Below are 144,179 nucleotides of genomic sequence, written 5' to 3'. Positions count from 1 at the left end.
GGGGGAGATGAAGAAGAAGCAGGAATCACCTGGATTTTGTTTCCTTTATGCTCCTCTCAACTTTTGTCTGTTTCTCCAAACTGCAGAAAACGGGTCTTTTCCTCACATCATTTCCTGACGGTCTCATCCAGTTCATCACTAAGCCCCACCCCCAAAAGTAAGCCTGGTCATTAGCTTGAAGGAGATGCCAAATCTAACTTGTTTCCTTGCCGACATTCAGCCCAAAGGATCATAAGAACAGAGATCTAGGACTGGAAGAGACTGAAGAGGCCACCTGGTCCAATCCTCTGTTTTATAGATAAGGAAGCTGAGACCCGTGGAGGTTAAGTGAGCGATCAAAGAAAGCCAATAAAGCTGCCTTCCAAAGGGCGGTCCTTCCCTGAGGATGTGTACCCCCGTTTAAGTCTCAAGAGGAGCTTTTAGCTGTTTGCTTGTCTCCCGCGTCTGGAATTTACACTCAGAAGCCATGGGGGTGTGTCTTTTGCAGGGAATTCCTGTAGTCAGTGTTTGCAGGAGAGACAAAAGAATCAGAAATAAAACCAATCCATTTATAAGTATTTATTAAGCAACTACTATATGCCAGACAGGGCAGCTAGGTGGCGCTGTGGATAAAGCACCGGCCCTGGATTCAGGAGGACCTGAGTTCAAATTCGGCCTCAGACACTTAACACTTACTGGCTGTGTGACCCTGGGCAAGTCACTTAACCCCAATTGCCTCACCAAAAAAAAAAAAAAAGAACTACTATATGCCAGGCACTGGGCTAGAGAGACAACAGTAAAACGGTCCATTCTCTGACCTCAGAGTTCTTTTTTTTTTTTTTTTCAGGAGGGGAAGCTTGGCCTTGTTTAGCAGTTATGTGTAATATTATTCTTCTTTCAAATCACTTTCCCATCTATAATCCCATTTGATTTTCGTGAAGTAGGTGAGAAAGATATAATCATTCTTGTTTTACAGATGACAAAACTGAGGCTCAGAGAGGTCAAGTCCAAGGTTAAACAGGTCCAAGGTAGCCCAGGGGTGATTAACACCCAAGTGTTCTGATTTCTATTGTGTATCCATGTGATAAGACCAAGAATCCCACCATAGAAATCCTATTCCCAGTCCTTGGGAGGTAGAGATAGAAAATATATACACCTTCTCTAGGGTAAATTATCAAATAGTACAAGCACCCCGAACCCAGAATGAAAAAAAAGGATTAGGGCAAGAAGAAACCTTAGAAATTATGTGGTCCAATCTCCTTATTATACATTTTAGGAAGCTGAGTCTGTTAAGGGCTAAAATTCTAGCTAAACTGTCTAAAATATCTAATGAGTGGTCGCCAATAAATTATAAGCTTTAGCAAGAGTTAGACTTTTAAGCATTTATTAAGGAGAATAAGAATTTGGTAAAGAGAGAGAGAAAGGCCTAGATTCCTATCTATTAAAGGGAGAGCACATTTCTAGCTCCCTTCTCCGCCAGAGTCCAGAGGAAAGAGAGCGAGCCTGAGCGCCAGTCTCTTCCTTTCTCCTCCCACTAGCCCGCGTCACTTCCTGACTCCTGGTCTTGCCCTCAAAGACCTTCCCTTCATGGGCAGAACTCTTCTACAGTAAGTATCCAGCAGGTGGCGTTATTCCAATCGTTACAGTCCCCCCTGTTGTTCCTCAAGAAACAAAATGTTTCCTTGACGGAACAGTAAAAAGAATATAATAACTATTGCTAACTAATAATATGTGAACAACAATATAGAAAAGGAAGAGAGGAAAGTTTTGTCCAGAGGGGCGATTTTTTTTTGTCCTCATGAACCGACGCTTTGACATTAGTCTTGCAAAGGGAGGGCCTCCGCAGAGAATACATGTTACAGATGGTGTATATTATAACAGAAAGAGAAAAAAACAACAAAAACAACAAATCAAAACTGTTCATTTAAAGTCTCTGAAAGTCTTTTCTCAGATGTCCTCTAGGTGTAGTCGTAGAATGGAAGTCTTTTCAGGGGTTGATGTGTGGATGCTGGTAATCAGCCAGGAAAATTTCCTACAAAATTGAGCTTAACACAACTTTAAAATAGCTTTGTCAATAATCAAATCAAACAATGAAAGTTCTCAAAAACATGTCTAAGGGAATTCAGAATCTTAGTTGTTACACATGAAACATATAATAAAACAAAAATTGAACCATTCTTTAAAATTATAATATTACTATAGTCCCCCCCCTTATGGAGGGTAATTGAGAAGACAATTGCTGCGATATTAATTAATAAAAATAATTTTTATCTTTGTTTCATCACTTTTTGCATCATCTGCCTAATTATCCTCATGCCATTATGAGAAATTAGAAAATCTAATATAATTTGTAACAGGTGTCAAGGCCAAATTCAACACTGTATTTATCATGACACCTGAGATAATTATGGGGGTTACCATAAAAGAACAGAGAAATGATGGGATATGAGCATTCCCACACTTGAGCAATATGTACTGCCCATACAGTATGCCAGGCTTAAAATAGGTGGATGGAATATATGTCCATGCCACCGAACATATTGGAAGAAACTGAGTCAGACTTAATCAGATGCATGGGATTGAGATGGTCCATGGCATCAGGCATATAGGAGGGAGCATAGAAGCCAGGTGTAGAAGTGAGATGGGTGGGATCAATACTTCCAGCCATCTGTACAATATTGTGGGGAAAAATAAAATAAAATATTAAACCAAGAGAATCCAACCTCAACATTAGTCAAAAGCCGTTCCCTCAGCCATACCTTGACTTCATGCATGTCTCCCCTCATGTGACAGTTCAGTGTCTGCTCTTGCATGTATTCCTCTTGTGATTGGATGGCATCTTGGCCAACTGGCATCTGATAACTCAGAATAAAGGCAATTAATGTCTTAAATGATAAGTTCCCATAATTTAAAAATTGAGGATAATAAATGATTGCAAAAAATGTGAATACATCTTGACTCAGAACACAATATATAATTATGCAACAATTTCAAATAATACCCCTTTTTTAAAAACTTAGTATACAATTACTTTTGTGAAAAATCTGAATATATTTAAATACAAGTTAAAGCATAACAGAATCTCAAAGAACTTTTTTTTTTGAAAAAAGAAAACTTTTACAAATGTTCCCCTCTTTTTTTTTTTTTTTGGAATATGCTTATCAAAAATAATACTTCTAGAATCAATTTACACTTGCCATGGCAAACAATTTGCTAGGGAAATGCTTTAAAGAGTTTGATCAAATAATCAGTTGAGAAAAAATAACAAAAACAAACAACTCAGAATATGGGAGCACAATACTCCTAGAATTAACATTGTATAATAAAATCAAAACCATCTTGCAATGTTTCAAAATTAGATAGACAAATGAATAGAAGAAAATACACATGGAACAATAAAAGACAGTGAAATTCAAACTAAGGAAATCTAAATGAATATGAACTTAATATCAATAAGAGTATTATAAAATATAAACTTGATCACATGACTATAAAAAGCTTTTACAAATATTCTCCTTGTTTTAGAAACTAGGTATAAGACACAATCTCAAAAGCCTGAAAATCTCTATGAAAATAAACCCATACCATTAATTTCAAAATGTATATGTAATAGCATAGAAATCCTATGTAACCTCTGAACTGATACTATCACTCTGAGTGAATTCAGAACACTTTTGATTCCGATATCTAAAATCCCCAATACTCATATCAATACCTTGCTGCTTACTTCTACATTTCTGTAAAATATATACCCTTCCATGGCAAAAGAAGCAGAGTCTTGAACTATGTTGATTGTCATTCTTATTCAGCTTAAGTTTTTCTTCTTTAACCCCTCTATATTGTCTGTCAGTCTTTTCACCATACAAATGCTTTATAAGATTACTAATTAAAGACAAAAGCAGGTTAGCAAAATTATGAACAAAACGAGCATATCTGGAATTTAAAGAGTTTTCTAAGATTGTCTCAAAAGCACAGCCAGGCCAGGGAAGGGCTGAGCCTGAAGCTGCAAATGCAGGTAGAAAAAGTTGAGCATGCGCATCAGATCTCTGGACTTCCCAGGCAGGGGAAGCTATGGGCTTGGCCATAGGAGGAGTAGAGGGTGGGGTCTGGAGAGGAGGGGAGGGACCAGAGCAATTTGAATCAGACTTGATTTTGAACTCAGGCCTGGATTCCTCTTCTCCCACTTTGCCTCCAGGTGCTAGGGGATTAAAAACTTCTAGAGGGTGGGTCATTGCCTCCAGGCATGCAAAATTAGAGCAACAATTAGTGTTAGAATTGGGAAAAGCTGCAGGAATCTCTTCAGGTTTCTCTGAAAAAGCATGGTTGGGAGAGGGAGTGATATTTCCTTGTGTGAGTAAGTTGCTGGCTCTTTTAACAAAAATAAAAAGAAAAATAGAAAATCCACAAAAACAAAGCATTAACATGATCTTATCTCCCATTTGTCTGGTTAAACAGACTAAAATCAAAAATAGGATAATTAGGGAGTTTAAAAGGTCCATTTGAAAAAATTTAAAGGGAAAACACCGCCAGTACACCAGTACTTAGCAGTTTAAAGGGAGAGGGAGGGGAAATTTCTTACCCAACCAGAAGATCAGAAGAAGACTGAGGGTTAGCTTTCCTCTTCGTGGTCAGCCATCTGTTAAGGGCTAAAATTCTAGCTAAACTGTCTAAAATATCTAATGAGTGGTCGCCAATAAATTATAAGCTTTAGCAAGAGTTAGACTTTTAAGCATTTATTAAGGAGAATAAGAATTTGGTAAAGAGAGAGAGAAAGGCCTAGATTCCTATCTATTAAAGGGAGAGCACATTTCTAGCTCCCTTCTCCGCCAGAGTCCAGAGGAAAGAGAGCGAGCCTGAGCGCCAGTCTCTTCCTTTCTCCTCCCACTAGCCCGCGTCACTTCCTGACTCCTGGTCTTGCCCTCAAAGACCTTCCCTTCATGGGCAGAACTCTTCTACAGTAAGTATCCAGCAGGTGGCGTTATTCCAATCGTTACAAGTCCCAGGAAGATCAAGTGATTTGTCCAAGGTCACATAGTTAAAAACAGAGCTAGAATTTGAACCCATGTCCTTTCACACTAAATCTAATGCCTTTTCCCACTATATTACATGAAGGATAACCCACTTTCTGTCCCCTGAGCCATCTATAACACATCTGGCCACATGTGGCTACCCAATAGCATGCTGCCCTTCAAAGAAAAAAAAAAAAAGATGACAAGATAGCCCTGCCCCTAGTTATTTACAAAGACTATCGTTCGACCCTGGAGTCAGGAGGATCTGAGTTCAAATCTAGCCTCAGATACTCAGTAGCTGTGTGACCCTGAGCAAGTCACTTAACCCTATTGGCTTCATCTTTCTCATCTGTAAAATAAGCTGGATGAGAAAATGGCAAACCACTCCAGTATTTTTGCCAAGAAAACCCCAAATGGGGTTATGGAGAGTCAGACAACTGAAACAATTTAACAACTAATGGGCTCTGGAAAAGGTACCTGAACCACTACAGATAAAAGGAAAAAGTCCCTTGTGGACATGTGAGGTCATATTCATGGAGAAAATCATAGGCCAAAGACACACTGCTCTGGAGACCCTGAATGAGTGAAGATGGCTCAATAAATAGATATGATAACCAGCTGTTGTTAGGACCCATCTGCTGTTTCTTATATTCCAGGTCTTGCTTCCTTTCAACTTGGCCTCAAAAATTTTTCTACATCCTGAATGAGGGCTTTTCATCTCTCCTCCTAGAATTAGTGTTGTTTGTGAGAGCAAACCAAAAACCCAAAGAAGTTTACAAAGAAATTTATTAGGTCATTTGGGGGGGAGAGAGAGAGAGAGAGAGAGAGAGAGAGAGAGAGAGAGAGAGAGAGAGAGAGAGAGAGAGAGAGAGAGAGAGAGAGAGAGAGAGAGAGAGAGAGAGAGAGAGAGAGAGAGAGAGAGAGAGAGAGAGAGTCATAAAGAAGGGGTGGCTTGGGGCAGCAAGGTGGCTCAGTGGATAAAATACCGGCCCTGGATTCAGGAGTACCTGAGTTCAAATCCAGCCTCAGACACTTGACACTTACTAGCTATGTGACCTTGGGCAAGTCACTTAACCCCCATTGCCCCACAAAAGCAAAAACAAACAAAAAAAGAAGGGGTGGCTTCCTCTCCCAGGTTCTGAAAATTTTACATTATATTGGATTTAGACAAAGAGGTCTGCATATGAATCACATGAATGGAACCCAAAACACAAGCCTGGATGTACCCAAAACAAATCCTGGGTGTGGAGACCCCAAACTGGAATGCTTTGGGTGGATCTAGGAGCTGGGGGAACCTCAAATTCCTTGTCATCTTCAGCATTCCTGAGGTCAGGATGACATTCTGGGAGCAAACCATATCTAAGCACATAAAGTTAGATTCAAACAATATTGATAAGTATTAAATGATAATCCAAATCATGGAATGTTAAGCTACAAGGGACTTTACTATAACCCCTCATTTTATAGATGAGGAAGCTGAGGCCTAGGAGAAGTGACTTGCCCAAGGTCCCACAGCTACAAACTAGGAGTAGACCCATAATCGTTTTCTGATTGACTGCTTTCCTTATCACCCCCACCCCCGTCCTTGACCTCAGTGATTTGTCCTTCCTTAGGCCCCAACCAGGCCCTAAGCCTGAGGAATCTCCACTACACTATGTTTCAAGGAACAATCCAATAGTTTCTTTCTCCTTTGGCATGCAAGTGCGTGTAAGTAATGTCATTTCTATCCTCCTTAAGCATAAACTTTCCCTTTAGAAACCTCGAGCTCTTAAACTTACTCTTATTTTATTTATTTTAAAAAGACAGCAAAAAGTTGGCATCAACGAGCCTGTTAAACATCTCTTGTCATATTTTCTTCAGCAGCACAGACACAACTCCCCCTTCCTAGCAAGGTTGCATCCCACCCACAAGCTCTTCCGAACCCACAGGATGCTCTAGACTGGATGACTTGGGAGCTGCTGTCTGTCTTTTGGCAACTTTTACTTTCTGGAAATCTTTTACCAACTTGTGAAGTGTATGTGGTTCATTTTCTTTACTCATTAGCCCTCACAAAATGTCATATGCCTTCTTCAGCACTGTCCTGACACCCTCCCCCACCAAGAAGGGAAAAAAAACAAACCAAAACAACCTGTCAGCTTAGTTGATTTTATTTTCAGGCCAACGTTTTCTTTTTCCTGACTGGGAACTGTGAAGCAGGGGAAACAATACTGGCTTTAGAGTCAAAGGACCTGAGTTAAAATTCTGACACTGAGACCTTGAATAAAATCATTGAACTTCCCTGGGCTTCAGATTCCTCTATTGTAAAATGGAGGTGTTGGACTAGCTGGTCCCTGAGGTCTGTTCCAGTTCTAGATGGATGATCCTGTGTTGGATCTGCCCTAAAGTGAAAGCTTTGGGGGTCTGATATTATAGCATGTTATTATAGGCACAGTTCTGACCCATGACTCTCTGTGGCAGGGAGATAGGACTTTGTCTCTGTGGACCTCCAGGACTGAGGAGGTCTTGATTCCCTTCTGGTCAGCTCCCTGGTGAAACGGTGGACAGCTTTGCTTCCTCACTTGCAGTAATTCTCTTCTGCTCCAGCCTGGAGCCTCTACATCTTTCTTTCCCAGAGCCAAGTACAGGGTCCACCTTGGGGCCAATTGGAAAATCAGGAAAGTTGATTTTGACGCTTTGAAGACACTTTCTAGTCTCCCTGTCCCAGGACTCTTCCCCACTCCCCACACTGTAAAACTATCTCCTTCTTTTCCCCTTCTTCATCAACACTCCCTTTACCAGAATGACCATCAAATCTGATGACCTAATTCACAAACATTTAAATCAATAAATATTTATTAAGTGACTGCTGTGTGCAAGTGGCTGACAACTCAGCACAGTGGATAGGGAGCTTGCCTCTGAGCCTAGGAAGGTCTTGAAATCACCCTCCACTGATCACTTTCCAGCTTAGCAAAGTCTTTTCTAAACAGTAACAGGGCAGCTAAGTGGCTCAGTGGATAAAGGAACTGGTCTAGAGTCAAGAAGACTCATCTTTTTGAGTTCAAATCCAGCTTCAGACACTTACTAGCTGTGTGACCCTGGGCAAGTCACTTAACCCTGCTTACCTCAGTTTCCTCATGTGTAAAATGAGCTGGAGGAAGAAATAGTAAACAACTCTAGTATCTCTGCCAAGAAAACCCCCAAATGGGTCTCATTTTGAACTTAGGGGTATTTTTCCTATTAGATCAGATTATGAGCTCTTAGGGGACAGGTGCTGTTTTTGTCTTTTCTCATATCTAAGAGCCTAGCATACCACACTGTCCCTGGCATATTGTAAATGCTTAATAAAGAGCTTGTTGACTGACTTAGAGTACACTAAAACTTTAGTATCTTTTTTTTTTTGGTGAGGTAGTTGGGGTTAAGTGACTTGCCCAGGGTCACACAGCTAGTAAGTGTTAAGTGTCTGAGGTCAGATTTGAATTCAGGTCCTCCTGAATCCAGGGCCAGTGCTTTATCCACTGTGCCACCTAGATGCTCCATAACTTTAGTATCTTTTTAAGGAAATTTGCTGTCCAGCCACATTTCTACAACCCTGTACTTTCGAAATGAATGTTTTGAGCTCATTTCTCTCTGACCTTTGCCCCTGGAGCCGTGGAGCCATAGAATGCACTACCTTGGGATTCAGATAAGTTCTAGGAGTCAATAAAACTCCCTGAATAAATGGGGGGGGGGAACTCCATCATAGACACCGATGGATCAGAGACCAAGTGCTGTCAGAAACCTCAAAGGTCATCTCGTCCAATTCTGTAATTTTCCAGATGAGGTTATGTGAGGACAAGGGAAGGTTCAATCACTTGTTCAGGTCACCTGGGTGGTAAGTACCAGAGACAGGATTTGAATCTGCCTCCTCTGACTCCAGAGGCCAGCACCCTTTCTACTATGCTTCAGTACCTCCCATGGCTACATACAAGCTTCTAGGCTACTGTGCTTCGGGGGTATAGTCTTCAGGAGCCCTCTGGACAAGGGAATCCCTCATCACCAATTACTCTTGGGAGCTCTGGGGAGAGGGGATTGGAGCAGGGTCTTCCCCCTCACAACGGAGAAGAGAAGGTCAGGGGAGGTAGCTGGCAGTGATTTACTTCCCTAGCCAAAGCCCAGCATCGATTTCACTCTCTGTGTTGCCATGGTAACCCCTCTCCTATACTCTGCTCTGAGAGATCAGCTCTTGTCTGAGAGCCCTCCCCCCATCCTTAGAATCACTCCTCTCCCTTCCCCCTGCCTTTCTCTTCTCTCTCACTCCTCCTTAATCACTCTTTCCATCTTTTTCTTCTTCCCTTCTTTCCATCACACCTTCCCTTCTATTCTCCCATTTTTATCACCTCACACTCACCCCTACATAACTGTGTCTCCTTGAACCACCCAAACCGTGGTATTTTTCATTGGTGAAACGAGGGTGTTAGACTACATGACCTCTGAATTCCCTTTTAACTCTAAACTTCTGATCCATCACCTACTGTACCCTCATTCTCTCCTCATTTCTATCATTAATGCCTACTCCCCTCACCACATAGAAATCCATCCCCAATCCCCTTCTCCCTCCCACATCACTGTTGCCATGGCCCTTCCTCCCATCTCTCCCACAATCACTCTTTTCCCCATTATCATTTTACAAATGAGGAAATTGAGGCACCAGGAGTTAAACGATGTATTTAGGTCAGTGGTTCCCAAGGAGTTAAAGACAATAGTCCAAAGGGTTCAAGCTAAAAATTATTTAAAGGTGCCTTTAGCAGAAAATAATTGCAGAATATTGAGTAGTATATTATGGGCAGCTAGGTGGCACAGGGGATAAAGCACTGGCCCTGGAGTCAGGAGGACCTAGGTTCAAATTTGGCCTCAGACACTTCCTCGCTGGGTGATCCTGGCAAGTCACTTAACCCTTCCTGTTTGCTTCAGTTTCCTCATCTATAAAATGAGTTGAAGAAGGAAATGGCACACCACTCCAGTTTCTTTGCCAGGAAGACCCCAAATGGGGTCACAAAGAGTCAGACACAACGGAAACAACACAATGACAAATATTAAATTACCCCTGCAGTTCACATCAGTTTCTGTTGTTGAACTGGACTAACAGAACAAAACAAGTTGGGAATCATTTAGGGTGAGTAGCTATTTGGAATTAAATTCTGGTTTCTTGTCACCAAATGTTATTTTCTTTCCTCTCCAGACTAAATCCCTACCCTTGAACTCACGCCTCCTCTGCACACTCTGCAGTTTATCAGTGTCCTCCCTCCCCTGTAACACCCCAAACTGAACCCAATAGACCAGATGCAGTCTGACTAGATGAAGCACAGTAGGCTTATCACCTTATTGGTCCTGAATAGTTTATCTTTCTTAATCCAGTCAAACCACATTAAGGCTTATTTGGGGGGTTGGGGGTAGGACAATGATATCACATTATTAACTCACTCTGAGCTTATGGTCCACTGAAACTTCAATGTCTTTTTTTCAGGAAAGCCGATATCTGGCCCATTTGGGAATTGTTTTTAGTCCAAATGTTAATCCTTTCTGTTTATTCCTACTCAATTTTATATTCTTAAATAGAGCCCAATATTCCAGCCTGTCAAGATCTTTTTGGATCCTGAGGCATCCTTCAGTGTGTTGGCTGTAGTTGCCAGTTTTGTGGCATTTGCAAATTTGAAAAGCATACCATCAACACTAGTGCTTGGCAAACGATAGCCCAGGGGCCAAATCTGGTCAGCTGCCTATTTTTGTTTGGCCTGTGAGCTAAGGATGGTTTTTCCATTTAATTTTTTTTTCAAACATTGGTATTTTGTATTTAAAAGATATATTTTTGTATTCATTTTTAGATACAGACAGTACAAAAAATAGGTGGCTTGGCCAGATTTAGCCCTTGAGTTGTGGTTTGCCAACCCTCGTTCTATGCTTTTATCTGAGTCATTAATAAAATTTACCCAGAGGCAGGGGACTAGTCTCCATCACCTTTCAATTGTCTTGAAATTCCTCTGCCTTCTGTGTCTTTCATTCCTATTATTCCAATCTAGCAACAAGAATTTATTAAGTACCTAACATATGCCAGGCAGTGTGCTAAACACTGGGCGTATAAAGAAAGGCAAGGGGCAGCTACATGGTGCAGTGGATAGAGCACCAGCCCTGGATTCAGGAGGACCTGAGTTCAAATGTGGCCTCAGACACTTGACACTTACTAGCTGTGTGACCCTGGGCAAGTCACTTAACCCTCACTGACCCACCAAAAAGAAAAAAAGAAAAAAAGAAAAAGAAAAGAAAAGAAAAAAGAAAGTAAAAAACAATAAACAATCCCTGCTCTGCAGAAGCTTACTTTTCACAGGGTTGGGGAAAACCACATGGACCTAAGTAGATATATACAAGATACTTTCAGAGTAGGTACAAAGTGATATCAGAAGGAGAATTACTAGAAATTCCAATATTGTGATTTACAAAGTGATACGGAAGGAAACTGGTTTCAGGACATAGGAATATCCTAAAAAATCAATAATCAGATGGTCAATGTGAGTCAAAGTTAGTAAAACCTAACCATCACTCTGCCATCACTGACAGAGAGCCACGTTTCCTTTTCCCATTGCTGCCTTCATTTCCAGGACTGTAAGAGACAGGTAAATGCACAAGCCAGTGATACAGCTGGAAAAAAAACAACCAACATTTCCAAATGAATGTACCCTTCCTATTGAAACAATCATCTTGTGTTCCACTGGGGTTGTCTGCTCATCCAGTGTGGCTGTTGTTAGTCTTTTGTTCTTGAAGAGGACCAATGACATCAGGAGGGGGATGACTTGACTTGCAAGTGAATTAGACTTAAATGAGGCAGGATGGTGCAAAGTCACCAGTCTCACTCTCTCCTCCAGAGGCATCTGAGTCCAGTGGCAAGAAACAGGTCGGGATGACTGGAGATGGCTGAGGATGAAGTGGGAGACTGGCCTTTTTGAGCTAAGGTCTTTCCCAGGGATCAGTTTGTTGGAGGCAACACCCATTCCACAATTAAAGGCTAGGTAAGAAAGAAGGCAAAAGATGGCCTAGTCTGCCTTCACAAAAGAATCCCTCTGGGAGGGGAAGACCCTCAGAGTTTCTGGCCAGAGCAATATTCTGAACAGGGAGCACAATGTGGTTTAAACAATACTTCCACTTTGCAGGCATTGCCTCTCCCTCTTTCTAGGTGTTACCCAGTGCTAGGAAATTGCTCTCACTAATGTGGAGTCTTATACTATATAGTCTTAGGACACACAGCCTCCATGATATTTCTTCCAGAATGAATTGCCAAGGAAAGAATTAACTGGTCACCTGGTCAAAACTGTAGAGGGAAGGAGAAGGGAAGGAACTAAGCATTGATATAGTACCTACTGTATACCAAACACTATGCTAAATGCTTAAAAATATTATCTCATTTGATCCTCACAACTTTGCAAGGTGGGTGCTATTTTTATACTCATTTTAAAATTTAGGAAACTGAAGCAAACAGAGATTATGCATCTTGTCCAAGGTCACCCAGCTAGAAAATAGCTGAGACCAGATTTGAATTCAAGTCTTCCTTGACTTCAGGTCCAGCATTTATCAACAGTACCACCATCTGCTTTTAATGGTAGCTGGAGTGTCAAGATTGCTCATGGGTTCCTGAAGATCTAGGACATCTTAGGGTACTAAAATTTTAGAAAACTAAAATAACTCATTATCATTCTTAAGAACTTGACCAGTTTAAGGAGCTTAGTTAAATGTGAATAGAGGGATCCCTGCTCAGAGAGATAATCTCTGGACAGCACAAAAGTCTCTGTGGTATCAGTATGTATGTTGATTTGATTTGGAGGGTCTTATCAAGTACGAGATTCTTCATAGGTGGCAGTGGTGGGCATCAGAGTAGGCTTTGGGATGGTAAGATGATATTCAAACTAGGCCTTGAATGACAGGAAGGCTCTCTACAGGTGGAGATGTAAAAGGAGGCTATACCAGGTTCAGGGACAATTTATACAAGGAAAACATGTGGGAAAGGGAAGGATAGAGGTAAGAAATATAGCAAGCGATCCAATTAATGTAGCTAATACTTCAGAGATAGCACAATAGGCTGGCTAGAAGATTAACCTATGAGTCTAAAAGACTTGGGTTCAATTCTTTACTCTAAGATATACTCATTGTGTGACCATGTGCAAATCAATCAACCTTTCAGTGCCTGAGACATACTTTCAAAAGCTGCAATTTACAGATAGATGATCTGTTCTTTGAGGACAAGGTTTGTTTTCACTGGAAAAAAAAACCTGGGTGCTTAACATTATATCAGGTGCATATTGAAGTGCTTATGAATGTTGATGGATTGTTCTGTGGAGAGAGTTTCCACAATGGGAATTCTCTACATCAATGACATCACAGTTTGGGGGGGGGGTGTTAATAACTGACAATAGCTTACACTTCTATAACACTTTAAAGTTTTCAAAATGTTTTATTCACAACTCTATAGGGAAGATAGTGCAAGTACAGTGCAAGCAAATCAAGATTTGGAATGAGTAAATGACTACCTAAAGTCACATAGTTCCTATTTACCAGCTTTTGATACTCAGTCCTTGCTCTACTGGGCCATAGCTGCTTCTTATGTGCAGCCAAGGAACAGAAGGGAGGATCCTGAGCAGGGGGCTCTTTCCATAGCTTCCTATTATTATGTAGTCTTATATGTTTATTACATTTGCCAATTATCTCCTAGGAAGTTGAAGAGAGGCTGGACTGAGGGAATGATGTAGGGAAGAGGCAGGAGTGTGCTGGAGCTATCTAGAACTGGAGTCAGTTGTTAAATTTTCAGTGTGAGCATTTATACCTCAGAAACCAGTAAATGCTACAAATCAAGGTTTGATTTATTGTTTTGATAATTATCTAGGCATTAAAATGTGTAACATATTGTAGATTAAACTTGAAAATGTGCCATGTGTACATCCTCCCCCCAGATCTGGTTGTTAAGCATTTACTAGCATGCGCCTGTTGGAAAGGGATGGAAGGATAAAAAGGGAAGCACGACAGTCACAAATCCTGAGAACAGGGTGACAACAAAAGGCAGAAAGCCAAAACAGAGACTGAACTTCGAACAATGGTGTCAGGGAGGAAGGAAGGGTAGAGCAAGCACTCTAGGTCACAGCTTTATTCAGCTCTAAGGCTAGTGAATCACTGTCTAGATTTTGTGTAGGCAAATGACTTGAGTCAATGTGCAGATACAGTTTCACTACTTGAAAGACCAACATTTACCTCTAACAAATAAGGAAATCAGGAATAGAAAAGTAAATTGACTTGCCCAATGTCACACCATCAGTTAGTCACAGAGCCAGAGCTAGTAACCCAGTCTTCTATTTCCCAGGGTTCTTTCTTCTCTGTTATTATTCTGTACTTTCTGATGCTCAGACGGGTGTCTCTTTGCTGAGTGGGTCCTAATATTTAGCTGGGACGCATGGGGGAAAGCAACAAAGAGGACAAAGCACAATGAATATCGCCAAATTTATCTTGGGATATAAAAAGCCAAACAGATCTCACAAAGAAGACAAACCCAGCAGAATCAGATCTTTTTTCTTTAATCTACTGTTGGTAGTTTATTTTTTATGTTTTGATGAACAAGCCTCCTTCTTGGCTGTGTTGTTGTTGTTGTTGTTGTTGTTGTTGTTTGACCTTCATTCTCAAAAAGGACCATGTCATTGGGGTGATATCATGACTTGCAGTGAATTGGATTTAAGTGAAGGAGGGCTGTGCAAAGTCACCAATGTCACTCTCTCCTCCAGAGTCATCTGGGTCCAGTGGCAAGATATCAGGATGACTGAAGATGACCCCAGATGTTTAAGGCAATTAGGGTTAAGTGACTTGTCCAGAGTCACACAGCTAGAAAGTGTCTGAGGTGAGATTTTAACTCAGATCCTCAAAATTTCAGGGCTAGTGCTTTAACCACTGTGCCACCTAGCTGCAGCCTTGGAAGTATCATATGGCTATGCAATCACACTTGGGATTTCTTTGGTCAAAATCTAATGCTTATTAATGAGAAAGGAGGAATTTGCTTATCCCCTCCTAGGTATAACAATAAATGGCTAAAAAAAAAAGTCTCCCAAATCTCCTGAGCCATTAGTTTTGAGGATCAGAGATGGTCAAAAATTCACCCTAACTTGGTCCTCTTGCTTCATTCTATGTATTAGATACAAACCAGAAAGTTTAAAAATTAATTCTTAGGCTTATAAGACTGATAGCTAACATTTATATAGCACTTACTATGTGGCTAACACATAAGGGCTTTATAATTATTATCTCATTTCATCATTACAACAACCCTGCAGGGTAAGTGTTATTATTATCCCCATTTCGCAGATGAGGAAACTGAGGCAAACATAGATGAAGTGACTTGCCCAGGGTCACACATCTAGTAAGTAACTGAGGCTAGATTTTAACTTCTGTCTTTTTAATAGGGGCACCTAGGTGGTGCAGTGAATAGAGAATAGGGCCTGAAGTCAGGAAGACCTGAGTTCAAATCTAGATTCAGACACTTAATAGCTCGACAATTCACTGTTTACCTTAGTTTCCTCATATGCAAAATGAGCTGGAGAAGGAAATGGCAAACTACTCCAGTATCTTTGCCAAGAAAACCCCAAAAAGGGGTCACAAAAAGCTGGACATGATTGAAACGACTAAACAACAACAAACTTCTTGACTCCAGGACCAGCACTATATCCTCTGTACCACCACAAATAGTATAGATTTTCTCTTAGAAGAGAACTCTAAAACTCTATAAACAATCAATGCTCCATAGATGCAACTTACTATCATCTCTTTACCTTCACCAGTTTTTGTAAGGAATGTGCTTTATAATAATCCTTAAAGTGCAATATAAATATAATTTGTCATTATGAAACTATAGAACCTCCTTCTATTCAAAAGAGATTTGCCTAACAATCTAAATGGGAAAAATTAAATGGATAAAGAATGCTTATTGTCTGGTCTATGGTATTAAATTGATGGCTAGTGCATTGAGTTGGTACATCAGTTTTTGCACATGTGTGTGTCTGTGTGTGAGTGTGTAATACAAATATACATACAGACACATACATATAGAAACTCATATAAATAAGTAAATTTGGGTGATATAGATATATTAGGCAGATGCTACAGACAGACAATGAGGTGGGCCTAGAATTTAATAGGAGGAAAAAACTGGCTGATTTGAATTTGGCAAACTCTGCAGTATTTTCTACAATTCCAATCTTTTGCTTGACACAAAGCTTTATGTTCTCCATAGATTAGGGTCATAGTTTGGACCTTGCTATTAACAGGCTATATGACTTTAGGAAAGTAATTTTACTTTTCTGGGACTTTTTTCTCATTTGTTAAAGGAAGAGGTTATTTTTTTTTTAAGTAATGGGACTATGCCTATGTATCGATAAGTTACTAACCTACCACAAAAGCTTAACAAAAATGATTCAATAGCCTTGGAGTTGAGATCATGAAACACCACAATCTCTGAACAATCAGGTAATGCAAAGGGCAATGAGGAGGATAAGTTTCTTCATCTTGAAAATGGAAGGGTTGATGGTGCAGCTAGATGGTGCAGTGGATAAAGCACTGGCCCTGGATTCAGGAGGACCTGAGTTCAAATCTGACCTCAGACACTTGACACTTACTAGCTGTGTGACCCTGGGCAAGTCACTTAACCCTCAGTGCCCTGCAAAAAAAAATTGGAAGGGTTGGCCTAGATGCCCTCTCAGTTCCCTTCTAGCTCTAAATCTATGATCTTGTAGTCCTCTGAAATTTGTGGTGAGCATAGTTTATCAGCAAATTATTTTATGTAATAATTATTATAAAATATATCATCCAGTGGATGCATGATAAGAAATAGATGTGGGCCAACAGTTTCATGAGGTTGAAAAAGAGATGGATATCCCAAATGCTGCGCTGGTACCCATAGAATGTTAAAACACTGGGGAGGAAGGTCTTCTGCTCATTGGCTATTGAGCCCCTATGGAGAATTTTTGGGAAGATATGGGAAAAGGATATGGAGGCAGCTAGGTGGTGCGGTAGATAGAGCACCAGGACTGGAGTCAGGAAGACTCATCTTTCTGAGTTCAAATCTGGCCTCAGACACTTACTGCTTGTGTGACCCTGGGCAAGTCATTTTACCCTATTTGCCTCAGTTTCCTCAACTGTACAGTGAGCTAGAGAAGGAAATGGCAAACCAATCCAATATCTTTGTGAAGAAAACACAAAATGGGGTCATGAAAACTTGAAAACAACTGAAAAGAATCAAATGGAATAAGAAAATTTGCATGTGTTATAATCTGCATTATTCAAGGGAGTGTCTGTGAAAGTGGACTTGAATCCCCCATCCAATATTTTGTCACTGTGTGACCTTGGGCAAGTCATTCAACCTTTAAGGACCCCAGTTTCCTCATCAGTAAAATGAGAAGGTAGGAATTGATGACCGGTAAGGTTTTAAATCTGTGCTCTTATGTTCTTGTGATACATCAAATCATAGTTCGTGCCATTGAACAAAAGGATTTTGGAATAATTTCAAGCAATGTTCTTGCGCCCTTTCATTTCTAGTAACCTGGAGTTTATTTCTGAAGTGGTCCTTCCTGTCCTAGTACTTTAACAAAGGTTAACCTAATTACCCAAATACCCTAGAAAGGGACCAAAAGAAGCTGAAGAAGGCAGGTATAGATTTAAGACAAACAAAAAGAACAGCTCTATACACTGGGTAGCAAATGTGTGGAAGGCATTACTGGATAAAAATAGAATTAGTCTCAAGAAGGATTAAATAATTTCATGGATGATAGCTCCATAATGGGTTATTAGGGGAGGCTAACAAGTTGTCCCCACTGGCCCCCTCCAGGAACTCAATCCATCGATCATTCCCCCTTTCTCTTGTATCTTTAAGGTTTAGTGAAAAATGTGTTGAACTTAGGAAAACCCTACTTTTTTGTGGGGCAATGAGGGTTAAGTGACTTGCCCAGGGTCACACTGCTAGTCAGTGTCAAGTGTCTGAGGCTGGATTTGAACTCAGGTCCTCCTGAATCCAGGGTCAGTGCTTTATCCACTGCACCACCTAGCTGCCCTGTAAAATATACTTCTATTGTTTACTTGTTCTTTGATCCTAAGCAAGGTACTAAACCTCTCTAGGTCACAGTTTCTTTATCTATAGAATGGGAATAATAATATCTTTAGTATTTACCTCAGACTTGTCATAAGGATCAAACAAAATTATATACATAATACTATGTAAATGTCAGCTGTAAATGTCAGAGGTCTTCAACCTCTTCCATTCTTGCTGCTGAGATCTCATCTTGTGATGGTGGATGTCACTTGTGATCAATAAGCAAGGCAGTAAGTTAAAAGTTAACAACAACCCCCCCCCCAAAAAAAGAATTAACAACAGACTACAATAGTTAGGTCCAGGGAAGGCAGGACTTCCCCAAGGAAAGATGATTGTGAGGAAGGATGATTGAGAGATGCCGGCAGTCAGAGAGACAGAGAGCGAGTGCGAGAGAGCGAGAGAGAGCGACAGAGAGAGAGAGAGAGAGAGAGACCGAGAGAGAGAGAGAGAGAGAGAACTTGAATTTCTACTGTAAACCAACATAACAATGCAAACCATCGAGACAAACAAGTCAGAGTTAGATATATGAATGAGCATGGAGGACATCAGAACAAAAGAATATTGCTTTTCTTCCCAAAATTTATTACTTATTTATTTTTAACATTCTTTTCTTTTTAAATTGAATTCCAAATTATCTCCCTGTCCCCCACTCCTACCCTACCCACTGTGAAGTCAAATAAAATTATACAGTTACACATGTGAAATCATGCAAAACATATTTTCATATTAGCCATACTGCAAAAATAAAACATTGTGAGAAAATTATATTTCAATTTGCACTCAGAGTTTATCAGTCCTCTCTCTCTGGAGGTGGACAGCATCATATTCAACTCACATCCATCCTCTCTGTCTAAGTCTACTCCTTCTAACTGCCCTATTAAATATAACATTCTGGGGGAGTTACATGTATCATCTTCTCATTTAGGAATGTAAACAATTTAACTTGATTGAGTCTCTTATGATTACTCTTTCATGTTTACATTTTTATGCTTCTCTTGAGTTTTGTGTTTGAGAGTCAAATTTTCTATTTTGCTCTGTTCTTTTCATCAGGAAGATTGGAAGTCCTCTATTTCATTAAATATCCATTTCCCCCTGAAGGATTATACTCACTTCTGTTGGATAGGTTATTCTTTGTTGTGATCCTAGCTCCTTTGCTTTCTGGAATATCATATTCCAAGCCCTCTGCTTCTTTAACATGTGGAAGCTGCTAAACCTTGCATTATCCTGATGATGGCTCAATGATATTTGAATTGTTTCTTTCTGGGTGCTTGCAATATTTTCTCCTTGACATGGGAGTGCTGGAATTTGGCTAAAATATTCCTGGGAGTTTTCATTTTGGGATTTCTTTCAGGAGGTGATGCATGGATTCTTTTTTATTTCTATTTTGCTTTCTGCATCTAAGATATAGGGAAAGTGCTCCTTGATATTTAGGCTTTTTTTTACCATGGCTTTCAGATGGTCCAATAATTCTTATATGATCTCCCCTTAATCTATTTTTCAGGTCAGTTTTTTTCCAGTGAGATATTTCACACTTTCTTCTATTTTCTCATTCTTTTGATCTTGTTTTATTATTTCTTGATGTCTAATTAACTCATTAGCTTCCAATTACCCAATTCTAATTTTTAAGGAATTTTTTCCTTCAGTGAGCTTTTTTACCTTTTTTTTCCATTTGACCAATTCTGTTTTTAAGGAGTTCTTTTCTTCAGTAATTTTTGTGCTTCTTTTACCAAGATATCACTTCTCTTTCATAATTTTCTTGCATCACTCTCATTTCTTTTCCTAGTTTTTCCTTTACCACTCATCTCTTTCTTTTACTCTTTTGCGAATTCTTGTTTGGTTCATGTCTAATTAGTAATTCTTATTTAAGGCTTTGGTTTTAGCTTTTTTCACATTATTGTTGTCTTCTGAGTTTATGTCTTGGTCTTCCCTACCACTGTAGCAGCTTTTTATGGTCAAATTCTCTTTTCTTGTTGTTTGCTCATTTTTCCAGCCTATTTCTTGACTTTGAACTTTATGAGTTCTGTCGATGGGGAGGCACTGTCCTACACTTCAGTCTTTTTCATACTGTTGTTTTCAGAACTAGTACTGCAGGCATAAAAGTTTATGTTGCTTCCAAAGTGGTATTGTTATTACTCTCTTGGTCTGTACTGTGGTCTCTGCCCAGGAAGGGCTCCTGCTGCCCTGAAGCCGCAAGTGCTAGCACTCCTCTTGGCCCTGAAATTGCAACCAGGGCCCTATTCCTTTGTAACCAATCACAAGTGCTCTTTTTCACCCTGGAACTGATACATAAAACTACATATGAACAATAGAGTTGCCAATCAGCACCAACTATAAACAGTGCCAGAAGGGTCCCACATAATCTCTTTCTGACCAGTTGTCCAACTCCTTGCTGGCACCCACTGTAATATCACAGACACTGAGGCTTAATGAGTTTAAATGACTTGCCTAAGGTCACACAGAATCAAAGATAGAATTTGGACTGAGGTTCTCTGACTCCAGAGACAGGCATCTTTCTATTGTACTACTCTGATTCCCTAATATATAGTAAAATAATGTATGTTGCTCCACACTGGTAGCTGCCTGAATCCTGAATGTGGCTTTCTTTTAATGGTGAGCAAGCTATACCAGGGGCAGCTAGGTGGCACAGTGTTTAGGACTCTGGGACTGGAGACAGGAAAATCTAAGTTCAAATCTGGCTTCAGACATTTACTAATTGTGTGATTCTGGGTAAGTCCTTTAACCTTATTTGTCTCAGTTTCTTCATCTGTAAAATTAGTTGGAGAATGGAATGGCAATCCACTCCAATATCTTTGCCAAGAAAACCAAAACAAAGGGGATCACGAAGAGTCTGACATTACTGAAAAAATGATTAAACAACAAAACCAAGGGCTATACCAGACAATTCTCCTATTGTTAAAAATGAAAATATGGATAGCTCATGCTTTCCTCACTAAAAAAAAATCAAAGCAGGTGGCACCAAAATTATTATTCCCATTTTACAGGTTAAGAAACTGAGATGTAAAGAAGATAAGTGAATTATCCAAAGTTACCCAGCAAATAGGATCATAGATTTATAATTGAAGTCATCTAGTTTAACTCTCTCACTTTAGGAATGACTTGCTATAAGTTAAGTGATTTGCCCAAGTTTCTACAACTAGTAAAGGGTATTGTTCCTTTAAAAGATAGGCTTGTCAAGAGTTGAGAAATGGAATGTGTGTGAGAGAGAGGGGGGGATAAAGGCTGAATCATAAGATTTGAGGATCATATTGAAATTTGGAATGTAATCAAGTCCAACTCCTTCATTTTATAGATTAGGAAACAGAAGCTGAGAGAGATTAAGTAATTTATCCAGGGTAACTAAACTTGTGTCTTCCTGACTCAAACCCCTATCACAGTGTCCTGGACTTTAACAGTGGAATCATTGCATCCATCCATCCATCCATCCATCCATCAACAAGCATTTATTACATGCCTGTTAAAGCTAGGCACTGGAGATACAAAAACCAAAAATGAAACCCAGGGCTGTCCACCAGGGAAACCTGCTCCTAAATCATGAAAAAAAAAAAACAAGAAGAAAAGAAGAAAGAAATATCTTATTTCCTGGTGTTAGAGTATATATGCTGAACCGTAGCTGACTCATAGATGAAGGGACTGGGATTGGAGAGCACCTGGCCCAACACTTCCAGTCAATTGACTGGAGGATGCTAACACAACAAATTCTTTAACATTTCTTCTACATTATGATGGTCTTTAGATGTGAGTATTGCTTCATTTGTACTTTTTGACTAGGAGATTGTGCTGTAAAGATCTATAACATGAGTAATTATGTTAGAATAAGAATAATACATAGACCTTTTCCACCTAAGTCTTACAATGGACTTATTTCAAAAGTTACTTAGAGGGGGCAACTAGGTGGTGTAGTGGATAAAGCACCAGCCCTGGATTCAGGAGGACCTGAGTTCAGTTCCAGCCTCAGACACTTGATACTTACTAGCTGTGTGACCCTGGGCAAGTCACTTAACCTTCATTGTCCTGCCTCCACCCCCCCCAAAAAAAAGTTGCTTAGAGTGACACACTAGTTGGAGACTAAAGAACAGGGGGTTTTATGTGTTTATTTCATTTGGAGGGGGAAGAGTAGATGGTTGTATTTTGCTAAGAGTTTCAGGTTAACAGATATATGTGATTTTTCTAAGTTATTTTTTAAGTTAAATTGAAGCTTTGATTTTAAAACCCTTTTGGGAGGATGGTGGAAAAGGAAAAAAGAATGTATATTTCGCTATCCTGATACATGTAGTCACCATTGTTTTGATCCCTTTCTTCCCCCTGCATTATCAGACTTTTCTCCTTGACTTCTACATCTCCATTTATTCTTTTTTTCTCAGCCAACAAGAATAAGGTCTCCTCTGGGGCAACTAGGTGGTGCAGTGGATAAAGCACTGGCCCTGGATTCAGGAGGACCTGAGTTCAAATCTGTCCTCAGACACTTGACACTAGCTGTGTGACCCTGAGCAAGTCACTTAACCCTCATTGCCCCACAAAAGAAAAACAACAACAAAGAATAAGGTCTCCCCTTTTAAAAAAGTCCTTCCTCAATTAGCAGAACCAGCCTTGTTCAATGATCAACTATGATAGACAGCTCTTCTCAGCAATACAATGATCCAAGACAATTCCAAAGGGCTCATGATGGGAAATTCTATCCACATGCAGAGGAAGAAGTATGGAGTCTGAATGCAGACTGAGGCATACTATTTTCTCTATTTTTGTTTGTTTGTTTGTTTTTTCTTTCTCATAGTTTTCCCCTTTTGTTTTGATTTTTCTTTGACAAGATGACTAATGTGAAAATATGTATAACATGATTGTATTGTATAACCTATATCAGGTTGCTTGCTATCTTTGGGAGGGGGAGGGAAGGGAAGGGAAGGAGGGAGGAAAATTTGGAATTCAAAATCTTACAATAATGAATGTTGAAAACTATCTTTACATATAATTGGGGAAAAATAAAATAACATTAATTGAAAATAAAATCAAGTGCTAAAAAAAAAGTCCTCCCTCTAGTCCCTTCTGCTCCTGCAATTGCTTCAAGTTACCTCCCTATTTATATATCCCCCTCTTCTTCCACCATCAAATTTATCAGTTATCTCAATTTCCTCAATATCTATCCCTACATCAAACCCATGTAATCTGGTTTCTACCCCTTGCCACTCTGCTGAAATTGCTCTCTCCAAAGTCACCAAAGTCCTACTCAACAAATCCAATGGACTTTTTCCAGTCGTCCTCCTTGACACTTCAGCAGTATTTGACATGGATGACTACTCCCTCATTCTGGAAACTTTATTCTTTCTTAACTAATACTATAATGTCCTAAGTTTTCCTACTCCTCTGCTTGCTTCTTCTCTGTATATTTCAATAGCTTTGAGAAATCACTTAGTCATGTTAAATCTTCCTTCACAATGTACCTTCACATTCTTCCCTTCCTGCTGCTACCACATTAGTCCTAGCCCTCATAATTTATCACCTGTACTGTCTCCATAGCTTCCTAATTGGTCTTCTTTAACTTTCACATGACATTGTTGTAAAATTGTGTGGACTATTTTAATAGTAGGTGTGATTTCATTGTTTTAGTGAAGAAAATTCCTCTGCTAATGTAAGTGATCATGGCCTCTGTAACTTATAGTAAGAAAGAATTGCATGGAGCCAAGAAGGAGAAAATGTTTTGCCCCAGGTCACAGTCACTAATTGTCAGAGTTGGGATTTGAACCTAGGTTCTTCCTGATGTTAAAGCAGATCTCTGTGATGCCTCTCACTACAAAATTAATCTTTTGAAAACAAAAACTTCTCTCATGTCATTCCTGTGCACAAAGACTTTCAATATCTCTTCTTTATCTATAGACCTTGGAATGATTCTATTCTCTCTGTAATAAGCCTGTTGGTCAGTGGTCAATGATTTCACATTAGAATATCAAGAAATGAGTTCAAGCGTATAGATGTTTTTAAAAGTGTAATTATCAGCCCCTACTCCCACCACTTTCCACTACTTCCACTGTCACTGCTGAAATGGAAGGGAGCCACATAGAACCAAAAGTCATTTTGTATTTTCCTTTGTTTTATGAGTTGTCATGGCCAAAGAATGTGTCACCAAATGATCAGCCTACTGGTGATGAACCTCTCTGTACTTATTTAGGATAGTTCTTGTAAAGAAGACTTGGTCTGTTGCTATGACCATACCCAAAAACTTTTCTAGCATGGTAGAACTTGCTGAAATTTATACTCTATTGGTAAACTTATGAGAACATAGGGTGAACTTTGTGTCATCATAAGGCATAATCTCCATTTTATATATAATGCAACTGAGACCCATACAAGTTAGATAATTTGCTAAAGGCCACTCAGCTAATAAGGTGCATCTTATATAAAAATGAACCAGCATCAGTAGGGTGTGTGTTTTAGTGGGCTTATTTACAATAGAAGAAATGGGTTTCCACACTCTCTTATCTGATTTCCTTGTGATCAAAGGCATGGATTTGTGAGATGGCTGGCCAAGGGCAGGTTAATCTGGTTGATGGGAAATAGAGTGTAACTAACTCTAGCACCTGAAGAAAGAAACTTAAGAGTATAGAATTCCACCTAAGTGATCTCCCAGCCACAAATGATACTTTGGCTTGGTCATCTTCTGACAGTAGCAGCTGATGAGTACCTTTCCTTTTTTCTTATTCTTGACAGAGTTAATTCTTTTACTAAGCATCACAATATGTTCAATATTATATCCCATGACAGTATTTATGAGGAGGGTGGAACTGACTCCAGTGTTTATGGAGCCCTCATTCAGTCATCCCTAAATCATGAAACACCTCCAAAGCCAATTAAGCTGTGAGTAGTGAGGGCAGCATCCCTTGCCATTTTGTAACATTTCACTCCTGTTTTGCTCCCCTGTTGTTTTCATTTTCCCCTATTCCCAATGATGCCTTGACTTAAAAGTTCTCCCTAGCAGATAATCATTCTTTGGACTTTGGGCATCTTTTGGACTTTGGATATTGAAGAACAGGGCTTCAAAATATTTTACTGTAGCAGTTTCAACATCTGAGTAGTGATGACTGCCTTTGTCTTCATAAAGGAAGAAGAAATTTGTTGAGAGAATAACCATTATGGTGGAAGTAATATCCTAAGACTTCATTCAAGTAGGGTAGGGTTTTATTAAAGCTCCTGAAACTGTCTATTAGTTGGCTAAGGGTATTAATGCCCAGACTATTGGCATATTTTCTTGGTTAACTGAAAACAAAGACAGCCAAGACACAAAGGACTCCATTTCCTTCCTCAGGTTTCTTACCACAGATTAACAACAAAAGAGCAGTGCCCCCCTGAATCAATACTATCTTTCCTTGATTTTTAGTGTTCATCCCCTGCCATGGTTAAGTAAGCCTTCTTCTGTTAGCTGGTCTACAAACATGTAATTTCATTCCAATTTTAAACCTGGAGTATCAGCCTGGTTTACTACAGTTATTGAAGGAAGAATGTGGAGGAAGAGAAAGAGAAAGAGGAGGAGGAGAAGGAAAAAAGAAGAGGAGGAGGAAGACAAAGGAGGAGAAAGATGAAGAGAAAGAAGACAAGGAAGAAGAGAAGGAAAAATCAAATGGAGAAATATAGGGGAAATGAATAATGAATAAAAGAAAGAAATGGAGAAAAAAGAAGGGAGGGAAGGACAGAAGGAAGGAAAGAAAGAAGAAAGGAAGGAAGGGAAGGAGGGAGGGAGGAAGGGAGGGAGAGGTGGAAGGAAGGGAGGAAGGAGGGAAGAAAGAGAAAGAAAGAAAGAAAGGAAGGAAGGAAGGAAGGAAGGAAGGAAGGAAGGAAGGAAGGAAGGAAGGAAGGAAGGAAGAAAGAAAGGAAGAAAGAAAGAAAGAAAGAAAGAAAGAAAGAAAGAAAGAAAGAAAGAAAGAAAGAAAGAAAGAAAGAAAGAAAGTAAAAGAAAGAAAGTAAAAGAAAGAAAGTAAAAGAGAAAGAAAAGAAGGGAGGGAGGAGGGAGGGGAAGGGAAGAGGGAAGGAAGAAAGAAAGAGGAAGAGAGAGGAAAAGAAAAGGAAGGAAGGAAGGAAGGAAGGAAGGAAGAACTCAGGATTTCTGCCTAAATTGTATTACTTTCTGGATTTGGAAATACACTTCAGGAAAGAAAATAGAGAGAGGGAAGGAAAGGAAATCCAAGAAAGGAAAAAGGAAAAATTCTTCTTTGGATTTGGGAATTTTTATTTTTTTTATTACCATGACATATTAATTGCTACCAACTTCTTTATCAGAAAACAGGAATCTGTGCTACTCCTTTCTTCCTAAATTGCATAGCTTTCTTTCACTAAATAGAATGGAGGAGTACACTTCAGGATAGCAATTGGGACATGAATTCTAGAAGAGGCACATTCTTCATTAGCTTCATGTTCTGTGTGGGCATGTTCCCACAGTGCCCTCTACTGCCAGGCCAGTGCTGAACCAGTATTGAACAGTCATGTAATGGAAGTTAGTAATTACAAATTACGGGGGTCTGGTAAAAATAAGCCACATTGGAAAAGGGGGATCCTAGGGAAGAATTCTTCTTTGTTAGACCCTTTCACCACCTTAGTGTGTTCAAAGGGCACCTGGAACTGAGTGGCAGGAGATATGTTCCTAGTTTTGTCATTATCTAAATGCCCATGCAAGTTACAGAATCACAGAATCCTAGAAGTTAGAGCCAGAAAGGACATAGGAGATCCTCTCGTCCTGCCCTTCAACATATAGATGAACAAATTGAAGCCTAGGTGGGTAAATTGATTTATCCAAAATTATACAGTTAGTACCAGAATCTGAACTAGAGAATGTGAACTGACTCCCAATCCAATGCTCTCCCCATTAAACTATGCTGCCAGAAACAAATGTCCTCATTTTAAAAATTGGGACTATGATCTCTGCTTTATCTGCTTCATGGAATTTTTGTGAAGAGAAAATGAAAGGTCTCATAGGTGCAGTGAACAGAATGTAGACATGGAGTTAGAAAGACCATAGTTTAAATGCCACCTCCATCACAGCTCTGGGTGCTTAAACTGATCCCCATTTTACATATGAGGAAAATGAGGTAAAGAGAGGTTAGGTAACTTGCTGAGGGAAAGACAGGTAGTATGTGTTTGAGCCAGGATAACAGTAAGTGAATTTAAAAGATTAATATTACAAAGGCTATTCTAAAGACAAAATCTTGGATATTTCTCTTCTTAAAGGGGGAGAGAGGGGAGTACCCATGTAGTCAGTTCAGGAGAAAATCCCTAAAGCACAAACAGGAAGGAGAAATAATCTATTTGGAGGCAGTGTGACATTAAGTGAAAAAACCCTACATGCTCTAGAGTTAGGGGTTCTAGGTTCAATTCCTATCTCTGCCTTTTATCAGCTGTCTGACCCAAGACAAATCACTGACTACATCACAGCCTCATCTTTATCATGTGCATAAAGAGTTAATAAAAATTGTATTGCCTCACAGTAGTGTTGTGAGGACAGTGGTTTGTAAACCTTTAAATATTACAGAAATTTGAGTAGGTACTATTATTATAACTCCTCTTTGGAGATACATCCTGTTTAGTTATTTTAGAGAATAAATATGACCTTTAAGTTTGTACTCTGGGTTCCATTGCTTAGTGACTGGGAAACAGACAAGCTTGATATAGTGGAAAGAACACTGGATTTAGTCAGAGAGCCACACTGCTCTATCTGTATGACCTTGGGCCAGTCCTTTGAACTCTTTGAACCTCAGTTTCCTCAACTGTAAAATTATAGTATTGGACTACATGATCTTTAATGTCCTTTCCATCCCTAGAATCTATGAAAGTGTGTTCTTGTTCCTCATAGAGAAACAATAAAGGGATGGCAGGAGTGCTCTTTTAGTGTGTTTTCCTAAGCAGTGTGTAGCCATATACAAAATGGGGGAGCTCTCCACGGTGCTAGAAATACCAGTTCAGGGATACACTTCAGAACTATAATTTAAAATCATAAATCTAAAGCTGGAAAAAACCCTTAGAGGCCATCTAATCCAACCCCTTGGTTTTGAAGCTGAAGAAACTGAGGCCTGGCAAGGTTAAATGACTTGCACAGGGTCACATAGCTAATAATTTTCTGAGACAGGATTTGAGCTCATGTCTTGTGGGCTACAAATCTAGCATTTCATATACTTTATTGTTGGTGGGACTGGGGGTGGGGTGAGGATGGGGAAGAGAAGGGAATTTCTCAGCTCCTAACAGTTTAAAGATCTCTTCACCTAAGCTTGTCTGGGAACCTATTTATACACATAAGCATCACCCTTTATCTTCAGGAATGATATCAAAGGGAGATTTTTTTCTGGACCCTGAAAATGATTTGCAGAAGACATGCTAGCATCCATGCTGTGACTATGATATTCATTCATCTTTTGTAAGGGAAAGGCTTCCAGGCTCCTATAATAATTCCAGTGTGGGAGAAACATTTTAAATCCAAGCTCTTATATACTGGAAAAAGCCCATGACTAAAAAGGCAGAATTCCAGATTCTGGGACCACATCATTGGCCCTTAATTGCCTTATCTGGACAGTGGGGATAATAGTATCCTCCTAAAGAAGCGGATTCTTAAAGTATGTTCAGTCTTCAGTGTCAGATGTTATGATCAACACAGATGGTTTTTGGACTGATCCCCAAGCCTCAGATTAATCCTATTCTCCCAAGGAAAACAATTCCTTTTTACCCTACTGGCTTTCAAAGAATGAAGCAGGACAAATTGGGGGTACAAAATCCTGTCTCAGAAAGTTATTAGCTATGTGATCCTGCACAAGTCTTGTAACATCTCTGAACCTCAGTTTCCTCATCAGAAAGTGAAAGTGTTGGGCTAGAAGTCTTCAAAATCCAAGATCCTATAACTCAGAGATTCAGAATGGCATGGAAGTCATGGAACTGAAAGTAAGAAGATCTGTATTTTCTTCATCTGAAAAATGAGGTTACTAATATTTAAGCTTCCTACCTCAAAGGGCCATTACCAGGCAAATGCTTTGTAAACTGTAAACTATAAAATAAATCTGGCTATTATTCTCTGCCACTATCTATGTTACCTTGAGTAAGTGAATTCCCTTCTCTGAATATGTTTGCCTCCTTCAGAATGATAGGGTTGTACTATATCATGCCTGAAGTCTTATCCAGCTCTACAATTTCAGGAGCCTGTGTTGATGTCAAGCGTTAAGAAGTGGAAACATCTATCATGTCTAGGGAAGAATCTTTCCAATGCAAGCCAGTAGGTGGCATTGAGAGAGCAGATAACAACACACTGGGTTTATACCTCACACTGCCAGGAATTTGTCCAGTTAAGATTGGTGGGGGGGAGTTTCTATGGCAGAGTAGGAAGGAACCCACTTTTGTTGCATCCAGGAAAACTAATTTTTCATCTATTCCCTTCAAGCTTTAGCTTTGGAAATCACAAGGTACCAAAAGAAAAAAGAAACAACTCTTCCTAGGTGCCAGTGCAAAAAAGTGAAGAGAGAAAGCAGAGGAGGAAAAATATAGTAGAGTTCAATTCAAAATTACTGGATTTGGATCATACTTCTGTGTGACCTCGGACAAATCATTTAATCTCTCTGAAGCTCAGTTTCCTTATCTATAATAAGAGGGCATGAAACTAGATGAGTTAAAAAGTCTCTTCCCACTCTAAATCATATGATACATAATGAAAATGCATAAAAGAAACTGAATTCATGGTACTTTTTATCATTACTACAAACCATTGTTATTATTAGCTTTATTAGGAATAAAACCAACAACAATAATGACTAGATTGGTAGGAGGTATTCTATTAATCATCCTACCCCTGTGGCATTCATCTTTTGTAAGAGGAGCCAATGGCCTCCTGAAACAATTCTACTGTGGGAGAAATAATAATAATAATAATAATAATAATAATAATAATAATAATATGACATTATATTTGTAGAGTGTTTTAAACTTTTCAAAGCCCTTTTTGTAGGAATTTTCTCACTTGATCTTTTCAACAGCGTTGTAAGGTAAGATAGGCAGGCACTATCCAAATTTTACAGAGGAGGAAACTGAAGCAAACATGAAAAAGATAACATGCCTCAAGTTGGACCCCCATTTGGTAATGGAAGCTTTTATCCCTTCACCTTCTTTGGAGGGAAAAGGTGAATTTAATAATAAAAGCTAGCACAACCCTGGGATAGAGATGTTATTATTATCTTCATTTTACAGATGAAAAAACTGAGACAGAGGTTAAGTGACATCCGGAGTCAAACAGCCAGTTAAGTGTTGAGGCAGGATTTGAACTCATGTCTTCCTGACTCCACATCCTACATTCTATCCACTGTACCACCTAGCTTCCTGTCCAGAAATCTTTTCCCCATGGAAAGATGACATAAAAAGACTATCCATGTTGGAAGGATAGGGATAGAGAAAAAAGAGGAAGGATATCTAGTGGTTTGGAATGTAACTAGGAACACAACCATCACAAAAGACACCATTCCAGCCAATTCTTCCTTTAGACCAGTGTGGTATGGTCAGAAGAACATTGAACTTGAAGTTTAAAGAAGGGATTTCCATTCCAGTCTTTCCACCAACTGTGTGAACCCTGAGCCTCAGTTTACTTATCTTTAAAATGAATCTTATTAAACTTGTATTACATACCCAATTAGGCTATTTTGAGATTCAAATGAGTTTCTTTGTAATAAACATGTATTCTTAATACTGTTATTATAAACCATGTGGTGGCAGGAGGTGATATTGTAGTGAGTCATTTCTACCCCTACTCCCCACCATTAGATCTCTGCTTTTAAGCAGTTATTTTCAGATATCTTCTCCCACCATAGAAACAGGGTTTGTGTCCAGGAGTCTCACATTGATTTGTATCAACCTTTTCTGGGATCAGGAAAGTTCTTGGTAGAAAAAATTGGGATACCGCATATGTAACATAAGATTCAGAGCAGGACTGGGCCTTATAATCATATAGTTTCGTGTCCTCATTTGATAGATAAGGAAACTGAGACATGAAGAGATTAAATTATTTTCCCAAGGTCAAACAGAGTAAAAATTCAAATCTAATAACTTCAAATATAACTGTACTACATTCTATTTCTGTTTCACCTCTTTTTCAGGGTTTGAGAACAATGAACACTGCCCATCCAGGTCACCTGGGTCACATGCTTTGATGAATGTTTATTAAAGCTTTTCCTAGAACCAGGCTGGATTCCACTTTGGTAGCTGCTTATTATTCTATAATTTTGTTACCCAGAATCAGAGGTTGGGGGTAGTGGTGGTGAGGGCATAGGAGGGATTAATTAACTTCCTTAGCTCTAGCCTAGGTCACCACTTAACACCTCAGGTCATTTCATAATGTGAGGTAGATGGGGATGCATCATGGGGAACTGTCCCATTAATTTACACTTAGATCTCTGTATCCATGACCAAGCAGCTCCAATCAAAAAGTCTGATATCATAGGACCTTTGTGTCATTCCTGGATTCAGGACTAGGTAGAGATAAAACCTTGGTCTAACATACAGATTCTTCATACCATGCCAGGCACCTAGAGGGCTCTCCTAAAAGGTTCTTCCATACTGCTGAATGAGGCACAGGTCAGAATAGATATATAAAGCTCCTAGTTGAAAGCTATTCCTCTGAAAGAGAAATAAGATAAAGGCACTGACTACTGCTATTATTTTTTTTAAAAGAGAGATACTACACACTTGTCCGTACTTCATAATTATTACTAAACCATATCCTCTATGTTCTTCAGAGAGTTAAAAGGCGATGTCCAGGATGAGCAAACTTCATTCAATAGAAGAAGGTACCATTTCTATAGCCAAGAACATGATAGCCAGCTATATTAATGGAACAGAAAAATCCCAAGGACAGACAACAGCAGTCCTGGCCAGATCATTAGGAACCCTGAAACATAAAAGTGAAATTATCAAGTTATCTTCCTCTGATCTCATGTTTTGGTGAGGGCTGTCAGCAAACCTGGCTGCATTCCTGTTCACTGCACTGAGGTAGAAGAGAAAGAACTTATCTCCTGAATAGACTTCGAGATACAACGATGCATCCAGCTAGTGTGGCTGCAGCCACTGAGGACTACATGAAGCCTCCTCTCATATGCACATCGCCTTTATTTGTATATCTTATACTTACTAGCCTTGTAATTTGCAACGCTGTATGATAAGGTGCAGCTGGGTGGTACAGTGGATAGAGCGCTGCTCCTGAGTTCAAATCCAGGCCTTGGTGATTTTTATTGTATTGTAATTGTATGGCTTATGGTTGGGGTGGTCCTGGCCTTCCTTATATCATATAGTTAACTATAATAAAGAAGGCAAAAGTAATAACTTACCTAAAGGGCTGGTGGCTCCACTTGTGACAGGGACAGATGGGGAATCTACTAACAAGAACATAAAGGTGAGTGTCCTATCAGCCAAGCTCTTTGAGTCCTATGAGTCATCCTACTTCTGAAGAGTAATAATATGAAAAATGATGGGGTAATGAATGACTTATCACATTTATATCTCCACAGGAGTACAGGACAGCTCAAATCTTTAAAGCAGAACCTACTCAGAGAGACTGCCTGTTGCTTCCTTCCTTTCCCAACCCCCAAGTGTTCTTTCTGCTATGTGGTAACGAAAGACCATTCTCACTCACCCCTTGTCGCCAGTCAGTTGCGAGATCTTACCATCTCAACAACATTCCTTGTATCCTTCACTTTCTTTCTTCTCATATCCTAGTTCAGATCCTAATTTTCCACCTGGACTATGGCAATAGCCTCCTAATTGATTTCCCTTCCCCAAGTCTCTCCCCTTCTCCAATCCATTCTCCTCCACACAGCCAACAAAGCCATCTTCCTAAAGTGTTAAAATGCAAGTCTGACCATGTTGCCCTTGGTTGAATAAAGTCCAATGGCTCCCTGTTATTTCAAGGACCAAATATAGACCCTTTTGTTGATCTTCAGCTTACTTTTCCAGCCATGGAAAAGTTTATTGTGCAATAAATACATTACTTTCTTTTATATACACTATAGCTGAACCAAATTGGACTTCTTACTGTTCTTCATACAGAATACTCCATTCCCATCTCTGCCTTTGGACAGACTGTCTGCTATGCTTGGAATGCGCTCCTTACCTCTGCCTCTTAGAATCCTTAGTATTCTTCAAGGCCCACCTCAGAAAATACCTCCTGTATTCCTGATTCGCCAACTATACTTTAACTGCTAGTACTTTCACCACTCCCCACCCCCATTATAAAATCGACTTGTATCTATTTTGTATGTAACTCTCTATGTACACATTGTTTCCCCCAACTAGATTGTAAACTCCTTGAGGGTAGGGACTATTGAACTTTTGTCATTATATCCCCAGTGCCTAGCAAAATGTCTTGCACACAGAAGAGGCTGAACAAATGTCTGTTGGTTGATTAACAAGTAAAGGAGGCTATGAGGCATGGAACATGGGAAGATAAGCTAATACATATATATGTTTTAATTTTAAAAATTAAAACCCATAAGCTCAACCAATAAGAATATTAATGTAAAAAGTGATTGGACTGTATCCCCCCTCACCTACCCCCTCAATATGTAATATGCTTATTTCCTTTTTTAAAACTTCTTTCACATTTAAAGCTGTCCTTTTTGCTTCAGGCTGTGTTCTATCAACCAACCCTTCTCTCTAATTCTCACTTCTTCCTCTCCACTCAATAACATGCTGTGTTTGCTTGGTTGCTTCTATCCTTCTTTTGACCCTGATGCCCATTCGAACTGATTCCCATCTCTCTTCTCTCTTTCAATGACTTATTTCCTCACCACCTACTCATTCCCCAAACCCTTACCATGTAGTCCCCACCCCCTCCACCTTACTACTGAAAGTGCTCTTATCAAGGTCACCAATAATGTCCTAACCACCAAATCCATTAACCAAATAGAAAGTTAATTGGATCTTATTCCAAGGATGTTATGAATGACCCCACACTCTCATCATTGTTAAGTTCTTTTTACCTCTCCGGGCAATAGGTCCCAAATCCAGAACATGAGCTGTGTTGATAGTAACTTCACTGCGGTGTTGAATTCCAGAGCAAGACTGTTGGAGTGGAAAATTCCTATCAGATGAGCTTCTAATTGGAGATTTCCAACTGACACATGCCCCTGAACCCAGAAGCACTAACTTTGGAATCAGTCATGCTTTCCATATGTCTTCCATCATCCAGAATACTATAAGTTTCTCTTTATTAGCCTTTCCACTTTTCCTTTTTCCTAATCCAAATATCCCCAATAATCCAAATATGTTGTTCATATGCTGTTCAGTGTATTTGTCAGAAATATTATCTTTATCAGTTCCCAAAGTGACCTCAATTGGGTCCCCATAATTTTGTATCAGATTTAGAATTGTATATCCTCCAGACCACTCCTCCAATCCACATGATGATATATGACCTCCTTTACCTCCTTACCTTTCCTATCCACTTTCTTCCAGTAAGCAAACTTTGATTACCATCTACCATATCCAGAATTTTCCCCTTGACTTGACACTTTCTTTTTAGATGTCTAAAACCCTAATGGTGCCTTTTTACAGACAGTGTCCTTGAGTTAGTGGATTGGGGTAAGGTAACTTCTCCTTTGCTCCTCAGTAATTTCTTCTAAAAAAAGGGAATCCCAATCTGAAGTGGAGTGGAAAATACCCAAAGAAAATGATTATTCTAAGCTATTTTATACTTAGCAAAGCTCCTAAAGGCAAGGACCCCATCACTCTAGTATGATTTGGAGAACTTATAAATGAACACTGATTTGGGGCACTGCAGAAGAATTCAATCATATTTAAGATGCACTTACTGGACGACATTGTTCTTTGGCACCGCCACAGAGATGAACTTCACAGTGCAGGTAGACAAGGTCATGATTTCCAGCAAACATAAACACTTGAACTGAAAAGCGACCTTCTGCAGATATCCCGTTCTCCTCCACTCTGATGGTTGAATCATGTAAGTTTGGGCAGCTGTGAGGATGATAGTGGTAAGGTTATCCTATAAGGACCCAGATGACCTATGGCTGAAATTTCATTTTGCCCCCAGGTAACCATTAAGTGGCAAATACCTGTTCCTAATGATGAAATACTTTATGGGGTCAGTTGGATCTTTAGTGGGTGTGGCATAGCAGTTCTTCATCAGTAGCTTGAACTGGGAGGTATCCCCTTGATATAAAATGGCACCCACATAGAGTATGGATTCAACAGATAATACAGCAGTGGAACCTTCATAAGGGGAGGTGTAATTCTGGTCTTGGAAGAGAGCCATTCTCACTAGGAATTTTCCTGAGCCAGCGGCACTAATGTTCAGAGCACTAGAACAAGACCAATAATGATAGAAACATCAGCCTTTTACCTTTCATTCTTTCATTCAACAAATATTTATTAAAAGCCAACTGTGGGCAAAGCGCTGTGATGAATGATAAGGAAGACACATCCATTAGACAATACAATAGCAGTGCCTTAGAGCTGAGAGCTTATAGTCAATGGGGTTGAGGCACAAAGACAACTATAACATGCAACATCGTATGACAAGGGCATTAGAGATAACCAACAAAATTCATGTGAGAGGTGGAGGGAAGGGGGTCATTACCAACCAGAGGGGAGTAACAATGAACTGTACTCAGGGTTTACAAAATGGAAGCAGTTGCCTCCAATGGTAAAAAACACATTTGAAGTCAATGTTTTAGGAAGTCAGTGTTTTATGAGTTTGATCTCCTTATGGGCTATGGAGCCTTCACCTACCCCACCCCCACCTTTCCAGTCTTCTAACACCTTATACACTCTACACACACATATTCTTTCTTGTTTGTTTGTTTTTGTTTTGTTTTGTTTTTGTGGGACAATGAGGGTTAAGTGACTTGCTCAGGGTCACACAGCTAGTAAGTGTCAAGTGTCTGAGATTGGATTTGAACTCAGGTCCTCCTGAATCCAGGACCAGTGCTTTATCCACTGAAGTGCCACCTAGCTGACCAACACAGACAGTGACACTGGCCTACTTGCTGTCCCATAGACACTGTCTCATAGTTCTGACCATTTTCACTGACTGTCCCCCATGCTCTCCCTCCTCATCTCTACTTCCTGGTTTTCCTGGCTTCTTTCAAGTCCCAACTAAAATCCCACCTTCCATAGGAAACCTTTTTCAACCCTCATAATTCCAGTGCATTCCTTCAATTGATTATTTTCTATTTATCCTATATATTGTTGGTTTGTCCATACTTGTTGGCATATTGCCACCCCATTAGACTATGAGCTCCTCAAGTGCAGGAATTATCTTTTGCCTTCCTTTGTATTCCTAGCACTTAGCACTGTGCATGGAACATGATGGGCACTGAATAAATGCCTATTGACTTATGATTTGTTCCATAACTTCATGCTGTTTCTCCACTCCTAGCCAAGATAAAATGGGCACCATTGGTCACAAGTAAAACAAAAAATGACATGACAATTATAAAAACAAATGAGCCCTAACTCATACTCTCTTGACATTGGGTCAGTGGTAATATTCTTGTAACCAGAGCAGATGAGGATATACGGTGAGTGCCATCCATGCTACATACGTGCTCTAGACTGTAAATTGCAACTACATATATTGATAGATTGCACCATTCACCAAGGCAGCTCTTCCAGTGTCATACCTGACAATAGGCTTCGTGGCTGTATGGAGACTGACTTTCATATCCAGGGGGTAGGCACACTGAAAGTCAATGCCGAAAACTTTTTCTCTGATGATGAACTCGTTGGCCAAGGTCAGGGTGTTTTTATAAATGGCATGAGTTGCATTTCTCTTGGGGGGAAAAAATATTCCATGTTACTACCCTTACTTTTAGACACATAAGTAGCTTCAGCATTTCTTCAGATACCTTCACTGATAATCTCAGTAGTGGTTTCTCACTTTTAAAATGGCATAGATTAACTTTTATGTTTCTATCTTGAAAGAGTAACACCTAACCATACCCCCTATCACCACCATCATATACACACATATGGATGCATGTATATGTGTATTTAAACATGTATATGTAAATATATATTCATTTACCCAAAGGGGAAACAGTAAATTCTCAAAACATTTTAAGGCAAAATTCAGTTTGCTTGATTTTAATTTTTTAAAATACTATTTAATTTTTAAAATGCATCTATAATATTTTGTACTTTTAGGGGGCATTACAAAATTCAACCAATAAAGAGACATCATAGTTCCTCGAAGGTCTTAGAATCACTGTATTGTTTTTACTACCACCATCATTTTCATCATCACTCAATGGTGATGACGAATTTTAGAATTAGAGACCACCTTTTAAATCATCTGGTTCCTTCATTTAATAAATAATGAAACCAAGGCATAGCTAGAACTAGAACTCATGTCTTCTGACTCATTCAGTTGTTTTCAACTCTTCATGACCCCATTTGGGGTTTTCTTGGCAGATACTGGAGTGGTTTGCTATTTCCTTTTTCAACTCATTTGACAGATGAGAAAACTGAGGCAAAAAGGGTTAAGCAACTTGCTTAGGGTCACACAACTAGTAAATGTCTGAAGTCAGATTTGAACTCCAGAAGAGGAGTCATCTTGACTTCAGGCCTGGCACTGTATCCACTGTACTACCTAGCTCATTCATTACCACTTCCATAATTTGGATTTTTCCACGAGTATATTCTGAGCCTATTGCTTTTCATTGAAATGTCCCCTCTCAGGAATTCAACTTTGAAGGGCATCAATGTTGTTTGTGGAGATGAAATGAATTTAATTCTAGATGTAGTAGACATATCCCTTACAGCTCTGTAAGGGATAAATGTGGGGCGACAATTAGCACATTTTTGATCACCACATGGTAAAGTCTTTATTAAATGAGATCATCAATGTAAAGCACTTTGCCAACATTAAAGTATTATAGAAATATTAGCAATTTAGAGGTACACTGGAGACAGCTCAACCAGTTGGAAATCCAGTTGTTAAATTTTGAGTATGAGCATTATATTTCTGAAATTCCAAACATTACAAGTCAAGACTTGATTTATTATTTTGTTTTGTTGTTATTGTTTTGTTGATTGTCTAGACTTAAGAAAGAAATAGAAAATATTAGTAATGCAGATTCAACCTCGCAGTGTGTCAAGTATGCTTTCCCCACTGCAAGATCTGAGTGTAAAACATTTACCAGCACATATTATTATCATCATCCTAGTGCAAGATAATGATTTCAGCAACCCAACCGAAGTTGGATGTCAAGCTTTGGAATGTCCCAAGAAACACTCTGTTGACAAGAAGTGGGTTAAATTAAGCTCATAAAGACCTCATTCATGAAGGGACTGACAAAGGAAGGATTATTTACTCTTTCCCCATGATAGAGAATTGACATCACTATCTGATGTGGCAAATCCAAGCCCTGGATTGTCATAGAATATGCTTTTAATGGGTAGTGGAGGGTGGGAGGTAGTTGCTGTTGTTGCTGCAAAATTTAAAAAAATAGAATATTGTTGTTTTGGGGAAGATGGGAAACATCAGTCTTGGACTTCTGATCTCTTTCTATCTCCTAGAAAAGAAAGAGTTAATTCTAATCCTACCTCCAGAGTTGTTCCACATGCTCCAACGCGTGCTGGGTTCACCACTGACAGTTTGTTTTTCTCATCTATCTCCAAAAACCCACTGCAGTTCCTATCTCTGAGGTGGGCAAATATCTCGCCAGTATACCCCAAACTCTCCACTTGGCATTTGTCCAGAGACACTGTGATTTCTTCAGTTCCACATTTCAGTAGAGGGCGCAAGTTGGCAACATCTGAAAAATCACCAGACATTCTAGTCAATAAAGTCAGTCAATGAACATTTGTTAAGCACATACCAAATTCTGCAAAATGTGCTAAGCAATGGGGATACAAAGAAAGGCAAAAGACATCCACTGTTCTCCAGGAGCTTCACAGTCTAATGGGGTGGACAACAACCAGTTACAAACAAGCTATATCCAGGATAAATTGGAAAGAATCCACAAAGAAAAAACACTTGAAATAAGAAAGAGTGGGAAAGGCTTCATGCAGAAGGTAAGATTTTTGCTGGGCTTTGAAGAAAGTCAGGGAGGGCAAGAGATGGACATGTGAAGTAAGAAATTTCCAGGCGTGGGACATATCCAGTGAAAATTCCAATGCCCAGGGGCAGGAGTTTGAGTGTCTGGTGAGAGAAATGTGATTGTCCTCCATTGGAGTCTGAAATCAGGAAGCGGGCAAAAAGACACAGAATCTTAGGAATATAGAGCTAGATCTAGAAGGGGCCTTTTAGGTCATCTAGTGCAACCTCCCCATTTTGCAGATGAGAAAACTGAGGCTGAGTAGTTTGTCCAACACCATCACACAGGTGGTTAAGATTCCAACCCACATCCTCCAACTCCAAACTCTTTCTGCTTCTCTGTGCTTTGTAATAAGGTCATTGACAACAGCAATAAAAATGAACACTTGTATCACCTCCTTTGTATTGGGAAACATGGAACAAAGAGTATATTCAATAATACCTATTTCCTTTCTTGCTACAAAATGAAAAGGGGCAACTGCATGGTATATACAGTGATAGGCCTGGATTCAAGAAGACTGAATTCAAATCTAGCCTTGGAAACTTACTACCTGTGTGACCCTGAGTAAGTTGTTTTAACCCCATTTGCCTCAGTTTCCTCATCTATCAGGTGAGCTGGAGAAGGAAATGGCAAAACCCTCCAGTATCTTTGCCAAGAAAACCCTAGTACCCCATATATAGGAGGTACTTAATAAATGCTCATTTAAATGAAGTGCTTTTGTCAATATAGAGCAAGTGATGATGGGAGCTGTAAAATAGGATTTGGTCTAGTATAGCTTCCCTGAATTGTGGGAATGGCTGAATTTGCCTCTGGATTTCTCTTCCTGAAGGTTTCAGGTAGGAGTACAACTAGGCAACCTTACCCACCTGAACTGCTGATAATATACTTGCCTGTCCATACCTCACTCAGCCACCAAAGAATTACCTAAAAACACAGGTCTAACCATGTCACTCCCACTATTTAACATTTTTTTTAATTTAAAGTTTTGAGTTCCAAATTCTTTTTTTTTTCTTTTTTTTGGTGAGGCAATTGGGGTTAAGTGACTTGCCCAGGGTCACACAGCTAGTAAGTGTTAAGTGTCTGAGGCTGTATTTGAACTCAGGTACTCCTGACTCCAGGGCCGGTGCTCTATCCACTGCGCCATCTAGCTGCCCCTCACCCCCACTATTTAATAAACTTCAGTGGCTCCCTATTACCTCTGGAATAAAGTACAAAATGCTCTGTTTGTCATTTAAGGCCAATCACAACTTGATATTTCTTATTTTCCTAACTTGCTATATTTTACTCCCTCCATGTTCTCTGATTCAGCTAATCTCCCTGCCAAATGAGAATCTTTGTACTGGTTTCTCTCTCTCTCTCTCTCTCTCTCTCTCTCTCTCTCTCTCTCTCTCTCTCTCTCTCTCTCTCTCTCTCATATATCTCTCTTCACTCTCCTCTTCTTCTCTCTTCTCTTTGTCTCTTCCCTCTTCTGTCTGTCTGTCTCTGTCTCTGTCTGTCTCTGTCTCTTTCTCTCTCTCCCTCTGCCTCTTGGCTTCCCTGGTTTTCTTCAAAAGAACTCAAATGCCACCTCCTAGGAGAAACCTTTCTGAGTCATCTTTTCTTCCTTCCCAAGCACTGCCCCCACCCCCACCAGTGCATTCTCTCTGAGATTACCTTCTGTCTACTCTGGAAATGGTATAGTAGCTAGAAAGTTCAAATCTGGCCTTAGATACTTACTAGCTGTGTGAGCCTGGGCAAGTCACTTAACCTTGTTTATCTCACTTTCTTCACCTCTAAAATGATCCGGAAAGGCAAATCACTCCAGTATCTTTGCCAAGAAAAATGTGATCCTGGGCAAGTCTGTCACATAACCTTTTTCTTTTTTCTTTTTTTTTTTTTTCGTGGGGCAATGAGGATTAAGTGACTTGCCCAGGGTCACACAGCTAGTAAGTATCTAACGTCTGAGGTCAGATTTGAACTCAGGTCCTCCTGAATCCAGGGCTAGTGCTTTATCTACTGCGCCACCTAGCTGCCCCCCACCTAACCTTTTAACCTCAGTTTCTTCATCTTTAAAATAGAGATAATAGGGGCAGCTAGGTGGCACAGTGGATAAAGCATGGGCCCTGGAGTCAGGAGGACCTGAGTTTAAAATCGGCCTCAGACACTAGACACTTACTAGCTGTGTAACCCTGGGCAAGTCACTTAACCCCAATTGCCTCACACACAAAAAAGAGATAATAATAGTACCTACCTCACAGAGTTGTGAGACTCAGATAATATAATATACATATATATATATATATGTGCTATGTAAATATTACTATTTGTATACTATAACATAATGTGTATAGTACAATAATATAATTTGTCTAACAATATAATTTATATAATACAATATAATATGTCTAGGTGCTATATAAATATTACTATGTCTTTGCCCTTTTTTCAGCTCTTAGTCTAGAACCAGGCACATAGAATAAACTTAACAATTAATAATCCATCAGTTGGATTAGTCTATCTTGCTTTGACCCCTAGCTATACTAAGTATTGTCTCACCCCCACTCCTTTACTACTTGTAGTCTACAGCTTCTGCCTATGCCCAGCATGACCAAAGAGTTTTGGTTCCCCACCAGCCTTCACATACTTGCACCTACCAGAAATGTTGAGGTCTTGTCTACAGTGACAGCCCCAGGTACCATTGACAAGTCGACATTCCTCTTGGTGGGAACAGTTGAGATCACATTTTGGCTCAACTGGATCAATCGTGTTGGGGTCTACAGTGGGTAAGGAGGAGAAGATGAGGGCAAACAGACAGAGGGGTTGGTGAGCCACACACTAGCAAGAGCCCCAGAGTAACCCAATTTCCAACTGCTCACCTGTACAGTATGCCAGATCACATTCAGGAGTTCCATTTAACTTGTAGACATAGAATCCACCTGGACAAGCCTTCACCTTCACCACTGTGTTCCAAAGGCAGCAATTATTGCTCCAGTGGGCACAGGCTGTGCGAATAACAATACCTTCCTCTTTCAATGGGTGGCTCCCATTCAGCCACAGTGGGGCATCTGTGCCACATCTATTGACTGGCACACACTTCTCTGGTAACCGTACCCCACCCGGACCTGAAAACCGATACCAGCCTTCTTTATCGTCATCACATGTCTTCACATTAGTGCTTTGGGTCGAGCTTCTCCAGGCCTCCACAAGTGTGGTATAATTATCACAAGGATCAGAACACACATGGGCCCCATTTATCCCTGGTACTCCACAGTCTAAGCCCAGTTGATAGGAACTACGTAAGAGAGTGTTTGCTGAACCTAATAGAGTGAAGAAAAAAAAAAAAAACAGGCTCATTTTAACTGTTTTGTTATCGTGGATTGGCATAAGGCTAGTTGGCTAGCCTTTTTTGATTCACCTTCTCCCCAACTGCTAGTACCCTTCCTTCCATACTCTCTTGTGTTTTGATTTTGTTTGCATTTTTCTCTTTATATTTATTCTGTAAGTACTTATATGTGTACTGGCTATCTTTGCCACCTCCCCTCCCCCCATGGAAATTTTGTGAGTAGGTTTTGTTCTACTCTTTGTATTTTTATACTCAGTGTCTAGCACAGTGCCTAGCACAGAGTAGCTGCTGTGGATAGAGTCTACTGTTTATTTGTTGTATGTTTACCCTCTTTTTTTTTTATTTTGGTGAGGCAATTAGGGTTAAGTGACTTGCCCAGGGTCACACAGCTAGTAAGTGTTAAGTGTCTGAGACCAGATTTGAACTCAGGTCCTCCTGACTCCAGGGGTGATGTTCTATCCACTGTGCCACCTAACTTCCCTTGTTTACCCTCTTTTTGATGTAATATCCATCAGCTAAGTAAATATAGGGCTGAGGACAAAATTGTCAAGACAGCCAGGACAAACTGACTTTCTGACCTTTGAGAGAAGGTTTCCATGGCAATGAAATCACTACAAAAGCTTGAACAAAGTGGAGTGGAGGAGAGAAAAAGGGGGGAAAAACCCTAATTGATTTTGGAGTCTAGAAATCTGGATTTGAATCCTGGCTTTGTCCCTACTTTCTTGAGGCAGCCACACCTGAATTTCATTGGTATAGTAAATTCCTTTGACTAATATGGATTGGCATCTTTTTTTTCTGCAGCTTCTTAGGGGGTCCCCTGGGGTCATTAAGAAGTTGTGATTTGCTCTGGGTTACACTGCTCAGTGCTGTCAAAGGTGAGGCTTCAACCAAGGTCTTCTTGTTCCAAGCTGTGCCCTCTAACTGCTATGCCGTGTTGCCTTACTTTTTTACTATATCTGTGTGATATTGGGAAAGTCACTTCGCCTCTATGCATCTCAGTTTCTGTGTATATAAAATGATGGATTTGCAGAAGGGTAGGAGGAAGGGAGCAAGCACTTTTCCATTGTCTGTGATGTGCCAGACACTCTTACGAGTGCTTTACAAATATAATCGTTCAGCTCTAAATCCTACGATTCCTCTTTTTAGTTTGTTGGGCAGTATCAACATATCTTTAGTACACAGAGACTGTGTAGGAAGAAGTAGAGACTGAGACCCTTAGAGCTGGAAGGGCCATTAGTGGATCTAATACAATCCCCTGTTTTAAAGGAGAGCAAACTGAAACTCAAGGTGTGAGAGTGACTTGCCCAAAAAGTTAGCAACAAAACTAGGACAGAGCCCAGGAATCCTGAGTTCCAGTCTACTGTTCTTTCTAATGTGACCTACTCTCTCCTACTATACATAAAAAGAAGTACTTTGCAGAGGGAGTACTAAAATGATTGAACTCATTACCACCATCCTGAATTTACCCTGCCCTTACCCCCACAGAGAATACAGGATGAAAACATGAATGAGTGAAAGAAAGATTTAGGTAAACTAATGGATGATGGAATCATTAGGGAGATATTCATGAGAGTTAGACATCATAGAATTATAGAGTCAAAAGAAACCTTCATAAGTCATTAATTCTTATTATCTTATCCCCAGAAGAGAGGGGGACTTGGCACCCCAAGATTAAAACCCAGGCCTTCTGACTCCCTAATCATTGTTCTTCTTACTGCACCATTCAAAGACTATCATTACCTATCTTTTCTTTTGGGGCTTTCCCCACCCCTCCAACCCAAGTTAAACCCTCCTACCTCCTGTTTTTTAAATTTATTCCTCCTTTTAGAAGCCTTCTTTAAAGACCTATCCATAAAGTTAAAAAGCTATGCTCTCAATTGATGTCCATAAGTGAACTTTAGTCTGCAGTTCTTTACTATTCAAAGTCATACTCTGCTGCCCCTGGTATCCCCATGCCCATTTCCTCCTCCCACCCTAACCAACCTTGCCAGATTGTCATATTGAACTAGAGAAAACCCAAGACACCAAGTAACACTCACCCTTCTGGGTAGCAAGTGCCAAAGTGAAAAAGTAGTAGATGCAAGCTGCAAAGAGGAGGTAGACCCGCTTCATCCTGACCTCTGGGGTGGCTTCTTATGCCACAGTGCTGGAAGTTTTTGTATGGCTGTGGGGAGAAAAAAGCACCAGGTTAAAGTGAAAACTAAGAAAGTAACATATCATTGCTGATCATGTGACAGGCACTGCAAATTGGCTTCCTCTAGAAATTGAATTCCTTCCAAACCCAACCCTTTTACTCTTCCTCCTGCTCTTTATGATCTAGTTAAACTCACCTTCTATCTGTTTCGTACACATGACACTATATCTCATGTCTCCATGTCTTACCATTAACCATTTCCTTTGCCTGAAATGCACTCCCTCCTTTTTGGTGCCCTATAGAGTCCTTCTCTTTAAGACACAGACAAAAAACTAAGTAGAAGTATGTATAGAATTATTTTACATATTCACACACATATTTATGTATAATGGTAACCATCTCTAGGGAGAGGGGCATAGGAAGGGAATAAAAAAGGAAAAAAAGAAATTTACATGGTAACTTTATTATATATTTAAAAGGAACAGCAAGTTGTACATGACAGATTGACAGTTTCATGTGAAAACATCTTTTAAATTATGCTATGTTATGCAAATGCTTGTTTTATTTTGTGAATTAAAGATAAAATAAGTATATTTTTTAAAAAGACAGCTCAAGAGGGCCGCTAGAGGGCGCAGTGGATAAAGCACTGGCCCAGGATTCAGGAGGACCTGAGTTCAAATCCAGCCTCAGACACTTGACACTTACTAGCTGTGTGACCCTGGGCAAGTCACTTAACCCTCTCTGCCCCACCAAAAACTAAAAGAAAAAAAGAAAAAGACAATTCAAGCATTATCATCACATAAGGCATTTCCTGATCCCCCAAATTCTACCAAAGTATTTCATTACTTTGCAAATATGTGTATATTTATTACTTTATACTGTGCTGTGTGTCCTGATTTACATCCTTGATTTCCACAGTAAACATAAACTCCTTGCAAATAGGGATGGTTTCATTCATTATATGTGTATCCCCAATGTCTACCACAGTACCTGGCACACAGTATGTTATTAATAAATACTCAATGATGTATTGATTGATATCATAACTGTGTCCCAGACAGTTGAGTAAATGTAAGACTTGTCTGTCAAATTCCATTTTACTGTTGACTATCATTTCATTTCTAATTAATCTTCATTTGGCAATGGCTTCAAAAACTGTAGCTTTAAGTTTTTGACACTTTTACCTCCATAACCTACCAAGTTGTTCGTAGTATATAAACAAACCCTCAAAAGTATTGAGAGCTCAAAGGAACTCTGAAGTGAACCTTTTGGTGGTAGGACTTAGCACCCCCTCCTATGTCACAAGGTCCTAGTATAGCTACCTCATTTTATAGATGAGGAAATTGAGGCCCACAACAATGAAATGACTTGAAAAAATGTCACACGGGTAATAAATGACAGGGGAATGATTTGAACCCAAGTCTTCTTATTTCAAAGTCAGAGGAATAAATGTATGAACAAAGGGTAATCAAAGAATTTAAAGGAAAACAAAATTGGAAGATATTAGAACTATCACAAATGCACTTACCAATCAGCTTCAGAGAACCGATGGTGCAACATACCTCCCTCATCTTGGAAGAGAGATGGTGGATTGCAGATGCAGAATGAGGCATATGTTGTCAGACATAACATCTTGGATTATTTTGCTTAGTTATACAAATACTCTCAACATCCTTTAAATCGCAAAGCCCTGGGACAAAGACTCTATCCACCTGTCCTAGCCATGGCTCCACTTCAGAAGCACAACAATAAAGTCAGTACTCTGAAAATGAGAGATCAGACTCGGCAAAATTTCCTTGAAGCACATTAGAACACTAACTACTAACATAGTTAGAATTGATATTCCTGCAACTGGCAGGGCAAGATTCCAGACATTAACAAATTTCAAGGTACGGAAAATGTCTGCCTCTTATTTTACATAGTAGCCACAGTACTGCTGATATAGAGGTACACTGGGATTCTGAAAATTTTCTAGGAAAGAGTTAAGCTGAAATAATATGGATCTGTATGAGAAGGAATGGACTAGAGACCAACAAGTTCAGGCCAGACTATGCCATTGGACTTACCTTGCAGTTGAAAGCAGTGGCTTTAAAGGCTTTAAGTCTTTAAACTGCGGCCTCTCTGAGAAAGCAACTTTTGTTAAACTATTTGGTTTTATTGGCATTCATAGAAGGACTTGACCTCCCAAACTGCCACGGGGCTTTCCTTGATTGGTGGCCCAGGTCAGAAAAAAGATGGAAATAAGAAGTGTATCTTACTGGTTTGTATACATTGAGATAAGAATTTCATGGTTAGGAAGTGACCATGAAAGCAATGCCAAGAGGCCTCAGTAAACCCCAGGCAAAATAGTCATGCCTGAAAGAACTGAGTGAAGTGGATTCTTTAAGTTTGGAGTTGGGAGATACTTTTTCAAGTTTTTAGTAAAGTCTAGTGCAACAACTGACAATTTCCAGGCTGTACATAGTGAGTATGTGATGCTCATTTCCCTTATCTGTGTAAAGTTATAGCTTAATCCCCAAATTAAGATTCTAATTCCTTTATCAAGAAGAGAGAAGGTCCTGGCATTTTTAGTATATTAGAAGCCAAAAGAAAATATTGCAACCCAATATAGTGTGAGGGCCAAAATTTGATATACGGAGCATTAATTGGGTGACTCGCCAAAATATTGGGGTCCCAGAAATATGAGGGACCTTTAGGTTCACCTTCCCCTCTGAACTACCCTTTTAGATATTTCTCTCAGGCCAATAAGAAAGGAGCCTTACAGCTTTAATTCACAAAAGGATCAGATTTTATTACTTGGGAATTAATTAAACAACAAAAGTGAAACTAATAAAAATCAAAGATAAGAAAATAGTAAAAAGAAATACAGATAAATTCTCTTAACTCTAAACTTAACCTATGCAATCCCCAGATCATTTCCAATTAAGCTAATTCAAAGGAATTTAGGGTTTTCTGTGTTCACTCACCAAAACCTGGAAAGTCTACAGTTGCTTGCACCACCAGAAGGGGAGAAGCCAGAGAGAGAGAGCTCGAATTCTGAGCCTCAGCCTACCCTCATGGAGTGTTCAATCTTCCTCCCCCAAAAGGGGAGGTCCTTTAAAAACTGCCTATGGAGAGTTCTCCTTCTGACCTCAGTAGCATATGTAACTTCAGGGTGGGACAGGTATGGCCCCTTCCAAATGAGTCAGCTAAAATTCCAATAATTTTTTACCACAAATAATTTTTACCACAATAGCTAGGACATATAGCTATGGTAGATGACCCATTTGGAACACATGCTGAGGAAACAGCAAAGGAATAAAAAACTTGGGGAATATATCCAGTGAGGGAAGAAGGGTTAAGGGGGGAGAGAGGGAGCTGTGAAAAATGAGGATTAATTTAACCTCACCATGGAAGGAAAGATATTATTGAACACTCATCTCCTCTTGTCTATCATATTGTTAATATTAATATTAGGATTGGAATTGAAGGAATTGAAGGAACAAGCTGTATTGATTGATACATTGGGGTTTTTTTAAATCTATAAAGCAAAGAATATAGAGATAGTAAGATGAAAATTTTTATTTCAGAGTAAAATTATATATGTGTATATATACATATGCATATAAATATATGTGTGTATACAAACACACATACACACTTTTTTCATTAGTTGACATTTTGACATTCCTGGACCTTCTCTTGTTAACTAATAATGAGAGAAAAGTAGAAAAGAAGTCCACTGATAAGACCTCCTCTGTTCCTTTTTCAGGCACATAGAGTTATTTCAAGAGTTGGGCTTTGTAAGGGATATAATCCAAGAAGGATTAGATTAAGGAAATTATGAGAGCATTAGCCTGTGTTCCATTAGAATTGGCACTAATAAACCAATGTCATGGAATTATTGATTCTTAATCTAGGGCCTGTAGACAGATTTCATGGGGTCCATGGACTTGGATAAGGGAAAAAATTACCTCTTTATATCAATATAATTATTTTCCTTTGTAATCCTATGTATTTTATCCTTTTAAAACAATCATCTGAGAAGGGGTCCACATGCTTGATCAGACTGGCCAAGAAGTCTATCATACATAAAAAACATTAGGAACCTCTGTCTTAGATTAAATTTCTATAAAGGAAAACCCAACATCCCAGTCTGCTTACTTATGTCTATTCAAATGAATTGCACATGTGTTTTTACAAGAAAGACCAGATGAGTGAATATGGATGGTTTAATACATTATGTCCCTGTTACTGGAAACCCCAAACAAAGCAAATTCTGGAAGGTAAATAACATCAACTTTGTCTATGAAGGTCGGAACATTATTACGGGTATGTATGTGATATTAAGAAGCTGTTTTATAGAAAATATTTTACTTAGGCCTAACTTGTTGATATACACATGTGTTTTCCCATGGGAAACAGTAAGCTCAGCCAATGAAATGTGACCTTGGGCTTTTCCCAGAAGGGTAGTTGGAGCTTCCAACAACAGCTGAAGCCAAAGAAGCCTTTTCCCATTAGTATTAAACCTTACAAATCTATTCTCTGGAAAATGTGCCTTTTCTCTGGGGGCATCTCATAAAAAATAGTTTTAGCGCTAGGAGGTACCTCACAGGTGATAGAGATCAATCCCACTCCTTTAACAGATGAGGAACTTAGAACTAAAGGGAGTCTTAGAAATAGTATCCACAATTTGAACCCAAGTCTTCTGACCGATTAACACCTTAGTCAGTGATAGATTTATTTTTAGAGAGATCTTTGGAGGGCTCTGGACTTATTGTCCTCTAGCCCAAGAATGCTAGCTTTAATATAGAATCCCTTCCAGATATATTTATGAGTTTTAACAAGACTTAAAATGAAAAAAAAAATAAGAAAATCAAGACAGACAAACACAGAGAAAGATGGAGACAGATATGGGAGTGAGGGGAGATAGAGAAAGGCAGAGAGAGAAGAAACCAAGAGGCAGAAACAGAGGCAGACATGGGAGAAATAGGAGGGGAGACAGAGACAAAGGAAGACACAAGGGGAGGGAGGGGGAGAGACAGAGACACAGAGAGACAGAGAGGGAGGTAGACAGAAGAAATGGGAGGAGAAAGAGAGAAACAGAAAAGGAGAGAGACAGAGACAGAGAGAGAGAGAAGAGGGAGGGGGGAAGGGAAAGACTGAGACACAGGGAGAGAAGGAGAGAAGAGAGAGGGAGTGAGAGACAGAGAAAGAGGGAGGGAGAGAAAGAGAGAGCAGGAAAGAGAGAGTAACTCAATGCTCCTCCCCTGATTTCTCCTCTATAAAGGGGGACTTGACACCTCAGTGATATAAGAAGTACTGAGGAAAAGGAATTCCCTATATCAATGTAGTTCAGCACCTTCTTTGCAAATTTTAGTTTCAGAAAGTTGGTTGGGGGCATGAGAAGTAAAATTCCTTCCCCAGGTGTACACAGCTAGTACATATCAGAGGCAGAGCTTGAAACCAGGTTTTCCTGGCTTTGAGGCCAGACTTCTATCCATTATGTCATGATGGCTCTCTTCTTATTTCAAAATAAATGAGGACAGGGCACGCTGTTGTATAAAGACCTCTTTCTTATTACCCTCTATGAAGTTTGCTTCCATCCATTTTATTATAGCAATCTAAGAAACAGCTATGATATTTACTTACATAAATTCTCCTCTCACTTTCCCTAATATTTTCACTCCAAAAAATGAATGAGCAATGGGAAACCATGCAGGTATCTAAATCCAATCCAAAGAAGAAAGCAAAGAAACAAGAGAGAAAGTGAGAGAACCAGTTGGTCAGGGAATGCTAGGGGGGATGTGTACTGACTCCATCTTCCTTCTTCCCACACCCAATCTATAACAAATGTTCTGTTTTTTTTTTAATTTGAAGTTTTATGGGAATGAACCTCAGATGTGGGAATCAAGAGCTTGGGATCCAAGTCTTTGCTCTGCTCCTTACGAGTCATATGATCTCAGCATGGTCTTTTAACTTCCTTGAAGCTCAATCTCATGGGTAAAGGAGATGGCAGGATCATAGATCTAGAGGTGGAACCATCTAGACCAATCCCTTAATTTTACAGATCAGGAATCTATGAGACCCAGAGATGTACAGAGCGACTTGCCCAAAGTCACACAGGTAAGCATCAGAGGTGGGATTTGAACCCAGCCTCTCTGATTCCAGAATCATCACTTTTGTTGTGGTGTCAGTAGACTCAAATGAAATAATGGATAAAAATGTAGTTTGTAAATTGTAAAATGATATACACACAGAAAGGATTCTTTATTATTTCTCATCATCATCATATTATTCCTGTTGCTATTTCCATTTCACAGATGAGGGAATTGAGATGCTGAGAGTTTAGCTGACTGAGGAGGCAAGGCTAAAATTTAGGTTTTCCTAAATCCAGTGCTCTTTCTATAACATATCTGAGTGGCTAGAAATCTCCCCTTGCAAAAATAATTGAGAGGGACTTCAGAAATTCTGTGGTGAGTGAAAACAAGGAGTTAAAGGTATCCATTTTTAAGTACCATTATTAAAAAGGAAAAGGAAAAAAAAAGAGCAAACAATGGGCACCCCATCTTGCCACTAATCTCCAGTGCTGGGTATTCTTCTCCCTCTGCAGTGAATGAAGTCTATAGGTTGCAGATTCTTGGCTCTGAAGCTTCTTTCCTCCTCGGCTATAGGCAGCCGCTGTTTGCAAACCCAGCATTTCCCTCAGTTGGATCACTGGGCTGCCAGAAGCACGAGGATTGGCAGGGGCAAACCTAGCCCTGGTGTCAGGAACCCTGAAACAAAAAGTGTGAAATACTCTGGGAGAAGTCCTTACAGTCACTTCTCAATTGCTATGGGGCTCACATAGGGATTGGAGGGGGCAGGAGAGGAAAAAATATTATTGGGTGTTACCATGGCAGTACCAAACACCTGAGGGACTCCCTTACCACTATCACCTGGCCACTATACAGATGCTGGGCATCAGACAGACCAAGCAGCTGGATGATCAATTCCCCTGTCCCACCATCAGTGCAACTTTTTTTTTTCATCATGGGGTCGTGTCCTAATGTACAAATCATGGATCCATGAAGTCTACCAATTAATTGCTGACCTTCAAAGGCAGAGGAAGAGAAGAGCTGAGGAACATTATGTTTAGTTTAAGAGGAGTTACATTCTGTCAGACCTGTAATGTGGAAGCTCTGGAAAATGGAAGAAGCATTGGCTTTGCAATCAGACGGATTGAGATTGAGTTCCAGCTCTGCCACTTGCTATGTGACCTTGGACAAATTGATTAATCTCTCTGAACTCCAATTTCCTTATGGGTAAAAGGGAGATAATACTCGCTCTCACCATGGAGGTAATGAAATGATGTTCTATGTAACAAGTGCTTTAGGACAATGCTCCACAAAAGCAAGCCATTATTCATTTCTCTAAATCTTCCATTGCATTAGTTTCCTCAATTGAAATGAGGATAATAATGGCACCTACTTCACAATTTTTGTGAGGATCAAATTAGACTATAATATTTGTAAATAAAAAGCATTTAGCACAGTGTTTGAAACACAGTAGGCACTCTATAAATGCTTATTCCCTCCCTCCACCAATGAATATGGGCAGCTCTCTGCAACTTATCATCTTGTAGAATTGCCTTGACCATTGAGAGGTTAAATGGCTCACCCAGGGTAGCACAGTGTGTGTCAGGGGTAGGATTTGAACCCAGGCTGTCCAAACTCTAAAGCAGGTCCTTTATCCCCTATGCCTCTTTGTTGTTATTATTAGGTGTCATTATGCAATTTGGTCTCTCTCCCTAAGTGACCCTGGGTTCTTATTGCTATTGTAGCTCCTTCAGAGTCAGACACAGGGAACTATTGTACTAGGACTGTGGTTCCTCATTCCATTTTGCCTTTTACTATGCCCTGAGGGCCTCTGATTTAATGCTGCTTGGCTAAGCCTGCAGGTAGAATCACATGGATCCTAAGAAGATAGATTTGGAGCTGAAAGGGAAGGATCTTAGAAACCATTTAGTCCAAACCCCATGAAGAAACTGAGTTGAAAGGAGTTGACAGGTGGTGGTGTTTGTCCTTCATGCTCAAAGAGGACCAAAATGACACCACAATGTCAGAGTCAATGTACAGCATGTCCAGCTGGGAATCAGACCAATATGAGTTTGGAAGGCTCTGTGACAGGTCAGGCACAGAGTCCGTATGACAATTTGGGTGGGAGATGTCTCTAAATTTGCACATCTCTCATTTCTTTTGAGCTACTGAAATTCTGCTTTGTTCAAAGACTGGCTGTGACCTAGATCAGCATGGAGAAAACCACATACCTGCATGGCTAGGGATGTCACTCACTATACCCGCTTGAGCATCTGTGAGGAAAAAGACATGCATTAATCTCTTGAGTTGCCTTGGAAGACACAAGACTAAGGAGTGGCTTGGATCCAATTTTCCAATAGGTAAGGGGTTTTATAGGAGGAATTCTAACAGTGCTTGATAGCCAGAGGAGATGCAAGAAGAGTTGTTGAAAAGGGTTTGAGTTCTAAGAAGTATCTCACTTCTCCGTGATGCTTTCAGGTTTATATTACTCAAAAGATTTAGTTGATTCTGGATGCATCTCAGATGGACATAATTCCTCTTTTTATTCCCTTCCTGAAGTAATCTCCCCCCTTCCTTTCCACTTCTCTAATTCCTGGCAGGTAGTAAGTATTATGTGGTGGTTAGGGTTATGTAGTAGTTACGAAAACTGGGTCCCTGCCTCAAATCATGGATCCATGATTTGAGCTCTATTAACTCATTATCTTTATGATCTTAGACAACTTGCACCCTCTCTGACCTTCAACTTCCTTCTAGGTAGAATGAGAGGATTGTTCTTCAGGTCTCCTCTATCATTTTTTTTTTCTCCAGTATTATTCGTTTGTTTTGTTTTTACAGGGCAAGAATTTACAGATTACTCTCACTTCACAAGATGTCTCTTGTAATAAAGTAAAATGTTAAGTATAATTAATAATTCAGTGATCTCCTCTGACACTTTGTACATTTCACATCTGTAGTACCCCTCCCAGCTCTCTATTTTTTAAAAAATGAACAGAAATCTATTTATTTTCTCTCCTCCCCACCTCCTACCCCATTAAAAAAAGAAAAAGGAAAAAAGAAAATTTCTTATGGCAAATATCCATTATCAAGCAAAACAAATTTCCCAAATGGTTGGATACAAATATTTGAAGGTAAAATATATGTACATTCTCATGTACATATACTATATATACTATATATATATATATACACACATGCATCTCATATTCATGTCTCATATAAGAAATACATATATATACATATAGATCTATAATATGCACATGTATGTAGATGTCACAGATACATAGCTATAATATGGACATACATGTATATACATGTTTCTCATATGCGTACATATAGTATAGGTACATGTCTATTTGTAGATATATAATATGTGTATGTATATAAATATATACATACATCTCATTCTTATATCTATATTTTATATGTTTATTATTGTTGTTCAGTTGTTTCAGTCATGTCCAACTCTTCATGACTCTTTTTGGCATTTCTTGGCAGAGATGCTGAAATGGTTTGCCATTTCCTTCTCTAGCTCATTTTACAGATGAGGAAACTGAGGCAAATAGGGTAAAGCAACTTGCCCAGGGTCACACAACTATTAAGTATCTGACACCAGATTTGAATTCAGGAAGAGGAGTCTTCCTGAATATACATATACATATACATATACATATACATATACATATACATATACATATACATATACATACACATACACATACACATACACATACACATACACATACACATACACATACACATACACATACACATATACATATACATGTGTGTGAATGTACATGTATTTGTGTTTATAGTGTCAATAAAGCTATATAATATATACATGTATATATGTATGATACATATAAAGATATATAATATAAACACATATATAGATATAATATATCTTATTCTTTTATATATGTCTCACATATACATACATAGATATAGAATAGATATATGATATATAAAGATATATAGATAGCTATGATAGATATTTTAATAGTATATACTATATGATGATATAATAAATATGTAGAAACATGTGTATGTGTATGTATATGTGTATGTGTATGTGTATGTGTATGTGTATGTATATGTGTATGTATATGTGTATGTATATGTATATGTATATGTATATGTATATGTATATGTATATGTATATGTATATGTATATGTATATGTATATGTATATGTATATGTATATGTATATGTGTGTGTCACTCTGGACTCTAAATCCATCACTTTTTTGTAATAGGTAGAATTTTTCATCCTCATTCCTCTGGATTCAGGAATGGTCATGGTATCAATCAGAGCTTTCAAAGTTGTTTATTTTGTAGCTTAGTTTCCTTATCATCAAAGTGGGGATTGTAACATTAGCACTGTTTACCTTATAGTGTCCTTATGAAACTCAAATAAGATAATGAATATAAAAACTTTGTGACCATTAATCATTATATAAATGACAGCTATCATCACTCTCAGGTGTATCACCCATCCTCCAACCACCCTAGATTCAAATATTACTTCTGCCACCTACTAACTGTGATCTTTTGGTAAGTCACTTAACCTCCTTGGTCCTCAGTTTCCTCAACTGTACAATAAAGGGTGGAACTAGATGGCCCCTGATGTTTCTTCTAGCTCTAGTTTTATGATCATCTGACTGTGGAGCCCCTTTCTCCAGGAAACCAACCCTGAACATTCTACCTCACACTGATCTTTCCTTTCTCTGAACTTGTTGTCTAGAGTAGACAATTTAGCATTTAATTTTATACCTTATTGTATTATTCTCTAATTGTTTTATCTTCTTTAGTCTTGTCTTCCCCAAAGAAACTATACTATACTTGATGGCAGGGGCCATGCTTTCTACTTCTAACAAGCCCTCTTTTTCCCTGGTGTCTGGTCCTAGGAAGGCATCCCATAAGTGCCCAACAAGCTTGACTTATTTTGGATGATAAGATTGATCACTCAAATGGACAACTAAAGCAATGGAGTCTCTGTCTTGAGCCATTTTCAAAAAGGGTCCAGAGAACATTTCTTGAGCCGGCTTACTTATTAACTAGGCTGGAGGCAAGGAGATAAATCGATTTGTGGCTTCAGCTCTCCTCCAGCTCTAAGTGTCTATAACTCCTTATAATACCTAGAGAGTATGCATGGCTACCTGGTGCTCCCATTTCCTACTGCTACAGCTGGACAGGACTGATGCTCATTCTACCATCAAACTTCCCACCTAGTATAGTGAGATAGAGCTCTTTGCTTACAACTTTGTGGTTGAGGGAAGTTGTGTGTTGGCTATTCCCTTTGGTTTGAGTAACACTTCCAGACTTCTAGGATTTGTGATCCAATCCTTATGGTTTCAATACTTTCGCTTCACCTGGGCAATAATATCCAGTGTGAATGTTAAAAAAGAGAATCATTATTAATGGAGCATCCCTATAAAAGAAAAAAAATCTGGCTCCTGACAAGCCAGCATCTAGAAGTCCAGAGTCTTCTAACCATGAACAAAAAATATCATATGTGTCCCTGGGCTCTGATGCCTGAGTGGCTATATCCCCACTCCACTTCCTCCCCTACCAAGGAGGGCATGGATGCAAGAGTCAATTAGCTTGGGCAGCTAGGTGGCACAGTGGATAAAGCACCAGCCCTGGATTCAGGAGGACCTGAGTTCAAATCTGGCCTCAGATACTTGACACTTACTAGCTGTGTGACCCTGAACAAGCCACTTAACCCTCATTGCCTAGGAAAAAAGAAAAGAGTCAATTACCTCTACGAGTGATGGGTCCTAAATTCAGAACTTGAGCTGGGTTGATGGCACCTCCACTACGGAGTCTGGTGCCTGAGCAAGACTGTTGTGAAGAGAAAATGACAGAAGGAAACTCTTATTAGGTAAGATCCCATAACTGAATTGTTCCATGTGGAATAATCCACAGCTCTTGACAATCAACCTCTCATTGTAAAACCAAGGGTCTCAAAAAAAATCCACTCTTCCTGATTTCAGAAATGCAAAAGGGAATTTTAAAATATAAAGAACACAAAAAATGTGGGAAGACATATGAAGTGGTACAGATGGAAGATGGCAGATTTCAAACAGCATATATACCTATACTGTATAAAAATAATAGCAAAGAAATATGACGGTAAAGAAGAAAAGATCAGGACTAAACATATGAACAGTAAAGATGTCACTGAAATTCTCAATGGATCTGTAATCTCATTGATTGGGATATTACGTGGAACAATGTAGATCATAATCAATTCTTGCCAGTCCATCCTGTGCTATTCGTGTCTGTGTTTCCCCTAGGCTCACAACACCGTCCAATATGCTGAGAGCCTTCCTCACTTTTGGGGGGGGAGGATAGCAATGAAGCAGGTGGGCTGACCCATCATCTATGTATCCAACAAATTATTCTTATTTTCTTGTTGAAATCTGAACCAGAGAACAAACTCTGGTGGATCTTGACCAGTTAGAAAAGATTTTACTATGGGCCTGTATGTCTGCAGTCCGAGGACAAAAATTTTCACCAGCTTGACTGAAGGGTGTTGAATTTTTTGGCCACAGCAACTCTCAAAGAGAATCTACTAAACTGTGGAGGGATTACAATCTGCATCAGCAGAGGGAGTACCAACACTGACAAAAATAACAAATCCATGAAATCCCCAAATAAGAAGTTCTAGGAGCAGAGGTTGCATTGGTTTCTAGAGGGGTCATCCCATGGGCCATAGTCCAATTAGCCATTCCTGCTTCCAGGTTCCAGCCTGTTTCCTGCCACATGTGAGTCAGGGCTAAATGGCTGACATTTTGAGATGACAAAGAGTCCCCCAGTTGGCTGCAGAGACAGAAGAGCTAATAACTCAATGGATGTTTAAAACAGAGTGACCCCTCTCTGAGCTCCCTCTTCCTTTTTGGCTGCAAATTGTGTCAGGACTATTTCTAGTTGCCTTGAGATACCCTTGCTATACTATTTCATTAAAATTTTTATATTTTTTCTTTTAAATCAACTATGAATAGGAGTTCAGAGTTTTAGATGTGATTTTGTGTTTTATCGTGTTTGGTTTTTCAAGTATTTGCTGTTGCCCATGGTCACTAAATTGATAATAAAATTAAATATTGAGGCAATGCTGCATACAAGGCCAGACCTTATCCAAATTTCCACCAAGTTCATTGTATTTCTTAATAATCCTATTCTTTTGCCTCAACATGCCAATCCTCTCTTTCTGCTCCCTGTATTCTTAGACCAGGGGCTCTTAACCTGGCATCTGTGAACTTGATTTTTTATTAAGATTTTAATAATGGTATTTTGATATAATTGATTTCCTTTGCAATTTTATACATTTTATTTTATTCATTTAAAGATGTTATTTGGAGAAGGGATTCATAGGTTTCGCTAGACTCCTGAAGGGATCCAAAAACCACAACAACAAGAAGGTTAAAAACCCCTACCTTAGATTAAGAGAATATAAGCAAAGATACCCAGAACTCCCCTATCTAAAACCCAAATCCCTGAACCCTCATGAGTAAGGGCATAGAGAGAAGAATACAGTTTATTTGGCTTTTTTGCATTGCCTTATCTCTTTTAGGTTCAACAATGCATGGGGAAATGTGAATCTGCTGTTGTCTGAGGTGGGAGGGCTGAGCTAGGAGAAAGATGGAAAGAGAGGGGATGACTCACAGGCTCGCACTGCTCATTCCAGGTGTCACAGAGAGAAACTTCACAGTGTAGGTAGACTAGGTCATGGTTCCCAGCAAACCTGAACATCTGCACTGAAAATCGACCCTGGAAGGATATCCCATTCTCCACCACCTGAATCGTTGGGTCCTGAGTTCGTGGACACCTGTAAAAATGTGTTCACATAGTTCTCCTCCCTGGGAGGTAGAGAGTACTAGTACCAAAATGGAATTTCAGCGATCCAGTAGAATAATGGACATTTTAAAGGTCTAGAGAGATCTTGGTCAAAAGAGGCAAATGCCAGGGGCAGCTAGATGGCGCAGTAGATAAAGCACCGGCGCTGGAGTCAGGAGTACCTGAGTTCAAATCCAGCCTCAGACACTTAATACTTAACTAGCTGTGTGACCCTGGGCAAGTCACTTAACCCCAATTGCCTCACTAAAAAAAAAAAAAAAAAAGAGGCGAATACCAAGAGGTAGTTGTCAGGGAAAGGGCAAGGGAGAGAGGTCCTTATCTTTCTACCAGAAAAGAAGTGCATTAAGTGTTGCCTGCCTAGGAATAGTTCCTTGTTTCCCCTGGGACTCAGAGGTTATCTGGGGTCAGAGGGTCTTGCCTCTCTTCCTTCTGTTTCTTGGCCCTCTCCCACTTCACAATACTACTTGGTATTAGTCTATGCTCCCTCCTTATTTCCCCCTAATTCTTCTTCCCCTCTGAAGAACCATGCACTTCTCTAAGAACATCCAACTACCTGTCTCTTATGATGAAGTATTTCAAGGGGTCCGTGGCGTTGCTGCTGGGGGTAGCGTAGCAATTCGTCATCAACAGAACAAACTGGGTCGAATCTCCCCTTTCTAATATGGTGCCCACGTAGAGTATGGCTTCGGTGGAGAGGGCCACAGAAGAGCCTTCATAAGGCAGTGTGTAGGTTGGGCTTCTGAACAGAGCCATCCTCACTGTAAACATCCCTGTCCCACCAACACTGATGTTCAGGGAACTGTAGCAGGAGAGAGCATGTGGTGTTAGAGGCCATATCATGGAGTTGAGGGTTGATGTGGTAGGGTAGAAAGAGCACTGGGTTTGGAATCAAAAGACCTGGGTTCAAGTCCTTGGTCCTGTTACTACTTCTTAGTGGTGTCATCCTGGACCAGTCCCTTCACTTCATGAGGCCCGAATTTCCTCATCTGTAAAATGAGGGCATTGGATGACAAGATCTCTAACACCCCATCCTGCTGTAAAGACCAAGCTTCTTACTGAAGATTTGACTTTGAATACCATCACTGTGTGACCTTGACCAACTCATTTGACTTTCTTGGGCCAAGTTTCCTCATCTTTAAAACATGAGAGGACTGTACTAAGAAGGGACCTGAGGTCCCTTTCAGGGTTAAGATTCTGGGATTTGAGTACAATATCCACAATGGACTCAGGTGTTCCTATCCCATAGACTCCTCAGAACAAACGGGAAGGACAGGTCTCTGCATAGAAGAACCACATTCTTATCCCTAAGCCACTAGGTGGCACAATGGGTAGAATGCTGGGCTTGAGGGATCCCCCCAAAAGCATTTAGTAACTTTGTGACCCTGAACAAGTCATTCATGCCTCAGTTTCCTCATTTGTAAAATGGAGATAATGATGGCACCTAGCTCACAGGGTTGTATTAAGATCAGAGGAGGGCTGGGGGGGAGGGAGGGAGAACAATTTGAAATTGGAAATCTTATATAAACAAATGTTGAGGGGCAGCTAGATGGCGCAGTGGATGAAGCACTGGCCCTGGAGTCAGGAGTACCTGAGTTCAAAACTGGCCTCTGACACTTAACACTTACTAGCTGTGTGACCCTGGGTAAGTCACTTAACCCCAATTGCCTCACCAAAAAAAAAAAAATAATTAAAAAAAATAAACAAATGTTGAAAACTGTTTCTACGTGTAACTGGAAAATAATAAATTACTTTTATTTTTTAAAAAAGATCAGGGGGAGCTAGGTGTCGCAGTGGATAGAGCACTGGCCCTGGATTCAGGAGGACCTGAGTTCAAATCCAGCCTCAAACACTTGACACTTACTGGCTGTGTGACCCTGGGCAAGTTACTTAACCCCAATTGCCTCACCAAAAAAAAAAAAAAAATCAGAGGAGGGCTTTGCAAACCTGGCAGCCTCTGTAGATGCAGACGATCATACCTGATAAGGGGTTGGGCTGCCGTTTGGAGGCTGACTTCCATGTCCAGAGGATAGGCACACTGAAAGTTGATGTTGATGTTGGTATCCCGAATGATGATGTCATCAGACAAGTAGAGAGTGTTACTATAGATGGCATGAGTTTGGTTTTTCTAGATGAAGGGAGCAGAGAGAAGAGACTGCTAGACTATAGTCACTGTGTAGGATAGCCCCAGGGAAACTGGGAAGTCAGTGAAGTTCACCTTTGGTGCTTTTCCCCCACCCCTCTCAGTGCCCCTGAACTCCTGGGCTTTTAGGACACCTGACACTGTATCATAAGGTCAAAGGATCAAGAGTTAAAAAAGTTTCAGTCCCTTTCATTTTGCAGATAAGAAGCTGAAGTCAAGTGCCATGAAGTGACTTGTCCAAGATCTCCTAACTAGTAAGAAGAGGCTTAATTTGAACTGAGGGTCTCCACCTCCAAATTCAAGGTTTTTTCTACAAAGTCATGGTCTCCCTCCCTTCTCCCAGGACTTCTGTCTCTTCCCAGCTGTCAGATTCAGATATGGAATGATAACAGATAAATTTGTGACCTTTTCTGGAGGGATTTCCAGTTTAAGATAGGACTCTTGAAGATGGAAAAGTCTTTAAGATAAAAAAGGAATAAAATATTAATGGAGTAATTCCAGGTACCATATGGGTAAAGGCAAAAATATTTTGCTGCAATGAGCCTTCCCAGGGTCCTCTAAACTTATGCCATGAGTTGAGTTATAACTGCCCTCTCTGTCTTCTCTGCTCATATTACATGTACATGGGCAGCTGGATGGTGCAGTGGATAGAGGGCACAGCCTGGAGTCAGGAAGACCTAAGTTCATATCTGGGCTCAGATACTTGCTAACTGTGTGACCCAGGGCAAGTCACTTAACCTCTGTTTGCCTCATTTTCCTTATCTGCAAAATGAGGATAATAATAGCTGCTACCTCCCAGATTTGTTGTGAGGATCAAATGAGATAATAATTCTCAAGTACTTAGCACAGTACCTGACACATAGTAAGTGCTGTATAAATATTAGCTAGTATTGTTATGTAAGACCAAACCTGGGTCTTATGCAGTAATGCTCCCTAAAGTTGGATTTTTCAGAGTATTATAGAAATTATCTGATCTAGCTCACTGCCTCCAGCAGTGGGGTTGTCTTGAAAATTTAATATGGCTTCAGTCTTCCCATATCTAGGTTCAAAATTGAATTCCAACTCTTACTGTGAAATTGTATGCAAATCACCCTCATTAAGCCTCAGTCTCTTCATCTACGAAATGGAGATAATAATACCTACATTGCTTGTCTCTTGGGGATATTGTGAGGGACATGCTTTATGAACCTGAAAAGCCTTTAAGAAATGTGAGTTTTTATGGCTAATATGGAAATATTTTGCATGACTGCACATATATAATCTATATCAAATTGCCTTCTTAAGGCGGAGGAAGAGAGAGACGGAGAGAGAATATGGAACTCAAATTTTCTTTAAATGCTAAAAATTTTTGTTTACATATAATTGAGAAAAATAAAATAAGAATTAAATGTAAGAAAAAAGAAATGTGAGTTGTCTGTTATTGTCGTTATTATTATTAGCCCCGATCTGTTCCTTCTATGACCCTTTATACAAGAAGTTTTTCAAAGCATCTCTTTGTTGCTAGGCTGCCAGTTAACTTCTTAACAGGAACTAAGATTTCAAAGGAAACAAAAATTTCCTTAAATTTCTCAGGTCTAATCTTACAAATAGGCACAGCAGGTAGACATTCTAGTGGCATGGTTTTGGAGGTAACAACAAAGCCTTCCTCCATTCCAGAACATTATCTCCCCAACATCACTGTTACTCTACCTAGAATTTCACTATTAGAGTCTATTCTCTGAGTTAAGGCACTATTGTCATTTGCAGAGAGGTGGCACATTAAGCCATCTCCAATTTGGATCATATGCTTTCTACAGTCTCTTCCCACTCTAGAGTCCTATGAAATTGTGTTCCAGTACAATACTTGACTAAATGGGAAGGGGACACAGAACATTAAAGTTTGAATAGAGAAAAGAGAAAGGGAGGTGTCCAGATCTCAAGGCACTATTTATATGGATCACCTAGTTGGCAGGAAACGAGAGGTGAAGACAGGCATGTGTTGGGAAGACAGTGTAGAATGAAGCTACTAGGCAGATTTAAGGCAAGGAGGAGGTGCTAATGCTAGGGGGTGGGAGCTGGAGGACACTGAACATAGACCAAACAGTGTTACTGGGGCAAGACCTCATTCCTGGACCCAACCATGTTGCAGCAACATGAACAATTAGGCTTGATAAAATCCCAGGGGAAAATCCAGTTGTGTGAAGCCATATATGTGGGGTGAGGGTTTCTTAGCATACAGAAGCCAAGATAAATTACACTGTGTGACTTCACCCACACACTCTCCCACCAATATTTTAAGTGGTCTAGAATGAAACTCAAAAAGGAAAATGTCATTAAGAGAAGTCCTGAGACTTAGAAGGGATGGGGGCTTTGCTGAGCTACTTGGGGAAGGAAGGGAAATAAGGTACAGATTTGGGGATAGATGGATGGATAGATAGATAGATGATAGAAATACACATATAATGCCTATACACACACACACATACACACATACACACGTGTGTGTGTGTGTGTGTGTAAACCTCAGGTCATTAAACAAGACAGCTAGATGGCACAGTAGATAGAATGCTAGGCCTGGAGTCAAGAAGACTTATCTTCCTGAATTCAAATTTAACTTCAGACACTTACTAGTTGTGTGACCCTGGGCAAGTCACTTTACCCTGTTTGTTTCAGTTCCTTATTTATAGGATGAACTGGAGAAGAAAATGGCAAAGCACTCTAATATCTCTGCCAAGGAAACCCCAAATCAGATCACAGAGAGTTGGACATGACTGAAAAACAACCTAACAGGTCATTCAAATCACCTTTTCCCAACTGGTCTACCAACTGCCATGCTGAGTCACTGCCCAACCACTTTGTTCCCACAGTAGGACACCACATCTGCTTTGTCCCACCTCACTCCTAAATTGTAAGACCTCGACCCTTGCCCTAGGGAGACTTCTACCCTGAAGACCTACCGTTAGCAGGGTTCCACATGGCCCATCCCGAGCTGGAGTCACCACTGACACCCAACTCTGGTTGTCCTTCTCTTCAAAGCCAGCACAGGAGCTATCTTTCAAATATGTAAATATCTGCTCAAACCCCAAGTTTTTCAACAGGCACTTATTCAAAGACACCTTGATGTGATTGGCTTCACAAGACAGATTAGGTTTCAGGTTGGCAATATCTGAAAGAGCCAAATGAGGTATAGAACAATAAAATTCTAGAAGCTGAGTTGGGATGGAGACTTTGGAAGTCAATCAGTCGGTTAAAAAACATTTATTAAATATCTACTATATGCTAGGCATGGCGCTAAACATTGAAGATACAAAGGAAGGTAAAAGATAGTCCCTGAATCCAGGGAGTCCATAGTTTAACAGAGGAGACAACACACAAAGAAAAATATGTTCAAACAAGCCATGTATGAGATAAATAGGAAATAATCCATGGAGGGAAGACAGAATCAAGAGGGATTAGGAAAGGTCATCTGTCAAAGGTGGGATTTTAGCTGAAACTTTAAGGTCACCTAGTCTAGCCCAAACCTGGAACTTCACTCAGCAACTGAGGGCTCTCTCATCCTAGGACACTCCTCTTCCATGCTGGCCCCCTTTTCTCATTGGGAAGTTCCTTCTGGGGGGGCCTCTCTTTTGGGGAGGAGCTCAGGTTGTCCAGGCTTCATTCACTTCCCAGATTTTCTTGTGACTTTTCTGGACCACCATACCCTGTGCAGGTACCTTTCCTTCCACCTCCACCTTCCTTTCATTCATTGCTTTTTCCTATTAGCATGGAAACTCCTTGATGGCAAAGGATATCTTTTTGCTTGTATTTTTAACCCTAGTGCTTAGTATAATGCCTGGCAAATAATAGGTATTTAATAAATGCTCATTGTCCTGCCTTACCCTACCTGAGACACAAGTGTCCTCCAGTAATAGGGAAGGCATTCTCTCACAAGGCAGTCAGCTCTGTTTTGGGGCACCTCTAATTGTCTGATCTGAAATTTGTCTCTTGTATCTTTCATGCATTGATTCTAGCTCTGATGTTTTAGGGGGGTGGGGTGGGGCAATGAGGGTTAAGTGACTTGTCCAGGGTCACACAGCTAGTAAGTGTCAAGTGTCTGAGGACAGATTTGAACTCAGGTTCTCCTGAATCCAGGGCCAGTGCTTTATCCACTGAACCACCTAGCTGCCCCCTTAGCTCTGATTTCCTGACCCACAATAATAAATTTTAACCCCCTTCCACACAATAAAAGCCTTGAACTCAGATATTCCGTGTTCTAGGCCAGGAATCTTTCCATTGGTTGGAAATCTGAATATTAGAATCCTCATAATCTAAATAGCTAACCCTAGCAGTGAAGGAGCATCTGAACTCTCTCTAAATCATCAGAGTTCAAGGCAAACTCTATCAATTAGCAGCAGAAAACACTTTGTTCCTGCCTGTGAGCTGTTCTGTGCAAACTCTGAGAGTTGTTTATGAAGTGTTTATATCACAAGCAGGCTGTGACTAAGGGGGAGTAGTTTGGCAATCAATCTATCAATAAGCAGTTATTAAGCACCTCAGGCATTGTGCTAAGTTCTGAGGATATAAAAAGAGGCAAAAGAGAGTCACTACCCTTGAGGAACCTACCATCTAATAGGAAGACAACACCCAAATAAATGTGTGCAAAGCAAGCTATATATAAGATAAATAGGGAATAATTAACAGAGAGAAGGCACTAGAATTAAGAAGTGTTGGGGGGGACAGCTAGGTGGCACAGTGGATAAAGCACCGTCCCTAGATTCAGGACTCCCTGAGTTCAAATCTGGCCTCAGACACTTGACACTTAATTAGCTGTGCGACCCTGGGCAAGTCACTTAACCCTCATTGCTCTGGAAAAAAAAAAAAAACCAACAACAAAAAAGTGTTGGGGAAGACTTCTGGAAGAAGGTGGGATTTTAGCTGGGACTTAAAGGAAATCATATGTGACTAAATATCTTTTAGCCCATACCCACAGATAGCTTCCTATTGAAAACATCTTAGCCTAGAGCTCCTCTTTTGCCTTAAGCTTACAGATTCACAGAAATCCACATGAGCCTCAAAATTGTTAGGGTATTTCATGTGCCTGGTTGGTTTATTGCTTGACCTTCTTCCTTATACTCCAAAGAGGGCGTATGTATGTACCAATGGGGAAAGAGGTATCCTTTAGAGCTTCTTAATGAATAGAAAGAACTCTGGGCCAGGAGAATGGAAACATAGATTCTTGCTTTAGCTCTGTCATTAACTGGCTATGTTACCTTGGGTAAGTTATTTAACTTCTCTGAGCTGCCATTTCTTTATTATTTCTCCCTCATTAGACTGTGAGCTTACTGAGAGCAGGGACTATTGTTTGTTGGGTTTTTTTTAATTTCTTTGTATCCTCAATGCTTACTTAGCACAGTGACTGGGACATAGAAGATGTTCAAGAAATGCTTGTTAACTTGACTTTTTTAGAAATGGAAGGGGCTTTATGAGATGATCTCTAAGGTCCCTTCCAGTTCCTACCTAAAACTCTATTGTTAAGGGCTAAAATTCTAGCTAAACTGTCTAAAATATCCAATGAATGGTCACCAATAAATTATAAGCTTTAGCAAGAGTTAGACTTTTAAGCATTTATTAAGGAGAATAAGAATTTGGTAAAGAGAGAGAAAGGCCTAGATTCCTATCTATTAAAGGGAGAGCACATTTCTAGCTCCGCTCTCCACCAGCGTCCTCAGGAAAGAGAGTGAGATCGAGCGCCAGTCTCTTCCTTCCTCCACCCACTAGCCCGCGTCACTTCCTGACGCCAAAGAAAAGACTCCTGGTCTTGCCCTCAAAGACCTTCGCTTCATGGGTGGAACTCTTCTACAGTAAGTCTCCAGCAGGTGGTGTCATTCCAATCGTTACACTATGATTCTATGATCTCCAAGGTCCCTTTTAGGGCAAACTCTCTGTTTAGGGGGGCAGTATGGTACAGGGGAAAAGAACATTGAATCTAAAGTCAGAGTTTTGGGGTTTAAATCCTGCCTCTGACATTCAATACTTATGTATTCCTAAGAAAGTAATTTAACCTCAATCTTCATTTGTTAAACGAAAGGTTTGGCTTAGATGCCCTCTGAGGTCTCTCTTTGCTCTGATTCTAGGATTCTATGAACCTACAAGAATCTTGAAGTTATACACATTAACTATATTTAATACCAAAGGAAAATGTCCCCTTTGTGTACATACATACATACATACATACACCCTCTTTATCTACTGTCCTTGCGTGGTCCAGTTGGAATCCCCTCCAACCCCCCCCCCCACGCCCCAGGAACTTACCAGTAATATCAGAGACCTGTTTGCATTGGCAGGTCCAGTTTCCATTCACTGAATTGCAATCCTCATCTAAGCCACAGGCATTGCAGGTTCCTTCCACAGAGCTTGGGTCTATAGGTTCACAGGAAAAGACAGATTAAAAAGCCTAGTAAGCTCATACCCTAAGTCATACATGGTTTTGGGGTGGGGGTGGAGATAGAACAGGGCAAGGAGGACCCCTTGAAGGTCCATCACTTTGAAGTTTTTAGGTCTCAAGAAAGAAGATGGCTCCAAATACCTGCCCTTGCCCCAATCCTTCAGCCCCTCCCCTAAGCAGACACTAGGTGCCTCCTCACCTGTGCAGTAGGCCAAGTTGCATTCTGGTGTTGGGGCCAGGTTGTACACATAGAATCCACCGGTACAAGCCTTCACCTGCACCTCAGACTTCCAGAGGCAGCAGTTGCCACTCCAGTGGGCACAGGCAGTCCGGTTGACGATGCCCTCATCGCTGGATGGGTGGGTTCCGTTTAACCACATTGGAGCAGCCGTGTTGCATCTATTAATTGGGATACACATCTCTGGCATGCGCACACCTCCCCTGCCCACAAAACGATACCAACCTTGAGTGATGGCATCACAATAATAACCAGCCCTGTAGTTGGTGCTTCTCCAATACTCATCCAGCAGGGTGTATTCCTGGCACGGATCCACACAGATCCCGCTTCCATCAGAGTCAGCGATGCAGTCTAAGCCAGGTCCACAGGAGCCTGGGGAGCAGTGACATTGATGTCCATCCCCGAAGTAGCCAGGAAGACAGGTACAGGAATAGTTGCCAGGTGAGTTAATGCAGAGGGCCAGTGGGTGGCAGTCCAGGTTCGGGTCGCTGCACTCATCTACATCTTCACAGCTGTTTTGGGGAGTCAGCCGGAAGCCATCAGGACAGCTGCAGTAGTAGGAACCCACTGTGTTGACACAGTTGCTGGCCGAGCAGTTGTGGCCCCCCTGGGAGGCACATTCGTCCACATCTGAGCAAACGAAGCCATCCCCAGAGAAGCCATTCAGGCAGGAGCAGATCACAGAACCATTGGTCTCCACACAGGATGCATTGATGTGGCACTTGGAACAGCTCTCTCCTGAAAGTGAGAGAGGAACAGGTGACAAGGGAAGGCCAGATGGAGGGATCCAGGATCAAACCCTCAAGACTAAAGCAGGTCAAACCAGGCCAGTTAGAGACAATATCATAGGATCGTAGAGCTGGAAAGACACTTATGATTCGAGTACAAACCCCCATTTTACAGGCGAGTAAATTGAGGCCAGGAAGCACAGCATGATGCCCAAGGTTGCATAGTTAGTGGCACAGCTGTGATTTGAACCCAAATTTCCTGATTCTAAATCCAAGGTTCTTTCCAACCTAGATCGTGGAATTCCAGACACTATAACATTCCATGACCAACCAAGAACAGTGTTCCCTACCACACATCATCAGCCTCTTTTCAGGACAACATTACAGGAAGGAAGGGAAAGCAAATACACATTGTCCAGGCACCAGCGGGGCAAACAGAGCATTCATCATACACAGATGGAGCATGCAATGGGTAAATACCTTGTAGGCCCCCCAAGAAGAAATAAGCCCCTTTGTCCCATTGGAACAGGAAAGTAGACTCTAGTGAATGGAGCACTGAATCCAGAGCAGGAGAACCCAGGGTGTGGGCCCAGCTCTGCCATTAAACTAGATGCATAAGTTCTTTCAGTGAGCTCCAGCTCTTGACTCTTCTGCAAAAATCAGAGGAGGTACTAAAGGATCTCAAAGCTTCTCTCAACAAAAATGATTCTTTGATTGCAAGTGTCTAGTTTAGAATAAAGAACCTGTGAGGGGGCAGCCTGGATTCAGGAGGACCTGAGTTCAAATTTGGCCTCAGATACTTGACACCTATTAGCTGTATGACCCTGGGCAAGTAACTTAACTTTTCTCAGCCTCTGTTTCCTTGTCTATAGAATGAAGATTTTAAAATAGCATTTACCTCACAAGATTGCCATGAGAATCAAATGAAATAATATCACATAGCACAGTGCCTAGCACAAAGTAGGTGCAAGTGAAAAGTCAACCATCATGACTGCTATTGTTTTATTACTATTTAGAAGCAGAATATTCAGAGGCAGTATCTCTGGAGAGGTGTCTGGAAGAAGTGGGCAGGGGCAGGTGGAGTGATCCAAGACTCTCACTTACTCTCTGCAAAACCATCAGAAGCTACTGGGCTCCAGTGTTGAAAAGCTACCACCAGCAGGATCAGATAGAAAAGTTGTGTCATCCTTTGTGCCACCTTCTCCACTGCTGGTGTCCTGCCTGCAGACAAGGGACTAGAATAGTTGCCCCTTTGAGATTTCTTCCAGCTCTGATTTCTGTGACCCTTTCACCTGCACAAGGGAAGGAACACGTTTATGGTGATTCATTTTATCTCTACTACAACCTCCAAGCTCATCCTCTGACCCCCAAATATACACAATCAGCCAAAACAGATTCCCCTTTAAAAGGAGGAAGCAACAGATCTTTGGAGAATGCTGGTCTGACTAATTTTTTGAAACATCAGGCTCATTGTTCAGGTCTTTATCATGGAAAAGCACCTGGCTTTCCAAAGGACCGACTTTGTTTCCCTGCACTGGCAAAGTGAGCTCATTCCTCCCTTTCCCCCACACCATCCCCTAACACATACCCATTTTTGTGGTTATAGATATTTGGAGCAAACAGTTTAGGATGTGGATCATGGGCAACAGACTAAGGCCCATCCAGGAACCCACTGATTTCAGGCAAAGGCTCTGACTGAATGGAGATAATTAGGGACATGCTGTCCTGAGTCCTGAATGAAATTCATCTTACCTGAGATTGAACTGATGAGTGACTCAGTTCCCAAGCATTTTCCCTCTATATAATATATGTATAGCACCAACGGGGCAGGAGGCCACACCTCCATTCAGTTTGTTTCTTGGGGTTTGGGTTTGTTTTAAATGGAGGCATTTCACACTTTGTTTTCCTTTTCTCACCAGGCTGATTTTGCTCCTTTGCTTTGACCTGCACTAAATTAACTCATAGTGGGTTATGCCCTTGTCTGGAAATAAAAACGTCCTTGACTTTGTACCTTTGAGCAGCAAGTGATTGCTGTTAGAGATTAACCAAGGAGGTAGTGCCCAGGGTGTTGTCCATCTTCTCTCAGTCACCAACAAGGGCACAATGGGCACAGTACCCTAACCCCTCATGCAGCCCTGAGGCATAAGCAGGTGAGCTTTGAATGTGCCTTGAATAAAAACCACTCTGGCATCCAGCATTCTGCCTAGACTGAGCAAATTCCTTAGCCTGAGGCTATTTCTCTGCTTCAATCAGAGGTGGTGGACCCAAACTCAACTAAGGACCAGGGGGAGCTAGGACATAGTGACTTGCCCGTGTTAACTTTTAGCTGGAATCTGGGGCTGGCTTTTCCCAGAAAGCTCATTCTTCTCATCACATTGCCCCCTGAGATGAGTACCACCCCCTATTAGTTCCACACCATAGCATCTAAGGTGCCAGGAACACTCACACATAATCACAGGTTCCAATGGGCAAGAACAGTTCTGGCATGCAAACAAAGGCTCAGCCCTCCACCAGCTGCCATGACCTCCGAAGTCTTTAGACTTCCTGCCATGGAGTAATCCTGGCCAAGAAGCAGTTGGCTAACTAGAGTCAATGTAAGGGGCAACTCGTGATGAATGCGATTAACCAGAAGGCTCCGGTGTGAGAACAATCCCCAAGTGGAGGCCAGGGTTCCACAAAGAGGTGTTCACTACCTCCAAAGATTATGCCAAAAATTTTGGAAAAGGTTGCCATGAAAATAAAAAAATTAAATTAAAAAAAATTTTAAATAGATATTTTTTTTAAAAAAGGTTGCCGTGTTGGATTTTGCAATACTTAGAGAAAGACTTTACTTCATTTTCAGCTCCAAAGGATCATGAGAGCACAGACTTAGAGCTGGAAGGGTCTTTGAGACCTTTAAGTCTGATCCCATTTTATAGATGAAACACTGAGGCAATTACCTTAAACATCCAGGGTCATATCTAGTCATCCTGATGTATAACTTGCCACTGGACCCAGATGGCTCTGGAGGAGAGAGTGAGGTTGGTGACCTTGAACACCCCTCCCTCACTTAAATCCAATTCAGTGCAAGTCATGACATCACCACCTTTCAAAAGATAAGTGATCAACTGACATGGGGGTACAATGCTCTAGAGTCAGAGAGCCTGGGTTCAGATCTCACCTCTTATGTTTATTACCTGTGTGACTATGGGCAAGTCACTTAACCCAGACTCCCAGTTTTCTCATCCATAAGATGAAGGCATTGGACTTGATGGTCATAGAGATGCCTTTCAGATATAGATCTAAGATCCTAGGAATAAGCAGTCCAGGGATCACTTTCTATTTGCCATTCATTTCCTTAACCCTGGGGCCATCTGAGACCAGCTAGGTAGTACAATGGATAGAGTGCAGTGTCTGGGGTCCAGAAGATGAGTTAAAATCCAGCCTTAGACACTTAATAACTGTGTGGCCATGAACAAGTCACTTAACTTCTCTTTGCCTCAGCTTCCACAGCTGTAAAATGGAGACAAAATAGCACCTATTTCTCGGGGGTTTGTGAGGATAAAATAAGATAAAATTTTAAAAGGGCTTTGTGCTTTTTAAGCACTCGATAGATGAGAATTATATCATCATTATCTTATGCATAATCTAAAAATGGCTGTTTTAGAGAGACCTAACCTAAACCAGATCTGAAAGTGATACAAACTGATATCACCTTACTTGGCCAATATTGGTAGAAACATTTACTTGCCATTGTATATTAAACACCTCCCTCAAAAAGGAGATACTTAACTTTTGGAGTTTAAGAGTGGAATAATGGGGGCAGCTAGATGGTGCAGTGAGTGGATAGAGCACCGGCCCTGGAGTCAGGAGTACCTGAGTTCAAATCCGGCCTCAGACACTTAACACACACTTACTAGCTGTGTGACCCTGGGCAAGTCACTTAACCCCAATTGCCTCACTAAAAAAAAAAACAAAAACAAAAACAAAAAGAGTGGAATAATGGAGAGGATAAAAAACTTCAATTTAATTCCCTTTGGGAAAAAAGAACCCCATGACTTGTGATAAAACGTGTCCATTTCTTTTGCAAACCCATTGCAGGGGTATTAAAGACTTCATTAGGTATTACTGGCTATATGCTTTGAAGAGGTCAAAGAAAGAAGGATTCCACATATACCATAATATTAATAGCAGGACTTCTTGTAGTAGCAAAAAAGTAAACCAAATGGCTGCTGAATAAAATGGGAATTGGTTGAGGAAATTTCAATACATGAATGTAATATTCTTCTAAGGGAAGATTCAGTGGTGAATGGATAGATGCAGTATAACTGTGGTGTAAAAAATGAAAGGTAGCATTAACACTTATTAAAAAAGACTACAGGGGCAGCTAGGTGACACAGTGGATAGAGTACTGGCCCTGGAATCAGGAGGACCCGAGTTCAAATCTGACCTCAGACACTTAACACTTACTAGCTGTGTGACCCTGGGCAAGTCACTTAACCCCAATTGCCTCATAAAAAAAAAAAAAGACTACATTGGTGACCAAATGATCCACCTTTTGGCCATGAAGTGTCCAGAGTTCTAAGAGAGGCACAGGTGAGTTGTTCTCACCAGAAAGCATCATCAAAGTCCTTAGTAATTGTGAAACCATCTCAGCAGCCAAGCTCCTCTTACCCATTTCATGACCTTGGCCTGAGAGGCCACGGCCCTGGTGTTGTGGCAGCTCTCTACCAGTGTCTCTGCAAGGAAGATGGGCCTGAATTTGAAGAACAAAAGTTGGGATAAACTGGAGAGTGATTTCCAGACCAGGATGACAACTATAGAGGAGACAAGGTCAAGTAGAGATTTTGAATTCTGGGACTTTATTATTTTCTCTTAGAATATTTTCACTCAGAATAAAGAAATCGTATGTGTGCTGTGGCTTATAAATGATGCATATCTTCTTTCCTTCCTGGAATTATGGGGGTTACAATTCTTCCTTGGTTTTTCCCCAATCTTGAACAGAAAGGTCCTCTTGTTCATCAGATTCTTCTTCCTCAAAAGACCACTAAATTAAGGGAAAGAGAGCATGGGTGTACGAGGAGAAGAAGGAAGGAAAGAAGGAATTAAGGGAAAAAGGAAGGAAGGATGGAAGGAAGAATGGAAGGAAGGAAAGAAGGGAGGGAGGAAGGAAGGAAGGAAGGAAGGGAGGGAGGCAGGGAGGGAAGGAGGAAGGAAGAGAAAAAAGAGAAACTGGTTATTCTTGCATGTTTTGTCCTATTGCTAAAGTCCCTTTATTAGCACAGCAACAAAAGTTTAAAAATGGATTAGAGGGAGGAAAGGCAGTGAGCTCTCAAACGCTTGACAGGATTGCTCTATAAAACATCACAATAATGCCATAGGATAATGCCTGAAGCAGCAAAACCCACAGAAGAATGTGCTGAAATCATCTTCTAACCAAGAACCTCTTGGAAGGTTGGAAAGAGGGAGCTGCTGTGCTGAGACAGGAGTGGAGCCCAACCCCACAGTCACCCTGACACAGATCCAGTCCCAGGAAGGCCTCACCAGAGAAGGAGACCCCCAGAGCCTCTGAATCAGCTGAAGCACCAGTGTCATCTGGAACTAAGCTCATAGTCTGTTGAGAGGGCTAAGCCCTGGGCAGCGGGGAGACTACAGGGGTCTATGCTGGTGCTGAGACAGAACTTAGGTTTTTCACCCCTGCTGGGAACCAGGAGGTAGGCTTGAGTAGCAGTGGCCCAGGTAGGCGAGGGGCACAGGCTCATCAGAGCTGACAACCACAACGCACAAAGCTGGTTGATTAGCAAGTTGGTCTGGGGTCATCTATGGACCAGGAAACAGGCCAGGAGAGTGAAGAACCTGATTCTCCTTAAATCATACCACCTGGGACTTCTGAAGCTTGGGATACTGCAGCCTGGAAACAGTGCCCCACTTTAAGGAGCTAAAAGGCAAGTCAAAGAAAGGCAAGATGAGCAGACAGAGAAAGGTGAGGACCATAGAAAGTTTCTTTAGTGACAAGGAAGATCGAGGTGCACCCTCAGAGGAAGATGTCAACATCAGGGTCCCTACATCTAAAGCTTCCAAGTAAAATATGAATTGGTATCAGGCCACAGAGGAGCTCAAAAAGGACTTTGAAGATAAAGTTAGAGAGGTAGAATAAAAAATGGAAAGAGAAATGAGAGTGATGCAGGAAAGACATGAGAAAAAAAGTTAACAGCTTGAAAAGCCAAATTGACCAAACGGAAAAGGAGGTACAAAAGCTCTCTGACAAAAAAAAATTGTCTAAGAATTATGATTGACTAAATGGAAGCTAGTGACTTTATGAGAAATCAAGACACAATAAAGCAAATCCAAATGAATAAAAAATAGAGGGCAATGTGAAATATCTTCTGGGAAAAGCTTCTGACCTGGAAAATAGGTCCAGGAGAGATAATTTGAAAATTATTGGCCTACCTGAAAACCATGATCAAGGAAAGAGCTTAGATATCATCTTCCAAGAAATTGTCAGAGAAAATTGCCCTGACATTTTAGAAGCAAAAGGTAAAATGGAAATTGAAAGAATCTATCAATCACCTCCAGAAAAAGGAAAAAAAGGAAAACTCCTAGGAATATTATAGCCAAATTCCAGAGCTCTCAGATCAAAGAGAAAATATTGCAAGCTGCCAAAAAGAATGAATTCAAGTACTGTGGAGCCCCAGTCAGGATAGCACAAGATCTAGAAGCTCCTATATTAAAGGGCTAGAGGGCTTGGAATATGATATTCCAGAGGGCAAAAGAATTGGAATTACAACCAAGAATCACCTACCCAGAAAAAACTCAGCATAATCTTTCAGAGGAAAAAAATGGAACTTTAATGAAAAAGAGGACTTTCAGGTATTCATGATGAAAAGACCTAAACTGAATGGCAAATTTGACTTTCAAATACAAGACCTTAGAGAACCAGAAAAAATTGGAGTTGGGGGACATACTTGAGGCCATGAAGTGGGTGACTGTCTTGTGTCTGAGGCCAGGTTTTGGCTGGGATCCCCATGGGTCTAGGGAGGATACTTTGTCCACTGTGTCACCTAGCTGCCCCATGATGACATCTTTAGGGTTAAATTGAGGGTTGATGGGGAATACTGTGGGGGGGGGGAAGGGCAGAGGTGAAATCCTACATGAAAGAAACAGGTAAAGGCTTATGGAGTGGGGGAAGGGATAGGGGAGGAACAGGGCAGTAAATGAATTTTACACTCATCAGAAAAGACTCAAAAACCTTAAACTCATCAGAGTTGACTCAAGGAGGGATTAACACACACACCCAAGTGGGTGGAGTAATCTATTTAATCTGGGCAGTAAATAAGCCTAACATTCATCAGAATTGGCTCAAGGAGGGAACAAGATATATACTCAATTGGGTGGAGTAATCTCGCTAACCCTGCAGGAAAATAGGAGGGGAAGGGGATAAAAAGAAAGGGGCAAAAGAAGGAAGGCCAGAGTAGGGGAGGGGACAGACAGAAGCAAATCCCTTTTGAAGAGGGATAGGATGAAAGAAGATGGATAATAGAAAAAATATCATGGGAAAGGGAAGAGGATGGAAGGGAAACAGTTAACAATAGTAATCATGAAAAAGAGAAAAGGGGGGAAAATGTACAGAATATATTTATAGCAACTCTTGGTGGAGGCTAAGAATTGAGAATCAAAGGAATGTTCATCAATTGAGGAATAACTGAAGAAGCTGTGGTATATGATTGTAGTGGAATGGTATTGTGCTATAGGAAATGACAACCAGGATGATCCCAGAAAAACCTGGAAAGACTCAGGAACTGATGTATAGTGAAGTGAGCAGAGCTGGGAGGACATTGTGCATAGTGATAGCAGTATTGTTCAATGAGCAATTGTGAATGACTTAACTATTCTCAGCAATGCAATGATCCAAGACAATCCCAAGGGACTAATGACAAAGCTTACTATCCACCCCTATAGAAAGAACAGATAAAAAGAGCACTTGTGGATTGTACATATATAATCTGGTTGCTGTCCTGTGGAGGGGGGAGGAAATGGAGGGAGGGAGGGAAAAAATTTGGAACTCTAAATTTTATGAAAATGAATGTTGAAAACTACCCTTACATGTAACTGGAAAAAATAAAATGTTTGTTGCAAATAATAATAATAATAATAATAATAATAATAATAATAATAAATGTATTAGAAATGATAGATTTATTTAGGCAAACATATGAGAAATTCTAGATTCCATTAATTAGCAATTGAAATTAAGAGTCAAAAAGTTAAAATGATAGGAGTCAAAGCAGCAGAAAAAAAAATCTCTTTAATTTAAACCTTTATTAGAGAAGCTTGAGAGCAATAAAAATCTAAGGAGATACAGAGCCCCTGAAGAAGGAAAACTTCCGGTAATCTATATGGTTTTCAGAAGTCCAACACAAGCAAAATATAAGTTGGACCAATTACAAAAGTTTGAGCCCATTAACATATTGCAGGAGAAGAATCAGGTCAAGAGAGGTGACTGAAATTTTAGCTTCTCTGCAAAAATGGACAATGGTAGGACTGGATAAGAATCAATAGTTATTGCTTCAAATGTTCCAAAGCACAGCAAGAATTACAAGCAAGACAAAACTTTCTTTCAGATGCAAGCCTGATCCCACCCTTTTTAAAGAGAAACCATCACATATCTATATCCAAAAGGCAGCTATCTGGATGAATTTTTTTGTTATTATTTTTTCTAACTCTATAAAATAATTTTAGGTAGTCTGATTGGTATAGCACTGAATAAGTAAATTAATTTAAGTAGAATTATTATTTTTATTATATTAGCTCAGCCTATCCATGAGCAATTGATATTTTATCCAATTACACAGATCTGATTTTATTTGTATCAAAAGTGTTTTGTAATTGTGTTCATAGAATTCCTAGGTTTGTCTTGGAAGGTATATGCTCAAGTATTTCATATTGTCTAGCGTTATTTATTTGTTTGTTTGTTTGTTTATTTATTTATTTTTATTGGTACAGGGCAATGAGGGTTAAGTGACTTGCCCAGGGTCACACAGCTAGTAAGTGTCAAGTGTTTGAGGCCAGATTTGAACTCATGTCCTCCTGAATCCAAGGCTGATGCTTTATCCACTGCACCACCTAGCTGCCCCCTCTACTGTTGCTTTAAATGGAATTTCTCTTTCTATCTCTTGCTGCTGAGCTTTATTGATTATATATAGAAATACTGATGATTTATGTGGGTTTATTTTCTATCCTTCAATTTTGCTAAAGTTGTTAATTGTTTCAAGTAGTTTTTTAGTTGATTCTTTAGGATTCTCTAAGTATACCATCATATCATCTGCAAAGAGTGAAAGTTTTGTTTCCTCCTTGCCTATTCTAATTCCTTTTTCTTCTCTTATTGCTGTAGCTAACATTTCTTTTTTTTTTTTTTGGTGAGGCAATTGGGGTTAAGTGACTTGCCCAGGGTCACACAGCTAGTAAGTGTCAAGTGTCTGAGGCCGGATTTGAACTCAGGTCCTCCTGAATCCAGGGCCGGTGCTCTATCCACTGCACCACCTAGCTGCCCTGTAGCTAACATTTCTAATACAATGTTAAATAATAGAGGTGATAATGGGCATTCCTATTTTACCCCTGATCTTATTGGGAATGCCTCTAACTTATCCCCATTACTTATAATGTTTGCTGATGGTTTTAGGTAGATACTGCTTATTATTTTAAGGAAAGTTCCACCTATTCCTATGCTCTCTAGTGTTTTTAATAGTGTGTTGTATTGTGTCAAAAGCTTTCTCTGCATTTATTGAAATAATCATATGATTTTGGTTAGTTTTGTTATTGATATGATTGATTATGTTGATAGTTTTTCTAATGTTGAACCAGCCTTGCATTGCTGGTATAAATCCCACGTGGTCATAGTATATTATCCTGGTGATCACTTGCTGTAACTCTATTTTAGAGATAAAGAAACTTGGGGCAGCTAGGTGGCGCAGTGGATAAAGCACCAGCCCTGAATTTAGGACCTGAGTTCAAATCCGACCTCAGACACTTGACACTTATTAGCTGTGTGACTCTGGACAAGTCACTTAACCCTCATTACCCCGCCAAAAAAAAAAAAAATTAGGTCTTTGAGAGATAAAGAAACTGAGGATTAAAGAAATTAAGTGACTTGCTCAGGGTCACTTAGCTAGTAAGTGTCTGTTGCAGGTTTCAAACCTAGATTTTTCTGACACCAATACCAGAACATACTATCACTCTTAAGGTCATCTGGTTGACTTCAACAGGAGAACAACTACAAGAGCTTTCTTCCTAAATACATAGGAGAGGAGAGATTTGAGCAGTGCTCTCCAGAAGCTTGCTTTAAAGGTACTGTCATTTGATCTAAGAGTTGGGAGGAAGAGGAGAAGGAGGAGGAGGAGGAGGAGGAGGAGGAGGAGGAGGAGGAGGAGGAGGAGGAGGAGGAGGAGGAGGAGAAAGCTCCCTATGTCTTTCCTGATCCCAAGACAGAGATTTGGATCTAGTATCATCACTAGGCGAGTTTTGTTTTTTCCTTTTGTCTTATTTTCAACAGGTCAGGACAAAAGATGAATATAGATAGATGTATATACCTAAAAAGCATAGTATAGCATATATACATACACATACATACAAACACACACAGATATGTGTGTGTGCATGCGTGTGTGTGTGTGTGTGTGTGTGTGTGTGTGTGCAAGTATAACATCCTAAATCCTTGAGCTGGATAAGACCACCTCTTGTCTTTACCTAGTCCATTCCCCTGCTTAAACCTAAACCAGTCCTTGATTTTAAGCAGGAAGAGACCATCATACTAACTGGAGGTCTATCCTAGTGTGTTTTAATTACCTAGTTCCTGATGTCCCTAAATTGGGCATCATAATTAAGGATAAACTGAGACAGTCTTTACCTCCTCTGATTCCATTTGGGACTTGATTTCTTTTTCCACAAAGTCAATAAAGGCATCCAGGGTATATTCACCATTATATGGTACAACCTAGGAAGAAAGAAAGGCAAAACACAAGACAGTGGTTCAAATTCTCTTGCAATTATGGAAGGAAAGCAAACTGTGGCTGCCTAAGTCTCACAGGGAGGTAAGAGTTGGAAAAGGCTTTAAATATCATTTCATCAAAAGAGGGAACTGAGGGGGCAGCTAGAGGGTGCAGTGGATAGAGTATTCAGGAGGACCTGAGTTCAAATCCAGCCTCAGACACTTAACACTTACTAGCTGTGTGACCCTAGGCAAGTCACTCAACCCCAATTGCCTAAAAAAAAAAGGGAACTGAGGCCCAGAAAAGTCAAGCAATTTGTCTAAGGTCACATAGCTGGTAAAAAGCTGGGTCAGAATCTGAAACACTATCTCCTGACTCCAAATCCAAATCCAGTTCCTTTCCAAGATGCCATATTCCTTGGCACAAGGATTCCATGTGTGGTAATAACTGATATGTTGTTACTGAAGTCTTAAGCTTTAATAACTTCAGAAGTATGGGCAGCTAGGTGGTGCAATGGATAGAGCGCTGGCCCTCGATTCAGGAGGACCTGAGTTCAAATGTGACCTCAGACACTTGACACTTACTAGCTGTGTGACCTTGGGCAAGTCACTTAACCCTTGCTGCCTCACCGCCCCCAAATAACTTCAGAAGTATAAATCCTATAAACTTATAAAAATCATTTGAAAGAGTCATTATTTAAAAATTTTTAATGTTGATATATCTCTTATTAAAATTTGAAATAACTACCATTCCATGCTACACATTGCTCTTGTCAATTTTCAAACTTTTAAAGAACATCAGCTCCTGCTCAGTGACTCAAAGGATTGCATTTCTTTCCCTAGCCTTAAGATCATTCAGAGAATGAGGTTTTATTGCATACATGACAGTTTTGACATGACCCCCACCAGAAAAAGTCTATTGCAGATAGATTAAATGATCCAGGTGGCCAAGTAAGAGGGCTCCTACTATCAATCCAATGGTCTAAGAAAGCATCATCCAGAAACTGTTGAACACGCAAAACATAATGAAAGAGTGTTTCACCTTGTCAAAATTAAAAATTTATTATTCAAAATTCACAAAAGTAAGTAAGGAGAGGGGCAGGTAGGTGGCGCAGTGGATAGAGCACCGGCCCTGGAGTCAGGAGTACCTGAGTTCAAATCCGGCCTCAGACACTTAACACTTACTAGCTATCTGTCCCTGGGAAAGTCACTTAACCCCAATTGCCTCACTGAAAAAAAAAATTTAAGTTAGGAGAGAAGAAATGTAAATAATTAAATTTTCAACTGATATTTTTTCTAAGTTTATAGTATTTATACTTCTGAAGTTACTAAAGCTTTTACATGTCCTAAGACCTTTTTTGGTTTTTTTTGGTGAGGCAAGTGGGGTTAAGTGACTTGCCCAGGGTCATGCAGCTAGTAAGTGTTAAGGGTCTGAGGTCGGATTTGAACTCATGTCCTCCTGACTCCAGGGCTGGTGCTCTATCCACTGTGCCACCTAGCTGCACCATGTCCTAAGACTTTTGGGATACTTTGTATATATCATGCTTGAAAGTTTTCAAAGCCTTTTGCATACCTTTTCTTTTTCTTTTCTCATTTGCTACAACTAGTATTATTCCCATTTCACAGGTAAGAGAACTGACAGTCAGGAAGGTTAAGTGACTTGTGCATAGTCACACAGCTAATGAGAATCAGAGTAAGGATTTGAATCAGGTCTTTCCTGAGTCGCTTTTGTTTCTTCCAGTATGTGGCTTTTAAAATCTTCCTGAAATGACTATTGCCCCTGGGATAATTTCTAAATGCCTCCACCTGGCATTCAAGGTCCTTTTAATTCCCACTCTTTCCCAGCAAGCAGCCTTGCTCTCCAATTACATCAGATTCCCGAATACCCCACTGGTTCGCCTTCCTTTTCCTTGGCTCTAGTATTTTAACCTGCTCGGAAGGGCCCATCCTCACCCCCACCCCCACCCCCATCCATTTAAATCCTATCCATCCTTCAACTCCCCATCCAAGTATCTCCTCTGTGAAGGCCGTTTGTATACCCACCACTCCAGTTCACACTGATCTCTCCTTTTTCTGAAATCGACATACTGCATTGCGTAACACTTTGTTTCCTAATTGTTTTCATGTACTAGTCTTGTCTCCTCAGCTAAACCAGTAGTGTCAAACAATGATTTAAGAAACCACATATGGATGTTATCTGTGTTTTATTATATTTTAATTTATCTTGTTAAATATTTCCCAATTACAGTTTTTGTGGTAGGGCAATGAGGGTTAAATGACTTGCCCAGGGTCACACAGCTAGTAAGTGTCAAGAGTCTGAGGCCGGATTTGAACTCAGGTCTTCCTGAATCTAGGGCCGGTGCTTTATCCAACCCAGTTACATTTTAATCTGATTCTGGAAGTACTTGTAAGTATTGTGGACCCCATGTGAACCCCTGGCTAAGTGCTTGATACCCGTGAGCTAAACGCTGGGTTCCTGGGAGGAAGGGACCATACACTGTGCTTTGGGCTTACACCCAAATCCCTACAGTCGCCCCATATCAGCACAAAATAAGTATTTGGGGGGGGGTACTAGTTTATAACTGAGAGGCAGTGGGGTTCAATGGAGGGAGTACTGGGCTTGGAAGCAGGCAGGATCATGGAATCTCATCTTTAGGGCTAAAAGGAACCACAGAGATCCTCTAATGAAGAGGTGTCAAACCCAACTAGAAATAGAAATTATACATAAGTGAATGCTGAGTCAATTAAAAAAAACCCACAATACCTGTTCCCTTACTGCAAAGATCAGAAATGATGAAACTTTTATCTCCCCAGTCATTTTCAGGATCATTCTGTTGCTGAACCTATTTCCCATTCTCTATTGTTTTGTTGTCTGTTTGCTTTTTGTATTGGTCAAGTCTTCTCAAAAAGAGGCTAGTTTCTGTAAGATATGGTTCACTGAGAGAGAGACAGAGAGAATGTGTGTGTGTGTGTGTGTGTGTGTGTGTGTGTGTGTGTGTGTGTGTGTGTGTGTGACACCTTGGGAGGAGTAACAGAAGTATAGCAAGAAGTTACTCACCCTGAGAATGCCTAGAAAGACAAAGGGAAAAGTTTCCAAATCTAGGATGGAGTTTCCCCAGTTGAGGAACTGAGAGTAATAAATGAGATATTACTGATTCATTGTTATTTAGTTCCCTCAAAGCAGAGAAACCTAAGGGAATCTGGATGAGATCCCAAACTGATTCAGTAATGCAATATTGTTAGGTTGAGAAGGAGGCTTGGGAAAGAGAAACTTTCTCTTAGAAAACTTTCTCTTAGCCCTTGAGTGGTTGGGGAAAGTTGCCCACCCCCCTTGCTCTTTCTCCAGCAGATTAAAATCCTCTTTCTTATCCCACACCAAGGGAAAAATCATACCCAGGACACAGAGAGGGAAGAGCTGGGGGAAGTTGGTTCCGCCCATGTGAGAGAGGGAATCTCCAGAGTACCTCTCCTCTTCAGCTAAACTCCAATCCCTGCCATTATTAGAATGAAATCAGGGATCCATCAAAATGTTGAAACATTGATCATTATCACTCAGTTCAGAAAAGGACAGAAAGCAAGCCTAGAATGAAATCATAGGGAAGATTCTGAAAATTCCCTCACCAAATCCGATTTAGCTGGAAAGAATTTGAAGAATGGGTACTTTTCCAGGAACATTTGATGAATGTCATTGGCTGTGATGTCAATTTTTGCGATGGTGACAGACTCATGGTACTGGTATTTCTTGCCTAGCTCCTCTAATACTGGGAGTAAAGACTTGCATTCATAAGACCATGGAGCATCTGTAAGACAAGGACCATAGGAAAAGATAGTCAAGGAAAAGGAACAAACTTAACCTTGGAAAAAAACCTAACTTTTGAAAAACTCATGAGCCCCTTTCTCACTGCTAATAAGGTCACTGGCATTTCCCTTCCTGAGCATCATTATACTTTAAAAATCATGTTTTTCTTGCTCTTGAATTTTTAAAATCACATTTTCAGAAGAAATTGCCTAAGAACTGCTATGTCCAGCAAGAAGAAATGCCAGAGTGGCCATTGTTTCTGGTATTTAGTCCAACATCTAAACACCTTCATGGCAAAAAGACACAGTCATTTCCAGGGGTGTGGGCAAGGACATTTCTTAAGGCTTTGGAAAGTGTCTTGGCAAAGGAAACTTGAATGGCTGCTGTTCTTTCCCCTTCCTTCCTTCCCTTGCTGCCCTGTCCCTGGGTCTAACCCCAGAGCCTCTGAATTAGTGTAATTCTTTAACTAACCCCTATTACCCATGAACCTCCATTTACTTGTTCTTAGAGATATACCAAACCTCCAAAGCATTAGCAAGCTTTGCCTGCTGGTTTCAGGAAAGAGAAGGACCTAATGGAGCTACCCAGGGAGCCCATTCTACCATGGCTTTGCTTAAAAGAAAATGATACCAATTTTGTATTTTATCATTACCACGACTTTCAGTAGAGCTGAATAAGCATTCTAACAACTTGAGGCTTCTGGTCAGGACAGAAAAGGGATTGGAGGGAGCCCACAATGTTCCATGTGAAAGGCTATGGATTTCCATTATTTCATCACTTGGACCTTATCTGATCCACTAGTGAAATGGAGAACCAAGCATGTCTTCTTCCATTCCCCACCCCCATACACATGAAGCTCACCCCTGGCACAGCCTTGCTTTGTCTTCCAGATAATTAAACATTCTTTATATGTAAAACATAGGGTAGGGACAGAACCTGTGAATTCACTGGTATAGGGAATTCTTGGTTAAGGAGGCTCCTACCATTGTTGGTTTGCATTTGTGCCACTTATAGGCCTAGAGAGTTGTTTGGGGGAGGTGGTATTTAAAGGTTAAATGACTTGCACGAGTTCACATAGCCAGAATTTGTCAGAGGCAGGATTTGAACCCAGTTCTTCCAAGCTCCAAGGACAAATCTTTATGTGCTACATACACGGCTCTCGTGATAGCTAATCCCAGCGTTTCATGCCTTCCATTTCTTCCTCCTCTGGCTGCCAAATTCTGAATGCTTCCTTAATAGAAATCCTTGCACCATGGCTGTCATTCTTAAAGACTCCTCATCATTCAAGGATCTTTTTATTTTCTCAGTGTGAAATTTCCTGTGTAGATAGCCTCAATAATATAGGGGCTTTCAAAGAAGAAATTGGCATTCTCCTTGGGACCCGCCTCCCAAAAAAAAATATCAATTCACATTTCAGCCTCAGAGATCCAGCTGAAATCAGGATGGACAATTAAAGGTGCTGTATAAAGCTAAGATTAGAGAAGACTGGCAAAGGTGTGATGTTGTACAACTCAAATCACCCCACTGGAGCTTGGCTCTTGTCCTGGTGGGGTCCATGACACAAGACTATGCTTTTTTTAAAAAATTTATTTATTTTAGTGAGGCAATTGGGATTAAGTGACTTGCCCAGGGTCACACAGCTAATAAGTGTTAAGTATCTGAGGCCAGATTTGAACTCAGGTACTCCTGACTCCAGGGCCGGTGCTCTATCCACTGCGCCATCTAGCTGCCCCAAGACTATGCTTTTTAATGGGGGAAAAAAGTGCTAAACAAGCTCCTTCAGCTATTTGCATTAATTAACTGTCTTGGACACACCTAACATTGAATTCTGAACTAGAGTAATAGTATTATACAAGGTTCCCATGGAATAACATTCAGACAAGTATATTTCATGGCTACATCCTGCTTTGCATCAGGCACTATGCTACCTTCTGGGGATACAAAGAAAGGTAAATACAGTCCCTGCTGTCAGGGAGTTTGTAGTCTAATGAGGGAGATAACAGGCAAAATGCTATGTATGAATGAGATACATACTGGATAAACTGGAGATAATCTCAGGGGGAAGGTGCTAGCATTAAGGGGGATCAGGAAGGTTTAGGAACTTCCTCTGCCAAAATGTAAGTCCTCTGTAAAGTGGTAGATAAATCTTAGGGAGATGCCTCTGATTTTTAGTAGTGGCATATTCAGAGCGACATCGCTATTGTGACAAGTACAATTTTTAACTCCAGTCTTCCTGGATCCAAATCTAGCATTGTATCCATTATGCCATGGGATCTTCCATGTTGACAAATAGCCTCTTATTCCTTGAAAGACTGTTAGCTATTTATGAAATAGGGCTTTGAGCATAGCAAGTAATTAAGAGGCATTATTCTGAATTTTATTAGTGCATTGGTTTGGATGCAGTCTCTTCAGGAATAAGGGAATAAATATTTATATAGCACCTACTATGTGCCAGGCCCTTTGTTAAAACACTTTACAAATATTATCTCATTTGACAACAACTCTTCTAGGTAGGTGCTGTTATCATCTTCATTTTACAGTTGAGGAAACTGAGGCAAACAGAGGTCAAGTTATTATTAAATAACATTTAGGTAGTCCTTACTTTGCCCTAGGCACTTTTCAAATGTCCCATTCCATCCTTATAACAAACCTGGGAGGTAGGTGATATTATTATGTCCAATTTACAGTTGAGGAAACTGAGGATAACAGAAGGTTGAATGACTTGCCCCAGGTCTTATAACTACAAGTGTCAGAGGCTGGATTTGAACTCAGGTTTTTCCTGACTGCAGGCCCAGATCTCTTTCCCCTGAGCCAGATAGCTGCCTTGTGAATGATAATACTTTAGGTGATATTACACTCTCATATACTCATTCTTCCCGAGCAATACTTACAAAACATTACAAATGCATTCCTTTTGTGGCTGAAGGCAACCTCCTTGAAGTTCTTTCCAACAAGCACCTTGACAGGCTTGGTATCCCAGTCTTTAGGAATATTCTCACTGGGTAATTGTTGCTGAAAAGAGAAATTTAAAAGCTCAAGGAGATTGTAAGGTGGGGAAGCACCCAGACACCTGGCCCCAGTGAGCACGGACAAGGTTGATGGGGGCTTTTTGACCCTGGCTAGAAATGATGACATATGGGACCCATGCTGAAACCTATCAATATGCCATAGGTCATGGGATTATGGATTGAGTGCTAGAAGGAACTCTGGTCAAGTAGGATCATAGATTTGGAACAGAAAGTGACGACAGGGATGAATCCAAATCTGATTTTTCAGCTGGAAAGGCCATCTAGCACTGCCTTCCCATTTTACAGAATAGGAAGATGAGGCCCAAGGAAATTATGACAGTTAATAAGTGACAGAACTGAGATATGAACACATTTCCTTTTGATTTCAAGTACAGTAGTCTTTTTACCACACCATACTATATCATGTAGAGAGCCAGCTAGGTGATACAGTGTATAGAATGCTAAATTTGAAGGAAGGGTATTCTGAGTTCAAATCCTGCCTCAGACACTAGGTTTGTGACCTTGGATAAATCACTTAAGCTCCACCTGGTTCAGTTTCCTCATCTGTAAAGTGGGCATAATCATACCACATACCTCCCAAGGTTGTGAGGATTAAATGAAATAACCTATATAAAGCTCTTTGCAAGCTTTAAAAGTACTAGATGGAGAGAGAGACAGAGAAAGACAGAATTAGAAAGAGGGGAAGGGAGAGGGGAAAGGGGAAGGAGGAGGGGAGAAGGAGGTGGGGAAGAGAGAGAGGAGGAGAGGGAGGGGAAGGCAAGGGTGAGCCATCGGGAGAGCACTTGCATGTGGTGGGGGGAGGGAGAGACAAAGACAGAGATAGAGACAGAAACAGAAACAGAGACACAGAGACACAGAGACGGAAACAGAGAGAGAGAGAGACAGAGAGTGACAGAGACTGAGATGAGAGGCACAGGAAGACAGAGAGAGACACTGACAGAAACAAAGTGACTATTACTATTATGTGTACTTTTGGACTGACCATTGAATTTAATAGTTGTTGGTCTTGTCTGCTTAACCATACTGTAAGTTTTTAAACAAAAATTCTCATATATTTTCTTTTTTTAATTTATTTATTGAGAATTTTCCTGATTACATGTAAAAAAATTTGTTTTCACATTGATTTTTTTTTAATTTTGTGTTCTAAATTTTCTTCCTCCCTCCCTCCTCACCCCTCCCTAAGAAATTAAGCAATTCAATATAAGTCATACATAAGCAGTTATGCAAAACATCTTCACATTAGTCAGGTTGTGAAAGAAAACAGACAAAATAACTTTAGGAAGAGGAACTAACAAAAAAAATTATACTCGATCTGTATTCAGATACCATCAGTTCTTTCTCTGTTGATGGTTTGCCTTTTTCATACATCCTTCTGATATCATCCTGCTCATCATTTCTTTCACAGTTACTATTGCTAACTGTATTACCCTCCATCCTATTCCCTCCCCTTGATATTTACTCTATTTTCTATCTTCTTTCACCCTATACCTCCTTCCCCATCTTCCTCTCCATTCCATAAGCTTTTTCTTGTTTCTTTTATGTGAGCTACTTTAACACATTCCACCTCTCCCTTTCCCTTTCTTTCAGTATATTCCTCTTACCCCTTAACTTTATTTTAAACATGTCATCATGGGTCAACTAGGTGACATAGTGGACAAAGAACCAGCCCTGAACCCAGAAGGCCCCAAGCCTGAATGTGGCCCCAGATATAAGCCACACCACCTTGCCTGCTCCACACCAAAAAAAAAAAAGGATAAACAAAAAAAATGCTTTACAGATATCATCCCTTCATATTCAGTTCACACTTGTGCCCTCTGTCTAAGTATATTCCTTTCAGCTGCCCTAATACAGAGAAAGTTCTTATGAGTTAGAAGTATTATATTCCCATGTAGGAATGTAAACAGTTTAATGTTTTAATATCCCTCATGATTTCTTTTTCCTGTCTACCTTTTTATGCTTCTCTAGAGTCTTATATTTTGAAAGTCAAATTTTCCATTCAGTTCAGGTCTTTTCATCACAAATGCCTGAAAGTCCTCTTTTTCATTGAAGTCCCATTTTTCCCCCTGAAAGATTATACTTAGTTTTATTGGGTAGGTGATTCTTGGTTGTAATCCCAGTTCCGTTGCCCTCTGGAATATCACATTCCATGCCCTCCAGTCCTTTAACGTAGAAGCTGCTAAATCTTGTGTTATCCTGACTGTAGTTCCACAGTATTTGAATTCCTTTTTTTTAACTTCTTGTAATATTTTCTCCTTGACCTGGGATCTCTGCAATTTGGCTATAATATTCCTGGAAGTTTTCCTTTTGGGATCTGTGGAAATTTATTTTGATTTGGGGACCCTACCTTTGGGCTGAGATTGGAAAGCCTTAGGTCCTCAGGGTCAGCTGAGCCAGAAAGCCCCGTGGGCCGTACAAGATGCCAGGTCAGACAGTTGGGGAAAAAAAAAAGGCCCCCAGCTCCCTCCGACCTGAGCGGAGCTATCCGAAAGATCCCGGATAGCCTGTGCTGAAGCATGTGAAAGCTGGAGCATGCACCTCCCCCCCACCACCAGCCACAGCCCTGGCTGGCAGATTAGCTTGGTCTGTGGGAGTGCAGGAAGCCCCGAGATTTGAGTGGAGAGAAGAAAAGGTATATATAGACCTGGGAGTGAGACAGAGGGGAGGACGGACTAGATAGAGAGACAAGATTGAAGGGGGCTCGGACAAGGACGGAGCTGTTCGGTTCGGACAAGGAGACAGAGGGCTGAGAAGAGGTCAAGACTGCAGCTGACAAGATTAGAAAGAAGAGACGGGGGCGGGGGGGGGGGGGATGAACAGCAACGCAGGACTAGGAGCAAAGGCGGCAGAAAACAGACTGACCAGGAGGCAGCTGAGAGCATAGAAGCAGTCAGCACAGGGTACAGGTTGGAGAAAGTGAAGATTAAGAGGAGTTAGAAGAAAATAGCTGACCAGGGAAACTGTAACATGCCCTGAGGCCGGAGGCGGCTAAGGCCCTTATTGTATTCAAGAAGTTCAAGCGCAGCAGGTGGGAAAGAGACAGTGGAAAGAGAACACAGGAAAGCAGTCAGGTTGTACATTTTATTTCCCTGTATTCTTAATTTTCAATAGTATCTCATAAATAAACTCTGATTTGATTATTTAGTTAAGAGGTTTTTAAATCTTTAGTTTATCAATTTTGGGAGTGGAGCAGCATGGTGGTACTTTATAAACAGCCCATATTAAATTAAACTCAGTCAGATAGCCAAATAGTCAAAAGTCCCAGATTACTCTTCCATAGATCAGTCCCCCCAAAATTATCCCTAGTTAACAAAATATTTCCACATTTGAATGGCGACCGTGGCAGGACTTACGGCCCAATTATAATTTTTCTAAACTTATCATTTTTCATATAATCATAATTTTTCATAAATCCAATTATATATAATTTTTCCAGGTTAGTTATAGTTATAATAATTAAAAATTTTTTACAGATCTCTTTCTGGAGGTGATCAGTGGATTTCTATTTTACCTTGCCTACCCTTTGATTCTCCTCATTTTGCTCCATCTTTCAGCTGAATCACCTCTATCACCTTACTGTAGATGACTCTGCAAATACAGGGGCCATAATTCTATAAATGTCTGATAAAGTCCTAAAATATTACTTTTTTGTTATTATTAGGACAGAGAAATAAAAGCAAGAGGGTTTTTTTTTCCCTACAAATACCTGATAAGTGGACTATCCTGGACAAATTAAGGAGTGTGGGGGAGAAGAAGAGAACATGAATTTATAAAGCTCCTACTATGTGTCAGGCACTGTGTTAAGCACTTGACAAATCTTATCCCATTTGATCCTCACAACAACCTTGAGATGGTAGATGACATGAGGATCCCTATTTTACATTGAAGTAGAAGCAGACAGAAGTTAAGTAACTTGCCCAGGGTCATAAAGTTGCTAAGTGTCTGAGGATAGATTTGAACACAGATCTTCCTGACTCCAAAAAGGGGTTCTGGCCATTGCCCCACCTAGCTACCTCTAGCAGGGGGAGGCATACTCTGAGAGCTGAGATTAAAACTTACCATAGAATTCTTGGTAATACAGGGTGAGTCAAAAGTCACAATGTTTTAATAACTTTTTGAAAATAATTTTTCTTTATTTTTCACCCTTTTCAAGATTTGATTTTTCACATGTAATATAAATTCATTTCATATATATACTGTATATGATGCTATGGTATTGTAAATAAAAAATAAAGGAGTTATTAAATATTTAAACCCCTTCTTGTCCCACCCTGTATTAATTCATAAAATATAAGATGGGATTGGGGGGGAGGGTGGAATGTGACTTCTTATGCCCCATACAGAAAAGTCTCATGAATATAGACTAATTAGAAGGAAAAGTCAAAGTGAATTAGTGAAAATTCTGAATTTTGTTGTAAATTTCTTACTTTCAAGTATACATAAACTCAATTAGCTTAACCAGAGAGTTCCTTGAAATTCTAAAGGGACTTGCTTAATGAATAACAGAATTATTTATAATTAGAATAACAGTTGATTGCATGCAAAGGGCTTCTGAAGAGTTGGCAATTAGTGTTTGTGGAGAACTCCTGAATTCAGAGTCATTGGATCAGAATTTTGGATGCTGATTCTACCATTTACTTCTATATGATCTTGGATCACCTAAATGGGTGCTCTGGAATAAGCTTGTTCATCGTTTTACCATCCCAAACTCATTCTCAGCCAATTAAGAAACTCTCTGGTTGCTGGCAGGTATTGGATATTCTACCCATATTGTTATACACTCATTGAAATAACTAGATCTATCCAAAAAAAAAGGAATTTTTCAAAAAGCTATCAGATAAAATTAAAATGTTTTCCTATCACCCAACGAAATGCAATATTTTAAATTCAAGCCAATATCCTATTCCTCCCCCATCCCACAAACTTGACCCAAAGTTGATCCTTTTTTACCTTGCAGGTAATATCTATTATGTCTATGCATAAGGCTGGTCCTGACCAATAGAGCTGTGGAAAATTAAGAGAGTATTCTACTCATCCCCTGCCCAAAAAGTGAAACAAAACCAAACCTAAACCTTTGCAAGCCCATCCAAGAAGTTCCCACAGAATTTTTTCACATTTTTGAAGGTTATCTCCTCAGCAGGCATTCGGTATCTCATGTTTTTAGTCAGGTTTAGGATTCGGACACCAGGGATGTCCCAGGAAGTGATCTGGAAATATTCTAAAACATGAATGTTGTCGACTTCATCTGTATTCACAATGAGAAAGATGAGCTGCCAAAATAAAACAAAACAAAACAAAAATTATATCTGAGTTCTTTGCCAAAGTGGAAGAACTTTGCTAGATCAAATATCACATGATGCCAAGCTTCATTTCTTTTCCTAGGTTGTCTAAACCAATGGAGTCAAACTCAAATAGAAATGGAGGCCACTAACCCAAACATAAGGATTCCTACAGGCCACATAGTGACTCAAAATGTAATGTTATCAATGTTTTAGTGTATTTTTGTTTATTTTAAAATATTTCCCAATTAAATTTGGCAGGTATCATTACGCCTCTGTCTCAACCAATTCTCAATTATTCTTATTGTTGGAAGACATAGATGAATCAAAACAACAAAAAATTGAACCATTTCCTCCTCTTCCTTTTCTCCCTCTTCTTCCTCTTTCTCCTCCTCCTCTTCCTCCTCCCCCTCTTTCTCTACCTCCTCTCTTTTCTCCCCCTTCCTGCTCCCTCTCCTTTCCTTCCTCCTCTTTTCACTCCCCATACCCCACCAACTAGTTTCTGCAGCCATGATCAAATCAACTGTTCCTGGAGGGAGTGTGTAAATCTTTCCCTCAAAGGCCCTGTTCACTATCCCCTATTACTTTCAGGACAATTACTGGCCACTTCTGGGACTTTGCTCTGAGACATCAGAGTTTAGAAGACACTGACCATATCCTCCTGTGGCACATTCACTCCTGCCACATACCCCCATCACAGAATCCTCACTCTAACGCCTTACTTAGCACCACCGTTGGCAACTATGAACTAATGCAATAGTGGGGGTGAAGATATCTCCAGCCCCAGCTTCCTTCATGCCCTTCAGTCTGTCCTTCAGCAGCACAGAAAGCTCATGGTGTCCTTGGATACGCTTCCTCCTCATGGTTGTCTGCACCCTAGGTGAGAATTGCCTGCTTCCTGCTCAGTCCTGTCTGCTTTTGCCAACAAGTGAAAAAATTCCAAGTTATAGGTATGCTAATAAGAAATCATAGCCGCTTGCAGCCCAGTTGCTTGCTGGGAAGAATAGAGTAAAAGTTTTACTATGCATAACTCACCAAGTGGATAATCCATCCATTGGTAATTGAGAAATGCTTGTAAAGAAATCTCTCTACAATACAGATTCTATAGCAAGGTATCTTTTCTCCTCCTTTGCCAGGGCATTTGCATCAAGTTACAGCCAAAGGAATACATATATTAAATTTCATTATCTTGGCACAAAGTTCCCATTGGCCAATTTGGTTACGGCTCCACTCAGGAGACCTGGCTTTCAGTCCTAGCTCCCAACCTACTGGGTATGTGATCTTAAACAAGTCTTTTGCCTGGCGTGATGGTACATTCCTATAACTGCTTCTGGGGAAATTGAAACTGGTAGTTTGAGTCTGGATGTACCGAGCTGCAGTAGGACTAAAGCTGATCAGGTATCCATACTAAGTACTACAACAAAAGCGTGAGGCCCTGCGCATGGAGAGCCACGAGGCTGTCTCAGGAGGGGTGAACTGGCTCAGGTCAGAAATGAAGGTTGAGGCAGCTAGGTGGCGCAGTGGATAAAGCACTGGCCCTGCATTCAGGAGGACCTGAGTTCAAATCTGGCTTCAGACACTTGACATGTACTAGCTGTGTGACCCTGGGCAAGTCACTTAACCCCCATAGTCCCACAAAAAAAAAAAAAGAAAAGAAAAGAAAAGAAATGAAGGTTAAAGCTTTCATGCCGATCAGTATTGGGTTCCTGATGGTCATTGAACTTTCACCCTGGGCAAGACCCAGACTCCCTGCTACTCCCCCCACCAAAAAAAAGTAACACTCTCCTAAATCCTCAATTTCCACATCTATAGAATTAAAACAATAACACTTATACTACTTGTCATTTTTCAGGCTAGGCCAAACCAACAAGGTCCAGCAGAAGGCAGAAAGGATAAACCTTTCCCCCAAAAAAGGAACATGAATAGCAAAGAAATGAGTTAAGTAGAAAAGGAAGAAACATACAGGAAAGTCTGGGAAGTGAGAAATATGGATTTTGTATATTTTTATTTTGAATAAAAAGTATGACAATCATCTATAAACTACTGAGAAAATTGGGACTTCTTTTAAATCTATACTTTGAGTACTTATGGAAATAATTCTAAGTAGTTCCTTGTCCTACTCATAAAAGAGCAGCCGCTAGTGAATTGATACTTTTTAGTGTAAATAGCTAGCTTGGGACAGATAAACAGCTACCCCAAAGAACAGCTTGTGCTTAATGATCAATGGTCCCTTTCACAGACCTTGTTCTTGAACTCCTGTGCCACAGACTCAAAAACTTTAACCAAGGCACCAAATTGTGTAGAATTCTTAGAGATGAAGAGGAGGATGTGATTCCTAATGTGCATATCATAAATTTGGTCCATGGTCTGAAATAGCAAAAAGAAATGGGTCAGCCATCTATCTATTCAGAACCAAGACCTTTCCTCTCCTTCATCTTTCTACCTTTGCACACTGACCTCTATACTGTACTCTATAACCAAGTCCATGGTGAAGAATTTGACAATTTTGCTGAGGTCCCTCAAGATGTGCCCATCTTCTTCACATTCTTCAAAATGCACAATTGTTCCCTTGAGCCAAAGAACAAAAACATTTTAGGCCAGTGTCTATACAGGACACACATAGCAGAATTACAACAAATATTCATTGCCTAATAGATTGTTGATGGCCTGAAATGGTTTACATCTTTTTAACCTTTTTTGGAGCCTCACACCCTTTGGGCAATCTGGTAAAACCTATAGACTCCTTCTCAAAATGAAATTTTTAAATGTATAAAATAAAACACCTATGATTACAAAGAAAACCAAAGCTCAGTGAAAATAAACATGTAATGTAATTTTTTCATGGACTGTCCCTCCCCCCCCTGAAATCTATCCATGCAGGTCTGTGGACCTCAGGTTAAAAAACCTGGTTTAGATATAGGTCAGCTTAGAAGGAAAAAAACTGACTTGATGACCTCTCAAGGTCCCTTTTAGGCCAAGAGTCCATGCTTAAGGGACAGTTAGGTGGCACAGTGGATAAAGCACAGACCTTGGATTCAGGAGGACGTGAGTTCAAATCTGGCTTCAGACACTTGACATTTACCAGCTGTATGACCCTGGGCAAGTCACTTAACCCTCATTGCCCAAAAAACAAAAACAAAAATAAAAAACAACCCCCCCCCAAAAAAAAAGAGTTCATTCTTAAGAGATGGTGAGGAGCAACTCCAAGGAGAAATAATCCTGTTCTCCTGTAACTCAGTCCCATGACTTTCTTTTTCACCTTCTTTCCTTTTCCTTTTCTTTCCCCTATACTTCTTTTCATGCCTTAAGTGACTAATGGACAGGATTCAGATTAGAGACCAGTCAGGGAATTATATATTTTCCCTCTGTCTCAAGGATTGTCTTGGGTCCTCAGATTTTCAATACTGCATATGAAGAGAGGTCTTTATGACCAGTCAGCTCTAGGTACAGTCAATATCCCTAAACTAGTTTTCCTTGATGATTGATTACATGAATTGGATTTGTCAATTTCAACTCAAATGTTTAAGTACCCACTGTGTGAATTATATAGAACTGTATGCCAGGTGCTAGGAGATAGATAAAACAAATGAGTCCCCTGCCTTCATGGAGTTTGGTAGGACTAGAAAATTGGTAGGACTACCAAGTCCTTGGTTGGGGTTAGTATCCAGGAAGCTGAACCCTCTAAGGAGCAGATTAGGAAATGCCATCTAAAGTTGTACTCCATTCCAAATATTCCCTATAAGACAATAACTGCATGAATACCTATTCTAATATGGGAAGTTCAAGGAGGATTACTCTTGTAAGGACGTGGTGAGTCCTTTTCAGGGCTTCTCACCTGCCACCCAACTCTTACCTGTGGCTCCAAGAAGCTGGAGCAAGCACAGCAGCCACACCCTGGTAAAACTGTTTTGGCAGATGGGCCAAACCAGGTTGAGGTGAACCAATGGACTTCAAACCTATTGGTGAGTTAGGGGGTGCCTACCCCAAGCATATGAACTACCACGAAGAATGGGTGGATGAAAACAATTTGTTCCAATGGCCATGAAGGCAGCTGAAACAGGTGCTGTAGAGTATTTATGTGTTTTGCCACTGGACTTTGATGATTCTGGAAGAGAAAGTGAGGCTGATAACTTTGTGCGACTCTACCTCACTTAAATTCAAGTCATGCACAAGTCAAGAAACTGGTTCTTTTTGAAAACAAAGGACAAACTACACCTGTTCCAATAGGGCTGTCATTTTTGAAAACATTTTAAATGACTATTGCTGACTGTAATCTATTGTAGTTTAGGGTCATTACTCATATACACTTGGCAAATAGTCATCTTAAATCAACAAAACAGACTTTTCAACCAATAGCACTGAGTTTCTTCAACTAACCTATTACATAATTCTCTTGCTTTGCTATACAACATCTACCATTGATGATGCTCCCAACCCAGCATCTGTACTCTAATCATTTGCAATTATTAGCAGAGATGGGTTTGCATGCACAATCTGAAAGCATCATCAGGGTCAGGGGCACAAGAAGTATGCATAGATAATTTTTCAATGTGTGAAGCTAATTCATCTACATGAAGATCAAACCTATGGCCTGGCCTTATTTTTGCTTTAAAAAACTTAGCCATTTAAAAAATTCCTTACATAAAGGTTCAAAATCATACCTGTTGGAATACTACCATGGTGTCAATGGTGATGCCATATCGAATCCAAATATCTCTTTTTTCTGTCACCCCAAAAGGAACCTCCGGAAAGTCTTTTACTAGTTCATAGAAGAGTTCCACTGTTCCCTCATGGAGATCCTATTACCCACACCAAAAAAATAAAATTGGAAGGATAGCTTAAAAAAGGAAATATTCTACAAGGAACTAAGCGTCTTACTAGCTAGGAGCTAATAAATTGTTTAAATATTATTTTTTCACTTAAACACTAAAGGCGTCTCCCTAGCTGCTCCCTAGTCTTCCTTTCCACACAGTCTCCTGCCGATGACCTCAGAAACTTGAGTATATAGTAACCTGATTACATAGTTCCTCAATCCCTGAATCCAAAGATCTCCTTTATCTCTCATCAGCTATCTGGAAAATAGCCATCCCCTCCTTGGAATTATGCCAATTTCAAGGTTCTGAACTTTCAAATTCACTCTTCAACCATAACTTAATTTCTCCTGTTTTCTCACTCACACTAATCCTGTTATTCACTGTTATGACTTTTAGTGCCTGCATCCAAACCTTTTCATCTCATCTACCTCCCCTAATCCAGTTTCACTTGCCTACATATTCAGTCTTAATTCCATAGTCTGTCATTTTAATGAATCCCTAGCAATTAGCCTAGAATTTGTTGCCTCCTCAACATGTACCATGCAATTTTTCTGCCTCTGCTCCAAGGCTGTTGAGTATCTCTGGAGAAATTAAGCTGATTTTACCCATATGGCATCATGGATAGAGACAAGGACTTAGAGTCAAGACTATCTGGGTACAAGGGCATAGTGTCAGCCATTCTTTATTTTACAAAGAATTTGACTGTGTGATCCTGGGCAAGTCACTAAACCTCTCACTGCTTTATGCAACTCTCTAAGACTATGTTCCAGAGAAGGTATGGATCTCCATTGGTAGAGTGAATTTCCTCTTCCAAGAGTTCCTTATATCAGCAAAACAATAGTTCTAATCCCTATCCCCATCCTAACTCACTGTACACTTATGGTATACAACCTTAGTTGGGTTCTCCTGTCTACTTGACAATCTGACTCTACTTTTATGAATGCCATAGTTCATTCCCCACAGCAACTGCATGATAATTTTCTTTCTACTTAATCCAAAGGGTTACCAACATCTCACCCACCACCACCACTACCCATGCACCACATAAAGCTTACTATTTTAATTTACTGATGAGAGTTCCATGAGATCTCCACCTCCAGCTAGGTTAGGTTATACTGTCCACATCACCCACTCTCCCCTCCTGGTGTTAGAAGAAAAGATATCTCAACTTCTTACCGGGTATAATCCCTCTATCTATACCCTCAATCTTATTCCCTCCTTCTACTAGGACCCTGCTCCAACAAATATTTTCTCTTTGATGATTTTTTAAAAACATTTTATCAGTATCTTTTGCTTTCACATCACCAGAATCTCCAAGCATCCATTCTCTTCCCAGAGAATCATCCCATATACCAAATAATATTTTAAGAAAAAAGATGAAGAGATTAAAAAAATAAGCAAAACTATTTGATACATCAAAAATGTCTGGGGGGCAGCTAGGTGGCACAGTGGGTAAAGCACCAGCCCTGGAATCAGGAGGACCTGAGTTCAAATGCAGCCTCAGACACTTGACACTTATTAGCTGTGTGACCCTGGACAAGTCACTTAGACCTCATTGCCCTGAAAAAAAAAAAAAGTCTGAAAATATATGCGATACACCACACTCCTGAACCTCCCTGCTCTGCAAAGGAGCAGAGTGCATGAATCATCTCATATCTCTTCTGAGGAGTCATGTTCGTTCTTTGCAATTTTTCAACATTTTTTTGTTTTGTGGTTGTTCTTTCCATTCATACTGTAATTATTGCATATATTTTCCTACTTCACTCTATATCAGAGCATGTAAATCTTTCCATATTTCTCTGTATTTCTCTTATACATTGTTTATTACAACATACTGGAATGCAATCCCATTACATTCATGTATCACAATTTGTTTAGCCATTCCCCAGCCAATACAGATCTACTTTGTTTCCAATTCTTTCCTACCACAAAAAAAAGGTCTGCTATAAATGTTTCAGTGAATGTGAGGACTTCTTAACAATAGCCTCCTTGATATATAAGCATGATAGTAGAATCTCTTAACCAAAAGGTAGGGACATTTTGTCACTTTATTTGTATAATTCCATTTCATTATTTCTTTTCTTATTTGGTTGCATTTATTTTGTTTGTGTAGGAGCTTTTCAGCTTCTTGTAATCAAAATTATCTGTTTTTTTCTTTTGTAATTGCCTATATCCTTTGTTTGGTTAAGAATACATTTCCTAGCTGTGAAAAGTATTTACACATTTTCAATATCTCCTCCAATGGTTTCCTTCCATATGTCTACTGAGAATACTGAATTGACATTGTATTATTTTCTTATTGATCCTATTTACAAGTAATTTATTTTGTCCTGTAATTGTTTTTTTCCTGTAACTATTTAAGTCATGATTTTTGTTTCTGAACTTGGCTCAGAGATTCAGCTAGCCTGAAATGGGCTGTTTAAAAATCCAGATCCCCTGATAATTACTGATCTATTCTTGCCTCAGGGAATTTAACCAACCTTGGGGGATGTGTGTGAACAAAAGGGAGTTGGGCCTAATATCTTTACACCACCAAGCTATCCTTTAAGGATGTCTGGTTGGCCATCCAAAAGTCTGGGCCACCATCTTAAACCTCCATTCAAATAATGAGTACCTCTTTTTATGAGAGAAGAAGGGGTAGGGAGCTATTGCTAGCTTTCATTAGCAAACCAATTCCAACCAATCATGTTGTTCCCTTTGCCTCAGCTTTGTAACCAATCATGTTACCCTCACTCCCATAATGTCATCTACTCTGTTCTGTTGTTTGTCCTGTACTTCCCAAACCCTATATAAAGAGAAATGTCCTTTTGCTCTGGGTCTTTAGCATAAATGGAGGCAAACCATTGACCCATTTATTGACAGGCAGCATGATTTTGCTAATAAATGTTATCTTGCTTCAAGATTGGCTTTAGTTTACCTTTTTGTTAAATTTCAAATGCAGCACTACTAACATGCTCAGGTCTTGACAGTCATAAGAAAGCTTTCCCTGGATGCTTTTAGCCATCTAAATGCCATCTTCCTCTTCCCCTCCCTTGCTAGACTTTTGTAATAAGTTAATTATACCCAATGCTTCAACTTATTACTCATTCTTTCTATAGCCCCTTTAAATGTAGCTTTCCCCCAACAATTCTACTGCTGCTGTTTATTAAAGGTTACTGGTATTGGGGGCAGCTAGGTGGTGCAGTAAATAAAGCACCGACCCTGGATTCAGGAGGACCTGAGTTCAAATCTGACCTCAGACACTTGACACTTACGAGTTGTGTGACCCTGGGCAGGTCACTTAACCCTCATTGACACACTGAAAAAAAAAAGTTACCAGTCTTTATCCACTTTGATCTGACATTTTGGACACTGTTGACCATTCCTTCCTACTGGATATTCTCTCATCCCTTAGTCTCTTAGATCTCTCACTTTAGCTTCTTCTCTAGGCTCTCTAACCTTTTATTTAATCCTTATCTTTGTTCTGACTCTTTATATGGATTTCCCACAACAATGTGTCCTTGGTCCTCTTTTCTTCGTACTCTCCTCCTTGGCAATCTCTTTCATTCCTATAGCCTCAGCAAGCCACTTCTATGCAAAAGACTCTCACATCTATATCTCCAGTCTTTCTTGGACTTTTAAATCCATATCCCCAACTACCTAAAAGACATCTCTACCTAGCTATCTGACTGGGACCCTCATGTTTCACATGTCAAAAACTGATTATTTTGCCTTCCCCTAAAACTAGCTTTTCTGTTGGTGGTACTAACCATCACCCTTCTCCCACATCTGTAACTTTGGACCTACCTCTTACTCCTCTTTCCCCCTCCCCTCCCATTTCCAGTTACCAAGTTTTTGTTTGGTTGTAACATATCCAACATGTGTCCCCTGGTCTTTGTCACCATCCTAGTAGAGGTCTGACATACTGCTTGCCCAGACTATCTTCCCATATTTCTTCTTCCCACCACTCACCCACAAATACTCTGCACTCCCTTGCCTTTGTGCTTTTGCTCATGTTATTGACATGAGCATGAGCATGACATAGTAGATGAAAGGATGGAATTGGAGTAAAAAAGACAAAGGCAAGATTCTAACTGTGAAACCTTGGGACAATCACTTAACCTCTAAGTGCTCCAAGTAATGCCCTAAGGCTGAAACACAAAAGAGATGCTCTTTTGTTCTGATAAAGGTGGCTTGCTTCCTCACTGGAAGTTTTTTTTTTTTTTTTTAATGCCAATGATATCACAAATGTTGGAGGAGAGGAGAATTGGAATAATAAATCAATAGTAGGTACTTCACAAGGTTGCAGTGAGGTTAAAGTGATCTAGTATTTGCAAAGGTGCATGTCGAATCTTAAAGCATTATATAAATGTCATCTGTTATTATTCTACTGTTGTTAAACTTGCTTTTTCTTATACATAGGATGGATCATGGAATTCCCTTGCTCCACAGTTTTCAGTGGCTCCCTATTACCTATCAAGTATTCAAATTTCTTTGCCTAGCAGCCAAGGTTCTCCATCTGGCAACAAGTTATATTCCCAGCCTTATCTATATTGTCTTCTTCATATTTTCTATGCTCCAGCAAAATTATACTACTATTTTATCTCTGGCTCTATCCCCAGCACATATTTTACACTCTCTGACCTCCATGCTTTGGTTCATGTTGTTTTTCATGTCTAGAATACCATCTATTACCCTCTTTGTCTTTTGTATCCTTATTCTTTAAAGCTCAGACAGTCTCTTCCATAAAAGTGTTCTCTGAACTCCTTGTCCAGTTCCTCCTTGGAATTCACAGAGCATCTCACATTAATAGCTCTCTAAAGAACTAAATTTCATAGTTATCTATTTGTTGACTTGGCCCAAGATTAGACTAAAGACTCCATGAGGGTAAGAATTGTGTCTTACCCAAACTTGAGAATTCAACATTTGACACATGGCAGTTGTTGTTTTTGTTCAGTTGTTCAACCATGTCCGGCTCTTCATGACCCTGTGGACCATACTGTGAATGTGGTTTTCTTGGTAAAAATACTGGAGTGGTTTGCCATTTCCTTCTCTAGTGAATTAAGTCAAACACAAGTTAAATGACTTGCCCAGAGTCTTCCCGCTAATGAGTGTCTGAGGCCAGATTTGAACTCAGGTTTTCCTGACGCCAGGCCCAGGGCTCTATTCACTCACATGCCACAGTGGCTACATACTATTTGCCACTCAGATTTCTCACTTTATTTAGGCTTTCTTTGGCCCCTACATGTAAGGCCTCTTTTCTTTATTTTTCATCCCCAGATTGCTTCTCTAACTAGGAAATACTAGAACTCAGAGAACAGAGCATTCACTGAATTCAAATGAGACAGCAGAGAAATGGCCTTGTTCATCCAGTAAATTGTAGTCTCTGTTTCAATCCAACTGCTCATCATTCCTTATTTTTCCATTTGTTGTACAGTAAAGCTCAGAACTTATTTTGGCCCAATTTGGCCCAACATCAAAGGGTATCAGAACTGTATAGGAAGTATAAATTTCTGTTCAGTCTGTTGCCTTGAAAGCATAGGCTTGTTTGGAAGGATTGTTCTTCTGATCTCTGAGGTCATGTAATTCAATGTGACTGCCCCCTTTCCCCCTTACAAACATAAAAGAACAATGCTCAGAGAAGCAGAAACTTAGGTAACTCTAGCAGTGACAGAGCAACAAACTTGGAGTCAGGAAGACCTGAATTCAAATGTGGCCTAGGACACTTACTAGCTGTGTGACTCTAGGCAAGTTACCTAACCTCTGCCTTAGTTTCCTTATCTGTAAAAATAGGGATAATGATAATAGCAGCTACTATATATAGGGTGGTTGTGAAGATTACATGGGATAATGATTATAAATTGCTTAGCACAGTCCCTAGCATATAGTAAAAACTATATAAATGTTGCTATTATTATTAGAAATTATGCTGTTTGACTCCAAATTCAGGGGCCTTTCTTCTGTGCCACAATGAATTTGAAAACAAGATGAAAGCCAACGACTTTAGAACTTACATTGGCTTTGAAGCTGGATGACCTGGATTCAAATTCTGCTTTTGATGTTTACTATCTGCAGGATTTTGGGTCAATCACTTATCTCTGTGGGCCTCAGTCCCTTTTTTGCTCTATGATCTGTGATCCTCTGATTCTTGTGTAATTTTCAGTGGAATTGAATGAAATCTGATCTATGAACCAAGATGTATAATTGCTCTAAGTGAGGAATAGAGTCTACCTAGCTCTTGGTAGCAATGAGTTGCCAACATGGGATTAAAGACCCTGCAGATACCTGTTGGAATTTGAAAGTAGAGCTCCTAGACTCTATACAGCCTCATTTCGTGGCCTTTCCACAGTGCCATCTTGCTCCCCAGCTCCACTCTAACCAATAGGAAGGTTCATAGCACGAGATCTAGAGTTAATAATGTTGCACTCAGCACCAGGATGGGGTCCCCCATTCCTCTTACCTCAAAGAAGCCAATGACACTCAGTTTCCTGGAGTTGATAAAGACCCTTGTCTGCTCTCGGCCAGTGAGCAACACAATACTGAGTCTAATTTGATTCCGCAACCATGCAACAAGGGCTGCAGCTTCAATGACCCCTGGAATAAGAAAGAGAAGGGCCAGCCAGGTACATTGTGTCTGTGAGTGATGGTAGGCCTTGGCAAAACTGTACAATCAGAGTAACATGTCTTTAGCACTGTGCAAGGTTTATACACATTTTATATCATCCCAACTCTTACCTCATTAGACCCTTGTCTCCATTACTGTGCCTCCCTGGACTTGTCTTCTTCCAACAGTGATAATAATGACAACATTCCAAAACACTTTAAGTTTGGCAAAACACCTTACAAATATCTCATTTGATCCTCAAAACAACCCCAGGAAGTAGGTGCTATTATTATATTTTATAGGTAGAAACTGAGGCAAAATAGGTTAAGTAACTTTCTAGGGTCGTATAGCTAGTAAGTGTCTGAGTTAGAATTCAAACTCAGGACCTCTTGGAGTCAAATGTCATGCTCAATCCACTCATCCTTGAGGCACTATGTGGCATGACAAAGAACTGAGCCAGTGATTAGAAGACCCGAGTTCAAATGTGCTAATAGAGAGATGAGACTGTATAGAGTCTAGGAGCTCAAAATGAGGCTGTATAGAGTCTAGGAGCTTTGTGACTCTGAGTAAATCTCTTAACCTCCGTTTGACTGTTCCTTCAACTGTAAGGTGAGGACAACAAAGCAACTACCTCACAGAGTTGTTGTGAGGGTTGGTACTGAGTATACACTATCTGAACATTTATTCCCATCCCTCATACTCCCTTTCCAGATTCTTCTTTTTTCTACCAGACTTTCTCTACATCCAAGGAATAGTCTGCACTTTTAAAAAAATTATAACATGGCCTTAAATTAATGTGGTTCTGTGAGATTTTTTTATACCAACCCCAACTGTGATAATTAGAGATAGTTTTGATATTCCTGGGCACAGATGGGTATCAAAGCATCAGTTATGCAAAAGAATAAGAAAACATCCATTTAACAGGCCCAACAAATTTCAAGGATACCACATCAGTGAACAGAGATTCAGGGGTTGGCTGGCCACTGCTGATTGCCAAGAAAAAAGTCATTACCTGAAAAAAGTAATTGGTGATCCAAGTCAGCCTCATAGAGCCCCTGGAACATCCATTTCCTTCTCTCCTTTAAGCTCTGTGTGAGAACCAGATTATAAATTCCTCGAGGGCAGAGAGGCTACCTTCTAATTCTATCATAGCAGTGCAAAAGGCTGTTTAACAAATATGTGTTTAATTAATTTATTCAAGAGGAATTAGGTTCTTTGTGGTCCATTGCTTTGCATTTCATTTCTAAGAATATTTAAAAAAAAAAAAAAAAGGTTTCGGGGGCAGCTAGGTGGCTCAGTGGATAAAGCACTGGCCTTGGATTCAGGAGGACCTGAGTTCAAATCCAGCCTCAGACCCTTGACACTTACTGCCTGTGTGACCCTGGGCAAGTCACTTAACCCTCATTGATATATAGATGATAGATAGATAGAGAGAGAGATGACAGAGAGATAAAAAACAGATAGAGAGACAGATAGATAGACAGAAATATAGATACCTAGATATAGATATGACCAAATACAAGATAATTTGAGGAGGAAGCAAATACCAATAATGAGGTCAGACAAAGCTCCTCAGATAGTACCTGATCTGAGTCTTGAAGGAAGGGAGAGAAAAGAAAACTATTTTTAGGCAAGGGGATAGCTTATCCCTTGCAGAGGGCAATGTTTTCATTGGCTTGGAATCAGCCTATGCAAAGGCATGGAGGTAGGAAGTAGAAGGTCAAGTTTAGGGGATAGTTAGGAGACTGCTTTGAATGCACCATAGAATAATTAAGGGGGGTATTACAAAATACATCTGCAAAGGTAGGTGAAAGCCAGAGTGTGAAAATCTTAAACACCAGGGAGGGGAGTTTGTGTTTTATCATACACAATACGGAGCCACTGAAGCATTTTGAGGAAATGACTGGTCAAATTTGTGTCTTAGAAAGATTAACTTTATACTTCCATGGACGATGGATTGGAGATAGGAGAGAATAGAAGCACTGAGATCAATTAGGAGGCTATTATAATAGTTTAGGCAAGGGTAGTGAGGACCTGGACTACAGTGATGGCTAGGTATATGGAGAGAAGGGAAAACATGAGAATGATGGGGAGGGAGGGAAGATAAACAGTACTTGACAAGTGATTGGCTATGGGGGACAGGAAAGAATCAATGATGATTTCATGATTGCAAACCTGGGTGAATTGGAGATGGAAGGCTGGTAAGGGCCTCAAAAGAAGGAGGAAATTCTGATGGAGTGATATGATGGAGGCCTTAGGGAGAAATATGAAATGTCATTTTGGACATGTTGACCTTGAGATGACAGCCAGAGATCTGAGTATAGATGTCTAGCAAATAGTTGATGTTATGAGATTATAGTTTAGGTAAGAGACTAGAGATGGATATATAAACTTGGGAGTCATCTGTATAAAAATGACAAATCTTTTATATATATATAACCCATTTTGGGTTGTTTGCTGCAGCGGGAAGGGGGAAGGGGAGGGAGGGAAGGAGGGATAGAGATTGAAACAAAAAATTATATTTAACCTGGAAAAAAGACAACTCTATGGGAGTTGATGAGATCATTAGTAAGGATGATCTTTGCACAGCTCTGCCTCACTTAAATCTAATTCACCTGCAAGTCAAGACCTTCCTGATGTCACTGATCCTCTTTGAGAACAAACGATGAACAACAACATACAAGAGTAAGAACATAGAGAAAGAACAGAAGAGGGCCCTGGACATAGCCTTGCAAAATATACTTAGTAGACAGAAGATGGTTGAAGATCCAACAAAAGAGAATGAGCAAGAAAAGCTAGCTGGGAGGGAGGAAAAGCAGGGAATGTGCAGGTAGATGGGGTGGTTGACTGTGTCAAAAGCTGCAAAGAGGCTGAGTGGGATAAGAAATGAGAAAATGCCGGCAACAAAAGAGATAGCTGTTAACTTGGAGATCTGTTGTTGTTTGTCCTCCATTCTCGAAGAGGACCACAACATCGGAAGGTGACTTGTGGTGAAATGGATTTAAGTGAGGGAGGGCTGTGCAAGGCCACCAACCTCACTCTCTCCTCCAGAGCCATCTGGGTCCAGTGGCAAGATATATATCAGGATGACTGGAGATGGCCCCAGATGTTTTAAGCCAATTGGGGTTAAGTGGCTTGCTCAGGGTCACACAAGTAGTAAGTGTCGTGTCTGAGGCCAAATTTGAACTCAGGTCCTACCAACTTCAGGGCCAGTGCTCTATCCACTTCACCATGTAGCTGCCCCTATTTGGAGAGCAATTTCAGTATGAAGAGGTGGGAGGCAAGGGAATTGGTTGGGGTGGAGAGAAAGATTCAAATCTAGTTAGTGAATGGAGGCATAATGCTGACCAATGATTGTAACAAGTATCTAGGAATGTCATATAGATAGACTGAACCTCAAAGGAAGAGACACTGCTAAATGATAGTGGCAAATGTCAAGAAGAAAGTGGCAGGAAGAAAGTGGCAGTGAGGATTAAAGAAGTCGGTTTATTCTACCTCCTGGCACAGTATAGGTGAAGTCTAATTTAATTATAATAAAATGGAGGTTCTATGAGACATAAATGAACTGGAGGGAAGAAGTTTTGGAGGATTATGGAGGAAGAGGAGTGCTATGTGATGGTACAGCTAAAATGGAAGGAAATGAGAGCTAAAAGGAGAAGTATCAGGGACAAAGAATTTTCCCCTGAGCAGAGAGTGGATATGAATCACAAGAATAAGGGGCCAAGCCAGGTGGTAGTTTGTCAGACACAAAACTGAGAAAAAATACCCTACTGATTAGGACTCCCACCCTCCAGGGTCCTGTGATGATTAAGCAGGGTGTGGGTGCGTACACTTTGATCTCCATGGCTTGTCAGCTGTGGAGGGTATGTGTTTGAGGGATGAAGGGGGAGGGGAGTGTGTCCAGCTGTCTGTGACTCATGGAAACCAGAATAAATTTATGCATAACAAAGCCATAATAGCTAATCAATGGAAACTAAGAATGTGTGAGGCACATCTCTTATCTGTGTGTGTTACATTCAGCAGGTCTTCAATAAATAATTGGAGAATAAATGGATCCCTACTCTCTGCAAAGCAGTGGCATTCAATGTATGTCCCACATCTCCCCAGGAAGCAGAATAATGCTGAGGACAGAATGCTTGGCTTGGAATCAGGAAAACTTGGACTCAAACTCCACCTCTGGTATAAGCTACATGACCTTGGATAAGTCACCTAACCCCTCCCACCTCAGGTTCCCTGTTTGTAAAATAGCAATAATAATAATTTTAGTGACTAACTTCATTGAGTTGTTCAGTAAAGCTCAAAGGAGATAAAATAGGTGAAATGTTTGGTTCACATTTAAGCACTATGTAAATGCCAATTCTTTTTTTCTTTAATCCCTTACTTCCATTAGCATTACAATGTAGTCCTCATTTGTGAATTTGCCTTGCTCTATTTCCAGCCTATACCACATCTCAGGGTAGCATTAACACTATTTGATCTGACTCAGAAACTAGGTGACCTTTGACTATTCTTCTCAAGAAAGGAAAGAATGGTAGTTTCATTGATACCTCTAAACCTCACAGGTCTGAGGGGCCCCCATGCCTGGCAAGATGTGCTGTTCCTATAAGGTCACCATAAACATGCCGTTCATCCACACACAGCTGGAGCCACAAAATCAGAGCATCAGGCACTGCTTGATTCAGCCCATTTCCTGGCAAATAGCTTAATGGAGTCAATGTCTTTCAAAAGTCAGATGATGCCGTAATGACCAAGCCAGAAACTCATTGTGAATGATTTACAGAGATCTCATGTAGGGCTGCATAGTTCCTAGACTCAATGCTGTTTCTTTCTCTCATTTATTCATTGATGCCTCTGCAATTCACTACAGGAGTAAGCACTGTTTTGATGGGCCTTTTAAATAAGTAGTACAAAACTCCATCTCCCTATTATATTTTAATGATAATTCCCTTTTAAATTGTTCATAGCATATTCACACAATCCTGTGAAGAATGTAGGATAGATATTGTGATAACCATTTGGTTAGAACAGGCAATATTATTCCCATTTGGTAAAGGTCAAAACTGAGGGTGAGAGAAATTAAGAGATTTACTCATTGCCATACAGCTGTTTAATGACGTAGCTGAGCCTAGAACCCAGGTCTTTCAATTCCCAGCTTATTCCTATCATCTTCCTTGGTTCTAGTTGTATTCCAGAGAGGACCCCAAATGAAAGAGGATTGGGAATCTTTAACATGCCTCTAACATTGCATAGCCTACAGATAAATTCCAAGTCACTCTACCTCATGGAGGGGGCCCGGATATGAAACATTCCCAGATTCCCCCAGCCCTTAGCCTCACAGATCCTGTCCAGGTCCACCTGCCTTCCCAAAGTTGCAACATCCTTGCTGTGTGGTTTCCAGACAAGTTTAGACATGCCCAAAAGAAAGTGGATCCATGGTTCATACCCTTCCCTGCAGACAGAAGGAATGGAGGGCCAAAGGCTGCCCAACCTAGTTGAGAGGAGTACCTTTGGCCCTGGCAGGGAGGCCTCAGTTCAGTTCCCTCTTCTGTCCTCCCACATAGCCCCCACCCCCCCACCCCCCCCACCCCCATCATTGGAAAGAGTTTGTGGGAAGATGGAGGTGCAGCTGCCCACTCTGGGCAATGGCTTTTATTCCCTATTTGATCCCTCCTCACCAAGAGCTCTCTTGATTTAAATCCCAAGCCCAGAAGCAAACATTTTAGAATGAGATTCTCTAGTCTTTAATTGTAAAACAGGGGCAGCTAGGTGGTGCAGTGGATAGAGCACCAGCCCTGGATTCAGGAGGACCTGAGTTTAAATCCGGCCTCACACACTTAACACTTACTAGCTTAGCTGTGTGACCCTGGGCAAGTCACTTGACCCCAGTTGCCTCACACACACACACACACACACACATACACAAAAGTAAGGCAGACAGCCTCCAGAAGGACAAGTTCCCTCAATTAAGTACCGATCTCTCTCCCTTCTAATCATTGTTCCTCTCCCACACTTCACTCCCCAGCAGCCCCACAACTCTGCTGTTCATGCAGATCACAGTGTCTGCTCTGTCTCTTACATAACCTAGCCAAATATTAGTTTTTGACTGGGAGTTGTGCTGGCAAATTTGGAACATGAAACGATTGCCCTCTGCTGGCCACCCAGAGAATTGCAATGAACCGAAGACAGTCGGAGACACACTACTTGCTCCATTCTCCCTAGTGTGTTCATTTTCCCAGAGCAAGGCTGTGGAAACATACCTGGCAATCTGATTCCTAAGACAAAGAGAGTAGCTGAGGCCCACAAATTCTTCCCTGACAATCCTCACCCTTCAGCATAAAATGATCTTTTTCTATTCTCCAAGATCCTGTGGCAATTTCTGTCTCTCCCATACATTGGACACTAAATGAATGATGTCTTATAATGTTATAAAAGGAGGGAAGATGGGGGTGAAGGCTGTTCTAGTCTTCTCACTTCTGCAATCTGAGAGGCCTGGTATGTGGTAGGTGTTCTATGAATGTTTGATGAGGTTGGTGCCTTGACTTGAGAATTTTCAACAAGGCGTGGAATAGTCAGACAACAATGCTTATTGAGAACAGATCCAGCATACCATGCATACAGAGGGGAGGATTTGGAGAATTATACAGGGAAAATCCAGAGAGAGAATTCTTTACCCTGTTTTTGTTTTCTGGATGTCTCCTTTGCTCTGAAGTGTCTGGGAAGCAAGTTGAGGTGGGGTGGAATCTAGCTTAAAACCAGGACAAGCTCAGAAGATGCCAGAAGGGTGACTCAGGAAGCAAGATCAGGCTTCCCATTGGATCCAGAGTTTCCCCACACTTCCCCACTGCAACCCCCAGCAATTGAATAATTATCTGTCAGTCTCAAGGGAAGTTGCACTGTTTCTCTTTCCCAGATGGAAGATGTAATAGAAAAAATAATACATTTATAGTCAAAGGACCTGAGTTCAAATCCTGCATGACACTTACTACCGGTGTGATCTTCAGTAAGCCAGGCCATTAAAACTATCTAAGCCTCAGTTTCCTCTTTTGCAAAATGAAGGAGAGGGAGTAAACTGGATGACCACTGAAACACCTTCTGGCTCTAATGATTCTGTAAATGGTGCCTGATGTGAAAGGAGCCTGAGCCAGCTAAACTCTGGCCTAGTGACTGAACTCTGTGGCATTTGCCCCTTGTCTTCCTGGGAGAAAGTTCTACCCTGAACAGCTAGCTCTATCACAATAACAACAAGCCTTTCACAAAGCTTTATCTCTTAATCCTCACAATAATACCCTGAAGGTTCAAATGAGGTAGGTAGGGCACATGACATTGTTACTACTTCATAGAGCTGGAAACAAACTCAGAGAATGTGTGAGATTTGCTAACAAGCACACAGTTCATTTGTGTCAATGATGAGACTATAAACCAGGAAAAACCTAAGGTTCTTTCCACTACACCAAGCTGTGTCCCCTGCTTCTGGTCTGTACTTGTGCTATTTTATGAGCTGCTCTCTTTGGCCATGTATTAGATCATAAATTAGGATCATAGATTATTTGATTAATTATCCACAGGTCATTAGGATCATAGAGTAAGAGCTTGGGAGGACCGAAGAAGTCAATTTCAGTCACTTCATTTTACAAATGAGGAAAATGAGATTCAGAGAGGGCAAATTATTTGCCCAAGGTTGCACAGCTAGTCAACTGCAGGGGTGAGATTCCAAAAGAGCCCCAGCTGAATCCAAATCTGGGCCTCTTTCTACTGACTCATGCTGCCTCCCAAATGTCAGCTGGGGAGTCCAAATAGCCACTAATCAAATCTCCCCACCTTGATTTTCATCCCCTTCAAAAACTATCAGTATGGCAGGGCAGCTACATGGCACAGTGGATAAAGCACCAGACCTAGATTCAGGAGGACCTGAGTTAAAATCTGGCCTCAGACACTTGACACTTACTAGCTGTATGATCCTGGGCAAGTCACTTAACCCTCATTGCCCTACAAAAAACCAAAAACAAACAAAAACTGTCAGTGCCTCAGGAGGATCCCTCTTTACAACCTACCTTACCCCAACAAAGCAGCCTCTTCCTCCTGTGGACCCCACTGATAACTTCGCCCAACCCTAGCTTCCCACTACCATATTTCCTTACATATTACCATACAGACCATGAAATCTGGTCTCCAAAAGCCCAGGCTCAATACAAGAAGATTAAGAACGTCCTCATAACTAACCCAGACCTAGAACGTGCACCTACGAAGGAGATCCAGAGCCAATATATTCAAACTTCCCCTCATCCACTCCCCTTGGGAAGCTTAGTTCTCATCATTGGAAGCTTGAGAAAGAAAAAGGTTCTCTCTCATAGGATAACATTTATTAACCATAAGGGGCTTCTCTATGTTATTCCATTTGATCCCCACATCAATCCTGTGAGGTAAGTACAACACATATCATTAGCCCCCTTTTTACAGGGCATTAAACTGATGTTCAGAGGTTTGATTCAAAGGCAGGCATACCCTTACTCCAAATCCAGCATTCCTTCCACCACCTCAAAAAAAGATCAAGTTAAAAAGGACAGGACAGTAGAAATCATCTAGTCCCACCCTCTCCTTTTACAGAAGAGAAAATGAAATCTGGGAGGTGGAATAGGGTAAAATGACACCAAAGTAATTCAGGTGGTTACTCTCATGCCAAGTTGGGACTACAGCCCAGGTGTTCTCAGACCCAGCTTGGTGTTCTTCCCACAGGGCTACATTCAGATTCAGCTGAGTATGCCCCAGACTTTCTGGGAATCTCTCTATTCTCTTCATCCCTCTTCTGTGAACTCAGTGCCCCTTTGGCTAACCAAGAAGTCCTGGAACCACAATGAACTCTGAGTGTCATCACAAACTACAAAACAAAAGGTGCTAAAAGGAGGTCAGCATAATAACAGAGGCTTGGGATGCAGGAAGAAAACAGACTCTAAGGGGGAAAAATCCATCCTTTCTCTTCCCTTCCACTCCATGCCCTCCCTTCCCTCTCCTCTGCCTCCAGCACTGCATGGGTAGGTGGCGTCCTTAGCCTGCTGAAGAACAGAGAAAGCTTTGATGAGACTTGGTAGCAAGAGATTGGACCCAAAGTATAGTTTGGAGGCCTGCCTAAAGGGCTGAAAGATCTCTCCTTCCTTCAGCCCAGCTATTATTTCCCCCAGCCCAGTTCTCAGGGAGGACAGGGCTCCATCCAGAGTGAGGATCTGCAAGGGAGAGACTGGGGGCAGTTACCTCTGCAATCGATGGGTTGTTGTCTTTGACCTTCGACAAAAAGCTTCACTGTGGGGACTTCTTTGATAGCAAACTCTTGTTCTAACAATTTCTCAGAGGTGATGTTCACTTTGCCAAACAGGACTCCAGTATTTTCTTTTCCCATTATATCCACCGCTTTGCCCATTTCCTTTATCAGATTTTGGGATTGTTTTGATAGAGGATTATCTGTAAGAGAAACAAGGCAAGAAAGATGGCAATGAAGGAGAGGAATGCATTTAGAGGTGGGAGAGATGAAAAGAATAAGAAATAATTTTCTTTGTTGTCCCTAAACAAAAGAGGGGGCATATAGGGACAAATGGACAAGTATATCTACTGCTTAGGTCTGGTTTAGAGCAGCTAGGTGGCACAGTGGATAGAGTGCCGGGTCTGGAGTCAAGAAGATTCATCTTCCCAAGTTCAAATCTGGTCCCAGGTACTGACTAGCTGCATGACCCTGGACAAGTCACTTAACCTTGTTTGCCTCAGTCTTTCATATGTAAAATGAGTCCTGAGAAAGAAATGGCAAACCACTTCAGGATCTTTGCAAAGAAAACCCCAAATGGGGTCACAAAGAGTTGGATACACTGGCTGGTTTTATGGGTAGATGAAGTAGGTGATTGCTTATCAATCAATTAATGTTTATTAAGATCCTACTATGGGGCAGCTAGGTGGCGCAGTGGATAGAGAACCAGCCATGGAGTCAGGAGTACCTGAGTTCAAATCCGGCCTCAGACACTTAATACTTACTAGCTGTGTGACCCTGGGCAAGTCACTTAACCTCAATTGCCTCACTTAAAAAAAAAAAAAAAAACAACACACACACACAAAAAAAAAGATCCTACTATGTGCTAGTCACTGTGTCAAGTGCTGAGAATACAAAAAGAAACAAAAGACAGCCCTTGGCCTCAAGAGGCTTACAATCTAATAAGAGAGACAACATGCAAACAAATATATACAAACAGAGCACACATAGGATAAATAGGATGTAATTAACTGAAGGAAGGCGCTAGAATTAAGGGGGTTGGGAAAGGCTTCCTGTAAAATATGGGACTTAAGTTGGGACTCAAAGGAAGCCAGGAAAGTCAGGGGACAAAGTTGAAGAGGGAGAGCATTACAGGCTTGGAATACAGACAAAGAAAATGCCAGAAGTTGAAGGTGAAGTCTTCATAGAACAGCAAGGAGGCCAGTGTCCCTGGATTAAAGGGAACATGGTGCAAAATAATGTGTAAAAAGACTGGAAAGGGAGGAGGGGGCTAGGTTGTGAAGAGCTTTAAATGCTGAGCAGAACATTTTGCATTTGATACAAGAGATGATAGGGAGACCTTGGAATTTATTGAGGCATCACATGATAGAAACTACACTTTGGAAAATCCCTTTGGTTGATGGTTGGAGGGTGGGTTGGGTTAGGGAGAGACTGGGAGCAGGTCAACCCACCACAGGTTGGGGGGAATTACACTATTGTAATAGTCCAGGCATGGGGCAGCTAGGTGGCGCAGTGGATAGAGCACCGGCCCTGGAGTCAGGAGGACCTGAGTTCAAATCCGGCCTCAGACACTTAACACACACTTACTAGCTGTGTGACCCTGGGCAAGTCACTTAACCCCAATTGCCTCACTAAAAAAAAAAAAATTTAAAAAAATAAATAAATAAATAAATAGTCCAGGCATGAGGTAATGAGGGTCTGCACCACAGTGGTGGCAGCATCAGAGGAGAGAAGGGGGCATATTCTAGAGATGTTGAAAAGGTGAAATCGACAAGCCTTGGCAACAGATTGGATGTGGGGATAGTGAGAAATCCAGGATGACTCCTAAGTTTTTATCCTGAGGGATGGGGAGGATGGCAATTTCCCCTTCAGTGACAGGAATGTAAGGGGGGTGGTGAAGAAGGGTTTAGGGGAAAGATTTGGACTTAATGAGTTTAAGATGTTTGGGACATAATGAGTTTAAGATGTTTACTGGACATCCGGTTCACGATGTCGGAAAGAAAGGCAGTTGGAGACACAAGGCTAGAAATCAGCAGAGTCTGGCACAGGATAGGTAGACTTAAGAATCATCAGTATAACTAGGTCTGTATCCCAAAGAGATTATAAAAAAAGGGGTAAGGACCCACATGTACAAAAATATTTATAGCAGCTCTCTTTGTGGTGGCGAAGAATTGGAAATCAAGGGAATGCCCACCAATTGAGGAATGGCTGAACAAGCTGTGGTATATGAATGTAATGGAATACTATTGTGCTATAAGAAATGATGAGCAGGCAGATTTCAGAAAAACCTGGAAAGACTTAAGTGGACTGATGCTGAGTGAAGTGAGCAGAACTAGAAGAACATTGTACACAGTAACAGCAATATTGTGTGATAATCAACTTGATAGACTTAGCTCTACTCAGCATTTACAATGATCCAAGACAGTTCCAAAGAACTCATGATGGAAAATGTTCTCCACATCCAGAAAAAAAGAATTGTGGATTCTGAAAGAAGATTGAAGCAGGTTTCTACTTTTTTTTTTTTGAGGTTTTTCCCTTTTGTTCTGATTCTTCTTTCACAACATGACTAATGTAGAAATAGGTTTAATGTGATTATATATATATATATTTTATTTATTATATATATAAATATATATTTTATATATATATAAAATCTATATTGGATTGTTTTCTGTCTTGGGGAGGGTGGAGGGAAGGGAGGGAAGGAGAAAAATTTGAAACTAAAAATCTTACAAAAACAAATGTCGAAAACTATCTTTACTTGTAACTGGAAAATAATAAAATACTTTTACGATTTAAAAAAACAAGACAAAAGAATCATCATTATAGAGATAGTAATCAAATCCATGGGCGATGATGAGATTACCAAGTGAAGCAGTAGAGAGGGAGAAGAAAAGAGGACCCAGCACAGAACCCTGAGGAACACTCTATAGTTAGAACATCTGATCTAGGTGAGCATCCAGCAAAGGAAATGGAGGAGCAGTCAAGTGTGATTTGAAGAGCAAAGGCCTTTCATACTTTCTCAAATGCAGAGATTGATGGCTTAGATTGCTAACAATCAAAAGTTTGTGTTGAGATTAGGTGACAGACACCTGAGAACCAGGTAGGCCCCTGGGGTATAGACTGGAGATAAAGTGAAAGACCACTCTCATGGCCTCTCACTTCAGTGCCCTTTGTGGAAGGATACAAAAAACAATTTTCTTCCTTCGAAACTCTGTCAACAATCACCTGAGTCTCTGATTTTTCCCTCCCTGAAATGGAAAGTGGTGATATACTGATGTGACCTTCCCAGACCTGAGTCATTAGGGAGGGGAAGGTTTGCTGGATGCTGACTCTAGTATGATCTAGTCCTGAACTCTCAGCTACATCCAGCTCTTGATAAAACTGTCCAGTTTGTGGTTATTCTCTCTTTTTTCCATGATTTTTCAAAGACCACTGATATTCAACCAGCAATCACACCCATCAGTTCTCTTGGTTTGAGAGGAAGCAGTTCTTAGGGGATGGGTGACTTGAATTCAGTGTCAAGACCATGCTCTCTGAGACAAATGCATCTTTGGCCATTCAAGCCCCACCTTTGGGGAATGACAAGCAACTCCCTCTCAAGTGTATATTTGAGTGAAATCAGCAGTAGCCTGGAAAGTGGAGAGACATTCTTGCAACATGTTCGTTTGTGCAAAGCAAGGAAGGAATATGTGGCCAGGCAGCCATTGTCTTAATCCCTGCCCCTTCACCCCACTCCCTTACATGCTTTTTAGCTCAGGCCCCAGGTCTTTAAAACAAAAAACATCTGAGAGAGCAACCTACCTCTCCTCCTACATGGTACCTTGTCGCAATTGCACCTTTCTGCTCCCTGCAACAGCACAAAGCTGAGGCCCAGGGTTTAGAGCAATCCACCCAATTTGTGCAACCCCAGGGAGAGTTCTGTTAACCTCCATCATGAAGATGAATGTTGATAACTGGAGCTGTAAGTTGGACTACAGACTGCTCAGTCCTGAATAGAATCACAATTTGGGAGGATGGATATATGAGCAGAAAGAGAAGGGATAGAGGGCATAAAGGAGGACCAACCCCCAACCCCAATGACAGTCTGCCCTAGAGTGAAGTCTAGCAAGTTATAACCTGCTAAATGACAATTTCCGATGCTCCCTGGACACCATCAATACTCTGGTGGGGAAAACCAAGACCTAGAACCCCCAGATATGAGGGAGAAGGGTCTGGGAAACACTGTAACTGTCACACTCGACCTGCTCCCCCCCTCCCATGATAGCCTTTGGGAATCATGTCATCATTGTTAGCTTGAAAAGGAAAAAAGAGTTTCTCTTGCATCTGATAGCATGGTCATTCAGTATGTATATTATTAGGTACCCTGGTTTATTTCCCTCTTAGACCCAAGTGTCCACAAAATAGCACCAAGGTTGGGGATGGGGGCAGTAAAGAGGGAAGGAGAATAGTATTGATTCTCTTTGAAACCAGAACACTTTATCAATTTCCTTTTCATTTGGGGACAGAGAGAAAAATGTACAAATTGCCTCAGTTACTGGGTACAAATTGTAAGTCCAATAGAAAGCCAGTTTCTATAAGATCTTTTTGTTCTGTGGCAGAAATAATAGTCAAATGGTGGAAGGAACAATATGGTGGAGGGCACTGGGGTCTCGAATCAGGATGGCTGCTTACATAACAGCATCAGAAAGTGAATAATCATTTTCATTACATTGCCAATCAATGCATAAAAAATGAAACTTTCCCCTTACTCTGGGATCGATTTCAGTCCTCTACCTGCTTTATCATCATCATTGCTTTCGATACCTCCCATCCATCACATTGAGCCAACCACTACCTCCTTACCGGCTGCCCTGCTCTGCAATCACCTCTCAAGGTTTCCTTTTCAAGACCGATCTCTCCAGATTCAGATAGGTAAGAGTTGTCCAAACAGAATGATCCTGGTAGATGAGGGAAAAGAGGCCATGCACACCCAAGACACAAAATAAGTCACAAAACAGGAAGATGAATGAGAGTGTGAAAGGTATTGGCTACTTTTATGGAGTCTGTTTAGTGAAGAGTACAGATAGAATCAGGATTCCCTGTGGATGGTGAGGTTACCAAGATGTACCTATTTGCAGAAGACATAGTGCTGATTACCATCAAGTCCCAGAATAATGCAAAAACTTCCTAAATGAAATCTCAAAAATATTTGCTCTAACCCTCCACATTGGAATAACTAAATAAATGAAGTATGACTGTTGTCTAGATCATGATTTAGTTGTCAGGACAAGCTGTAGAACTGGTCTGTTCAGCTGAGAAAATTTTGAACAAACAAAGGATTGAAAAGGAAGAAGAAAATGACCTGTATTGCTTTGGGGACTTTACACAGTGTTTTGAATTATGCCCACCTTCTCTGTAAAACTTTTTATATATTTTTATCCTCAATCTTTTTATTGTCATTATTCTTCTGATGATTCTGTATAGTTGGAATGCCACAGTGCTTGAAGAAGTGAAGTTTGCAATGAAGAAGCCTATAGTGGCTGTGAATAGGTTGCAATATATTATAGTGTAGGAAAAAAGTAGCATAAAATATGCCATCAGAGATATATGGCTGGATAAGGAGATAGGCTAGTCATGTAGCAAGAGGAAGAGATAACCAAAGGATAATCTTCATGTTCTATTTGTATTCATAAAATTCCAAGAGATCTAAAGGAAGGACTCCAAATACATTGGTTGGGTAGAACTGTGCAGGATTTGTGGAAAGACATAAACAAGTGTTGGTACAACTAAATAACACAGTGGAAAGAGCACCAGGCCTGGAGATTGAAAGACTCCTCTTCCCAAGTCCAAATCTGGCCTCAGACATTTACTAGCTGTGTCAACCTGGGCAAGTCACTTCACCCTGTTTGCCTCAGTCTCCTCATCTGTAAAATGAGCTGGAGAAGCAAATGACACATGAGTAAAGTATATCTTTGCCAACAAATCCTCCACATGGGGTCATGAGAGTGGGACACCACTGAAAAGATGACTGCATCTGAACAACAACTACATAGATAAGCATTGCATAGAAAGAAGTATATAGATTGACTAAAATTTGCACTTCTGAAAGGAACACTCATATTATTGAGATCTCAGATCCATTGAAGTTATCAAGTAAGTCCAAGGCATTGCTTAGACACTGGGTATACAAAGAAACCCCAAACTGTTGAAGGAACACAGTCACATTATCAAGGAGCTTATATTTGATTGGAGGGGATATAAATACAATATGAAATAAGGTGTCATAGGGGAAAGGAAAGAACCAAAGAAGCATTCTTGGAAAACACTAAGCTAGAACAGAGGCAGCTTCAGCAAGGGGTGGCATCTGAGTTGGGTCTTAAAGGAAGATAAGGATTCTGCAAGGTCAGGATAATAAATGAGTGCAATCCAGACATGAGGTCTGTGTGAATCTATAGGGCATGGAAGCAATGTGTAGAGCTCAAAAACAAATAGGAGTCTGTAGGGTTAAGGGCATGAAGGGAAGTAATGTGCAATAAGGCTGGAAAAGGTAGTTTGGAGCCAGATTGTGAAGGGCCTTAAATGCTAGCTGGTTAGTTGGCATTTATATTTTATCCATAGGTAGTAGGGAGTCAGTCAATTAATAAGCATTTATTAAGCACCTAGTATGTGCCAGGCACTGTACTATCTGTTGTTGTTGTTGTTTCAGTCATGTCTGATTCTTCATGACTCATTTGGGGTTTTCTTGGCAAAGGTACTGGAGGAGTTTGCCATTTCCTTCTCTAGCTCATTTTTTAGAGGAAGAAACTGAGGCAAACTTTTCCCAGGGTCACATGGCCAGTACAAAGCACTTTACAAATATTATCTCATTTGATTCTCACAACAACCCTGGGAGGTAGGTGCTATTATGATGCCTTTTTATAGAGGAGGAAACTGGGGCAAACAGAGTTAATCAACTATCCCAAGGTGACACAGCTAGTAAGTGTCTGAGGTCAGATTTGAACTCAGGTCTTCCTGACTCCAGGTTCAGTGCTCTATCTGCTTGCACCACCTAGCTGCCTAAACAAATAGTTTCTGTTTCCGAAGCACTTGCATCCTATCAGAGAAAGTACACATGCATATTGGTGAATATAAAAATCAATATAAATAAAAGATAATTTGGGGAGGGCTCTGGCATCCGGGGCCTTGGGAATGGTTGTATGTAAGATGACATTTGAGCTGAGCTCTGAAGGAAGGTAGGGATGCTCCGAAGCAGAAACGAATAATTTGGTAAATAGAGATGGATAGAGATCTGTTTGAAGGCACAATAATCATACTGTTAAGGGCTAAAATTCTAGCTAAACTGTCTAAAATATCTAATGAGTGGTTGCCAATAAAGAGTTAGATTTTAAGCATTTATTAAGGAGAATAAGAATTTGGTAAAGAGAGAGAAAGGCCTAGATTCCTATCTATTAAAGGGAGAGCACATTTCTAGCTCCGCTCTCCACCAGAGTCCAGAGGAAAGAGAGTGAGACCAAGTGCCAGTCTCTTCCTTCCTCCTCCCACTAGCCCGTGTCACTTCCTGATGCCAAAGAAAAGACTCCTGGTCTTGCCCTCAAAGACCTTCGCTTCATGGGCGGAACTCTTCTACAGTAAGTCTCCAGCAGGTGGCGTCATTCCAATCGTTACAATACTGTACTGTGGGGAAAGGATTAATTGTTTCAGAGGCCCCAGGCTCAGGTCCCATCTTTGTCACATATGATTTGTGTCACCACAGGCAAATGACAAACCTCCCTAGGCCTTAGTTTCCTTATCTGTAAAATATGGTCATTATCCTCAATGATCTCCGATGTCTCTCCCAGCTCTAGATTTATGATCCTGCAGACATAGGAGATTGAATGTTGTGCACAAGTTATAACAAGTAGGTCAGTTTGGTTGGAACATAGAGTATATGAAAGAGATTAATGGATAATAAGTCTGGAAAGGTAGATTGGAGATAGACTGTTGAAGCTTTAAAATCCAAAGAGGAGTTTGCATCTTTTCCTAGAGGCAAGAGTGAACCAATAGTGCTTCTTGAACAGGGGAACGACATGATAAGACCTACGCTTTAGGAATACCTAAAGCACAGGCAGCTGTGTGGAGTATGGACTAGAGAGAGAGAAAAAGGAAGTAGAAAGCAATTAGGATTTTACAATCGTCCAGACAAGAGGTGATGAGAACCTGAACTAGGATAGTGGCCAAGTGAGTTAAAAGAAGCAGGGTGTATAGGAGAGATGTTGAGGAGAGAGCATTGACAATACTTAGCAACCCATTAGATATGTAAGGTGGGGGAGAGTGAGAAGACTGGAATGACTCAGGTTGTAAACCCGGATAACTGGAAAGATGGCTGTAACTCAACAGAGATAAGGATGTTAGGGGCTGCTAGGTGGCACAATGGATAAAGCACCAGCCTTGGATTCAGGAGGACCTGAGTTCAAAAAATCTGACCTTGGATACTTGACACTTACTAGCTGTGTGACCCTGGGCAAGTCACTTAACCCTTATTGCCCCACAAAAAATAAAAAACAAAAACAAAATAATTAAAAAGGATGTTAGGGAAAGGGATGGAAAAATAGTGAGATGTTTTGGACATGTTAAATTTGAGGTAGCAGAGGGATATCCAGTTGGAAGTGTACAATAAATTCTTGGTGATGTGGGATTAAAGAGAAGATGGGGCTAGATAGGTGGATGTGGGCACCATCAGCATGGATGTTATATCTGAATCTATGGGAGTTGATGTATTTGAGAGAGAGAGAGAGAGAGAGAGAGAGAGAGAGAGAGAGAGAGAGAGAGAGGAGAAGGGGAGATGGAAAGAGTGAGAAGGGAGAAAAGGAAAGAGAGAGTTAATGAGAGAGGAGAAAGATAAAGGAAAAGAGAGGGAGAGAGAAGGAGAGAGGAAGTGAAGGAGAGAGAAAGAAGGAGAGAAAGGAGAGAAAAGGAGGGAAAGGGAAAGAGAGTGAAAACAGATGGAGAAAGGCCTTGGGGTACCACCATAGTTAAGGTGCATCATATGGTTGATGCAGCAAAGGATACTAAAAAGGAATGGCCTGATGTACAAGGGGAAAACCAAGAGAAAGCTCTGTTATGAAAACCCAAACAGGAGCAAGTATTCCAGAGAAGATGATAATCAACAATGTTAAATACTGCAGAAAGATCAATAAGAATTGAGACATTTGAAAAAGACCATTGGATTTGGCAATTGTGTATATGGAGGATTGATCTGGGGACAGTCCGTTTTATGAAATTACAGAATTTAAAAGTCAGAGTATGTCAAACCTGTTGGTCTTCCTAGTAGAATTAACACATGTGTACAAATTGGAGTGGAGGGGCAGCTCAGAGGCGGCAATGCACAGTAGGAGTTTCTCTGGGATATTTTGGGAGTGTTCTATGTATCTGCAAGGACTCATCACAGACATTTGGTATTTTTGTTTTATTTTCAGACTGTGAGTGGATAGTTTTTCCAATGTGTTTCCTCAAATCACACACATTTCTTTAACTTCCTCATGATTGAATGCTGAAGTACTGTTATACATTACTGTGTTGATTTGTTGGTAAATGCAAATGTTTAAGGAAGAGAGTGCAATATGAGGGAAAAGAGAGGAACTTGTATGAACAGTGTGGATGTTGAAGCCCCAGAATACTGATGTCCACCAATGCTCCTAAGCATAAGGATTCATCCATGTTATTTTTTTCCCCCTTTTGAGCTTATCTAAACTATTTGCTCCTTGTGGATTTCAGTTTATCTGCACTCCTTATGAACTGCAAGTCCTTAGGTTAGGTTCACCTGAGAGTCTAGAAGCTCTGAGTAATCAATATCATGTGCTTAATCCCTTTTGGGGAGCCCAACACCTCTTTGGGGGAACTTGTGAGCCTGTTTAATTTTTTTTAAAGACAGCCATTCCTTTCTTCCCTTCTGCCATCCTTTCTTCCCTTTCTTTTCTAAGGGATGTGACACGACAGAGAAAATGGATGTGCTAAATAAGTGGGAGTAGGGCACATGATGCTACAAAGAGGACAGGTTCAAATTGAATTTGGGGATTTAGTTGTTTTTTAGGGCAAGGTTGTGATTGGCTTTGGGGAGTTGAGGCTGAGTGGCTCCTGAGAAAATGGTGGTGACTGCAGTCAGTGTTTTTAAAAACTTCAAAACATTGTACAACTCTAGACAGCATTTAAAAACAACATCAAAGCACTAGAATCATAGGAATAAGGATAGATGAATTAAAAAATAATGAAGAACTTCTGAGAAAATAGAAGAGTTCTGATATCAAACTGACAATAAGAACATCTGTTATATGTAGTATTCATACAGATCACAACAAGCTAAAGTTAGTCTTTAAGCTTTTCTTAGGGCTTCTTAGGAAAAACTTCTTAGAGAAAATGTGCATTACTGAGATACATCCAGAAGCCATGAGTCATCTAGGACAAATTCGAGTCTTTACACATTAATTTTTCCATTCTTTTAAGTTGCTAAAATTATTACAACACTTTATGCCTATGAAAAGATTCATAATTCATTAAGCTAATACTTCATATTTAGAGCTAGAAGGAAGTCAGCATCTATTTAGTCTAATTCCCTCAATTTACAGATAAGGAAACCAAGGCCTGGAGAGATCAAGTGATTTGCCAAAGGTCACAGGGGGATCGATCAACAGAGCTGGGGATTTGAACCTATATCCTTTATCTCCAGAACATTGCTCTTTAACCTGCTTTTCCTAGTGAAGGGTGAGTTTGGACCTACATTTGGACCATCCTATGCATTGCAAAGAAGAGTTGGAAACATTTTAGTTGTCCTAATGTGTACCTTTTTAGCCAGGACAGTGATTTCTCACCTAAAGGTGAGGGGGTTGTGTCCCACATTGCATCTTTCTCTCTGATAATAGAATCACCATGCATGCCCATGCTTCTTACTGACACTTTGTATATTTGGGAGAGTGTGTCCCAGGTTTAAAGGGGCAATGTTTTGTTATTACTGACCATGCTTTGCCATTTCTCTAAACACCTTTGCTTTGAGCAGATGTGTCAAATGGCTGGTTATTGAAGGCAGTTCACTCGATATTTACATCATTTCAAAACATTGCACATGCCAGGAACTGGGTTGGATGGATTGAAGGACCTGTGAGCTATAATTTTAGGAATACAAATCAACAGAGTATCATAAAGCTGGGGTGATCATTCCTTAGGGAACTCAACCTTCTAATACAGTTTGGGAGAGGGATTGCCAGGAGGGAATGCTACATAAGAGTTTATTGGTAAGTTTGGAGAGAGTTTTCAGTTAAGTAATGATGTTGGAATGATGTTGGAAGATTCCAAAAGGTTCAGAGGGGAATGAGTGGAGGAAAAATGAAATCAAAGAGCTTAGACAACTTTTTCCTAGGAATTTTATTATGAATGGTAGTCATTGAGAGTTTGTGAGCAGTGGTGTAGCTTGAAAGATTATTTTGGAAACCACGTGAAGGGATGGTTGCACTTGGATGTGTGGTTTGGTGTCAGCTGGAACTGAGGAAGAGAGGAGAAGTCATATAGTAAAAGGGAAAAGAAAAATGCCTGGGCTCAGTATTCAGGTAGACCTAGGTTATTTCTGAGCAAATATGATAGAAAGTGAGAATGATATAGGAGGTTTTTTAAATAAAGGAGGGTTTCCAGGACCATGGGAGTGAGCAGACACACGGAGAAGATCAGGGAAATCCTGATAAGCCTAGAGATAAGCCAAGATATTTTCACTGATTCTTTTTTTTTTTTTTTTTTTGGTGAGGCAATTAGGGTTAAGTGACTTGCCCAGGGTCACACAGCTAGTAAGTGTTAACTGTCTGAGGCCGGATTTGAACTCAGGTCCTTCTGAATCCAGGGCCGGTGCTCTATCCACTGCACCACCTAGCTACCCCATTTTCACTGATTCTAAAGTATACCACTCTCCCAGGAAGTTATCTAATCTCCTTGCTGACCCCTGAGACTGTGCTGAGAAGAGACAGAGTGGGAGAGAAGCAATGGACAGTTTCTTCAATCTGTCCCACAATACACTGGATGTCAGAGTTCCCTACTCCTTTTAAAATTTTCCCAGGAGAATTTTGCCCTATTCTCCTATCTAGGGAGGCACAAGAAATGGTCCTTCTGTGTGAATAGTGCAGAGAAGGACTACATGATTCCTTTCTTGTTTCTAACATGTCTCTTACATTTTAATTAAATGCTCTTATTACTGGATATAAGCGGTGTCTTTTGATGATGTGACAATAGAGAGTTGTACCAGATATGGGGATTCAGGAATTGGGTTTCAGAATTGATTACTCCAAACAGTCACACTGAACCTGGGAGGTAGCAGGGGATTTCAGTGTTATTTATTCACTCATTCATTCATTTTGGATCAGACTTTTGGTTACAACTTAAACAATGAGGGGCAGCTAGGTGTCACAGTAGATAAGGAAATTGAGGCTGACAGAAGTGACTTGCCCAGGGTCACACAGCTAGTAAGTGTCAAGTGTCTGAGGCCGAATCTGAACTCAGGTCCTCTTGACTCCAGGGCCATTGCTCTATCCACTGCACAACCTAGCTGCCCCTCATTGTTTAAGCTGTAACCAAAAGTCTGATCCAAAATGAATGAATGAGTGAATGACAGAAGTGACTTGCCCAGGGTCACACAGCTAGTGTCAAGTGTCTGAGGCTGGATTTGAACTCAGGTCAGCCTCAATTTCCTTATCTGTAAAATGGGAATAATAATAGCACCATCTCATAGGGCTGTTGTGAGGATCAAGTGTGATAACATATGTAAAAGCGCTTTGCGAATCTTGAAGCGCTATATAAATGCTAGCTTCTAATATTATTGGCTAATTAATAAACTAGACAATAGTACAATTAGGTAATTTTGAAACTAGTTTAATAATCTGATGTCAACAAAAAAAAGATAGCCTCTGGTGGAGTGTTCCAGAGATTTGTTCTTGGCCTAGTACCTTTTTCTTTTTGTCTTTTCATTTTTATTACTTGGAGCAAGGCACAGATGTCATGTTTTTCAAACTTGCAAATGATACAATGGATAGATAAAATATTAGATGACACAGTCGGAATCTAAAAAGGTCTTTGACAGGCTGTTTGTACTAAATGAAAATTAATTGGAGTAAAGGTCGAGTATTAGATGTGTTCACAAATTCCACTTCAGGAGCAGCTAGGTGGTACAGCGGAGAAAGCACCGGCCCTGGATTCAGGAGGACCTGAGTTCAAATCTGGACTCAAATACTAGCTGTGTAACCCTGGGCAAGTCGCTTAACCCTTATTGCCCCACAAAACAAAACAAAAATTCAATTTCAAAATTACAAGATGAGATAAGCATGACTGAAAGGCAAATTCACACAGCTGCCAATATGATATTCCTTAAAGCATAAGATTGACTGCATCACTGTCTTTCTCATTGGCTCCCTATTGCCTCCAGGATAAAAGACAAACTTCTCTGTTGGGGATTTCAAGAACTCCAAGGTCTAGCTAAGTCTACCATCTGCTTTCTTTTCACTCTTCAGCCCAGTCAAACTAACCCACTTGTCAATCCCTTTACACAATACTTTGTTACCTTTGTCTTTGCCTTGGCACAGGATTTCTTCCTCATCTCTGCCTCTTGTAATCTGAAGTTCATTTATGTCAAAGCTTAGCTAGGTCCACCTCCTTCAAAAGGTGATATTTGTCCCCTGTTCCAAATATGTTTGATTGAAGCTTAGCTTAAAAATCAGAACTCACAAGGCATTTTCTCCATGACAGAAGGCTCCAAGACCTAATGCATATTATTTTATAGCCCTTATTGAACACGAATGTCCTTGGAAAAGTTTGACTGGCTCCTCCTCAACAACTTAAGACTCATGTGGAATCTGTAAGTGGGAAGGAATTGGGAATTAGAGGATTAACATTCAGCTTCTCCCACTGCTACTTATCATCTGTGTAACTTGAAACTCTCTTGGCCTTATTTACCACATCCTTAAAATGAGGAAGTTGGAGTAGATGACCTCTGAAGTCCCTTTCAATTCTAAATCAATCACACACTCTATAATCTGATGTTATTGGCTGACTGAAAGCTCATTTTATTTATTTATTTATTTATTTTTTGGTGGGGCAATGAAAGTTAAGTGACTTGCCCAAGGTGTGACTATAACCAACTGTAATCAACCACACACAAAACAGTCAAGTCAGGCCACATTTCTGAATTCAAAACCAGCTACTATTCCAGGTTTAGAATCCTAAAAGGAGTCAGAGAATTCGAGCTTTAGAACTGGAGGTCATCTTGTCTGAACCCCCATATTTGAAAGGTGAGGAAACTGAGGACCTGAAAGGGGGAATGAATCAATCGTCTAGCTTGTTTAAGGGTAAAAGAATTCCAGAATGTAGTGGTTAAGCTCAAACCACTGGAAACTCCTCATTAAAATGAGTGGCCATTGAGTAACACACTGTACCTTCAATACAGATAACATAGCTATCCTTCACTCACTGTTCTCTTAAGGCATCTCTGCCCAATGGGCCACTGCAGCCAGAAGTGCTATCCCAGTGCCAAGAAAAGGATTTGTCTAATTCCATAATGTCCTTGCCCCAGGAACATCATAACACAGATAGAGAAGGGCTATGGAATGATGCCGAGAATGATCAATGGCTCTCTGAGCAGCTACCATCTGAGGACAGACTGAAAACAGAAAAGGAGAGGATCCAACTCTTATAAGCTCATGAAGTCTATTAAGAAAGGGGCTGGGTCAGAGGAGTGAATTGAGTAAGGAGCTGAATGCAAAGTAGTAAAAGAAGAAAGAAGAGAAGGGGTAAGAAAGCATTTGCTCTACTTGGCTTTTAAAATAGATTTGGGATTTTCTGCCTCAGAACTCTGTAGGAGCGGCAGCCTAGGGACAGCAGTGGTATCAGGACCATTTACTCACAAGCAGCTCAGTGGAGTTACTTTGGGACAATGATGACATTGAGCTGAAACCCAAGAATGCTGTAAGTGTGGAACACCAGACCAGCTTTTTCAATCATAGCAACAGGGAAAGAAGGGACGAATGGCTGTTGGTGTTGTTATTCTTGTTGTTGTTTGTCCTTTGTTCTAGAAGAGGACCAATGATGTCATGAGGGTGATGTCTCAACATGGGTGTGAATTGGATTTAAGTGAGGCAGTGACATGATACAGCAGGAAAAAAGCACTGTCGTTGTTTCTCAGTTGCATCTGACTCTTTGTAACCCCATTTAGCATTGTCTTATCAAAGGAACTAGAGGGGTTTGCCATTTCCTTCTCCAGTTCAGATGAGGTAACTGAAGCAAACAGGGTTAAGTGACTTGCTCAGGATCACACAGCTAGTAAATGTCTGAGGCAAGATTTGAACTCTGGAAAATGAGTCTTTCTGACTCCAGGCCCAGTGCTTTATCTACTGTACCATCTAAACCTGCATTCAGATTTTAACTCTGATATTTGCTAGTTCTGAGACCTTAGACTAACCTCTTTTCTGTGCCTCCATTTCTTCATCTGTCAAATCAAAGATCTCCTCTGGCTCTAAAATCTATAATCCTGTGAATGCTTTGGAAAAGGAATATTCTGATTTGGAGAGTATTTAAGGTAAAGTTTTTATGACAAAAAGGCAGGAGTGCTAGAATTTATTTTCCTCCTTATGGAATAGAGAAAAGAACATGTTCCTTCCAAATTCTGGCAACACAACAGAAGGATAGCTTGCTTTTTCCTAGCCCCTATATCATCCCCATGAAATACAGTTGGATGGAACAAAATATTTCTTTGCTATAAAGACAAAACTAGAGAGCAGCCTCATGCTAGCTAATGTAAAACAAAAGAAAAAAAGAAAAAAAAAAGAAATTTATTCCCCCATCCCCCAACTCCCATCATAACTGCCATAATTCATTGTCTAAGTAATTTTTAAATAAATCTTCATTTGTTGTTGTTGTTCTATCCTTCATTCTTTTTTTTGTGGGGCAATGAGGATTAAGCGACTTTCCCAGGGTCACACAGCTAATAAGTGTCAAATGTCTAAGGCTGGATTTGAATTCAGGTCCTCCTGAAACCAAGGCAAGGTGCTTTATCCACTGTGCCACCTAGCTGCCCTTATCTTTCATTCTTTTTGTGTGTGTGTGTGTGTGAGGCAATTGGGGTTAAGTGACTTGCCCAGAGTCACACAGTTAGTAAGTGTCAAGTGTCTGGGGCCGGACTTGAACTCAGGTCTTCCTGAATCTAGGACCGGTGCTCCATCCACTGTGCCACCTAGCTGCCCCTCCTCTTAATCCTTCATTCTCAAAGAGGACCATGATATTGGGGTGATACAATGAATTGAATTTAAGTAAGGGAGGGTTGTGCAAGGTCATCAGCTTCACTCTCTCCTCCAGAGCCATCTGGGTTCAGTGGCAAGATATACATAGGGATGACTAGAGATGGCCCTAGATGTTTAAGGTAACTGGGGTTAAGTGATTTGCATAGCTAGTAAGTACCTGAGGTGAGATTTTAACTCAGGTCCTTCTGACTCCAGAATCAGTTCTCTATCCACTGTGCTACCTAGCTGCCCCAAATCTTCATTTATGATAGTAACAGTATAGGGACCTCTGGAGTGAAAAAATTCCTTCTACCAATACAAATCAATAACTGTCTTACAACATAAAGTCTTAGAGAGTTACTTGGGAAGGCTGAGAGATGCACTGATATGCCCAAAGTCACATAGCCAGTGCGTGTCAGAGGTAGGATTTGAATCTGGGTCTTCCTGATTCCAAAAATAGTTAACTACTAACCCTGCCTCTCTATGTTGGTGATACAATTTGGTAAACGTTGTTAGAAATTATCAGTTTAAAGCGCAGCTAGGTGGCACAGTGGATAAAGCACGGGCCCCGGAGTCAGGACAACCTGAGTTCAAATCTGGCCTCAGACACTTAACACTTACTAGCTATGTGACTCTGGGCAAGCCACTTAACCTTCATTGCTTCACAAAAAAAAAAAAAAGTATTGGTTAAAATACTAAAAGCTGAGGCAGCAAGGTGGAGCAATGGATAGAGCACTGGCCCTGGATTCAGGAGGACCTGAGTTCAAATCCGGCCTCAGACACTTAACACTTACTAGCTGTGTGACCCTGGGCAAGTCACTTAACCCCAATTGCCTCACTTAAAAAAAAAAAGCCTATGGGGGAGGGGGAAGGGGGAAGTCTATGTGAATGTTATACCCATGATCTAATTCAACTCAATTCATCTCTGTCTTCTTGTCTTTCTCCATTTTCAACTTTCTGCTTTACTGAGAAGGGGAGAGACTGCCTGTAATAGAGTTGCAGGCACCAGAAGATCAAAGGTCAAAACTAGGTCGGCTTGCAAACTAGGAAAGAAGTTGAACTGACCAAGCTGAATCATCACCTCAAGTATCTCTAGGGTAACCATGAACATGATCACCAAATTACCCAACTCCAAAAGAAGGGATATTGCTCTGAAATTTAAAAGCAGTCATTTTAGGCCAAATAAAATAAAGTGCCATAAAACTTGGTTTAAACAGAATATTTGGCCCAGGAAGAGACTAGCAGATGCTGTTTTAATTTTAAAATTTAGTCAAAGGAGGCTCAACTAGAAAATTCTTTATGTTTCCACCCTTACTGATAAAAATTTACCTAAAAGACCTTAATGTGCTCTTAATGTGCTGTATGATTTTTTGCAGTCTAAAAAATGAATTTTTCTTTACTTATGAGGCCTCGGAATATTCATGCTAAATTTGGATTTCTATTCAGTGCAGAAAATCACACTGTAGTAGTAGATTTCAGCTATTTATTGAATTATGATTACAAAGCACTTTAGACATCATATCTCCTTTGACTCTCCTAACAACCCTGTGAGGTGGAAAATGCAAATATTATAGTCTCAGTTTTACTGAAGGGCTCCTAGCTAATAAATGGTAGAGAAGGGTCCTCAAACAATGGTCTTCTGACTCCAAGCCTATTATAGACAGGTCCATATCCTCCATTATATAAAAGTTGTTAAAGAATAAACCACTGGTGCTTTTGGAGAAAAGCTCTTAACAGGCTAGATTAAGAATTAGTTTGAATCTAATAAGATGAAATTCAATAAAGATCAACCAATGTAAGGTCTTATATATTTGGATAGAAATATCCTACTCCACAAGTACAAGATGAGGAAATATATTTAGACAGCAATTGTTTTGGAAAAAAAGATCAAAGGTTTTGATTGATACAAGCCCAACATAAGTCAACAATGTGATATGGCAGCCAGAAAAACACTAATACAATGTTGGGATGAAGTAAAAGAGGCATAGCTTCCAGGCACAGGAAAAATAATAGTCCCATGTACTGTGTTCTTGTCAGACCTCATTTCTAGTATTGTTTACATTGGAGCTGGGTGGTTTAAGAAGGGTATTCATAAACTGGGAAGGGCAAGGAAAAGGACAACTAGAAATGGTGAAGGGCATGGGGCAATGTCATATGAGAATGGATAATACAGGGTAAGCCAAAAGTTGAGAGGGGTCTGATATTTTAATAACTTTTTGAAAATTATATTTTCCTTTTTTTTTTTTTTTAGTGAGGCAATTGGGGTTAAGTGACTTGCCCAGGGTCACACAGCTAGTAAGTGTTAAGTGTCTGAGGCCGGATTTGAACTCAGGTACTCCTGACTCCAGGGCCGGTGCTCTATCCACTGCGCCACCTAGCCGCCCCTTATTTTCCTTTATTTTTCACCATTTAAATGATTTTATTTTTTACATGTAATATAAATTGATTTCCTATATATGCTGTATATGATGCTATGGTGTTATAAATTAAAAACAAAAAATAAAGGAGTTATTAAATATTTGTGAATTTGGGCCTACCCTGTATAAAGATAGAACTGGATTATGTGTACCTAGAAGAAGATAATATTAGGGTAGGGGTATGTAAGAGCTGTTCAAATATTTGAAGGGCTAGTTTGAGGAGGGATTTGACTACCTCTATTTTGACCCCAGAGGGCAAAACTAAGAACAGTGGAGACAAATTTGGGCTTCATGTCAAGATAAACTTTCTAAATATTTAAGAGTTGTCCAAAGGTGAAAAGGGCCATGTTGAAAAGTGATGGGTTCCCCACCTTTAGAGGTCTTCAAGTAGAGACTGAATGACCACTAGCCAGGTAGGTTATAGTGGGTATTTCTTTAGTGTATCACTTGGTTGAAATGGCCACTGATATTCCTTCCGATTCTCAAATTCTGTGGTTCTGTAAGTCATGTAATTTGCCTATACCTAACATTTCACAAGTAATATTAGATACCTCACACAGTTGTCGTGAGAAAAGCAAAACCCTTGTTACTCAACCTTGAAGGTTCTATGACCCTCAAAATGCTGCAGAAAGGTGAGCTATAATTAAACTCTCCCTTTGCCCTACCCCAACTTCTGAGCTCATTTCTTTGGGGAAGGCCAGATTACTCACAGAACTCCACCATCAGGAACCGAGTCTCATTCAGCACTCTGGCCAATGTTGTTGCTGTGAGCACCAACAAGTTCTTTTCCTCTTGGATCCCTAGGGCTTTAAGTCTCTGGACCCTGTCATTCTGGAAATCCCATCCTCCCCATGCCTGGGACACTGAGAGGCAAGAGGAAAGCAGTAAAGTAACCCAGAGCAGCAACATCTTCCTCCTGCATGAGAAGGAAATAAAAATTGTTCCTTTATCAATGCCTAGTGGTAAAGTCCCCCACCGTCACACTAATAATCAGCCCTGCCTGGTGAGGTAAGGGGCTTCAAAGCAATACTCTAAGTACTTATAATGTATCTAGAATGGACTAGGCATTTGGGAATACAAAGTAAATAATGAAACAGCTCCTACTTTCGTGAATTTTATATTCTACCAAGAGTGGGAAGAGAAGGTGAGGATATATACACAGACGATCCAATACAAAATAAATACAAAATAGCCTAGGAGGGGAGGGAGGGGAGAGAATACTAGAGGAAATCATCAAAGTCCCCTTCTAGGGAGTGCTGTTTTCAGTGGGAAATTTTAACTTTTCTCCCTTTGGGGAGTCTTACTTGATTTCTCTTCTGATAATTTTTTTTACTCTATTTTAATTACAATAGATTTTTCAACACTCAGTGAAGAAAAGAAAATATAAAATCCAGCTGATATGTGTTATTATCAGGCAATGGGGTGTCAGTGCCCAGATTTAGTGAATAGAATAGGTAGCCAGGGGTTCAAGGCCCAGTTACTTTGGGGGAATCACTGTACCTCTCTTGGGACTGCAGTCTTCCTCTCTATAAAATGCAGAGGTTATATGAAACATTCTTGAAGATTCTTTCTCATCTCTAAAATTCTATGGTTCTAGGTAACAGAGATAACAAACATCCATGGGGAGTGCCCAGCCTAGGCACCAACCCAGGACACAAAACAAACTTTAAGGTGAATTTACCCAGGACTTGCTAATGCTCATCCCCACCACTGGATGTTGGAAAGTATACACTCCAGAACAAAGCTTCTTAAACTGTGGATCGCCAGCCCATGTGGGGTTGTGTAACTGAATGTGGGGATTGTGAAAAATTTAGCAACAGAAAAAGGTTGTGCATACCTATTTTATATACCTCTATACCTGAGGTCGCATAAAAATTTCTTGGGTGAAAAGAGGTTGCAAGTGGAAAAAGTTAAAGAAGTCCTGCTCTAGAAAAGTAAAAAGTCTTTGTACTAATGTTGGGGACACCTGGGTGGCACAGTGGATAGAGTGCTGGGCCTGAAGTTAGGAAGACTCTTCTTCCTGAGTTCAAATCTGGCTTCAGACACTGACACACTGACTAGCTGTGTGACCCAGGGCAAGTCATTTAACCCTGTTTACCTTGGTTCCCTTATCTGTAAAATCATCTGGAGAAGAAAATGGAAAGCCACTTCAGTATCCTTGCGAAGAAAATCCCAAATAGGGTCATGAAAAGTCAGACAAGACTAAAAAAAGGCTGAACAACAAAAACAGTAACTACCAAGGTGAGGCAGTGGTATTTATGGATTAGAGCTGGTATTCCCCCAGCCACACATTAGACTAGGATCTAAGATGGATCCAGAATGGCTACTTTTAACCTTCTTGGTTATTCGCATTTGCCCCATTATAGTTTGAAGCCAACAGGTAGCAACAAATAAGCATATCCACATGGTAAGATAGAAAGAACTTACCAAGAGTTAGGAGACCTAGGTTCTAGTCCTGGCTCTTCTAGTATGAAGAGTCTGAGAAAGTCACTAAAAATTTCCTTCAGTCTCAATTTCCCTATGGTTAAAATAGGAATAAGAATAAAAATAAAAACACTAAGAGGTAACCATCACATAGTGGATACAGAGTTCACCTCAAAGTCTAGAAGACCTGAGTTTTAAGTTCTGACTCTGGAACATACTAGTCCTGTAACCTTGGGCAATTTACTTAACCTCTCAGTGTCCCCAGGAAACTTTGTAAAACTACAAGTTTTAGAGAAGGTGTATATCTGCATTATTAGAGAAAAGTTTCTGACCCTGGGCTCCATAGACTGGTGAGATCCAAAATAATGAGAGTAGTGATGAAGATGATAATAATATTCCTAATTCTCAATACCACCACAGGATTTGGGGGGAGATCAAGTAACAGTGTATGGTTATGTATTGTGAAAACTGTAAAGAACCATGCAAATTCAAGGTGGTATAATGTAAGTCACATGGTTAGAAGTTAAAGCTGGGTTTTTTTTTTTAATACAAACTGATACTAATACAAACATTTGGGACAAAAAAAAATGCATCTCTGTTGCCTCAGATCATGGGATTTATTTCTACAGAGGGCTCAATTGCCAAAATCTAGTGGTAGGGATGAGTTGACTTTGAGCATGAGTATGTACAATAAGCTTAAAGTTTACACTCTCTCCCTATTTATTAATGCTTCTGTGCTCCTCTGCTTGAGCTCTGAAACTTGTATACAAACTCACTGCATCAACCTGTTCTCATCAGCAGAATACCACTTATTTTATGTTTGATTCATAGACCATCTTTTACTGTTGTAATTATTTTTTATTTCTTGGGGGGGGGGCGGAGCAATGACTTGCCCAGGGTCACACAGCTAGTGTCAAGTGTCTGAGGCTGGATTTGAACTCAGGTCCTCCCGAATTCAGGGCTGCTGCTCTATCCACTGTGCCACCTAGCTGCCCCTATTTTTTTATTTCTTTACTCAACCTGATATCTCACTCTAAGTACTGCTTGCTTCTTGTCTCTCTTAGGCTTGATTTGCCTGGTTTTGGTTTCACTCTCTCCTCTTCTTTCCTTCTCTCTCTTTTTCCTTTTTTTCTCTCTCTTCTCCACTTTCTTTTCTTTCTTCTCTTTATACATTCTTCATTTTTCCTTCTTTTCTCTCTCCCACTTCTCTCTTCTTCTCCTTCTTTTCTCTTCTCCCTATTTTCTCCCTCCTTCTATTTTCTTCTTCCTAATCTCTCCATCTCTCTACTTTCTCTTTCTACTCTTTTCTTTCCCTACCTCTTCCCTCCTTCTTTTCCTTCTCCCTATTTCTTCTTCTCCATCTCCTTTTTCCTTCTATTCTCTTTTCTATTTTCTCTACTCTTCCTCTTTTCACTTTTTTCTCACCCCTTCTCTCTCTGCCCCTCCCCCAATCTCAACTGCCATAGAATATTCTCTGTTATTATTCTGAGAAAGGCTGGTTATTTAACATATTTCCTCTGACTTTGGTCTCTTCAACAAATCAAACTAAGTGAAATTGGCTCTTTGTTCAAGGCTAGATCATCATTATGCTTTATGGATTCAATATGAGAAATGCACCTTGTAATCCCTACTCCTACCTTTACATGAGGTGATGAACCCTTAAAGCATTTACAAACATCTTTTACCTACCTATTCATAAGTACAAACTATCAAAGTCTCACTGTGATGCCTCATTATGGCTGGAAGGAAACCTTGGACTCTTGAAGACAGACTATTGATGTGATACCAAGAATTGAATGCAATCATTACTGGAGAATTAAAAAATTATCATCCTGCAGAGGATAATTAGAGGGGGTGCATGGCAAGTGTGAGCAGGCTGCGGCATATAATTGACAAGAAACTTTAAAGAATAGGAGGAAAAGATATCACCAAGGAAATGTATGGCAAGAAGAAAAGATTGCTGGTCATGTGGCAAGGATGAAGGATGGAAAAAGAAAAGCAAGGAAGTCCTCCAGCCTACAGCAAATTGAGGCAAGTGTTGACAAGAGTCAAACAGGATAGTCTGGCATGGATGAACTGAGATCGGACTCACTGGAGGGAATGCCCAGATCAAGGATATCACAGATCTATTTGAGACTTTGAGTCAAAAACAATGATTATGACACATTCAAAGAAACCTGGGATTACTTTTATAAAATGATGCAGAGCAAAGTAAGCAGGAACTGCAGAAAGTGTTCATTATGACCACAATTACAACACTGAAAGACTTCAGAATACTGAACAATGAAGAAACCAATTGTGACTTCAGAGGACAATAATAAAGCATGCTTTATACCCCATGGCATAGAAAGGATAGACTGTAGAGGAAGTATATATTTTCAGAGACAGTCAGCAATTGTGTTTTATTTAACCAAATTCATTCATAATAAAGAGAGACTCTGTGGGTTGCTGTCATTGGAAAGTGACAGTAATTTTTTTTTCAGAACAGCTACAATGAAACATTCTTTAAAGAGAGGCACAGAACAATCACATAGTTTTCTTAGAGCAGCTATACCTATTAATTTAATTCTTGAGATTCTAAGCATGAGATCCTTATCCAAAAACTTATGAGTTGACTAGTTTTGCTTGAGGATTTTTTGTTTTTGTTTTTTTTTTTTCATTTTGTCTAACTATGAAAAGAGATGGTAAAAAAGGAAAGAAAAAAGAGAAAGAGAGAGAGAAAATAAAACAAAGAATATGTAATGGATAGACAAGAATAGAAGGAAGACAAAAAGAATCATAAATAAGCAGAACTACTTTTAAAGTTACATGCTGAGTTTTAAAAGAAAAGCAAATAGGGGTCAGCTAGGTGGCACAGTGGATAGAGCACCGGCCCTGGAGTCAGGAGTACCTGAGTTCAAATCCAGCCTCAGATACTTAACACTTACTAGCTGTGTGACCTTGGGCAAGTCACTTAACCCCAATTGCCTCACTTTAAAAAAAAAGAAAAGAAAAGAAAAGAATACAAAACAGTGATAAGCAGTTTCAAACATAATAGTTTTTTTATTCTACTAGTTATATGGAAATGCTAACTTTATTTGGTGTTTGACAGATTCAAAATTATAAAAAATTAAAAATATTTCAACTGTTGGCATGTTATTAGAGAAACTGAACCATATCGGTGTCAGCTTTCTTGCTATATATGAAACCAAAAGCCCTAAGAAAAAGTCAGTTAAATGAAAAGATGGTTTTCAGAGTCTCATACAGGCAAATAAATAAACTGGCAGTGTTAGTTGCATCCAAAGGCAATGAAAAACATCAATTTGAGGTGAAATTGGTTTTCTCACTATGCAGGACACATTAGAAGTATTTGTAAAAAGACCACCATAAAAATAATTGTAGTTTATGCACCAATAGCTGCTCCAGAGGATGAATCAATATATGTATGTATACATCAAGACTTCCTTACTCCAATGCAAAGTTGGGAACAAGAATTGTAAAAAAAAAAAAAATCTATGATGGAAAATATTGTTCAGTATTCAAGAAATCAAAGATTTGACAACTACATAGAAGCTTCATAACTTTATGATGAATAATTTCTTCAAGAAATGAGTAAGAAGGCACTGAACAGGGTGAGTACCAAATACCACCACAGAAAATGAAACTGGCTATAATATTAATTAATGAATAAGAAATTTCTAGTTACCACTGTACTAGTCATTTCCAAATTTGCTATTTGAAAAGAAAAAATAAATAGAATAGAAAAGATAAAAATGAGCATTAAGTTAGTTAGAAAGAAAAAGATGAAAATGAGATATGAGAGATAATTGAAAGGACTCCATCCTGATCATTTAAACAAGCTGTTGATGACCAAAAAAAAGAAAAGAAAATGAATTAAAGAACAAATATTCACATGGATTACCATCATTATTTACAAAAATGTAGCTGTGAGGATGCAACTACCACAATGAGGAAGACGCAAGAGCCTCTCCTTGGTGAGCTGAGATACATGACACCCCAGGGCAAAACTGATTTAGACTATGTAAACTCATCTGCAAATTCTTCTAGAGGAGAATGCTGAAAGATAATGGGAAGTATCCCTTCATAAAATATCAAAGATGAGAATTAGCACAAAGTTAGAAAAAAAAGAATAGAAATGAGAAAAAGATGAATACAGTTGAAAAAACTCAGTCCTGACTTATTCAAACAAATATGTCAGTAATGAAAAAGTTATTAATTTAATAAAAAATATTAACATGGATCATAATAATTCCATACATATATTTCAATAAATACCAAAACAAGGACAACAAATGAGACTTAAAAGGCCATTCATTAGTCAGCAAACATTTGACTAATGAGATACAGAAAAATGGCAAAGGCAAAATCAATCTAAAATAAAAATCATTCGTAAACTCTTAAGGAAAAGGATGATGAAAGATTATGAGCATGGCCTCATAGAAGAAAGAATAGCAGAAGAGGATAAAGAAGGTAAAAGAAAGCTTGGTGGAAGACACAAGCAAAGTCTTCCCAGGGTCATTCAAAGATGAAAGTGGAAGGACATAGAAAAAAGAAAATAGAAAGATTCGCAAAGATTGTTTTATTTTTTAATTGCCATAAAGAACATTTGAACCACCACATTTGGATTCTAATGTCACAACTTCAGATATACAAATAGAAAAGGTAAAAATTACAGTAGCAAAAATGAAGATGGGGAAAGTAGCTATATTAGAATAAGTGCACATAGAGAAAAATCCATGTCAGAAGTGATAAAATTATGAGGATGGTAAGGCATCAACTCACAAGGAATATGAGGAAGGGAATGATAGAATGGGCATTGAAAAATATGAAACTCAATTAATACTGAAGAAGAGTGACCAGAAGAATCTCAAGAAGCACCAAACAATATGCTTACTTTCTCATCAATAGAAAATATTTATGGGAATCATTTACATGTATAGCATCTTCAATGAAAATATTAGAAGAGGGGGAAGCTAGGTGGAGCAGTGGATAAAGCACAGGCCCTGGATTCAGGAGAACCTGAGTTCAAATTCGGCCTCAGACACTTCACACTTACTAGCTGTGTGACCCTGGGCAAGTCACTTAACCCTCATTGCCCCACAAAAAACAAAAAACAAACCCAAAAAAACCCCCCATAAAATATTAGAAGAGGATAGGCCAGCTTTTTCAAGTGATATTCCACAAGACACCACATCTTTACCATTACAATTTGACCACAGATTACACAGTTTGTATTATTAGTTGATTTTTAAAAGCAATTGATTTGTTGGAACAAAAAGGCTATCTTAAAGGTTTTCTTCAATCAAAGTGTACTCTATTCATGTTTTTAAATCATTCAAGATTCCTTGAAAGAAATAACAAAAAACAACCCTGTAAAATGACCTTCCACCCACAAGCATCGAGCAAAGTATAAATCAACTCATGATTTCCATTAGCTGATTTTTAAAAAGCAGCTGATTTGTTGGAACAAAATACCACTTTAAAGGTTCTCTTCCAACAAGGTATATCTCATCCATGTGTTAAAATCATTCAAGATTCGTTGAAAGAAATAACAAAAATAACCCAGTGTATGGTTTCCATTAATTGATTAAAGGAAAAAAAAACCACACAATTGATTTCTTGGAACAAAAGTCCTTTTTAAAGGCTCTCTTCTGGGGGCAATTATGTAGCGCAGTCAATAAAGCACCCGCCCTGGATTCAAGAGGACCTGAGTTCAAATTTGGACTCAGACACTTGACACTTACTAGCTGTGTGACCCTGGGCAAGTCACTTAACCTTCATTGCCACACAAACAAACAAGCAAAAAGATATGGCATCTCAGTTGAGCATTGAAAGAATTAAGTATTCTAAAAAATAAGGGAGGATGGGAGAGAGGTGGAGTTGATCAAAATAGCCCCAATAAAGTGATTTCCTCTAAATCCAAATAATGAGATTATAGATAGTAAGAGACTTGCAACATAAACAATGAATTGTAAAGGTCTTAATGTGCAAAAAAATGTCTACACTGTTTCCCCATTACAAAATTGGAAGTTCTTTTGTCAAGCTTCATCGAACTGGAGAGTATCTAACCATTGGCCTTAGTGTCTCTTTTTATTTATTTATTTTTTTATTCTGAAATCAAGAAGCTCCCTACCCCCCCACAATGGGCATTTCCATCTACAAAGTAGGACATAAAAGAGAATTTTATAATAAACCATGAGCCTCTATTTCATACTGTTTGCTTTTTTTAAAAGCATATACTAAATTTTAAGCATTACTTTCAAAACTATACTGCTTGTCTGTGTTTCTTTCTGAACTTCCTTCTGTTTTCCTGTGGGTAGTTTTTAAAATGTTTCAAAAACTTTTTATTTCTTGTCTTCATTTTTTTTTTCAGTATTACCACCTTACCTCTGACCTCCACCCCTTGAAAAACAGAGGTGGGTAGAATCTTGTAACAAATAAGTAACTAAGGGGCAGCTAGGTGGCACAGTAGATAAAACACCGGCCCTGGATTCAGGAGGACCTGAGTTCAAATCCAACCTCAGACACTTGACACTTACTAGCTGTGTGGGCAAGTCACTTAACCTTCATTGCCACCCCCCACACACACACACACACACAAAATAAGCAAACAGGTCAAGCAAAACAAAATCAACATACAGGCCATGGTCTGATAAGGTTTAATACCATGTATTCTCTGCTGATATACATTATCATCTTTCTACACCTACGTGCATGCTATGCCATGTCATGAGAGCTTAGTTCTTCACTGCAAAAAAAAGTATTTGTCATTCTGTAACTTGAGTCCATCTCTCCCCTGACAAGAACATGATTTTTTTGCTTGTGAACTATAGCTATACATATATGGAAATGCTTCTCTATGATAAATAAGCAAAAAATTCTGCACAGCAGTAAAATCAGTGGCTAGGTCTAATATGACCCACACATAATATGGACACTTGTTAATTGAAGCAGCTTGTCAAGTAGTGCATTGCATTATGTCTACTGCACGTAATATTAATGACACTCTTATGTAAGTGGGATAATTACCTGTGATACTGGCTTAACCATTCATGCTATATTGAGTTCTGATGTTCATCATGATTTTAGGAAAGCAAAAAATTTTGGCCACAGGGAGAGATACAGCCTCTCCCTCAAATATATTGTCATGGAGCTTTGCCAAAACAGGAATTCTGTCATACAGGCTTGTTCAAAAGTTCTCCAAGTTTCTCGGTCTTTTGACCTTGGATGGAATTTCCTTCTGAAAAAGAAGCCAAGTGACTGAAACAGAAGAGAGGGAGGACTATAAGCCACATTGTGCCACATACATCCCCTTTTCCTGAGCTTGCAGGGAAGAGGGGCATTGTCCATTTCCCATGCAGAAGAAAACAGGGAAAGCAAGAAGCACTAAAACCTCATGGCATATGGCATACATGCATGTGGGCACAGATAACAGTGAATGTTAGTAGAGCATATGGTGTCAAACCAACAGACCATGGTTGGTGAGATGACTGAAGAAAATCTCACAACTTTCTGTTTCACTGAAATCCATGCTGGGAAGTTTACTTTTAGTGTCTGAACACTTTACTTTCTTTTACCCCTCTGACTAGAGGGGAGATGTAGAGGAATGTGAATTCACACCAGCTTTTCCACTGCCATTCCTATTGCATCCTGATAGGTTTTAATTAATGCTCTTTATGTTCTGAGCTTTTTGAAATGGCTTTTTAAGCACATGGCCTTCATAATGATTTTTGCCCAAACCAGATTGAGAGAAGGAAAACTAATGGAATAGACAGAAGAGATTCTCCTTCATCTCAGGCTAGGGTGGTGGCAAGCTAATTAGAACATGAACATCTACAATTTTAGTATTCTATGAGATATACAAACCCCAAGTGACTTTTTTTTTTACCTAAAAATAGACAATGAGGAAATGAGCCACTGTAACAGTTAAAAGTAAAGACAGACTGAGGCACAAAGTTCCAAGCATGATAAATTTATTGGTAAAGCATGAATTTACCAATATAGGATCTTAACTTCTCCATCAAAGTTAAAACCCAGCTATGGAGTTAACAAAAAGTTTTATACTTTTGTGGAGTACAAAAAATAAGGCTAGCATCATAAATAGAAAAATATGATTGGATGGAAATTAGGAATGAAGGCTAGCAACAACCCCCTCCTTCCCTCCTGTGACTAAAAATGTTCATCATTTTAGTCCAGTTATATGTGCAAGGACAGAGATACCAAACCAGACTTTTTTGAATAACAAACCAGACATCCTTGAAGGATAGATTGGTGGTGTAAAGATACTAGACCATACTTCCTGATGTCAGCCTGCTTACTTCAAGGGTAACAGATTTCCTTGAAACAATAATGGAACAGTGATTAACAGGAGAACTGGATTTCTAAACTTAACTCATTAAAGGGCATATACATTTATTAATTCAGTTCAGAAACAAAAAGTCATGACTTGGTCACTTAATCTTATTTTATTTTATTTTATTTTTTTTGGTGAGGCAATTGGGGTTAAGTGTCTGAGGCTGCATTTGAACTCAGGTCCTCCTGACTCCAGGGCCAGTGCTCTATCTACTGTGCCACCTAGCTGCCCCCAGTCACTTAATTTTATAAATAGGATCAATTAAAAAATACAGAATTGGGCAGCTACATGAAAGAAACAGGAAAAGAAAGGGCTTATGGAGTGGGGGAAGGGATAGGGGAGGATCAGGGCAGTAAATGAATTTTACACTCATCAGAAAAGACTCAAAAACCTTAAACTCATCAGAGTTGACTCAAGGAGGGATTAACACACACACCCAAGTGGGTGAAGTAATCTATTTAATCTGGGCAGTAAATGAGCCTAACATTCATCAGAATTGGCTCAAAGACCTCAATCTCATCAGAATTGGATCAAGGAGGGAATAACATACACAATCAAATGGAGTAATCTCTTTAACCCTGCAGGAAAATAGATGGGGAAGGGGATAAAGAGAAAGGGGCAAAAGAAGGGAGGGCAGATTAGGGGAGGGGACAGACAGAAGCAAATCTCTTTTGAAGAGGAATAGGATGAAAGAAGATGTATAATAAAATGAATATCATGGGGAAGGGAATAAGATAGAGGGAAACAGTTAACAATAGTAATTGTGAAAAAGAGAAGGGGGAAAAATTGTACAAAAAATACTTATAGCAACTCTTTATGGTGGCTAAGAATTGTGAGTTAAGGGAATGTCCATCAATTGAGAAATGACTGAAGAAGCTGTGGTATATGATTGTAGTGGAATGATATTGTGCTATAGGAAATGACAAACAGGATGATCCCAGAAAAACCTGGAAAGACTCATGAACTGATGAATAGTGAAGTGAGCAGAACTGGGAGGACATTGTGCATAGTGACAGCAGTATTATTCAATGAGCAATTGTGAATGACTTAACTACTCTCAGCAATACAAAGATCCAAGACAATCCCAAGGGACTGATGATGAAGCATACTATCCACCCCTATAGAAAGAACTGATAAAAAAAGAGTACTTGTGGATTGTACATATATAACCTGGTTGCTGTCTTGTGGAGGAGGGAGGAAAGGGAGGGAGGGAGAAAAAGTCAGAACTCTAGATCTTATGAAAATGAATGTTGAAAACTACCCTTACATGTAACTGAAAAAAATAAAATAAATATTTGTTGCAAAAAATAAATTAATTAATAGATCTTCTTGAAGCTGTTGCAATCATACGCAGGGTCTTCTTCAAATCATTAAATTTACTTATCAGTTCATGCTAACTGACTGTTACTTTAACTAAGTCAATTGTCAAACTGGACATAGTATGCTCATTCCAGTATGTCTCATATCAGTAACCAGAAGTATCTTGTAAAGATCAGATGACATAACTAATGCTTGCAAATTTTAAAATGCTACACAAATGCTAGGTGGTGATGGTTGTAGTAGTAGTAGCAGCAGCAAATACGACTAGTAATATCTAAGTATTTAAACTGGAATAATCTTCACAGTCATCTTTTGCTCATGCTCACAATCACTACAAAATGAAATGACCAATTGTTCCCAGAAGACATTTTTCTTAATTGCTTTGGGGCAACTCTGCCAAGTTCTTTGTTTAATAATCCATATAAAATCTGCAAGACAAGCAGCTATTTAGCATAATTTCCTTTTGTCTTCTGCTTTTACTTATCATTGGAATATCAATATTGATATGGTTTGGATCTTGTGAATGTCAATTCACTGGTCAGTGAGTGAAGATCACATTTAGAGTAAGAGCAGCCAACTTAAAGTTTATAGTTGGTTTTAAAGCTGCAATTGATTCTCAGGACCCTCTTTCCCTTTTTCTACCACTCCACCTTTATTGTTGGAGAAGCAGAGGGGTGCCATTCAAGACAGAGTCATTCCTTTTTTTTCTTGGGTTGCCATAACCAAAGAATTCATTACCTAATGGCAACAAATCTCTCCATAGTTAGGTTGGTAATGAGACAATGATCTGTTGCTGGGACTTTACTTGCAGACTTTACCTCTTATTAGAGCCTGAAGGAGTTAACACTCTCCAGACATGGTTTCTAGGAACCTAGGGTTACTTCATGCCATAATAGAATGTCACAGTAGGACCCTGTAAGACTATTAATCTTGTGTCTATTAAAAGCCCAGATCATTTTCACCTAAACCCTTGTTTAGCCATGTCCTTTCCATCCTTTAACTGGGTAGTTAACTATTTTGAAACTCAAGTGTAGAATTTTTTACTTATCTCTGTTGACTTTTATCTTTGGCTCCAGTTTCTTATTTACCAATTTTTCTACCCTTTAAATTCTGGAACACATTTGCATAACTCTATTTTCTCTTATCTATGCTTCTCACACAGAGGCTAGATGCAATGCATGCTAGGACTTAGAAGGGTTCAGATTGCCAACCTCTCCAACCTCTGTACCCAGCCATGTGGTTCTGTAGCAGGTCTATTGCTCTAGGGTTGCCTAACTTCTCAATGGTGAAAGTAGCTTCCCTGATTCTCACATTCTCTGATTCATGATTCCCACCCTGGGTACTCCAAGGGAAGTTACTGCTTTAGAGATTATAGAAATGATAGAAATGATTATGAGCTCAAAGTGTAAGATTGTCTCCATCAAGGTGTGTGGGGAGTAGAAAATAAAAAAGGTATCTAATGTATAAATATGAATCAGGTATGGAACAGATTATTCCCACACACAAAAAAAGAATGTTCGGGGCAGCTAGGTGGTGCAATGGATAAAGCACCGGCCCTGGATTCAGGAGGACCTGAGTTCAAATCAGCCTCAGACACTTGATACTAGCTTTGTGACCCTGGGCAAATCAC

The 144,179-nt window shown here is 40.1% G+C and overlaps 3 protein-coding genes across 4 annotated transcripts; all 3 read right to left on the bottom strand.

Moving 5' to 3' along the window:
• Nucleotides 1-31,267: 31,267 nt before the first annotated feature.
• Nucleotides 31,268-46,751, bottom strand: GP2 (glycoprotein 2). Of its 2 annotated transcripts, none has more exons than XM_043975898.1 (11): nucleotides 46,705-46,751; nucleotides 44,544-44,668; nucleotides 42,038-42,478; nucleotides 41,816-41,935; nucleotides 38,689-38,900; nucleotides 36,765-36,913; nucleotides 35,196-35,441; nucleotides 34,935-35,097; nucleotides 34,104-34,185; nucleotides 32,454-32,501; nucleotides 31,268-32,017 (listed from the first exon to the last, which is right to left on the bottom strand). In XM_043975898.1, exons 2-11 carry the CDS (start codon nucleotides 44,614-44,616, stop codon nucleotides 31,956-31,958), a joined length of 1,596 nt encoding a protein of 531 aa, XP_043831833.1. In that variant the 5' UTR covers nucleotides 44,617-44,668; nucleotides 46,705-46,751; the 3' UTR covers nucleotides 31,268-31,955. The 2 variants fall into 2 exon arrangements, with proteins under 2 accessions (XP_043831833.1, XP_043831834.1); XM_043975899.1 differs by having other exon boundaries at nucleotides 32,454-32,498.
• A 4,580-nt stretch (nucleotides 46,752-51,331) lies between these two features.
• Nucleotides 51,332-69,248, bottom strand: UMOD (uromodulin). The gene is made up of 10 exons (XM_043977110.1): nucleotides 69,167-69,248; nucleotides 67,296-68,072; nucleotides 66,964-67,071; nucleotides 63,630-63,838; nucleotides 60,530-60,678; nucleotides 59,107-59,352; nucleotides 58,362-58,524; nucleotides 56,456-56,537; nucleotides 52,926-52,967; nucleotides 51,332-51,393 (listed from the first exon to the last, which is right to left on the bottom strand). Exons 1-10 carry the CDS (start codon nucleotides 69,246-69,248, stop codon nucleotides 51,332-51,334), a joined length of 1,920 nt encoding a protein of 639 aa, XP_043833045.1.
• A 3,759-nt stretch (nucleotides 69,249-73,007) lies between these two features.
• On the bottom strand, nucleotides 73,008-139,926 carry PDILT (protein disulfide isomerase like, testis expressed). The gene is made up of 13 exons (XM_043998576.1): nucleotides 139,906-139,926; nucleotides 134,598-134,647; nucleotides 131,163-131,368; nucleotides 111,773-111,979; nucleotides 102,383-102,516; nucleotides 95,791-95,928; nucleotides 93,587-93,697; nucleotides 93,371-93,496; nucleotides 90,923-91,120; nucleotides 85,716-85,836; nucleotides 82,647-82,825; nucleotides 78,945-79,031; nucleotides 73,008-73,088 (listed from the first exon to the last, which is right to left on the bottom strand). The coding sequence occupies exons 1-13, from the start codon at nucleotides 139,924-139,926 to the stop codon at nucleotides 73,008-73,010; spliced, it is 1,659 nt and encodes a 552-aa protein (XP_043854511.1).
• Nucleotides 139,927-144,179: the final 4,253 nt, after the last annotated feature.

Source organism: Dromiciops gliroides, chromosome 1, assembly GCF_019393635.1.
Source record: "Dromiciops gliroides isolate mDroGli1 chromosome 1, mDroGli1.pri, whole genome shotgun sequence".
NCBI classification, from domain to species: Eukaryota; Metazoa; Chordata; class Mammalia; order Microbiotheria; family Microbiotheriidae; genus Dromiciops; species Dromiciops gliroides.
This window is presented reverse-complemented; position numbering and strand designations above follow the sequence as displayed.

What these genes read in the sequence shown, in the direction of transcription:
- GP2 (XM_043975898.1), bottom strand. Translation starts at nt 44,616, where the DNA reads ATGAAGCGGGTCTACCTCCTCTTTGCAGCTTGCATCTACTACTTTTTC. An exon ending in GGCACTTGCTACCCAGAAGG is followed by an intron (nt 42,479 to 44,543) that starts GTGAGTGTTACT and finishes TCACTCTATTAG; the next exon opens with GTTCAGCAAACACTCTCTTA. An exon ending in CCAAAGAACAATGTCGTCCA is followed by an intron (nt 34,186 to 34,934) that starts GTAAGTGCATCT and finishes CCACTCCAACAG; the next exon opens with TCTTGCTCTGGAATTCAACA.
- UMOD (XM_043977110.1), bottom strand. Translation starts at nt 69,248, where the DNA reads ATGACACAACTTTTCTATCTGATCCTGCTGGTGGTAGCTTTTCAACAC. An exon ending in GCAGCCCAACCCCTTATCAG is followed by an intron (nt 59,353 to 60,529) that starts GTATGATCGTCT and finishes CTCCTGCTACAG; the next exon opens with TTCCCTGAACATCAGTGTTG. An exon ending in AGGACCCATCACTCGTAGAG is followed by an intron (nt 52,968 to 56,455) that starts GTAATTGACTCT and finishes TTTTCCTCACAG; the next exon opens with ATGCTCAAGCGGGTATAGTG.
- PDILT (XM_043998576.1), bottom strand. Translation starts at nt 139,926, where the DNA reads ATGGTTAAGCCAGTATCACAG. An exon ending in GAATGCATTTGTAATGTTTT is followed by an intron (nt 82,826 to 85,715) that starts GTAAGTATTGCT and finishes CTTGTCTTACAG; the next exon opens with ATGCTCCATGGTCTTATGAA. An exon ending in CCCAAATGGAATCAGAGGAG is followed by an intron (nt 73,089 to 78,944) that starts GTAAAGACTGTC and finishes CCCTTAATTTAG; the next exon opens with TGGTCTTTTGAGGAAGAAGA.